This window comes from Oxyura jamaicensis, chromosome 14, assembly GCF_011077185.1.
Source record: "Oxyura jamaicensis isolate SHBP4307 breed ruddy duck chromosome 14, BPBGC_Ojam_1.0, whole genome shotgun sequence".
Taxonomy (NCBI): Eukaryota; Metazoa; Chordata; class Aves; order Anseriformes; family Anatidae; genus Oxyura; species Oxyura jamaicensis.
This window is the reverse complement of record NC_048906.1, coordinates 5,381,543-5,503,438: the sequence shown is the minus strand read 5'-3', so window position 1 is coordinate 5,503,438 and position 121,896 is coordinate 5,381,543. Positions and strand designations below refer to the sequence as shown.

Sequence of the window (121,896 nt, the reverse complement as noted above, 5' to 3'; positions counted from 1 at the left end):
GCTACATCTTCTTTTACTCCTTCCTGTCCTTAATAATATTATCAATGTCTGGTTTAGATTTTTACTAAATATAGGGCTAGAGGCTGGGGTGGCGTCACTTCCTCCCAGACAAATTGGAGCAGCTTGCCTAGAAGTACTTCTTTTATTCGTTTATCTGGGTTGGTAAAGTTGTTTGATTGCACGAAGTCATTCCACCCCGGGTTGGCCTGGCAGCTCATGCAGATGCTGCTGCTTTAAAGCCTGTCCTTGATCCATGGGTGAGTCTGGAGGTTTGGGGGGCTGCCTCCCCCCAGTCAGCCCCAGGATGCTGAGCTAGGAGTTGCAAAGTGCCTTCTGCAGACCTTCCCTTCCCTCGCTGCTGGTGTCCAAGGGTGACACCTGCAGCACAGCACAGCCTTGGTGGCATCCTTGTCTCCTGCAGGTGATTCTTCCTCCAGCAGCCAGAGCCAGTGGTACAAAGCCCCCCAGGACCAGTGTCAATCCCTACTCCCCAAGCACCCCCTCCTGCAGCTGGGGGGCTGGCAGGTGCCGTATCCCTGCCCAGGAAGGGAGGTGACAGCTCGGTGATGCTCAAGAGCCTTCTCCAGCACAGGCAGAAGAGGGATCCGTTATCTCCAGCCTCACTGCCTGCAGCCTGCCCATGCATTTATTAATTCAGAGCAATTTCAAGAGGATCCCCTTGACTTCAGGGCAGCCCATGGGACATGGAAGAAATAGGATGGAGAACCCCCCGAGCTTCAGGGGCATGAGCCCAGCTGGTGGCAGGGAAGGGGAAGAGGAACCCCGGAGCACCCAGCTCACCCAGAGACTGAGCCCTGCAGCCCCCTGGTGGGGCAGAGGCCAGGCTGGGGCTGCAGAGCAGGAGATGCTGGAGTGCTTCCCCTGCCCCATCGCTCCCCATCCTGCAGGGTTTTCTCTTGCCTTTTGGCGAGTGCTTCCATGGGGCTGTGTGCCCAAACACAGGCGAGCGCCGTGCCAGGTTGCCAGCTGCCATTTGGAGAGGGGCCACGGCCTGCCTGTTCCCCAGCTGTCTCCCGGCTCCATCACTCCATGCTTCAGGTTTTTTGGCTGCTTTGCTGTTGCTGTTAAGCTGAAAATTTCTCTGCTGCACCCCACCTTCTGTGTCTCCCCTGCCACATCCCCGCAGGGCTGCAAAAGGGATTTGCGGGCTTGGGTTTGGACACCTTGGGACATCATGAGAAATGTCATGGCCAGCCCTTACCCCAGTGACAGCGCTAGGAGGGAAAAGCACTTTTATTCCGGGGGCCAGCCGCACTTTAGTCATGCTAAGTTTTGTGTTGTGTTGCTAAACAGCATCAAAAGAGGCCCCAGGGGGATGGGAGGGCAGCCTCTGGGGCAGGCAGGAGATGACCTTGGTGCAGGATGGTGCCTGGGCAGGGCTGAACACGGGGTGCACTGGCTCCAGCTAGGACTGGGAGCACCCTCGAGGCTCCAGGAGCTGCAGGGGTCCTGGAGCAGCCCCATTGCTGCCCAGCTCCCCACCTGCTTGTCCTCACCCCCACGCTCTCCCCAGTGCCTGGCTGGGCTGGGCCCAGTTTGACCCCACAGAGCTTGGGGCTGGGGTCTGGGTGACACACGGAGAAGTTCAACCTCGCGTGCATACACACGGGTGCACCTGCAGCCACGTACACACACACGGTCTCACTGTCACACACGTGGGGATACCCACAGCACACACATTTGTGCTCACACACCCTGAGACACGCTCCTCCATCACACACAAGCACACGCACGTCCACACGGCTGCACACATGCCATATACACGAGTGCACACCCCATATACGTGCACACATACACCATACACATGCACACACCCCCCATACACACACACACACACACACACACGCTTTACACACGCACCCCTCCAGCTCCCCCCTCTCTTCCCGCTGCCAGCTCGGCTCTCCCGGCCAAGCCGCTTATCGCTCCGTGCCGTGACAACCCGGCCACGCCGAGCCGAGCCGTGCTGAGCCGAGCCGGGTCGCACCCAGCCCAGGCGAGCCGCGATGAACCGAACCCGATCGGACCGAGCCGCGCCGCGCCGTGCCAAACCGAGCCGAACCGGACCGTGCTAGGCCGAGCCGTGCCGAGCCGTGCCGCGCCCCCCGCCCTGCCCGCCTCTCCGTGCTTCTCTCCGAGCCGATCCGAGCCGATCCGAGCCGTGCCAGGCGGGGCCGAGCCGTGCCGAGCCGTGCCGATGGGAGCCCCCCGGGCCTGGCAGCGCTGCCCGGCGCCGCCTGCACGGGCAGGGCTCTCCGCCTGACGCAGTGAGGAGCTGCAGCCTTGCTCTTCTCGGAGGCCGGCTCCAGCGCTGGGATTTGCTCGGCTCCGGCTGCGTTTCCCTGCCCGCCTCCTGCCCCCGGCCCGCCCGCCTGGAGGGGCTCGGGGAGCCGCAGCCAGGGCTGCGCCCATCACCGCGCCTCGGGGCTGCCGCTGCCGGGCGCCCGCAGCCTCCGCCGGAGCAGGTAGGTGCGCCCGCAGCATCTCCCCGATTCCGGCTCCCACCCTTCCGCAGCTCCAGCTCGGGCTGAGCCCCCCCCCCCCATGCCGGTGCCCCCCGGCCAGTGCCGGGTGCCGGGACCCCCCCGATGGCCGCTCCGTGTCGCCAAACTTTTCGCCGCCGCATCCCGGCTTGGGACTCGGATGGGGATGCCGCGGGGCAGGCGGAGGAGGGGGGAGCCCCGAGCCCTCCAAGCCGTCACCCGGGGGTCCCCCGGTTTGGCTGGAGCCGCTCCCGGTCCCCTGTGCCCCCGGGGAAATAGGGGCCGGAGCGGGTTGGGGGCGCGGGGGTAGCCCAGCAGCCGCCCCCGCCGCACGCCCCCTGCCCGTCGGGGTGCCCTACGTCGGGACCACCCCAGCACTATGGGGTGCGGAGAGGTCCGGGGGGGGGAGGGTCCCTGCTGTAACCGGTGGCTCCGGGAAGCCCCCGTGCCCCGGAGGGGCAGCAGGTGCCAGCAGCATCCCCCGGGGTACGGGGGGTCCGCCCGCATCCAGTCCCCGCAGCGCGCAGGGGGGGCTCTCCCCGAGCACCCCGAGTGACCCCATCCCCCGGGGCCCATGGGGTGAGCGGGGTGGGGGCTGCGGTACAGCCGCTCCCGGCTCTGCATCCCCCCCCCCCCCCCACCCGCATTCCCACGCCGGTAATTTGGACGTGCCTCCCCCTCCCCACATGCTCTCCTTCAGCGGCTATTTCAGTCCTGGCGAAACGTGCCGCACTTAGGGCTTTAATTACAGAAAATTTAGTGGGCGAGGGCGGTGGTGGCGGGGGGGGGGGGGGGACGACGACGACGACGACGACACACCGCATCCAGCCGGGGGCTGCTCCCCGGGACGGCCCCGGCCCCAAGTTCCCGCCCGGTGCCGCTGCAGGAGGGCTCGGGGCGGGGGACGGACAGGCGCCCACCTATGAGTTTGAGACCCCCCCCAGAAATTAAAAATAAGGTGCCGACGGAGGAAGGGGAGCGAGATCCCGCTCGGTGGACGCGGTGCGGCTTTGATGCCAGTGCCAGATGTTGCTGTAAAGTTCCGGCTCAGTTTCCAAATTCCGGCTGAGCCCGAAGGACGGGGGCAGGCGGGGAGCACGCGTGGAGCCGCGTCCGGAGCTGCCAAAGAAATTTCTTGATTGCATTTTAATGAAGAGCAGATAACGACCTGGAAGGGGGGGGAGAGAGGGGGGAACGTGAGGAGGGGATCCCCGGGGGGGTCCCTGCTGAGCCAAGCGCGGGTGGGGAGCTGCCCTTGGGCCGGGGTTGCCAGGGCAAGGGAGGGGGAGACCCTGACCCCCGGGGGTCCCCAGCCCCGTTGGGTGCCCCCCACCCGTCCCCGGACCTCCCCGCATCCCCGCTCAGCGCTGCCATTCCCGATCCGGGGAGCCCGGGGGGTGCACGTCCAGGCTGTGATTTGCAGCCCCAGGGATGCCCAGCGGATTGGGGTGGGGGGGGGAGGGAGGGGGGGCGGTATCAACAGCCCCCCCGGAGCAGAGGCTCCGAGGCCGGAGGCAGCCCCGCGCCCCTTCCCCAGCCCCCTTGCAGCAGCTCCGGGCGTGCCGGGGCCGGTTAGCGCTGGATGAAATATGTACAAGTTTGCGGTGAATAAAAGCGGGCGCTGAGATGGATCGATGGCAACGCTTCCAAGGGGGTGGCACCGCCCGTGCAAACGGCCCGGCTTCCCGGTGAGCGGGCGGGGCCCTTCGGGCATCGTTTTAGGTGGTTTTTACCCCAAATTAAAGGGTTCGGCGCTCTGGCGGCGCCCAAGCCCAGCGCTGCTTTTCCCATTTCCCACGGCGTCTAAAGCAGCTCTGCCTGGCTGGGGACGAAAACCGCCTAAAGTTTAGCACCTAAAAAAGCCCCCCCTTTACCCCCCTACCCACCCGGACCCCTCCCCAAACTGCCCGGAATGGCGGGGGGCAGCGGGATGCCATTGGGGGGGGGGGGGGGCTTTGGGGGGCAGCGGTGGGGAGGCAGCGCTGAGCTCCCCCTCCTCGTCCTGGGGAAGGCTGAGGCAAAGGGAGGTTTTGCCGGGCACCCAGAGGTGCGAGGAGCAGCGGAGGGCACATGGGGGTGACATGGGGGTGACATTTGGGGGGGGCTCCGCGTGGGTCCGGCAGCTCCGTGCGGTGTGTCCTGAGGTGTGTGGGGGACACCGAAAGGGCGAGGAGTCCCCGGGCGACCCGACACCACGGTGATGGGCACCGGAGAAAGTCTTTTTGTGTCCCCCCGTCCCCCCCCCGGGGCCCACGCCCCTTAAACCTGCCCCTCCCGGCTCTGGTGGGAGGCTCCCACGGGCTGGGCTGCCCACGCGTGTCCGTGTCCCTTCCCCCCCCCCTTCCAGGGCTGGGGCGCTTTGTGCCAGCAGAAAGTGGCTGGAAAGGGGCGAGGCGTCACACGCTCTGCCTCCGGGAGGCAGGGAAACGCTGGGGGCCCGATGGGAAGGCATGAATGAATGAATCTCCATAAAGAGCCCCGAGCAGCAGGGAGAGGGAGAGAGGAGGAGGAGGAGGAGGAAGGACAAGAGGAAGAGCCGGAGCAGGGCAGGCAGCAGACGGGAGAGCGGCAGGTAAGGGGGTGCCGGCAGCCGCACGGCTCCACCGTGCCAGGGATGCTCCTGCGGGGCTCAGCTTGGGGAGGGGGGCACAGGAGCCGCCGGGACCTCATGGGGGGCTTAGGGGCTTTTTTTTTTCTTTTTTTTTCCTAACGCCCCCCTCCCCCTGTGTTTTATTCCCACTTCCCTCCAAAATCTGGGCTTCCCCAAACTTCCCCGGCACCACAAGGTGCTGAGGTTTTGGGGTGGGAGCGGGGGGGCTCCGGGGAAGAGCCCCTTCCCCGGGGCAGCCCCCTGCGGGAGCCAGGCTGGAGGCAGCTCCTTCCGCGGGGACCGGCACCGGTGGCCGGATCCTGCCCCACAGTGCACTGAGGGGGAGCCCAGATCTCCCCCGAGCAGGGCCCAGCACACGCAGTGACCGTACAGATCCCCCCCCCCCCCCCCCCCCCTCCACCAAAGGGGGACACCCAGCATCTGCTCCAGGCCCCTTTTGGTTTAGGGGGCTCCTCTCCCCCCGGTCTCGGTGCCCCTTCCCCACCACGACCCTGCTGCGGTTACATAAGGAGCACGGAGCCAGCGCCGACGCGGGCCAAAAGCACCCGGGCCAAAAGCACTGGGAGCTTGCCCAGAATCGAGCCCAGCCCCAGCCCGGTGCCCCCTCTCCTCTGCTGCCTTCCCCTGCCCAGAGGTGGGCTGCTCGGGGGTCCTGCAGCTGGGTGCTGGGGGCACAGCATCACCCATGGACACGCACGCACCCCGATCCCCTGCCCTGCTCACGCACAGAGCTCACACCGTGTAGATGTGTGTATCACTGCCGCGCACACACTCATTGTAGCAGCTCCGAGGCGATGCACGCTGCAAGAGGCCGCACACGAAGGCGCACGGCGGCAGGTGAGAAGCGAGTGTGGCTCTCGCCCACCCCTGGGTGCCCGCCAGTGCTGGCACAGGGCGATGGGTGCCTGCCTGCCTGAGCCACGCGCACCCACCGAGGGACTCGTGCCAGACCCAGCCCTGCTCTGCGGCTGCCCCTGGCTTTCCCCTCTGTGGCTGAGGTGCCCCGAGCAGGGATGGATAACGCCTCTGATGGGCTTCGGGTCCCTGCTCAAAGTAGTCGCTGTGTTAGGACTTGATTTTTCCCCCCCTTTGACTCCCAGCCAGATGAGATTGTGAATTTGGCTGATTTCAAGCAACTGGGGGAGGGAAGAGTCATACAGCGAGCGGGAGAGAACTGAAATATCCTACAGGATCCCCTGGAGGGGAGAGAAATCAGGTCTAGATAAGAGCTTGTTCTCCCTGTCTGGCTGATGCTTTCCCGTTTGATGATCAGAAAACACGAGATCTAACCTCTCACCAGGACAGCCTCGCTAGGAAAGGTCAGGCTTTTAGCTTATTCAAGGTGTAATGTTAATTATTACGAGCTATGGATTATTTATTTCGGTTCTCCCATCACACGCTAAATATAGGACTGCACAACGCGTGCAAAGAGGAGGACACGGCCGGCGCTTCAGAGGTTTCCGAGCTGGGCTCCGGACCTAACACTGGGCTCGGAGAGGCTGTGACAGGGACACTGCTCGTAAAGACTCGGCCCCATCCTTGGGCAGGATTTCCCAGGGCTTATTTTCCTTGTGCATGTGTTGGGGACAAGTGAGCGGCCATGGGTTACATTGGCAAAGCCCTGTGTCCCCCCGGGACGCAGAGAGCAGCAGCTGGGCACAGCTCAGGGCTGGGATTTCATTGAAAAAAAAAGGGGAAAGAACCCCAGGAGCACGGTGGCACCCGCAGCATCCCAGCTGCTGGCACTTGGCCGTGGATTGGCGTTAGCCCCAGGTGTAGCAGCAGCCTGGGATTACTCAGCAAAGGGCACCATGGAGCAGAGGGGCTTGAAAAGAGCTGCTGCAGGGCAGCAGGGGGCCCTGGAGGAGAGGATGCTGGTGGTTTGGTGCAGGTAGGCTGAGCTGGTGTGTGCAGGGGGTTTGAAGCTGATGGGGAAGCGCTGGAGGGGGTGTAAAGGGGTGTGAGTGGGATGTTTAGTCCTCTGTGGTGGCTGGTGTGAGCTGGCGTGGCTGCTGGGGAAAAATAATTTATTTATTTTTAGTGTTATGAACCTAGGGTCTGAGGCTGTGGATGGTGCTGGGGCTTTGTGTGGTGCTGGTTTCTGGTGTGGTGCGTTGGAGGTGTGGGGTCAGCAGCAATGTGGGTCTGGTGGAGGGGAGAGCCATGGGCTGGGGCTTCGTGAGATGTCCCCAGAGCCCTGGGTGGCCCCGACTTGCATATAGGGAAGGAGGCAGGGCTGCGAGCATATCTGTGAGGACCTCAGGGAGAAGGGGCTAGAGTAGAGACCTCGAGTGGCCCTGTGTCCTCCCCACCCTGAGGAGCTCAGTGGCATGGAGGAAGCGCATGAAATAATACCTCAGGTGCAGCTTGGCCACTGAAGTGGTGACTATACGTAGGGCCCCTTGCACAGGAGCCCTCTGGGTCTCTGAGACATCCCTGTAATAGAAATAAACAAACAAAAAAGCTCCTAAAAAGGAGCTGCGAGAGGACCTGGAGCTTCCTCACACCAAGAGGAGCTGGGGCAGGAGGGTCTGGGGGGTGACATGAGGGTGTCAGCCTGTGTAAGGGAGCTCGAGGGCCACAGGAGGAGGTGGATGTGGAGCTGGTGAAGTTATAACAGCAGAGAAAAAGCTGTGGGGATTTCAACTCAAACTAAGTGAAGAGGAAAACCCCAACATTTTTTTCTCCTCCCTATTACAGCATTTCTTTAGGAGCTGGGCAAGAGCAGTCTGTGCAGCTCGCTTGTATTTTTAAATCAGGAGGAAGAAACGTATAGAAATGTGTGTTTTACTGCATCAGCTGCTATCAGCTTTTAGCTTTATTGCAGTAAGTGCGGAGTTTTTTGTGGGCCAAACTCATTCATTGGATTTAATGGAGTTAAACTGCAGGCAGGTTTGTCGATGTGTTTCTCTGTAGATATTTGAAACGGACAGGCAGAGAGAATAAAATTTTACACTCTATACAGCATCTTTGGGGGGAAAAGTCTTCCAATATGCTTTACAAACGGCATGCATGTTTCGCTACAATATGCGCTTATACCTAAGCATCAGACGCTGTAATGCTGCTGCTTTTTCCCCTTCTTAGAGCTACGTGTGTGTGAGCTCAGCTGTGCCCGTGTTATTTTTGCATGATGCCTTTGTTGCAAGTGTCTTCAGCCTTTTTAAGCAATTTCTTTCCTTTTGGTGTACTTGTCTGTATCTCTTCTTGGAAACCCAGGTGTAGTAAAAAACTGTAAGCCTTGTGTGAAGGGCTCAGAAGGGGGGAAAATAATGTATGTAAAACCTATTGCTAAATAACCAAAGCACTAGCAAACTGTCCCATTGCAAATACAATTATCTTGGGACCTTCTGCAGGTTTGGATGCTTGCTGTGCAACCTTTGAGGGGCTGATACTTCCCCCCTTTCCCTGGGATGCTGCTTCCTCCCCATTTCCAGGCTGCAATGACACCGTTTGGTCGTCCTGTTCTGGGTCAGGCTCGGATCCTGCTCGCGTGGGGCCCTTTGCAGTGAAGTGACACTTGAGGCTGCTGGAGGAAAACATTTCCAGAAGCTGGGTTTGTTTGTTAATGAAGCATTTGACATTTTTCCAGGCTCTAGACAAATTAGACCCAGACCTCTGGCTACCGGGCAGAGAGAGGGAAAGTGGCTGAAGAGCTGAACTAATTCATTACATGGCTTTGACTTATCACACAGCCATCACTGCCCCATATGGGTGGGTAATATTGAGGGGAGAGAATACAGATAGAGAGGATAAATACCAAACAATGCTGAGTGACAAGGAAATAAATCTGGAGTTTCTTGTGACATTAAAATAAATTGTGAGTAGTGAGGCATGAGATATGGGATGTCAGAAGAGCCCTACAATGTATTTTTACCCCTGCTTGGGATTTTCTAGGGTTTCTAAATAATGCATTAATTCAATTACATGTTCTTAATTAGTGTTTGCTCAAATTGGAGCAACATCATTAATTTACTTTTACTGCCTCTTATTTTTATTTTTTGCTTGTTTTGTGGATTTCATTTTTCTGCTTCTTTCCCCTCTCTGAGAGTGGCAGCGCACAGCTGTGGTGCTCACACCACGAACTGCAGCCTCTTCGGTACAGCTCTATGTGCTGTGAATAGTTTTGTGCTCGCAAGATGCACAGCGCTGACCTGGCCCCATAACTGGAGGAAGAAGGAGAAATAGGGATGTGAAGTGGCTCCTTCCCAGTGCTCAGCACCATCCCATCCCAGGGCAGCAGGGCGCTTGGCAGCAGAGCAGGGTGAGACCTGGGGGATGTAACTGTAGGATGCCCAATGCAGGGGGATTGCTGTGTGCATGGAATTGCATTTTTCCCTCCCCTGCAGGGGGGGAGAAGCGGCTAGTGGGGCTGATCTCCTTAGAGTAGCAACCCTTTAGGGGATGTGTCCTGTGTGTGTGGCAGGAGGTGGCTGTGACTTTTGGGGGTAAGCAGTGGTGTCAAGGTGATGGCTGTGCTGGGCTTCCCATGGAGGGGAGCAGCACCCGTGGCAGCTGCAGGGATGGGTGCTGGTGCTCCCCATCGCTATCCCACCAGGGCCAGGGTGAGTGAGGGGTAATGCCTGCGGTGCTGTGCCCTTCCTTGCTGTTTCTTGAATGAACGCATGCCTGTGGTATGAGGTGGCTGATCTTTCAGCCCCTCTTGGAAAGGGAAGCAATGCCTCCCCTTGATGGGTAAAGGCATGTGTGCAGGGCAGAGGCTGGCAGCCCGGTCTCTGCAAGGCAGATATGGGGCTATTGGTTATTAAATAAACTGGCCAATATGTTTGTTACAAATGCAAGGTGACAAATATCAGATCAGGGAGACTAACACAAGCTAAGACTGCTCTCTCATAGCCATGCCTCCCGGCAGCGGAGGAACGTTTGTCCGAAGCTTGCAGTGAGCAGGTTGGGCTTTTTCCCTCCCCTCACTGCTTCTTCCTTTTAAATTCTTTGCCTTTCCCTTCTCCACCCTCTGCCCACGCTCTGCTCTCGCTCGGAGCTGAGCGATGCCATCTCGAAAGCCCCATTCATCACCGCCTGCTCGCGAGGAGCTAGCAGCCGCCGCTCAATTGATGGACTGCGGTGGTGAGTGAATTTAAAATCATTACGCTCCCGAGACAGCTTTTAAATATGACGACATGAAAATCAAATCTGTAAGAAGCCCTGGGATGGGGTGTCTCTGGCCAGAGAATCCCGTGTGGCCCCAGGTGCTCTTTGAGTCCTGGGGAGACCCTGGTGCCTGTGGGATGGGAGTGGGCAGGCAGCTGCTGGCAGGGGATTAGGCGGAAATATTTCACCTTGCAGAAAAGACCATTGTATAAAGCTGTCCATCTGCTGTCTACCTAATGCTCTGCATGAATTAATGAGCTGATTGATTAGGAAAAGCTTGCAACAGCTGGGGGAGGTAGGTGGTTCCTGTCCTCCTGATACAGGTGGGGGGAGTTGGAGGCACAGGGGTTGGGATTAAGGCTTCCAAGTTTCTCATGTTAGTGAATGCTATGATTAAGACATTTGTCTGTGTCTTGTTTTGCTGATTGATCAGTTTGATTTTTTTGATGCTTTTTGGCTCTGAGAGCAGCTGTGAGAGCTCAGTGTGGCTGAAAGTCAGCCCTGCAGAGCCTCAGCTGGGGATCCGATCTCTGCTACTTGCTCCATCATCCAGTCTGTTTGTGGCAAACCCGAGCAGTCTGCTATGGCTCTTGGCTGTGATGTTTATAACTGACAATCTCTGGATGAGAAACTCTCACCATTTCTTACAACACTGGCTGTTTAATGCACCTTCCTCTCCACACAGCCTTTACCAGGCAGGGCTTTCCGTGAGCATCCCCGTGTTCCTTGCAGCAACTCTCATGATCACCTGTGGCTTGCAAAAAGTCTGTCTGCCGTGCTGGATGCATCTCTCCTCTCCGCTAAGATGAGCGCAGCTTTTCAGGAACGGTGCATTGAGCAAATGTCACTCCGCAGCCCCAAAATCTATCAAACAAAGTGACAGCAGCCGTAAGCATTAATCATCTGGTATCATCAAAATAAAGTCATTGCAACAGAGCATTGTCAAAGGATAAGTGTCTCGACTTCAGAGGTGGTCACGTTGATGCTGCTGGCTCACCAAGGTATTCTGGCAGGAGAGGATAACTGTGTGGCCTGAATGCTCATTTTCTGACGTTATTAATTAACTCTTCCCCCTCCAGGCTGGGCAGTCTGAGCACAAGGCAGAAGCTTGGGATGGTTGAGGAGCTTGAGCGGCTTCTCTTAACTCCCTGCTCAGAGTCGTGCTGAGGAGTTTTTGCTTGAGCAGCTAGGTTGGGGTATTTAAAAAAAAAAAAATCTGCTTCTGCTTTACCTGAGCCACCCCTGCCCACGACATGGCTTGGAAACCAAAGCCATAACCCTTGTGCTCATCCTGCCCCTGCTTAGGGTGCAGGAGGTACAAGAGCAGATGTAGGAAGGGTGAGAGATGGGACCTGTGGGATGAGGGAGGTGATAGCTGATGTTGCTGTGCCAATTAGTTCCTGCTAATTGCAAGGGGGACTGCAATTGTTGCTTCCAGATGCCTTCTCCTGGGAAAGCCGTGCTGAGCAGTGAATTGTAAGGCCTGATGTGTGGCCTGAGGGATGAAGAGCTGCTGCCAGGCTCTGCAAGAGGCTTGCTGCTGGAAATCCAGGAGGTCAATGGTGCCATAAAACACAAGGGATCACTCTGAACTTTTACCCTGTCTGGGTTTCAGTCTGTCCCTGGAGGCTGTGGCACCTGGCTTGTGCTGGGAAAAGGCTGAGTTTTGTGAAGAGCTGGGGATGTGTGGATGGGGACGGCATGAAGAGCTGGGGATGTGTGGATGGGGACGGCAGTTGAGGAGCCTGTCCTGCCCTGGTCCCAGTGTGCTGGAGGCTTCACCTGGTCCTCACAGCTGGCCTCAGCCCCTCTGGGGAGCTCCTGTGGGGCCTCAGAGCACACATGCTGACTTGATCACCTCTTTGTGCTCATGGTTTCTGGATGGGGCTGTGCTGCTCGCTTGGCCTGGCTCCCGGTCACCCTGCCTGGGGAGATGCTGGAGTGTGGGCGCAGGAATAACGCGACTGCTTCTGGAGAACATCCTCCACAGGAGGAGTAAAAGGAAAGCTTCAATAAGCCAACATGTTTCAACAGCTGTCCCAATTCACAAAGGAGCAGCAATCCGGCTGTGGTGTTTCTGCAACAGCTTCACATTTAAGGGAAGGAGAAATAAATCTGTGGGATGCGGCTCTTGGAGCTTCCTGACAAACACAGCGAGTGTCACCACCAGATCCACGTGGGATTTGTTCATTCATTTGCTGTGTGGGTCAATCTGCTAATCTTAAACTTCATTTATGGTTTAGCAGTAGAGTTGTCCTCTATGTTAAAATCCTTTCCAACTGTGGCCTTGTTTTTAGGTTCTCTTAATCACATTTTGGCTATAAGAAACTCCAGACTTTCTGCATGGCTTCCCCAATCCCAGTGAAGAATTACTGTGTTTTTTTTCCTGTTTTTCTCCCCCCCCCCCCCCTTCTCCCCCCCCAGTCTCTAGCTTTATAACAGAACAGCCCCAAAGCAGTACTGTGTTGTATAGCCCTGAGGCCAACACCCTCTTTTGCACTGGATCTCTGACTTGTGGTTGTGGGCAGAGTAATACCCTTTTCATTTTAATTAGCTCTGTCTGGGCTGGGAAATGAGTGTGTTTCACTTATTAATCCTGCTTTGCTCCCCCTTTATTGTGAAGTGCTGCTGTCTTTATTTCCAGCAGGCTAAATCCTGGCTGCAAATTCTGGCTGTCTTCTGTGGGTGAGGCTCTGGGCAGCTCCTTGGGACTCCTGTGAGCCCCTTGGAGGTGCTGAGTTGTGGTTATCCCCTCGTCTGTAGCAGTGCATAAATAGCTAGCCATGGGGAATGGATGGAAATCAGCCTCCAACCCTGGTCCTGTCTTCTGTGGGCATCTGGGAGCCCCTTATAGCAGTCAGGGGATCCTGCCTGGGGAGCTGGAGGCTGCTTTCACCAGGAAACCTGGAGGTGAAGTGACATGCCCAGGGTTATCCGGTGCTGGAGCCTGTGCTGTGAGTGGGTCCTTTGACACCTGCTTCCGCTCCAACCATAGGACTTATTTCCCTTCTTTGTCCCCACTTTTTGCAGTGTGAGGAGATTTGAGCTTAATTTTAAATGTTCTCCTAAATCTTGGTGACGGCAGATTGACGTAAGCATGTGCTGGATCAGGGCCTGTTCTCTAATGCATATGGATGTGCACACAGCTGTAAGCGTTTTCCATCTTTAGGCTCCTGCAGCCCCAGTGAGATCTTTCTTCTTTCTTCCTTGCCTGTGGAAGTGTCCTAAACCTCTTTGTGCTGTGGGCAGAAGCATTGGACCTCCTGGCCTCCAGGGTGAGGACATGGCGAGGAACTGAGTGCGGATCTGCTCTTCCTTGGCATGTGGAGGACACCCATGACCCAGTCAGGTATCAGTGATGAGCCTTCTTCTCTAAAGAGCAGGACTGAAAGCTCCAGGCTTGCTCATCACTGCTATATTCATCCCAGATTGGGTCTGAGGATCCCAAGGTGAGGGTGACTCCAAAAGATGCTCAAGGCAGCCACAAACACAAGTTGTGCCTGTGCAATCCATGTGGAGGAGAGCTTGTCCTTCCACCTTTATTTAAATAACAAAAAAAAAGCTGTGTTTTCTCCAGAAGAACTTTGCTCTGGGTGGGTGCACATGGTCTAACCAGGGTGCTGCCCAGTGGGAGAGTGTGCCGGGATACCCTCACTCCCAGTTAATCCAATTTCTAAACCGCAATTGTCCTTAAGAATGAGCCAAAATGGGCAGATCTGTGTGGGTTTCTTCCTCCTCATGAAATATTCAATTTCCCAACTTATAGCCAGGTTTAAGTAGATGTTCCCTCTGCAGAAATTGCTCTGATATCACTAAATAGGATTCTGCAATCTCCAGCAGCTAAAGTGCTTAGTTAGGGTCTGAGGGTGGGTTTTTTTTATCCCGATTTGGTCTGTCCTTACCAAGTGCAGGGTTTGTAGCAATGAGCGATTCGGGGCTTATCGCCGTGCTGTGGTGGGAAGTGCTGTGAATGCCAGACTTATGCTTACACGGGCAGGGAAATGCATGAATTTTTCCACATCAGTGGGAGCCGAAGACTTTGCTAAAGGTGCCTGCAGCTGCCAGGGGTGAGATACAGCTATGCCAAACAGCTTTGTGGGGCAGAAACTAGGGTATTAAGCTTAAATGTGGGTTTCATGGCCTGGAAAGCTGTTTATAAAATGCATCCTAGATGCTGGTCTGCTGTTGGCTGTGCAACAGGTGAAGTTGGGCTCCTTGGCTGGTGTTGTGGCTAAAGCACAGGAGCTGTGGCTCTTCTGAATTCTCCAATTTGACACCAGAGATATGAATTAGAGAGCCCTGGGTGGGTTGTTGGCTGTGCTTGGAGGGCTGCAGCAAACCATCAGCTGCTGGTGGGGCAGCGTCAGCCCCTATGAGTCAGCATGAGGTCTGAATGGGGTGGCTGTCTCCATTTTCTGTGCAAAATCCCCATTAAAAAAATTCCCATTAAAGACTGGGATGCTATGGTAATGCCAGCTGCAGAGGGGCTGGAATCACAATGACCGTGGTCGGGACAAAGTTACCTTTCCAATTACAGCCTCTGGCGGCACGTTCTACAGGAGAAGGAAAGGCAATAAGGGAAACGAGCTTCTGTTTATTGTCCTGAAGGTCTGTCTGTTAGCTAACAAGGCAGATGGCTCAGCCTCTTATTAAATGATGCTACTTAGCACTTCTGTGGAGTTATAGGTAGTAACTCATTTAAACCGGGGCTCTGGATCGACGAGGGGCTCGAAATAGCACCTCCTGCCTGGGATTCGGTTTTGGTGGAGGTTGGGCAGGTCAGTGCTGAGGACAGGAGCAAACCCAGCCCGCAGGAGCTGGGCTCAGCCCTCGGGTGGTGTGGCTCTGTAAGGCAATACCTTGTCATTGCCTAGCCAAAAACCAGGCTGCATTGTGCCACGGGCAGCAACAATGATGGAAGTGATATTTAATCCAGGAAAATACATGATACATAGTCTAGTATTCCTTGCTTATCCATCATATAATGCAGTTCGCAGGGATTAAATATCCCTCCTGTAAAGTTGTTTGAGATCAGTGTTATTTGTTTTGCAAATGATCCTGACAGGGATGCTGAGTGCTATTGATTACCAATGGCTCTTTAAAAATTACTATTATGCTGCAAATTATGAAGCTTGGGGGTATCCGTTATATGATAATGGAAAGGCATTGGTGTGTAATGACACATGCATCATAATAAATTTGTTCTTCCTACGTAATGGAGATTGAAAAGGACAAGACTTAACTGATAACGTTAGCTGTCTGCCATGGTATGTACAAGGGAACATGATGGAATTGCCTGGTTGTTCACTGTGGCAAAAAGTAATAATGATTGGGAAAGCAATTTAGGGAAAAAAATGAAGAAAGCCCTTGTTCTGAGCAAAATCTCCTCTATCTTCCTGTTAAAATATGTAAGCCACTCCTCTAACACATAAATGGCTAAAATCCCTCATTGCTCTGCTCCAGGAGTACCTACAAAGCATCAGCCAGGTGACAACTGTGGTGATGGTCCCAGGGAGCTGCTGGGCTTGCTTGGAAAGCCTTTGTTGGTGCAACAGCTGTGATAACTGGGTGAACAGGAGCCCTAAATCACTGGGAACTTCAGTGGGTCAGTGCCCTTGAAGCCAACAGAAGACACTTGTGTTGGGTTGTGTGCTCTTGTTCCTGACAATGTGAGATAACATGACTGCTCATCTTCTAGGATCTCCTGGCATTCCCCAGCTCCACAGCAAGGCCTTCAGGCCCCTGCGTCCAGGAGGAGCCGAAGGGATGCTCTGCACCATGGTGGTTGGAGCAGTGTCATGGGGATGTTCCCACCTTGGGGACAGTGACAGGGACCTTGCCCTGGCCACTCTCTGAGCAGCCACAAGCTGCTCCTAATGGCCTTTCCATCACGGGATGGTACAGAGGGCTGGAAGGGAGGACTTGATGTCTGTGACAGGCAGTGTGTGGGGAAGGGGTGTGGTGTGAAGGTTAAATCAGACACCTCTTACCATGGCCGTTCTGTGCTCCTGGCATCCTGCTGCAAATACCAGGTGACAGCAATGCAAATAAGCCTCTTCCTCGTGCTGCTGATCTACAGGAGAGCCCCCAGACAGCAAACGCCTGGGTCCGTGCTTCTCTATTATCACGCTCAGCAGCAGCTGAGCATGGAGAAATATGTGTCCAGGAGCCAGTGCCAGCAGAGGAGTTTAAATCAAAAGGAAGGGGGGGGGGGGAAATCCCCTTCTTCCTCCGGCACCTTCTCAGCATCCTTTATGATAAAGTCAGGTGTTCACTGGGCTGCTGGCATGGAGCCACTGTGCTGTCCTTCTGGCCACCCAGCAAGGAGGCCCCCCGGGGCAGGAGAGCTCCTCCACGGATCCCGATTCATTTTCCCTCCCGTTGTTCTGTCTTGTTAGGCTGCAGTGGGGATGCTCGCACAGCAGCTCCCATTTCTTTGGAGAGACTCAGCACCTGTTAATGTGGCACTTAGATGAGGGAAGGAGGAGGCGTGGGCTTATTTAGGTATTATTTTGTGAGCTGTAAGATACTTCCTAAAGATCCAGCACCAGCCTCCCACGACTCCTACTTGAAAATGGGGTGGAGGAAGGCTGAAATCCCAAAAGGCTGGTGGGAGACCTGAGCTCAAATACACTGGAGGCTGCATGCGTGCTGACCACGAGCAGGACTGCCCCTCGGAATGGGCTGGGGTGGCTGGATGGCCACAGGGAGCAGGAGCTCCTCGAGGCAGCACTGTGGGAGCAATGCTCAGTATGAACACCAGTGCAGAGTAAATAAACCCCCCTTCTCTCCCCCTTGCGAGCATGCTATCAGTGGAAATGCGCTGGCCCTTGACTTGCAAGAACATAATTATTTATCGTGCTGTTCTCGGGCCAAGTCCTCTGCAGGTTGCTGCGTGCTCTACCCTGTCTTGTGACCTGTTTGTAGCCATGCTGCGATCCAGGAGCAGGCGACAGCTGCAGAGATGCTGCTGGTTAATAGAGAAGGGCTGAGCATCAAGGAGGGAGGGCAGCATTGGTTTTGCAATAAAAATAAAATCACGGGGTTTTGTCACTGCTTCAGGTGTGGCATTCTCTGTTTACAGCAACAAGGGCTTGGGAACTTTTTTGGAGGAATTGTGATCTGGAGATCGCAGAGGAAGGTGATTCTGGGAGGGGGGAGTGCAGGTATGGGTGCAGAGCCCGGGAGATTGGGGGCAGGGTGGGGTGAATGGTGTCTGCACGCCAGGAATGATGGCTCCATTCAAGGATAATGGGGGTGTCTGGGGTTTATTGCAAACAGATCTCTTCATTCATCATCATTCCCAGCTGAAGCTGGGTCAATGTGCAGAGCTGCAGAGGAGGTGCCAATATCAGGACACATGCTTGACTTCTGCAGAGATGTGCCCAGGTGTGAACATGCTGGAAAACAAGGTTTTCCCCAGCATTACCTCTGTGGATGCCCTAACCTGATGTCTGAGATCCAAACCATCCCAGGGGAGAGAGCTCTCTTCCAAGAACTCTTTGAATAGCGAACGCTTCACAGTGGCCCAGAAGAGGCTGGGCGGGGAAGGAAAGAGTGCTTGTCTGTCCCTGCTGCTCGTGTGGACCTAAAGGTAGCAATGTGAGTGCCACTGATGCTTTCATTGCCCTGCTGCTTTATGGAACAGCCATAGATGACATCGTGTATGGGTTCTGGGATGTCTCTTGATCCAACATTGCATTACATCTTATGATTAAAAAGAAAATCAGCTGTTGTGATTGGAGCAGTGTCCTTTGGCGGAGTAAATAAGCTAGTCACTTTTCACAGGAGCAAAGGCAGTGAGGAGTTGAGGGGGATCTGAGTGGCACAAGGACCGCGACTGTCACACAATTGTGCAAAGCAGGCTGGCTGGGGTGAGGGCAGGGAGGGCTCTCGACACCCCAGGCTGAACCTGGCTGCCCTCAGAGGGCCTGGGGTTGTTGCGTGAAGGTCAGCCATGGGCTCACACAGGGTTTGCTTCTTTCTGGAAAATGGGGATGTGTGAGTGTCACCACCTGAGCTCATTTTCAGTCCTGACATGAGCCCTGGTGTGCCAAGCAACACCTGCCAGCCCCATAGCATCTCCCTTGGTGAGGGAGAGCAAGATGAGCAAATGGCCATGGCTTAGAGATTTATCGGAGATTTGATCCTAGCTTAGAAAAACTTAGTCTCTGCTAGTGTTGATTTTCAATTTGTTGTTTTTCCCTGTTGTTGTTAATGGAAATCCAAGTGCAATGGTGCTGCAGAGATCCTGACATTGGGAAGCAGCAGCCCATGTGTCCTGTTCCTCTGGAAAAAGGGATCTATCAAAGCAGTTTCTTTTTCTCATGCTCTAATTTTTGCCACTGTTGGTTTATTTTTGTTTTTGGCTTCTTTTTTCCCCACTGTATTCTTAAAACTTCCCTTTCAGGGCTTAACAGCTTAACCATTTCAAAGTCATGCCAAGCGGAAATGTAGCATACGATTTTCTCACTAAACATTGTGCTGATCTCTCAAATGTATTCTGGATTTGTAGAGAAGCTGCAAAAAAAGCTGGGCTGAAAGAGGGTGAGAATTAGCACTCGGCTGAGGAGCCAGGCCTTTGGATGCTTAGGAGAGATCTGGGTAAGCAAATGCGGCTCCTTGCTGCCTGGTCTGCAGTGCTGGCATGGCACGGGGCTGGTGGGCAGGAGGGTGCTTTGAAGCACATCTCCATCCTGAGGACAGGTGGTGTTTAATCTGTCCTTACATGTGGGTCTTGGTCCTGATTGTTGGTCCCTGAGATCCAAGTTATGCTCCAGGCTTTGCAGCCAGATTCCTCTGGATTTCAGCAGCTCCTTCATCCTCTTGCACCTCCCTCCCTTTTCCAAAAAGAAAGGGATAACTGTACCCAAAAGAGCCTATTCTCAAAGGAGGGTCTCATTGAGTCTCTGTGTAAAATGCCTTTCCCCCCCTATTTTGACAAGTAAAATAAAAACAGAAGTGATTCACCACCAATGCCATTTATGCCAGATCTTGCAAGGAAATATTACTTGTGGTGTGCAAAGGATGCTCTGCCCTTCTGCCACCCTGAGCTTTTGCTGGGGTTGATGGAGGCCTGTTCTGCCTGTCCTGCTGAGATGCTGCTGGGTTTGGAGCAGAGATGGCCCCTCTCCCAGTTCATCCTCCTGTGCTGATGGATCCCCTCTGGTGGGAGCACGTGCTGCCTGTGGGAGCTGAGCTGAGCCATCTGGCTGCAGGGACAGCCCTGCCCTGCCCCGTGGGAGCTCGCTGCTGAAGGGACTCCAGTGACTTTTGCTTGGCTCGTGCTCCCGCGAGGCTGAAAATAACTGGATTTTCCCTGGGAGGGAGAGGGCAATGAGCATTTTCAGGAAATGCAGACCTTCTCTTACTGCTAAAATGGGTCATCACAGTCTAATGACTGCTGTGACAGAGGTCTCTGTGCAAACCCAGGCTCGGGGTGACAATATGGGTACAGCCCAGGACACAGGGAGACAATTGGGTATAGAATACCTGGGAGGTTGGTGCGAGTCCTTCTTCCCAAAGCCATAGATCAGAGCTAGTTTTCTTCTATACTTGGCTTTTTATGATTGTTCACAGCAGAAGACCTTTGAGGTTCCTTACCAGCTGCAGAAAATGCCTGCAGCCATGAGCTGCGATCCAGAGCCCAGCAGCCTCCGTTAGAGGTGCTCAGAGCTGGATTTTGCTCTTTCATTATAGCTTTGAGACTTGCAGGGTGAAGTGAGGGACAGCTCATGATTATTAGTAGCTTTAAAATTAATAATGCTCTTTCTAATCTCCATCTTTCATTATTAATAAACATACAGCGTGCTGTTATAGCTAGACCAAGGAGTGCCCAGCATCCCCCAGTGCTGGTGCGGTTCAGAGAGCTCCACATGGATGTGAGCAAAGGGTTCCCAAAACCAGGTCTCTTGTGGGTTTGGTCTGAGGATGTGTGAGCAAAGGCTGTTTGACTTCTGTGAGTTTCACCTGTGTAGATCCTAGCAGGGGGACAGGCCAGATCCTGTGCCCTGCCAGGGCTGTGTGCCTTTGAAGCTGCTCTGAGTCCCTGCTTGCATCACTCGGACCAAGGGCAGAGTGTGGCCCTGGGATTTATTTGTAACAGTCCTAGGGCAAAGGGAGGGTGTGTGAAGGTGTCTGGGCTGCAGGCAGGGTTAAAGGGTGCTGTGCTGAGCAAAACCATGCAATGGCAGTGCAGGCTGCAGGCACCAGAGGGGTGGAGGGAGTGTGTGCTTGCTGCTTGCTAAACCCCTGGCTGCCTGGGTGCAGGAGGAGGGAGCTGGGAGGAAAGGGGTTCCCCAGATTTGCCTTTTCCTAGGCAAATCCTGCTGATGGATGGGGGTCAGTGCATGGGGAACAGCGTGTCTTGGTGCTTTAGTGGGTGGTGTCCCAGAGATTCTGCCCAGAACTGGGAGCACTGAGGAATCTGGGAGGCAAAATCCCTTGCCATAAGATTTGGGGAATGGTATCACTGTGATATTGTTTGTGTTGTAGGAAATCTCCCTTCCCTCCTTTTCAGTTAATAACCATCAGGAGGGAGATGCTTCCCTAGCTTGCAGGGGAACCAAACTAAAGAAGCCAGTTGCAGTCATGTTGCTGGAGAGTGCCTGGCTCCACTTGAGTTGTTTTCCCACTATTTGGGTAAATAAAGTTAGGACAACGAGGAGGGCTGCTGAGATGGTTGGCAGTGCGCTGAATCCCCCGGGAGATCAGGGCAGTGTTGTTTATTGGGGGGGAGCTGTCTGAGCATGAGGGGTCAGCCTTGCAGCGATGTAGAGAGAAGGGAAACAAACGCGCTCTGTTTCAGCACCGGATTCATTGCACGGAGATGTGCCAAGGATCATTAGTGCCACAGCCATCATTATCTTTTTGCTCGGATTAGTTTTTTTCCATTTTTCTCTTTTTTTAAGGCAAAAAAAAAATAATGGCTTGTTCCTGTTAGATCAGATACAGACAAAATAATAGCAGTATCACAAAGATTGAGGTCTGTGAGATTAAATTTGAAAAGGGAAGAGAAATGAGAGCTTCGGCCCTGCTTGCTGTTACACCAGCCATACAGATAAATGACTCTGTATGCAGATAAGCAGGGGCGAGAGAAAAGGGATGCTGAGGAAGAGATGGCAAGAAAAATAGGAACTAATCAGCAGATTCAACCACTGTAATGCAGTAAACATGGAAAATTGCATTATATTAGCTCTTCGGCTTCTAATTGTATGTATTAGCCACAAAGTCATCGATAGGCAATTTGCCGTGGAGATGCAGTGCTGCAGACCAATATCCGAGCTCTGCCCTCACAGGGGAAGGTGTTTGCAGTGGGAAAAGGGAAAAGTTGTCTTATAAGCTGCATAAGGAAGAAGTGGCTGATGTTGAGCATGAGAAATGCCCGCAGTTCTCGGTTAGAAATGTGCTCTCAGGACAAGTATAGCAGCTCTATTTGTCCCCGGTGCCTGGGCAGCGGCTGCTTGCTGAGGCGAGGTTTCACTGCAGTCCTGGGACATTCCCCTCGAGCAGAAGGAAATTGGTCTGCTGTGGATTTTGCTTGATTTTTTTTCCTTATATATTATTTTTACCATTGAACTCAATTTCTCTGTTCAATTTCTCACGACGAATGACAAGGAGCCAGTACCTCTCCCCTTGAGTTCGGGTAAAATCAGCGTGGAATGTTATTTGCAAATCAGCTTCATCCTTCTGACTCCTGGTTAAACTCGGGATGGCTGATCCTGGGTCCCTCCCAAAATACCCATTTAGGCCACGTAATGATTCTAGCTATCTCGTGCGTAGTGGATAAAAGATGCACAATTTATTTTTAAAGCTTTGAACCAAAAACTTAGGCAATCCTAGAAAAAGGATTTGAAAACAACCTCCCGATGATACAAAGCTGGGAGAGAAGTAGCCCTAAACCTGTCAGTAAAATCCTGTTTCTCTGCACTTTTATCAACAGCTCCACCCATGATCTGTGCATAAATCTGCCTTCAGCGCAGGATGTTGGAAAATTACCGAGGGACAGCAACGTCGTCCCGGCTGCTTGGTGAGAAGGGAAGGATGCACCTCCAGGTAGGGCTGGGACGTGGTGTTCATCCTCTGTTCCGTTTGCATTGCACTCAACCTGCTTCTTGCATGGATTGGAGGGGGGGAAATAAGATTTTTGCAGGAGGGGGATCTCAGAATTGTTTCTTTCAATTTGTCTCAAACCATGAATAAGTTGTTTGGGACCTGCTGTTCACCCAGTGGCTCTGGGATCTGCTTAACTAGGCAGATGGTGGCATTTTTCCTACGTTTGCTCTTGGTTTTCATCTACCCTGTGGAATTTTGTCCAGCTGTGGACAAACAGGTGGATGAAAGGGCAGCTGTGACACTGCCCTTTCCTTGGTGCTGTGGCAGCTTCTCAGGGCTTGCAGAAGTGGCTGAGCAGGATGAAGATGTGTTGGCTGCTGCTGCTGAGCAGCCTTTCCGGTGTGGGAGCAGAGCTAGGAACTCCTACCAGGCTCTGCTAATCCAGCCTTGATCCATGCACTTCAAACGGGAGCCTTGATTTAGGGAAGTGCTGAGCACTTCTCTGTCCCAACAGGCTGCTGCAATGCCCCTGAGGACAGCAGTGTGCCCCAAACCACGCTGGTTCTACTCTGTGCTGAAGGGGCTGGATTTGCTCCCTGGGTAGCTGCTGGGCAGGGGGAGGCGGGAGCGGAGCAGCGATGCTGGTGAGAGGCTGGTGGCTTTCTAAATTTTGGGTTTGTGTCTGTCTGACACCATTGAGCTGAGCCCTGACAAAGCTGCTGTCCCCAGAAGGCTAGCCCCCCGTGGTAACTGGATTACAGTCCTTACAGCCATCTTCTTAGGGAGGAAAAAGGGGTTTTCAGTCACACGGGACAGGTTTAAACTCTGTTTCAGGTGCTGCTGGACTTTCCTAAATAAGTGATGTGGTCCCAGAGCAAACAAGGGCCTAGAAGCTAGGTAATTTTTGGCAACTGGTCTGCACTGTGGTGCAGGTGGGGGTTCTCTCTGACATCCATTGGTGTTGATGGCTTTCTTGTTTTGACTCCTGAGCAAGTGGTTAGAGCCAATATCATGAATTTGCTTTCTTATACCCTTGTGTTCCTCGTGTTAACACCAGTGGGCAGTGAGACTCATTGCCTCTGCTACAGCCCTTTCTTTTCATGGTGGTGGTCACTCCAATCTGCCCTTCTCCATCAGCACGCTTGTGTTTGTTTCCTGCAGTGACCCCTGGGGGCTTGTGGTGGACAGCTTGCTCTTGCTGGGGCTGGCTTCTACCTGGGGCCTCCTGGGAGATGGCTGTGTGGAAGGGTTGGGGTCTCTGGTGTGCAACGTGGGGAGGAAACCCATGGTGGGACCTGGTGGTCCCCTGTGGGACCTGGTGTTCTGTCAGCTGTGTTGGAGTGTGGCCATGCCAGTGGCTGAACTGGGCAGAGTAAGGTGTGCTGGGGGCTGAAAGGAGCTGTGGATTTCACTGTTTGAGTGTGTCTTTCATGAATGTGTGCTGGCACCAGGGCTTCCTCATCTGCAGGAGGGACTGGTCATCTTGGTGAGGCAGCTTAGGTTGGGATGAGACCACAGAGGTCTCCTGGAGCTGGAGCAATGTGCTTGTCTTTTCCAATGAGAAAGATAAGGAGGTAAAAGGAGGAGTTTGTTATAAGAGGGGTGAGTGGCAGAGCTGCTCCCCTGGCCTCAGGTAACTTGTGCTGAGGTTGCCCTGCCCCTTGTCAGCTGAGCCCTGTGCGGAGGCTGGTGGCACCTGCTGCCCTGCTGGCACTCCATCACACATTTCTCCATTGCAAGAAGGTCCTCCATGGCCAGGGCTGACTGCAGCTTTCCCCTGTACTTCTACAATCGTGTAGACCTGTCGGAGCCTGGCACCACGAGCCCAGTGATGCCGCAGAGGTGGGCTTTGCTCCCTGCAGCCTGTGTGCCCTGGGACCTTGCCAAACCCTGGGGAGCCTGATCCAGCACCCTGCCAAACCCTGGGGAGTTGCTCTCCCACCCACCTTCCTTCCCATTTTATATATGACTGCCTGTTCTGCAGCACATCCCATGTGCTGTGTGCCCCCTCATGCTGGGGAGCCCTGTGTTAGCGTTGGGAAGCATCGGGCACGGCTGTGTATTCAATAGCTCAGTCCTTCAGAGCAAGGCAAGGGCTGAGCGTAACGCCTTCTAATGTTCCCACTTCCAATTATCCTCTTAATTACTCAATGAAATGCCCAATAAAACAAATCACTATAATTTCTATTTTATTCTCTGCCTTTCTCCATTTACTTAAGAGCACAGGACCCATTAAGGAGGCCCCCTCTCATCGGGGAATACTTTCCGATAGATCATACTTACCAAATGGTTTTATGTTCCTATCCCGCCTCTCATCCTCACTTCCCGTGCCAGTTTGCTCATTGCCAGAGACACCAGAGGCTGGGAAGTGCTGCCTCCCTCGCTGCCCATCCTGCTGAAGTCATGGTGCTGAGTTTGTGACATCCCCATGGCAATAAGTTTGTGACATCCCCATGACAACAGCCTGTGATGTTGCTGCTGGAGATTACAACTTTTTGGAGCATCCAGGCAGCGGGGATGAAATTCCTGGGCTCTCACATCTCTTTAAATGGAGAGGGAGGGATTAAAATGCAGGGGAGCCCTTAAAATTGCTCAAGATTTCCCTTTTTTACCCCCCCCCCCCCCCCAAGGGAGTGCGAATGGTGATTGCAGGACTGCCACGAGCAGTCCTTTCCATGTCCTGCTGCAAGCCCAGCTCCATCCTACGAATCTGGGGGTTTCCTTATGGGGAGCTGAGCCCATGGCCAAAGGCTGTGTGTGGGTCATCCTCTGGTGTCCCCAGGGCCTGTAGGTGTCCCCTGCCCTGTGCATCTCCCTCTGCCTTGCCCTGTGACACTGAACCCAAAGCAAAGGTGGGGTCTGCAACCTCTGCTCTGCCAAGAACTGCTGTCTGTGCTGGCTTCCTGTAGTGCTGTTGTCTAATACTCATAATATACTGTGGTGCTGCTCAGACACAGCCAGGGAGGGAGATTTGGGTGCACGCTTCTATAGCAGCAGGAAAATCACCTTAACAATCCAGCTCACGCAGAGAGGATTCACGAACCACGTCGAAGCTGGCAGCCCCAAAACTTGCCTGGGGAAGCCACCTCGCTGGTATTTTGCTAACTCATTTAGCCAGCAAAGCAAATCAAGCAGTGGAAGAGTCAATCTCATTTTATTTTAGTTTTTGTAAGGTGGGAGTAAAAATGATGTTTCAAAGGCTGGCGTGTCTCGGCTGAGCGGTGGTGGGGAGCAGCCGGCACCGCAGAACATACTGTCCTGTCTCCCAGTTTCTCACATCGTAACTTCTAAGCTGGGTTCAATAGAAATAAATGTTCAGTAGTTCCAGGGGTGGCCTTTGGAAATGGAGCTGATGGAACAAGGCAAAAAAAAAAAATCATTACACCGTTTTGACAAACACTTAAATATTTAATGCTGTGCACAGCCTGACTGGGGGAAGCGGTGCCCCTCAATAGTGACGGGGAGTCCTCCTGCAAATTAAGCAAACGAGATCTGAGCTGTGTGGTGGTAAATGAGCTGAGGGCGGCTCTGCTGGTGCTTCCCGGGACGGGAGTGTGGCAGCTGGCCAGTTCTTGGAGAGAGCTGGGAGGAGAAGGCGGACTGCTGCCCCGAGCTGAGGAGGCTGCGGCGATTAAATAGGATCTGCTGAAATCCTTCCAAAGCAGGCTTAGGAATTAAGAGCTGTCAATGTCACACTGAGGGTCACTCGCTGCAGGACACCTCCGGCCTCCCCCCATGCCTCTGTTTAGTCTTGTCTGAGCATTAGGAAAAGCATCCTTCGTTTTGGAGCTCTTCCTCTCTGCCATGGAAAGGCAAAATCTTGCTGAGGAGAGCTGCTGAAAAAGTTGCTTGATAGAGGGTGAGGATGGGGCTGTGCACATCGGGCTTGGAGTGAATTTGGGAACCATTGGGAAGGTACCCTGCCAGAGGAGGGTGTTTTCCCCTCTGCCTTCCTCCTCATTTTTCACAGCTAGGAAGGGCTGGTTGCAGCAGGGAGATTTTCACACCTCATTAAAGCAGAGTGTCCAGCTCCAGGCAGCCATCAACCCCAATCAGAGCGATTTAAAAGGCTGTGCTTCCTTTAATCATCCGGAGATGCTTGGGTTTGTCGGTGCGAACAGAGGGCTCCTGTATGAAGGGGATAGAGCTGCGGAAATGATGCTGACATGAGACCTGCGGCATCAAAAAGCAGCAGATCCTCACCTGTTTGCTGGCCCGAGAGTAGACCTGGAGGATTAGGTCCTTCATTTGCTGTCTTGTTTCCCTCTTTGGGAAGCAGGTGGCCGTGGACCTGTGACTGAATGAGCAGCTCTGAGATGTGCAGGCACAAAATACCTCAAAAATAACAACAGCTGCAGCCAGAGCCCCGTGTGCTGAGCCGTGCAAACACGGTGTGACCACGTTTGTGCTGTACTTTCTCCTAACCACCTACAACCACCTTCTCCTAACCACCTAACAACCTATAACTACCTCTTGGCCTTCTCCTAGACGTGCTGCAGACATTGCAGGTGGGGAGGGCAAACGCATGAGAAACAAACATCCTGAAGTCACACACATGTTGTCTGCAGAAGGCGAGCGTCCCCCTCAAACATCCTGCATGCACAGAGGTGCTTTCATGGTGCCCACAGCTCAGCTTCCAATAGTACGACTTTTCCAGGGGCAACTTCATAAAGTGTCATTGTTTTTCTCAGAATCTTCTGTGGTGGACTTCAAGTTTTAATTGAAGGAACTTATTAAAAAAAACAGGTGTTTTTTTTTTTTGCTAAGAAACCAAAAACAATTTTTTTTTTTTTTCCCTGCACAGGGGGAGCCTGCCCCCATTTTTCAGTACCCCATCATATCTTTTGGCTGCTGGGTTGCTGGGCACAGGCTGCACCCCCAGGGCTGGTGTGCCCCACGTGTGTGCCAGCAGCCGTGCCATCGGGACCCATGCGTGCAAGGCCCCTACAGCCTGTACCAGCACCTGCTGGGCAGCGCTGGCCACAAGCCAACACAGTTCTGCTAATGATTCCCAAGACCATGGGCAATGTAAGCAAAGGATCTCAGCAATTTTGCCATTAAAGTCTGGGAACCACGGACCTTATGCTTGTGAAGCAATTAGGTTGGTGTTCTGCCCTAACTGCTGCTCATTAGAGATCAACGGGGCCAAAGGCAACAGAGTAAGTGGCAGCCAGGACATCCTTCTGGGCTTCGATTTGATCTCTGCCTTTCATGGTTCTCCCTTTTGTTCTTGATCATTGGTTTTAAAAGTGCATCTTTGATGGGTGATGACAAAAATCTCACTTAAGCAGAGGGGATTTTGGCAGAAAACGTTGGCCTTTTGGAGCTGCCCTCATCTGTTGGGCAAACGTGAAATGATTGTCCCTGACTGGAACGGATCCTCCAAAGCCATGTTATTCCACCGGGAGGAGGTATTTTCACCCGTTTTCAATGTGGATTATTTCTATGACTGACTGTAATAGTTTCTTTGGCAGTATTAAGACTTGTTATGTCAGGATTTATTTCGGCATGAAGTGATTGTGCAGTCGGTAGGCCGGTAACTTGCCTTTGTGAGCTGAAACCCGGGAGGCCATTGCCTCCTGCATCTTCCATGGATGTGGTGGAAGCAGCCTCTGCACAGCTGGGCCTGTGTCCCCAGGCCAGCTGTCACCCAATGCCTCTAAAGGTGCAAGTTTAAGGGAAAAAAGTTACTATGAAAGATATGAAAAAAAAAAAGTCCAATTTAGGTCAAAGGTCAAAAATTTATATAAAGAAGCCTCTTAGGAAGAGGAGAGGACCACAAGGGAGGGTTTGCACCTTCTGAGGAGCGGTGCAAGCACTGAGAACTCTCCAGTGTTAACAGCAGAAAATGCACGTGTGGTTTATACTGCAGAGATCCTGAGACATCTAAGAAAGGGTTTTATTTGTCCTAAAACAAATGGTGTTGCTTGTGATGAGGCAGCGAAGCAGTATGTTGATTAGCTAAGGCAATGTGTTGTGGCAGCTGGTACCTCTGGGAGCCCTCAGAGTTATGAATTGGTGGACCTGCTCCTCAAAGCTACAAGTGATAGGGGGTTTTGGCAGCCTCTCCCCCATCAGGCACTCCTCGTGCTCCACCAGATTTTGAAAGAAAAGGTTCACTTAAAGTGCTGTCCCATGCCAGATATAAATGAATTGATAACACTGGCATTAAACTGGTTGCAGTTCTTCCAGATCTGTGAACATCGTTCAAATCATTGAGGACTTCTGGTTAGTGGTGCTCCTGTCTCATTGGGGTTCAGAAAGGATTCAGTTCATGAATTTTGGTCTGTTCTGTGCAGGCAGGGTCAGCCAGTCTTGAGGCCTTCTTGGTTTTTCCACTCTCAGCTGAGCATCTCCATGGGGCAAACACTAACTCAGGTCAAACTTGGACGTGTAGAGATGGATGGTAGAGGTGGTTTGAGTACCTTGCATCTATTGAGATGGCATGGAAATCAGGACATTTCATGTCCCAAAATCCTGACATGATCAGTGTAGGTGATAGGCAGCTCTGACCTCCTGAATCTGAAGTCTGGATCACATCCTTAGGAATGTGACACAACAAGCAAGGAGGTTCTTCCACCCCATGTGTGACAACAGAGCTCGCAGAGGACCATGAGCAAGGGCCCTGAGGTATGAGGCAGGCTGCCTGTCTCCATCCTTGTCTACCACACGAACCCAAGTTAGCCTTGGCTACTCTTTGGCAGCCCAATTCCCTGCTCCGTCAAGTGCTGGGCAGCTTGGGAGGTGGTAAGGGAGAGGAACGCTCTGTTCAGCAGCTGCACATTCCATTAATTTAATGAAGATTTCTTTTTTCTTTTCTTTTCTTTTCTTTTTTCTTTTTTTTTTTTTTTTTACAAGGCAGATGGTAAAATAGCTATTTTCTGTTGTCTAATAAATACCATCAGCAAGGCAGAAAATGTGCAATCTCGCCAAGTCTTTTCTGATTCCTTGCCCTCGTGTACCGATGCATTCCCCGTTCTCTGCTGGGAGCCAATGGGGGTGGCTGCTGGGATGGGAGGGAGATGGGACACGCAAGACAAGTCCGAAATTGCTGGCAGGACCCGCACAATAAAAGCGCAGCTCGGCCTGATTGGGCAGAGCCTCTGTGTCCTGCTGGGAGAGCTGCACTCTGGCAGCCTTTGCCGATCCAATTCTCACTTCATCTGATTGCAGTAATAACAACTCACACAAATTTCCTGCCTCAACCTGAAATCTTCCAGCTCTGCAATGCAAATAATATAATGTGTGATGAGGAGCCCGATGACGGGGATAATAATAATAATAGTGATGATGCCTTTATTCAATGAATGAGTGAATCAAGCAAGCAAAAATAAATGGTATTCAGAGCTTGAAAATCAATAGGAAGAGAAATCAGGAGGAAATGCAGGGGGAATTGCATCTCTGGGGGAGTGCCGTCTTTAGGAATGGCATGAAGAAGCGATGAGCAAAGCCCTTTTGGGCTGGGTACTCCTTTTCAGCCTGTATTGCTCCTGGGCTCTCTCCTCTCCTGTGATTATGTTGCATTTGCTGAGTTTGCTGCTGCTCCGTGCCTGGTCCTAGGCTCCCTGTGATCTCTTTGGCCCCTTTGATTTATGGCTCTCGTGGGCTCTCTGATTGTGTCTAAGCAGTTGGCAGGCTACAGACCTGACCCAGGGTTGGGTAATAACTTGTCTTTTGTCCCATGCCCAGGAGGTTGGCCATAAAAAAAAAAAAAAACTCCAGACATCAATTTTCCTCTCCACCAGGGTGGAATTGCAAAATGATGAGATGGTCTTTGCCCTCATTTATCTCCTCTTTCCCTTTCTCTTCCTTTTTTTTTTTTTTTTTTTCTCCTTACCCTACTGCTCATTGCTTTCTTCTTCGCCCCCTTCCACTATCTGTTCCATCATTTATCACTCTCCCTTCCCTCCTTTGTACATCTCGGCTTCTCCTCTCTCCCCTTCTTGCTCTCTTCTGCCTCATTTTTCTATGCATTTCTTTCCCATCTCAAATGCGCCATGCTTTTTCTTGCTGTGCATAGCAGTTCGATATCCTCACCTGTAATAGCTTGCTAATGCCGTAATTCTACAAGAGACCCTTTAAAAACCCAAAGCCTTGGCGAGCAGTGAAACTCACCTTTTAACTCAGCTTCCTCTTTATCTGGGATCCATTTCAGGCAGGATTTCCATGTGCACAGTTCTGCCTCTCTGTTAGTTAAAAAAAAAAAAAAAAAAAAAAAAAAGGATTAATTCCTGCAACAGGTGAATATGTTTCACAGCTCTGATGAGGCGGATATATTTCCCACTTCCTGCAGGTTTATGGGAGATTTAATCAGCTAACACTTCTCTTTGCTGAGTGCGTGTTTAAAGGGCTGCGTTCCATACCTGTCTGCGCACAGATCTCCTGGGGAATGCCCTCGTTCACCAGCGGGGTATTCCCAGGAAATGTCTGCAGTATCCAAGGGATTTTTCCCCTCTGGAGAGAGGCTGCGTAGGATTGGAGCTGATGTCCTGCTCTCTCAGGTGGTGTTGGCATGGTTGAGGTGACTAAATAATCTATCTCAGTGTCACCAGTGCCAGTCCCTGCCCCAGGTATCTCAGATGCTTGGGCCTGGCTTGTGGAGTCTGCCAGCCCTCCTGCCTGCCCCTCCAAGCTGAGCTTGCTCAGGCAATGCCCCTTCTCTGGGCTTTGAGTGGTGTCTTCCATAATCCTAAAGAAAACGTGCCACTTCCAGCACCTCCAGCAAGATGTGTTGTAAGGAAATATTAGCCACCTAAAGCACTCCCTATCTCCACTGCCATATGGGCCTGGGGATGGGGAGAATGAAGGAACCAGGCTATTCTACCAGACTGCAAGTGTTGCAGGACAAACCTTCCTTGGGCCCTGCCACCATCACCCTGCTGGTCCCCAGGTGTGGGTGAGATGGGCAGTGCTGGATGTGGCATGTGGTGTCTGCAGCAACAGGGGTGGTGGTGCCACATGGGGGATGTGCAGTGGGTTGCAAGTAAGTGGTGAGCAGCCCTCAGAGCCAGTCCAAAGAGAACAAGCAGCAAGGAACAGGCTGCCAGCTCCTGGTTTGGGGTTGCCAGCTAATCCCAGGATGGAAAGCCCAAGTTTCATCCTTGCTGAGCAATGGCAGGGAGCGGGGAGATGTGACTTGCAAATCTTCCTGGCAGGCTCTTTTCTGGGCAGCGGTAATCTGGAATAATTCCCCTTGACAGGTCGCCAGGTTTAGCCTCAGAGGATGGGGCAGGGGATAATACAGCATGGCCAGTGCCAGGTATTGAAGGATCTCTAAACACATTGCAAGCATGGAGCTCTTTCCATTTCATACACAGAAAAGCTGTGGTCCTGAGAAGTGGTGAAGTTTCTATGTAAATCACTCAAGGACCATAGTTCAGGTTGATATTTACAAAGCTCTGAGACAATGGTTAGCTGCACTTCCCTGGTAAAACAGTAGAAATTGTCTGTTCTAAGAGAATGATCCAAAAGGTAATAAAGTCGAGGGACACCCCTTGCCATGAATCTTATAGCTTTGGGATTACTGCTTGGGAAAGAACAAAAAGATTTGCTTTAGGAATTTAGGACTCAGATGCTGCAGAACCCTTTAGGAGCAAACAGAATCCATAGGGTCTGAACTTCAGCCCCTCAGCTGCCCTGAGACTCTTGGCCAGGCTCTTGATCCAACAGATTTCACTCAGGACCAGGTAAAGCTCAACACAATGGCATTTTTCAACAGCAAGAGCTAGCCAACTCCATGCAAATCAAAGTCTTCAGCAAAAAAGATGGCCAGAGGGTGAGGAGAGAGTCTGCAGATAGAAAGGAAAAGGTATCAAAAGATTGCAGTGAGACGCATTGCCTTGCTGGCTGAGTTGTGGGGTGTCCTTCATGCGTTGCTGAGTGCAGCAGTAGTTGCCATCTGGCCCACCTTCATCATCTTAATGATCCTCACCAAAACAGGTGTGAAGGGTCAGGGATCCCTGTTAGAGGGACAGGTTTCTGGGCAGAAAATGGACCAAGGAAGCCTGCAGCCTGCTTTGTAGTTTAATGTGGTGCCCCAACTCCCTTCACCAGCAGTGTCAGACCAGTGTTTCAGGGCATTCAAAGGCTCTGCATCCTGTTGACCAGCAAGATCCAGGTGTGGACGCCAGCATTAAATAACTACAGCTGCTTGGACAGACCTTGCAAAAATTACACAGCCAAACTCTTATCAGTAGTGGCAGCCAGCCTAGTGGGTGCAGTGGGCATGAGAGCAGCATTTGCGATGGTTCTGCATAAAGAGATGTATGCTAAGAGTGTGGTGCAGCAGAAGAGGCCAAAGAGGCCATGTTATCTCCCACTCTGGGGATCTCTAGGACTCATCCACACTAAGCTGTGGTTGGTTAGAGATGATGGTTGTGTTAGAGATGATCTTGGAGATAGCTCAGAAGGGAGCTCACTCCCACATCTGAAGGACAAGGAGGGGACTTTCTCCTGCCCTGATCCCCAGCGGCACGGCTGGATCAGACTTGCCAGCCCAAGCCGCTGTGTGCCTGAGTGTTGAGAAGAGAGCCAGGCTTGAAATGTCACCTGATTATAGCTGATAAGTGGGGTTTGTTACAGCAAAGCAGGTCTGTCTGTCTCTTTGTTCCCCAGGGGGATAAGTTCTACAGCAAAAATGAGCAGGCATGGCTGGGGGAACGGAGTTAACTGAAATGTCTGCCAGGGAGCCAAGGTGTTGGCATTTAGCTGGAGAGGAGAAAACATCTAGTTTTCTTCTGGGAGAGAACACACACACACAAGAAAACACAAGGAAACAACATTTTCTCAGGCTGGAAGCCAGAAGCTCCTGCAACATTGGATTCTGTTGGTCAGGGCTGTGGCAGATGGGCTGGTGCTTTCCCTTTGTGGACGATAGCCTAGAAAATTTGAGGATGTGACATCAGTTCCCTATTTGCAGAGAACACATTTTAGTCCAGAGATGATGGGGGCTGATGTGTGAGGTGGTGGTGGCTGCTCTCCCTGGAGCAAGAGGAATGGGTGCCTCTCAGTAAATACAGCCGGGGAGTCCCGCTCGTGTCTATCAGAAATGGCACTGCCTTTAGCTCCCTGCTGGGAGAGGGACTCCCGTGTTTTGGTTAGCTGGCTGTGGCCCATTTTATGGAGGCAGCAGGCAGTGCTAGCACAGCAAACCCCAATTAGTTCTGGAAGCGGCACACAAAGCATTGAACTCGCTGCTGTTTCCCTCCCCAAGGCAGCAGCAGGGAAACCAGGCTTGAAAATGGGCTGATTCCCTGGGCAGGCACCGAGCATGCAGTCCTTCAGCTGGTGTCTGTGGCTTTCTGAAGAGGAGCAGAGGCTCCATCCTGCCCCATGAGGATGTTTCTTTGCTGGTTCAAGAGCCCAGAGCTGGCAGCACTGGGTTGCAATAACTCCACGGTGGTGCTGTGGATGCCAGCCACTTCTGGAGGTTGAAATCCCAGTCAGTTCATAAACCATCTCCAGCAAGCTCCATCCTCGTCCAGATTCGGGCACCAAAGTCCCTGCTCCTAAATACATCCCCTCCTTTACCAGATTTCTCCTTGATGGGTTGATAACAGCTTTGTAGCACATCCCTGGTGGCCAAAAAGCTATTTTAAAGCAGGTTTTACTGCTGATACCTACCCTACTTGCTGCCAGGTTATCCAGGATTATGATGGACCTGTCCACGAGAGCTGCATGGCTTCAGGACTGGCACTTTCCTCCATCCTTAGCCATCAGTCTTCTCCTTCTGTTGCCTGGGTGTGAAACCCTTCCTCCAAATCAGCTTTTGTCACCTGGGCTGCAACGAGAATCGGATGGAGCAGAGGGGATGCTTAGCTGTCACAGAAATCCTTTACTGGGAGGCAGATTCAGGCGCAAGTGAGATTTCAGCAAATTGCACCAAACTTCTGTACTGAGCAGCATCACCCGACAGGGGTTGTTTTGCTGCAGATGCTCCTTCCCTGCAGCAGTGGGCCCCTGAGCCCAGTGCTGGCCCAGCAGCTTCCCTGCCCTCCAGCTTCCTGCTCTGGGGATTTGCCTTGTTAGCTTCCTGATAAGTTGAGAGTCCATCGCTGACTCTTAAGAAATTGGCAGCAATGCCAACCCTTCATACAAGAGTAAAAATAGCCCTAATAATTTAGGCAATTAGTTAATTAGCCTCATTTACTTGAAAGCACAGTGTGGCGTGGGAAGACTTTGCCACTGTTTTTGTTAAGCTTTTCCCCATTCGCTTTGTTTGCTTTTCCCTTGCCATTTTTTCCTGCTCCCTGACAAAGATATAGGGACCCGAGATCATTTAATACGACGTGCGCAGGGAGGTGAATGCAGGCCGGGGCAGGATGCTGCACGGAGCTGGGGCGCTGCCGCAGGGAGGCAGGGCTGGTTCTGGTCCCCAGGCTCAGTGTGGTCTTGTCTCATATTGGAAGCCCTTTTTAGGTTTTTTTTACATCTCAAAAAGGAATCTTACCAAGAAAAGGTGGTAACTGCTGGGGTTATGGTCCAAGAGGAGCGCTGACTGATCTGGCTGCCACTTTCTGACCATCGCCTTCCTTGCTATGGCTGAGTGTGTCTGCTCCTCCTGTTGTCAGCCGTGTTGTGGCACAACCTGTCCCTTTCCCATTAAATACAATTTTTAACCTCCCACTTGGCTAAGCCAGCATGGGAAGTCCAGAACAGGCTGGAGCTCCCATCCTCTGCCTGAGGCCACACTAGAACCTACAGGGAAAAGAGGCAAGAAAAAGTAGGCATTTTGGGGATGAACAGAGATGCTACAGTAGCAGAGGGGTCAAGGCAAGGGGACCAGAACAATCCCTGCACAAGCAATCCCTGTACCAGTCATCCCTCTCCCAGGCAAGCGCCTGCCACCAGAGCAGGACGAAGTGGTAATGCTCTCCCAGGTAACTGTCACGCTTAATCCCAGGAACAAGCACAAGCAGATGCTTGAAAAGAGCTTGACAGCCTGAATGGCTCAGAATTCATTTTTTAAGGCAGGGGACTCTGTGTTAAGCAGGGAAGAAGAGAGATTTGTGCTGCTGAAGGAGCAAGAGGCAGGGAAGTGTGGAAATCAGCCCTGCGAGCCAGTCCCTGAGAGCCATGGGAGTGATGTGCCATTCTTGCTAGCAGAGGAGAGGATTTTGGTTAGCTTGCTGTTGCATGGAGGACACTGAGGAAGATTTTACATCTCCAAATCCTGTAACCTGCACAAGTGTTGTCCCCCAGAAGCTCTCTGGGGCTCCCAGCACCAAGTTCCCCAGGGTGAGCAGGACATCGCTGCTGCGCACAGGAGGCGGTGACATCCATCTCTGTCCTGGCAGGGGCAGGTGACTGCAGAGCCTTTTTCGTTGCCAAATATCTGAGGCCTCTGGAGACATTCAAAAAAGGGCTATCTCATTGTGATTTAGCAGGTCGAGCCATCATTAGGGATGAAAATTTTCCTGGAGATTAGGGAAAATGGGGCAGGGGACTGCCTGGAGCCCCCGATGACACCCAAGAGCAACACCGGTTGTGCTGGAGTGGAACAATCCCCCCCATCCAGCAAACCACACCATCTCTCCTCCTGGGGTGTTTCCATGCTCTGGTCTCCCCAAGGCTGGTCCGTGGCCATCCTAACACATCCAGCTCTTTTTGTGGAGCAGCATCCCCTTGTTGATGGATATCTGTCAGCTCTGTGGCGACCACGTCCCTGGGTCATTGTCCCCACCCAGCCCCTGTGGACCACACGTGGTCTCCAGGAAGAGCTGCTGGAAACCTTCATCTTTGCCCCTTGCATGGCCACAGCAGGTCTGGGGAGAGCTGGTGGTCAGGTCCCCACTGTCCTCCCCTGCCTCTGCCTCACACGAGGCATGTCTGCTCTCGTTATCCACAGGGGGAGCTGAATGAAATGTCTTCCTGAATTATTTCTGAAGATATTAGATCTCCTCAGATTGTTCATCTTCCCCAGAAATGACAGCTCCCGGGCACCTGGGAATAAATGGTGCCTTGGAACAATTTCATTGTTTCTATTCCGGGCAACAGGAATTCCTCAGATCTCGACATCAGTCCTCAAACCCTGGTGTGTTAGCATAACCTCCAGACAGCTACGAGTTTCTTGACCCAGAAAAAGGCTGGGATTTATGGTGAACCCTGGGAGACCGGTGTGCCTGCAGCCCGAGTGCCCTACCGGTGCGCCGCGTTTTGTGTGCTCCTCCAGCGGAACTGGCTGGAGTTTCCTTGTCAAAGCAGCTCTCCGTCAGCAAATGCCACCTCCACAGAAGGGGCTTTTGTGTGTGACATCAAATCAGCGTTGATTAATTTTCATTTTGGAAAAGAGGACAAAAAAGACCTGTTAAAAATGTCAAGATGCCTTCTTTTTCATTCTTGTAAGAAGAGCTTAGTTTTTTTCTCTCTTAATGACCTTTTGTTTAAAGCCTTTGTGTTTTATAAGAAGTATTCAAAAAGAGATGAAGCAAAATGAAGTGTTAAGTATCTTTTGAAGCAAAATTTGTCCATTTCCATGATTTTATTTTGCACTTAATGAGAGGAATTGCATTTCATTTCTTTCTGAATTTTTGCCCTAAGCCGAGCCTGCTTCCCAAGCTCTGCGCTGGCTGACATGTGCCAGCCTCTCCCCCGACGTCTTGCACTGCAGGCACGGCTCTGACTGCTGCCTTGACCCTGCTCACATCACCCAAACTCCCTCCAGCTGATGGGGCTGGAGCTGGGAGTGGGGTCAACCCTTTTAGCCCTGCTCGGGGCTGACACTGCTCTTGTCAGGGTCAGAGCCGTGGCGGTGACCTGCAGCCACATCCCCTTTCTTTTCCTGGAGGTGCTACATGTGTGTTTTCTCAGCTTTTCTCTTTTCCTTGCCGTGCTGAGGAGCTGTGCTGAGCCGTGATGCCGGCATCTCCTCCCTCCTCTCCGCCACCTTCACGAGGACGTTGTCTCACGCTGAGCCCTGCATTCCCCAGCAAGTTGACCTCATCACGAAACTCACAAAAAACTGCCTTGGCTGCTCATTACTTTTTTTTAATGACTGTCTCATTTGGCTGGCTAAATTGGACCGGAGTCTGGCACAAAGGATGCTCTGCCCTGCAAGCCAGGGGTGATGCAGCAGCAGGGGGGTGCGACGCGGAGCGCTCCTTGTTAAGTGATGCAGGAGCTTGGGACTGCACAATGGGGGATGTAGAGAAGGCATCAGCCTTCAACCCTGCCACAGTTCCACTGTATGCACTTGCTCAAAGTGAGTGTAAATCATCCCTGACCCTTGTGTAGCTCTGGTTGCGCAGCACGGTGTGCCCTGTGCACGCTTCAGCTGCGGGATGGAAGCAGGAGAAGGGGGCAGCGATGTGCAGGCCACTGGGGCAAAGCTTTCACCGCCTATTTTTAGAGCTGCTTCACATTGTTTCACACGCATTAAGAGTTTCTTTTCCTTTCTTTTTATTTATTTATTTATTTATTTTTAATCCCAGCAAAAAGGTTTTTTGACCCACATAAAAGGGTTTGCATAAAGCTTTTGCATCCTTAAAAATTTTTCATAAAACATAAAAGGGAAAAAAAGTTGTTCCAAGTTACTTGTTACTTGAATCTAATGGGAAAAAAAAAGTTCCCTCTGTTTTTGTTAGTTTTCCTCCCCTCATTTTCCTTTTTTTTTCTCACTCTGAGTAAAAAGCATGGTAGTGGGAGGGAAAGGAGAGAGGAGTCATTAAAGAAAACTGAACATTTCTCCTTTCCACTTGAAAGAACCAGAGCTGAACTGGATGATGTTCTTTCAACTTTAAAAAGAAATCAGGAGAAAGTTTTATCTGAAAGGAAAACACAAACGTTTCCAGTGAAAATGCTTTGGGGAAAGAGCAGTTTTGTCGGATCATTTCTCTTCCCCATCCCCAGGGAATGCCCTCAGTGCTACAACAGAAGCACGAGCAGCACAGGTCGAAGCAGCGAGTGTCCGGGCACCTCCCTTGGGCTGTGCTTGGGGAATCGCACAGCACACAGGGGATGTGGAGCTGAAGTTGGAATCAGGCACGTCTGTGCTGCTGGAGTAATGAACTCACACGGACAGTGTTAACCTCCAGAGCTGGAACTGTGCCCATCAGTGGGGCGTGAGCACTTGCTCCCCTGGCTAATGAAATCTCCTGCCTTAATCGAGGCTATGAGGGACAGCTTCAAAGTCATCAAGCCTCGATTAAAGCTGTCCCTCTTTCCCTTGCATGGAGCAGTCTCTCTGGTTTTGGTTTTCCTGGCACTGTGTCCCTCTCTGCCTTCTCCCACGTATGTCTTTGGCTGGGATTCCTCCTCCCAGCACTCGGAGGGCCGAGCAGGGCTCGTCTGCCTCCAACAAGTAGCTGCTGAGCCCGAGGAAGGCATTAGCTGCCTGACCTGGTTCCAGCCAGGTGTGAAAAGATCCGGTGGCTCTGGCTCCGCTCCACCTTCCCCGACTGTGTGAGGAGAGGCAGAAGGCTTCTCTTCCCTCCACCAGTTCACGTCATCCAGGTCTATTGAAAAAAAAATGGGAAGAGGAGAGGATAGACAGGAGAGAACCATTCATGGGGAAAGCTGGGCAGATTAAAAGGCATTTGCTGGGCTGCAAGAAAGTAAAACCCTTCAATTAGCTGTCTGCCCGAGGAGCTGAGCAGTAAGGGATAAAAGCTGAGATGCTCTTGCAGATGCAAGGGGAAATTCTCCTGCTTCTCGGGGACTTCTGCAGTCCTAAATTAGCACTCGGAGCATGGGAGCTTTGCCATGGCGAGGGCTGGTGCTCATCATGGAACACGTCTTGGGGAGGTGATGGGGCTGCTCAGGAGGGCTCATACCCCAATCCTCATCCTCCAGAGCCCACCCCATACCTGCACCTCCCATCTATCAGCACGCAGCATCCCCCCACCGATGCTTTGGGGTGCTTGTCACCTTTTGGTGCAACAAATAGGGCACCTGGGAAGGGAAGGAGCAGCTGCTCTGCCTCCCTGGGGCTGCAAGCATCCGCTCCTCACTCACACACACACAGGCTCCCTTTACCTAACAAACAATTATTTAACAAAGTATGCAAATAATATAATTACTGTTATTTGTTTAGCTGTTATAAGTGTTTGAAATGTAAATGTCAACTTTGGGATTTTTGCAGGGTACGTGTGTGTTGTTGTTGGCTTTCTCTCTCTCTCGTGTGTTCTCCCTGGGTTGCAATTTGATGGATTTCTCCTTGTCCTAGGAAAAAAAAAAAAAAAAAAAAAAAAAAAAAGCTAATGTGATTTCTCTGCGATTACAGCAAAAGACGCCAAAGTGGGGATTACTCACAGTAACTTCTCTTACTTAGCAGCTCTGAGTGGGAGGCAGGATTCATTACACCGAGCAGAGAGACAAAGAGGAAGCGTCGCGCAGCCGGCTGCTTGTGTCTGCCGCGGCGACGTCCTCACCGGTGCCAGGGCTTCCCTCCCGGGCAGGCACGGGGTCAGCAGGTAGCGGCGGCGATGCTGGGACCTTTGCAGAAGGTTTTCAGGGTCTTGCTGCAACCCTGCTGTGTGGTTTTCTAGGAGGTGATGTTTTCTGTGCAGGAGGCTGGAGGAGCAGATATCACCAGCAGCTGCCCTGGTATGGATTTACCCCGAGCCTGTTTTGCTAGGCTGTTTTCCTAGGATATATCCCACCATCTGGGCTGGGGTTTTGGTGTAAGTCGAATGCTGAGGTGGTCATCCGTAGGTCACAGCCTGCAGTTTGGGCAATTGATTCAAGGCTTGTTACCGTCACCGGCGCAGGGCTTGGGGAACCTGTCAATGCTGTCGATGCTATCGAGTGGTTTTTGCAGCTCAGGCTCAGCTGCCGGTCTGTGCCGGGAAGGCTGCTCCAGACAGGGCAGGGCCCATGGGACTGCAGCACCTCTGCTGCTGGCTCTCAGCATCCCAAAACCACCAGCAGGGACCCGACCGTCCCTGGGCTCGCGACCTCTCCCAGCTGCACAGCTCCAGGAGGAATCCAGTTGGACGCATCAGCCGGCAGCAGGCCTGGCACCAGCTCTCTGCTCGCTTGGCTCAACAGCCAACCTGGATGCCTGGAATAAAATAGAAAGGCTGCATTGCTGCCCTGTGTGTTGCCCAGCATCCCCTTCACGGCGCTCGTGGGTTTTGTGTGAATCCCACAGCAGGAGAGGAATAAGGGGCTTCCATCCCTGGTGTGAGCTGGGGGACCTGGGCGGAACAAGGCAGTGGGGCCATGGGGTGGAGCTGGTAAAGCCGCTTGTTTCTTAATTGCAAAGACAGGAATCCAGTGACCTTTGGTGGATTTCATAGCTGAGCAGGCTCGTGTAATTGAAGCCGGTGATAATTTGTCATGGCTCTAGGCTCTCCCTATCTATTCCACTCCCGCTTGCTCCCTCTGTCTCTTACTCCCCTCTTCTTTTTCCTTCCCCAGGATCTCATTACCTCTGTGCCTCTCTTTTACTCTCAGCTGTAGCTCTTCCCAGCACGAGGAGGCACCTTGGGATCTATTCGTCTTTGAGGGATTTAGGTTTGGCCTGTTGCGGTACTGTCCCCACATCCATTATCCAAGACAATCTCTTTCTTCCTCTGGCCAGGAGACCTGCACCGCCCAGAAAATTCCAGCTCCAGAAGTAATCATAAATAATGCATTGGTGCTGTCAATAAATACCCCCAGAGCAGCACTGATCTCCAAATCCCGACTTCCCACCCCCATCAGGTGAAGGTTGGAGCGACATTATCATTTTTATTTAAATTCCCTCGTAGGTGGCAGGTTCAATGCTATTAACATATTTCAATTCAAGCCATTCTTATTTTAATTAGCCTTAAGTAATTAGTTCTAATTCATCGCCATTTTTTGCTCTGCATATTTTGGGTTATTTACTTCCCTTGCTAAGTAACAATTTGATGTAATTATGTGCTACTCATTCTTTCTATTTACATATGCTCGCTCACTTAGATTTCCTCGTTGAAATTTCAACAGATCCTTTGAATTCCCTCTTGAATTGTTTTCTGAGTTGTCAGCGGTGTGGAAATTGTGGGGTGTCGAGAGAATCGATCCTCTTCTGTGGACATCCCTGGTGCCAAAGGCAGTGACAGCGTGTGGGAGCACCTGGGCTGGCAGCAGGCTGCTCTTGGCAGGGGAGGTTCATTGCCAGGCTTTGTTTCTGGGAGTCTGGATTCACATAGGAGAGGAGTTTGGGGACCGTATCCAGCACTCTCTGTCCTCCTCTTGGGCTGCTTTAGCCCTGATGCCAAGGGGACCAGTCGCTGCTGCTGCTTCCCTTCATTTTCTTTACACAACAAAATACACTTGCAAATGGCCTGGTTTCCTTGCCTCCATACCCCAAAACAGCACTTTAAAAAATGCTGCATTTTTTTTGACATTTTGAGTACTTTAAGCAAATTTGCCATGTTTTTATATACCACTTTCTTATCTGGAATGTACTTTTATCTTGACACCCATTTTCCTGAGTCTTCCCAAGGACCACACTCTTGTCTACATCCTCTCTCCTCAAGGGTTGCCCTTCTCTTAGCACCTTCTCCATAGCTGAGACTCTCAGAGGATCACAGTTCGTCCATCTGAGGCTTTTTGCTGGTCAGCTGGTCTGAAATCACCTCCTTTACTTCTTCTAAGATTGATTCTAAGAGGCCTTAATGTGGCTTCCTGCAAAAATGTGGATTTTTTGCTCACAGAGTGTGTGCATACATGTGTGTGTACCCCTAGCAGCTTTTAAGTGCATTGCCCAATTCCAGCTGAATTTGATGGAAGGTAGCGGGCTCGCAAACAAGTTCCCTCAAGGTTTGAGCAGACGGGCAGAGGTAGAAGAGAGATGCCCTACTTCTACTGAGGAAAAAGCTGCCATGTTGTACAGGGCCTTTATGGGATGCTGGTAAATCCGTTCGGGAGACAGCTCACATCTCAGCACCCCACCCAGAGGACTTCAATCAGCACACACACCTGATCTGGTGCCCGTGTCAATCAAGCTGAAGGAAAGCTGGATTTCCTAGTTCTGGTGCTCACGGAGCTGCTTGTTTTTTCAACTAGCTTTCTCACAAAAGTCTTATCAGCCCCTGGAATCCATGTCCCATTAACAAGCACTGCTTGCTTCATGAATATGCACGTTCACAACGTGTAGCATCGGCTTAACCACTCCCACAGAAGTTGATAATAAAACTCCTGCTGACTTCAAAGAGAATCGAGGCAGGCAGTGCCGAGTGCTTTGGAAAATCCCACCCATGGTTGTTATTTTATTTTTAACACATTTACTCAGGGGCTGTGGGATGGAGCTAAATACTCAAGAATGAGGAATGAGGAGGAAAAAAAAAAAAGATTAAACAGCTGAAAATGAAAACTCGGATTCTGAAGTAAATATTTAACAGCCTGTCCTTGGACCTAAGGTTCACAGTGGGAGCAATTCTGCTCTGTTGTGAGGAAGGGTCACAGGCTGCTGCCATCAGCTACGAGAGAGTCGCACACCTGTCTGGCCACCATCCGTGATCTGCTCACAGAGGCTACCAGTGGAAGTGGAGGTCTGAAAAACACAAAGCCTGGGACCTTCAAACTTCAAATCCATGTCCATGGATTGCAGTGGAATTGCACCCTTAATTTCTGCCCCCACACTTGGGTTTTCCATGTCTAGGAGGGTTCAGAGAGGGATTTGTCCCCTCTGCAGGCACTGGGACAAGGCTAAGAATCAAAGTATCCAATGAGCTCTCAACCCTGAAAACTGTCAAGCTACAAGTCTCTTCAATCCCATCTTAAATGCTCCATTCTCCCACTCCTCTCTCATTTTGTGCTTTGCAGGAAAAAGACACTGCCGAGTTTTACAGCTCTTCAGCTTTTTTTTTTTTTTTTTTTTTTTTTCAGATGAATTCTGCTCTCAGGTCTCTGTTTGCCCCACACTTGGTGCCACAGTTTCCGAAGTGCCACGGGGAGGTGACAGGATCCCCACTGCCAGCTGATGCAGCAGAGCACTAAAACCACATGCATCCAGCTGCCTCCAGGGAGGCGTAGGCACGTGCTTAAAACCCTAACACGTGTGCGTGATTTCACCTGGGAGAGCTCCCGTGTATTTACCTGGTCTGATGAATCAGGGCATGTTCTCCTTGCAGGGACTTTGTGTTTTAGTGCTAGCTATTTTGGTATCTTCTTCTCCTAAGATTATTTCCAGTGGAGAGAACACAATATTTTTCATTCCAGCAGTATTTTTGGTAACAGTTACTATTTCCTGACAATATGTCTGTATTTTAGGACAAAACCAAATTACATGTTGGAAGCTCCTCTCCCCACTGCAGTTTCTCCAGCGCTACTCACGAGTCAGTAACATCAAGACCATAATCTGGAAGAGGCACAATAGAAGCTATATTAAGTTTTATACAGCCTTGCCATCAAATTACATGCAATAGCTACTTGATCAAGTTATTTTATCAATCCATTTTTGCCAGTGCGAAGGCAATTGCTTCTTTCTTGATGGCTATTTTTTTTAACTCAGTCTTTGCAGGGGTTTTACCTATAGTTTTTGCCTGATAATAGCAGAATTCCCCTGCTCAGATATGTTTCAATACAATATGATTTTGTAGATGCAAAGTTTTATAATAAGGGGTATAAGCAAAGAGGGCCCTCTCACTGTTACTCATTTTAATTTTTTGTTTGTTTGTTTGTTTGCTTGTTTTCTTTTATTATCTGTTCCTTGAAATTAAGTCTATAAAAATCTTGACAGCAGTTAGGGCTCGATGCTGTCAAGTACTCATGCTAAATGCACTGACAAATATTTTCTTCTTTTGCTCTCCTGCCTGTCACCACGCTCCAAAAGTCTGTAAATTTACAATCCAACTTCTGCAGAGTTAAAACCTGTCTTTTCAGCTCAGTAGATCACAGCTAAAATCCGACTCCCTGACTACACCATGTAATCATTATTAGAGCACAAATCCTATGTACTTTGTGTAATGTCTTCTTCTAGGCTGTTTTCCTGATGATCAAGTTCTTTAGGAGAAAATAGGAGGATCATAATTGTGGAAAATTGTATTATCTTATATCTTGTGGCCTTTTTTTTTTTTTTTTGAAAAGAGTTCATTTTCCCTTGCTCTATACCTTGTACAAACTGTGCACTGATATATTTAACTCCATTCGGTATAGGTCAGCACAAGCCTGGTGTTATCTTATACGACAGATTTTTCTTGTGGACAGTTTCCTTACAGCTGGTCATGAAAAGACCTAGAGAGATGGAAGGTTTCTCCAGTTGGATTTGATACAAATTATACCTAACTTCCATCCCACATATCCATTGTTCTTCCGACAGTACTTTTATTTGAAGCGTGCTATATTTGATATAATAGGCTTTATTAATTAAAAATAAAGGATAATTATATTTTAACATTTTTCGTAGTGTCAAAGAGATCTTGGATAGTTGTTGAAGTAACTAGCAGAATAAATAGAAATCAGGAATAAATGAGTTCATACAAATGTTGCATTATCTACCTAGTTGGAAACTGCGTACTTTGTTCTAGATTACAGTTTAATTCTGAAACTTATAAGCAAGTACCCTATGGGATAAAACTTTTCAATGAATTAAATCTCTCCCATAAGTGTTTACTTGTCTGTTTTTTATCTATATGGACAGAAGATTACAGCTTTTGTTTTGAGCTTCACAAGTCATCATCACATGTAATCGTTACTTTTCTGAGTACTTATTTTTGAACCCGTTATCTGTTGTACGCTAGTTAATTCATGGAAATCTAAAGAAATATTTGGAAGCAGGATGGCATCAGAAATATGGAAATATAGCATCTGGGTTGAAAGGTCTGGTTTTTCAAATTATTTTGTTCTGCCAGATGAACAGATGCAGTGAAAACAGACAGCCTTATCTGCAGCCTTCCTCTTGGGGAGATTAAATGAGTGAATCATCTATCAAAACATTATTTTATTTGATTAAATATAAGATATTTATAGCATTTCTTAAATATACACCAAATCCAGACAAAAAAGGAAATGTTCAAAACGAGTGGCCACTCTACACTGTCAGATGCTTTTACTGTACCCCAAAATATTTTTAAATCCCTCTTTCTAAACTTAGGTTGAGTGGATGCAGTTCACTGTGCATCGAGGGTGTTTAACAGATGACATTCCTGGTGCTAATATCTTGGTCTGGTTCTGTGGGCAGAAGGCATGTTTGTTGAGAGGCTTCCCTTTGTTTCATATCAGAATGATGACAATATGCCTCAGTTTTCAAGAGTCTACCTTTTTCTTATGTTTTGGTACAAATTCTCAAATGGATACCTCCCTAAAAATTTAGCAATGAAATGATACAAGAATTTGTAGCTTACAGGAAATGATAAGGTTTTTTCATCTGTTTGCATTCTGAGTACAATGATATTAATTTGAAAGCATATTTCATGTTAATTTCCAAGTCATTTAGATATGAATGCTTGAAGATTTAATTTTGTGTTAAAAATAGAAATGAAAATTTCCCCAGAAGTCTTGAAATGAAAAATTTGATTTATTCAAATATTTCTTTTAATATTATTTTTTTTTAAATGTGATTTTGACAGTACTAATTTGTGTCAGGAGAAATATTAGTTTTGTTTGAATATGGCTTTCTGGTGGGAAAGTATTCTAGCATCAGACCAGCATTGCGTGGCTGCAAAGCCAACTGGTCACAAGCCTTGCCAGGAATTAAAAAAACTTTTAGCCCTTTGAGCATTTTTTTGATAGCATAGTGTTGGGGCTTTTATTTTTATTTTTTATTTTTTTTTGTCTTTTCCCTGACTGAGTTGCATAGTCTTATTTAAATAGTTTTGCATTTGTTCTGAAAAAATTCCATATTTTTTTCATATATATAAGCTCCCTTGTAAGAAGGCATATGAAATTCTTTTATCTTACTGCCCCTTTCATGGATATCTCATTTGGCCATTTTTATTTGTGATTTTTCCTTTTCCTTTGATTATGTATTGAGATTTCCATTAGACTTTTTAGTATTCTGTCTTGCTTGTGGTTTACAGTGCTCCTCTTTGGAGCTTGAAGGCTTTGTATTTCTTTATCAAGGGAGGAAGTTTTTTGTAACTATATTTTCTTTACATTGTTAGCAATTCCAAGAATTTTCCTCAAATAAGAGCTTTCACTGCTTCTTGTAAGATAACATCATGAGTAATCCTGAGTCATTTAATTTTACATATTCTAAAATATCTTTTCTAAGATGGTCATACTGACATTTGTGTTCTCTGTCAACGTAGTATTTAATACTGAGTCTAATGCTGTGTTCTCCCCTCTTTCCAGAGAACAATCTGAATGAAAAATATTCTGTTATCTGAATGTTTTTGATCAAATATTTAAATGCTGGTATGTAAGATGATTATTGACTTTTCAGTTAAATGATGTAGTCTTCTGCAGAAATCAATTCCTTATATATTCACCAGCTGTATTTAAGAACTAGCATTTGGCTAGCACTTTTCAAGATTTAAAATAGAAAAATCTCTCATGTGGTGTCTTTCCTTAGGAGATCTCCAATATTTCACAGTAACATTAGCCTGTTTTTAAATACAGGGAAATTGAGGCACAGCTGTAGAAAACTTGTCCCATGTCACTCAATGGCTGAAGCAGGCCAAAAAAGAGAAACCAAGCTGAAAAGGAGAAACCAAGCCATTAGAGCTGAATCCATCCTCCTGGGCTGTCTTTAAGTAAATCTGTTCCACTTACAGGAACCTAATTTATATCACTAGGCTGTGAGAAGTGTGTGTGTTGTGCAGGTGTATATGTATCTAGATAGCTGCACAGTCCCACACATCTATGTTTCTTTTACTGCCAGACAATGAGCCAGTCTTGCTCAGCCCTTTCTTGAACACATTCCCATGGGCACCATGAACAGCCTCTTAAATAATCATGATCCATCTTGACTTTCCAGATAAGACAGGGAACAGCACTGTTTCTTCGGACTGGTGAAAGCCAATTGGTATAGAGAACCGAAGTCCCCAAGGTGTTTCCCTGTCTCCTAAGGGACCCCTGGGCTTCCAGCTGCTGGCTCTTTGTCATCAGCTGCATTCTGAACCTCTCTGTGAATCAAAGCCACTACTCTCTATAGTGAAAAAACTCCATCTCTGTCTTTAGCCTCTTTAATTTTATTTGGACTCCTCCTGCATGTTTGTTGGACTTGGAGAAGGGCTCTGACATGCTTCTCATAGCTTAATTGCTTCCTGCAAGCATTTCCTTTAGAAAGCTATTTATGAATGGCAGTCTGGCCTTCCTCTGGTAACCCCTCCATCCATTTATTCCCCTATTTCTATTTCATTTGTTGATCTTTGAAGTGGTGATGTCTGGTTTTCCTATGGGGTTCCTGAAGTCCTGTGCAGTTCTGGGCTTTGCACAGATAGCCTGCCCGTGCTATACTGCAGTGATGGAAGCTGGAGAAGTTTGGGCATGATGGCTCAGAGAGGTGTATAGATTTTCTGAAAGGACTGAAATTGGCAGCCACTACAGTCATGGCAACAATAATCTCATTGGTTTCTGGAAGATTCTTAGTGAGAAGTCCTCTTGAGGATAGTGGGATTACTTTTAGAGTTGGATTAGCAATAGGAATTGGACAGCTAACAGATAACACCACTCTTGTTTCCATATTCTGTTTTGATGTTTTAAAAGGAGTCTTTCAACCACAGCGGTTATACCATGTCCATCTCATCCACATAGCTCCATCTCCTTTGTAGGTCATTATCATTGATCCCAGCCTAGAGCAAAGCTGAGAATGGAGACAATTACATACCAAATAGCTCTCAAGATTGTAACTAAACCCTTAAAATTGTAAGACATGTTTGCTTGAAACTGGGAAGATGGGTACAAGAATACATCTGATTTTTCAGAACTTGTTGATTTTTAGATATTTGGGAGTGCTAATCTCAGGAAAGCCCAAACTCGATAAAAGGTTTGACCTTTTTGAAAGGCTACACACAGATGAGAAGCCAGGCCCTACTTTCCTCCTAGACTGCAAAATTACAACTTGCAGGCGATGCTTTGGAAAGGATAAGATCTTATCTGTAACTTTTATATGACATAAATGATTTAGATGAGATGGTCAGGCACCAGAGCATCCCCAGGTCTCAGTTAAATATTGAGATCACCACAGTGTGTGCCCATCAGGAGGAGAGGGGATTTCTGCTTGTCCATCTTCTGCCTTCTGAGCTCTGCTTCTCTCTGTAGGCACTGTCCAAGTGTTCCCAACCTACCATTGCCATGACACCGCACTGCCACAACTCGGGTTGCTCTCACCAGTCAAGCACTGCCTAATTTAGCAATCCAAAGGTTAAGTGTCTAGGCTAAGTTCATCATCTAGACTCCTCCATAGTGGTAGAGAAAGTTCAACACCTCCAGAATGTAATTCATCCCATCCAAAAATAGATGTCTAAGACAGGAAGAATGAATCACTCTCTGGGGGTTGGTGTGCCTCTCTGTTCACTGATGATAAAAGAAGTCTAGACAATTACCTTAACCTAGACATCCAGCTGCAAGACACCTTCAGCTGTGTAAGATCTAGCTATGCTTTCAGGTCCCTAAAGACAGATTTCAAAACCCCAGTTGAAATGCGAAGCAGCTTTCCGATTTCCCTGCAGCTTTCAAGATGAAGTCACTTTTGACAATCAGACTTCTTCTGTCTCGGTGAGACACATATGGCAGTTTTACCATAACTGAATAGCTTTTTAATGAAAGGGTTTTCACCCTCAGTCCCATCTGGGAATTGTCCATGGGTAGTTGATGATGGTTTAAGGACTATTTCTTCCTATTACTTGCTGAATCATTGCCATCATTAAATATTGCTGCATAATTTCCTCACAAGGAGCCTGTTCCACGTAGATAATATTCAAAATGTGGTCCCCGTTGGTTACTTTGATTGAATACATGCCACACAGCATGTCCTCCACAAGCAGGAGGACAACTCTTCAGCTGGTCGGTTGCGAAGCTCCCACTTGCAAGTTCATTTCTCATGGTCCAAAGTCCATCTCTCATCCTCACTTCTGATGTCATATTTCCTCATTTTTGCCTCCCTTTGCACTCATTTTTTTAAATGCATTTGGGGAAAGTCAGACAGGGAAAGTCAAGGGATAATCACAAAAGGAAAGGGAAAAAGCAAGAAGAGCATAAGGCAGAGCAGTGCCTCCATGGAGCCCTGAGGAGGCTGCGGTGGAGGCAGCCGAGAGGATGCGCAGCCTCTCACACTGGACGAGCACAGAGCTGCCATTTCCATTTGCTATTGCCTGTTTTAAAGACTTAATTGAACATGAAAACATAGTCTTACAAGGTAAACATTGATATGCTTTCCCTATTGTGGTTAACAAAAAACATGCCCTTTTTCGTGATTCCTTCTGTCCCCTCTTTGGGGGGCAGGCAGTAAGTTGAGTCCCAAAAAGGATTATTTTTTTTTTGGCATGAGTATGTGAATTTTCTAGTTGCCAGAAAAAATAATTTGCCCAGTGATGTTACAGGTGTCTCTTGACCTTCCCTGCCAAGACATCTGCCCACTGCTGCCTGCGGGAGCCCGCGGTGCCGTCCGAGCCGAAGCGATGGATGCCTTTCACTCTGGGAGATCCCTGCTTCAGCCCTCACTGTGTCAGCTCTGAGCGCAGCCTGCCAAGATTCGAGCAAATATTCAAGTAAAGGTTGAGGTATTCACTGAGCTTTAACTATTGTACAAGAAATACCCTGAAGCAAAAACAGAGCTATGAGACACCATCACACGGAGTCGCTTCCCCCACCCCGGCAGGCACCATGCCGTACCAGACAAACTCCCCCAGATAGGATCCAGGCAGAGATGTTTGCTTAACACAGCAGCTCTTTGAAAAGGCAAATAAATGGACAGTGAAGCTACACAGACATGTCACTGTGCAGCGATTTCCGTTTAGCATTTACGTTTAGTGCCAGGAAAGCCTGACTCATGAATATGAAATCAGAAGGAAGGGAAGAAAGCAGTTGTTCATTATTAGAGCTTCGAATTGGGCATGTGCTGGAAATTAGCATTGAAATCCACACAGGTTATAAAGAAAGGGGCTGGCTCCAAGAGTCCAGGAGCTCCAAGACCCCAGCTTTGTGGCTGGGGGATGAGATTTAGTGGAGCTTTGCCCCAGCAGCAGGCCCTGCCTGTGGGATGTTACTGCTGGAGAGGGATCCTGAAGCTCGGTGCTCCCCGTGGTGCGGCTCTTGCTCACAGAGAGGTGGGGGAAGGCAGGTCAAGAATACTCTTGGAAGTCCTCCAAATTTATATCAAGGCGATGGTGAGCAAAGGCAAGGCAGAAGAGCCATTTAATCATTGTCAGAAATAAGAGGTATAAATGAGAGTGACCTCCAAGGGAAAGGAGCAACCAGCTGTCTTCTTCCAGCCATGTCAGTGGGACATCCTTCTTCTTCCTGCAGCTATTTCCCCTTGCAAAAAAATGAGCATGTTCTGCCTTAAGGCCCTGGCACCAGGACCCAAGAAGGATTGGCCCCCTGTGGTCTGTGGGTCAAAAGTACATCAGAGCGGATGCTGTCACAGCAAATATTGTTAATGGTGCCAGGAAGGAAGAAGCAGGTAGAGATGCTGCTGCGGGGCGGCAAGGGCTTGATTTCCAGAGCAGCTCTTTGCACATAACCCCGGGAGCAGCTCAAGGCAGCAAGGAAGCATGCCATCCCCGCTATTGTCTTCATCTGAAGCTGCCCAGCTGTGCTCCATAAGTACCAATCTATTTCCTTGCATCTTGGTAATTCCAGCGCCCTTAAAATATTACAAGAGCCAATCTACCAGCATGGGGCAGAGCAGCTCGCAGCACTGGCAAACCTTCAGCGGATGCTCCGGGTCCAGAGCACCAGAGATGCTGTAACAGCAGCCACATGAAGGACGTGGGACCAGGCAGATCTGCCAGGGTGCTCCTCACCCATATGTCCCCGTGCCACCTCTGTTGTCACCTCGGGTGACAACACCCGGTCACAGCTGTTTTGCAGACTCAAGCTTTCCCCAGGGCTGGGCCACGGGAAGCTGCCTGGCAGGGCTCTTCTCCACCCCCATGCCGGCTAGGACAGCTTCAGAGGGTGGTTAGCAAGCAAGGCGTGCTTGATGTGAATAATTAAAATGCCTGCTGTGCTTTTAAAATAGTCCAGAGCCAGCCGTGGAGCCGCGTGTGTGAGCGATGGCTGTTGTCTTTGGAGGAGTCCTAAGGAAAGAGGAGGGAAGGGGATGGATACCCAGCGGGATGCTTCATCAGGAGCGAGGCAGGATGGTGCTGGCAGCTCCCACAGGGATGTGGGTGGTCCCTACCCAGACAGAGGGTGTGTGAACGGACATCTCGTGGTGCCAGACTCTCCCCATGGGTTCTGCCCATACTCTTGTGAGCATAAAGAGGGGGGTGAAGGCTGAGATGAGGTCCTGGATGAACTCAGAGCCTTGCTAAGGAGCTTCTGGCTTTGTGTTTGAAAGGCAGCTCTCAGGGATATTGCCTCTATGGGGGAAGCTTGCAAGGGTGATGAGGAGGCAGAAGTCGAGGGAAGAAGGAGAGGCAGATTTCCTCCTTGATGTCTGGCAACACCACTAAGAGGTTTAAGGTTTGAGAGGCAGCCAGGCTCAGCACCCACCCTGCCATCCTCTCCTGCACTGGTTCATCTCTCCCATCCTGCAGCACAAGGACATGGGGCAGGGGATGGGGACAGCACGGCTGCTCTGGGGACATTGAGCTGTCCCATCAGCACAGGTAGCACAGGGCATGGGGACCTCACCTGGGCACAGCCGGGGAGGACGCGCTGCCTTTTTGGAAGACATCATTTCCCTGAGATATCAATTAGGCACCAAAATGAAAGCAGTTTCTGCATGAACAATTAACAAAGAGCTTCCCACAGCCTCGCAGCAGCCAGGCTCTCTCCGTTCCTATGATGCTGTCGCTACCCCCAGTTTCCTCTGAGTTTTTATTACAATAGCACTGAAACCCACTGCCGAGGGGGCTTCATGCAGCAGGGAGAGATATCAAACGCCCTGTTAGTGTCAGTGCTGCTTGAGCGTGGAGCTGGGAAGCTGTAAATCATCTCTTCTTGTGAAAGAAATAGATTTCTAGGCAGGGGATGGAGGGAAAATGAAGCATTTCCCATGAGTTGGTTTCATATTGAATTAAACAATTGGTTGACCATATATATATATATATATTTGCCACAGAGAACCTGGGCAGTTCTAACTTGGGGTCACTGTATAGTGATTTCTTTTTCCAATTTTTTCGTTCCAGCCAATGATCCAAAAAATCTGTTCTTTTCACAGCTTTGCCATAAATACCTTCAGGGCAAGCCAAAGCAGAATTTCAAGGAGAAGCAAGAAAAAAAGGCTGTTGGGGGTCCGGGGCATGACAGGGTGGGCGAGAAGGGAGGTGTGCGTGCAGGTGCGATGCGAGGAGCTGGAGCTGCCGGCTGCCCCTCGCCTGCGGTCCTTCTTCCCAGCTGAAGCTCAGCAAATGTGTCTGCTGCTCCCGCTATCGCAGAATGCTATCCGTCTAAAGATTTCCTTTAATTTAGAGCTGTGTAGAGTTTGAAAAGCCCTTCAAGTTCACTTGGGCTGATGAATTGGTAATTGAGTGTACCTGGATGTCGGTGCCATCGGTGCCTCTCTCCGCATTTGTATCAGTCCGTGTTTGTTTTCCCGAGCTGTAAATCGCTCGGAGCTTGGAGAGGCTTTTATCAAATCCTGCTAGGAGCCAGTTGCTTTCCCTTTCACAAACACATTGCTAATGCCACGTGGAACCCACTGGCTTTGCTGCTCATTTAAAAACAATGAGGATGTTATTAAATGGAAAAAAAAATCCTTAGCAACAGGGGGAAGGAGGAGGAACAGAATTGCTCCCATCTCTTTGGAGCTTGCTCCTTCAGTCTAATATCTGTCCCATTGATCTCCTAATATGCTCTGCTTTGAAAACCTGATTTATTGCCCCGTGCTCTCTTATCTCCCTGCATGTCTCAGTCTGTTGGAGCACACGTTGTTCTCGGCTTCACTGCCAGCCGGGGCGAGTTGTCACCTCCTCAGCTGCCAACCATTGCCCCTTTCTTGGCAGGATCTGGCCCAGCCCGGGGTGGTCACAGAGAGCTAAGCACCCAGGTTAAGGGAATCAGCTGGGTTCTCCAGCGTAAGTTCTCCAGGTTCTCCATCTCCTTGGTGTCCACCACTCCAGGGGCCACTGGAGATACCCAGCCCTCTCCACCATCTGTAGAGGAAGCAAAACCAAATAGCCTTAGGATGGTGTTTCTCATGTAAATGCCCCCACTGCCATGTTAAGGGCAGAGTGCTCAGCAGGGCTTTTCTACCTGTAGGCAGGCGCCAGGCTGGTCGAGGATGCTCCATGTGTGGGACCAGCTCAGTTCTTCAGGCTGAGCTCAGTGGCTCCGTTCCCATCTCATCCATGGCCCTGGCTGATACCTGGTCCCATGGCCACATGCTGACACTGACAGATCTGGCGAAAGGAAATTTCAAACAGAAGAAACAGCAATCCTGATGTGCAGTTCTGGGAGCCACTCAGGTCCTTCACCCAGCGCGGGAGCTGAAACAGCACCACGTGGCCGGCATAGCCCACGAGCACAACCTGTGTGCTGAATACAGGTCGTTTTTGATGGACTGCTACGGTGCTGTTTGCTCAGGGGAAAAAATGGCAAGTTATTTCCATTAATAAACAAACGCGAGAACTTTGCAATGTGTGTGTGAACATTTCATGAGCCTAAAATGAGGTGGAGTTTGCCAAAGAGATTATTCATTATGAATTGTTCATTCAGCTCTAATTGCTTGGGTCCAACTGTTGCTAGAAGGACTGTGTGACACCTTTGTAGTACACAGTTAAGGTCAGAGAAGTGTCGGTAGAAATGACTTCATGCTAAGTCAAGCTTTGGCTGGGTGTAATGGGAATCTACCTGCTCGGCTTAGCAAGCAGAGTGAATGATGCTGCCTGAGCTCTTGTCACTACGCAGCCCAGAGAGCTAATGGAGAGTGAGTTGTGCTTTATTAACTCCCACTTTCTTCGTAGAAGAAATAATTAAATTCACCTGCAGAATCCCCATCTCTCTTGCATAGTAGCATGCAACTTCCCTGCATCTTAGCTAACTAGATTATAGATTACTCATGCCAGGATCACTGATGAGAAAGCACAAGCTAGAAGGGATCTGGCTTGACTTCCAGATCCCAGGTGGTAATTGCAGGACTTATGCTTCGGAAAAGCATCACTTCTTTCTGACCTGACAAAATTTGCCCAAAACCCCAGAGGAACAAGCAACAGGGAATCCCACCATCTGTCTTTCTAACAGCATTTTCCAAAATGGAGCTGCACTTTCAAGTCTCACCAGCTCTGCCTCTCACTTTACAGAATACATCCCCATCTCAGAAATGCGAGGTTGTTTGTTCTTACCGCCACAATATTCTCATCCGACACTCGCTCCCCTGGAAATCAATCCAGCGTTCACCTACCTGCATCCAAATACCTGTCATTGTTCTTGTGCTACTGTCCTTCTCTCTCCAATTTAGAGATTATATTTCATAACTGACCTCCAACTACCTATTGCCTCTCTGTGACACTTCTCACCCTTTGTCTACCTGATTGATTAGTCTGTTATGTTTTCCACTCTCCAGATGACTTACGGATTGCCTGGTATCTGTCACGGGCTTGCTTTCCTTCTGTAATATTTATTCTTGGAGTTTTGCAATGCCCTCCGGCTGCCATTCTCCCTCCCCATTTGCTGTCCTCTGCCTGCCTCTCTTGCAAATGTCTAGTGCAAAAAAAGGAGAAGAAATCTTTTGAAAAAAAAAAAAAATCCTACCTGCTGTGAGTTCACATGCATGCTGGTTAAAAAATATTGTCGTGCTTTTCAGAGGGGCTCTTTATTTTCTCTGCATCATTTGGAGGTAATAAAAAGTCACCAGATAAGATGATGATCAGTTGTGCAGCTTGGAAGGCAGCTTTCTCCAGGAAAATTTTGGCAGAGCAGGGAGCAATGCTGAGTTTAAAGATCCGTGTAGGTAGCAGGGCTCTGCCTCTGCTGGGGGAGAGGTCTGGGACTTGTCCCAGATCCATCCATCTCTCAACCAACTTGTCAGAGGTTGTCCAGCTCTGATAGCCTTCTAGGCTTGTCCCAGCTCTGTCCATCACTCTGACATTTAATTAACTGCCCTGTTCGCCTAGATCTTGTGCTGAGTTTGAGCTGTCTTTCTGAAATACTTCTTAGGTCATGTCCAAATAATAATAACAGGAGGAATAATAAAACGCTTGTCACTAATATTGCTCTGATTGTTATTATGTTGATGATAATAAAACAAGACACCGAGTATCATGGAGATGAGGACTGTTATGGTCACTGTCACTTCTTGCTGTGCTGGTTGTCTCGTGTCGCAGGTGGGCAGGAGCTTGACAGCAGCGGTGAGGACAGAGCCCTGGCCAGCCAGGCATCCAAAACTCAAAGAGGAACAGAGAGGAGGTTGGAAGTGAGCAGTGAGGACAATAAAAGCACAATTAAGACTTAAAAATGTGATAATGAGACTGATCCCCATGTGAAAGGATGACTAGGCTTATTAAAACCTGTCTGTGCTGGATGGCTGGTGCTGGTGGTGGGAGCTCTGCCCCGATACCTGTCCGTGCCATCTCCCCGTGCATCCCAGAGCTATCCGGCCTCTCCCATCCCTTTCAGTCCCCATCTGGTGTTTGTCCCATTCTTCTTACTTCAGTCCCAGGTCTCCTTCCAACATTTCTTACAGTCCCTGCTCTGCTGGCGGGTGGATTTCTTTTCTCTTTGACTTTTGAGTTGAGCAGCTGATCCCACTGCTGGTACCTCTCCTTGTTCCTCCTCCTGTATTTGCCTGGTCCCTGTAGCGGTGCTGTTCCCGGGACAGCTTTTTGTAACCAACACTTTTATGCCCCTGATGAAGCTCCCTCTTACGTTTTTGTTTCTTTCCTTGCAGTTCACGTACCGGGTGTGGTGACCGTCTTGCAGGACCCCGATGCTGTGCCCAGTGTGCCTCCAGCCCCGACAGACAACAGCTGGGAGACATTCATGACTTCAGCAGGAGCCAGCAGTGACGCCCGGGCACGAAGGTAAGGGGCGACCTTTCCAATTGCATCTCCAGAGGGAGAAAAATAGGCTGGTGTGAGACATTTGGGCATGGGAGAGAGCGATGGGGATTGTGCAGATGGGGCACGTCCCTCTGGGAAGGGCTCGAGTGCCTGGAAATCCTCCCCAGGAGCCAAGCAAGAAGGGGACCCTCGCAGCGTTCGTTTTCCAGAGGAAGGAGCTGGTGCAGACGGGCGGCAATCCAGGGCTGTGCTGCTCACATTGCTTCCCACAGCCGTAATGAACCCGAACGGATGAGCTGTGGCTGCTGCACTCCTGAAAGAGAGGTAGCGGTGGAAGTTATCATGGCTATATATATATGTACATTCATATAACACTATTTTTTTAAGCTTAAATTCACATTCTCCTGTTAAGATTTGAGGAATATGGCATTTTTTCCCCCCAAGATGAGAAGTGCAATGTGTACCTCCACCCCAACTTGTACAAAATTGTGTTTTACAAAGCAGAAAAAGAACATCAGGTTCACGTTGGTGCTGTAATTTAGTTTTCTAAGCCCAGAGTTTGCCATGTGTTTCCTGTTGAAATGACTATCTGTGCTGGGCACTGAGAAATTTTCTCCCTCTTTCTCATCTCTACCTTGACATTATGAAAAGGGTTTTCATCAATCCATCGAAAGAAAGAGATAACTTTTGTATAAAAGTGCACAGTCGACAGGGTTGAGTTTTTGGATAGTGTATAATTTTTTTTTGCTCTGTTATTATTTAAAATATGCTTTTTAAGAGGACAAAAGGGAATAGTTTAATGGAAACAAATTTCTACAGCAAAATGTGCAGCTGGATAAAAAAAGATTATTTCTGTTATTGCTTGGGTAGACAGGTGAATTTGGAATTTGAGTACAAAAGGTGTTAAAAAGTGTGCTTAAACTTCTCTTCAGTGTGCTGTTGAGATTGAAAAGAATAATTTCAGGAGAAGAACTTTTCTCTGAGCCTCCATTTCCAGCATTGTCAAGTCTATAGCAGCTGCCTTTTCCCACACCTATTATCATGTTTTCACCTTTTCTTCTTCTACCTCATTTGTCCTGTTTTAAAGAAAAGGTAGTGCCAGCAAAAGGCATGCAGGTCCACGGGCTTGAGCCAGCGTGGAAGGGAGGAAGGGTTGTGCTGGAGGTGCATGGGCACCTCGGAGGGCCAGATGGGCTGGCGAGGATGCAGTCGCTGCTGGGAGGGCAGGCCAGATGAACAGGCAGGCCTGGGGACAGTCATTTGAAAGCACCTGCAAGTCTACAGCTCCTAAGACCCACTTTCAGCAGTGACTTTTAGCCAATTAGGAGCCTAAGCATCACCAAAGATAAGCAGAGCTTAGGTGCTCGGGTCCCTCGGGGCAGCCACAAAAATCCCAGCAGTGCAGACAGACAGACAGCAGCGTGCGTCCTGCTGGAGCCAGACCCAGAGCCAGGCGACGAATTACAAATATGAGTGCCAAAACAGCAGGCTTGGGACACAAAGGATAAAAGACAGTTCTGTTATTTGAGCTGATAAGCCATGTTTGCATCAAAGGCTCCTGCAGGGTTTTCACAATTGAGTGTTATACCATCCTGCGCTGAGCTACCAAAGATGTAAAATGGGACTCGCAGAGAAAGCTTCATGCCTGCCACAGCAGAATAAGAGTTTGTTTTGAAAACTGTTGGGCTGAATAATTTGGGATTGGTCTCCATGGACATGGTGAGATATTGCTCCTGCATAGCAGTGATTGCAGCTACTGGTCTCAGCTCCCTGCCTCCTTCCTCCTTCTTCTCCCAGTCTCTGCAAAGGCTTGGTCAAGTGCTGCCAAGCCAGCACGAGCAATGTTCCCCCCTTCCTTGGAAGTTATTGTCCCTTGTCTTCCTTTCTCAGAAGACTTTTCACAAGCAAGAGGCTATTTTCAAGGGTTGCAAGCATTCATCTCAGTGTACAAGAGCTGGAGAGGTAATTTACTTTATTAGCCCAAATGAAAGGAGTCTATGCAGGTAGCCTGTGCAGTATTGTCCAGGGGGTCAGAGGGATAGAGACGAGAGTCCTCTGAGGCTGCCACCAACTTTCTTGCAGAAGCAGACAAGTAGGTGTTGCTGTTTTGTTTGGCTCTGTTCTGCTGCACATCAGTAGGCTCCCTTTCAGACAGCCAATGCTGAGATCCTCAGCACAAGAACATCACTGGTCTCGCCACAGAGGCTGAAGAGCAGCAGGACCTGTAGGAAAGCAGAGTACCTTTGGTGAGAAGAAGCAGGCAAGCTCGGAGGTGGCCATGCTCATGGCACTTGGCTGCTCATTTGGGGAGCAGGTGCCCAGGAGGGGTCCGGAGATGTGGCCAGCCCGTGCCTGACACAGGCAGCTGGTGGCACCCGATGGCACGGACCCTTCTCCAAGCAGCTTCACGCAACGAGCAGATGACTGAAAACCATCTCCTGGGCAATCCACTTCATTCATCAATTAAATTGTTTGCTGTGAACAGTTTGGCCCCATCCAGCTCCAGGATTTCAGCCTTGTAATTTTGCTGGCAGGGGATGCCGGCGCCATGTCCGTGAAATCTGCCTGCCAACTGCTTCCCCTGCTAAGTGTTTTCTAGGCTAACGATCCCGAAAATCTTGCCAGCAGCCCCAGCTCTGTCCCTTTCAGGGCAAGCCACTCATTTAAACGTGAGCACCTCTAAATGACTCCATCTGCTAAGTGACGTTAGGAAAGAAAAGATTATAGCAGGAGTTATTGCAGCGTCCTCGGGTCGTAACCCTGCTATAAAATGGGCTGGAGGAACAAGGGGACCGTGAGGAGCCGGCAGAGGCTCAGAACCACCTGGGTGACTGTCAGCTTGATTTATTTTCTTGTTCATTAGATAAATTAGAAAACTGGCAAAAGAAAGCGTTGTCCTCTCCCAGCTGCTTGGGAACCTGCCACGTGGTGCAAGGCGCCAGGCATGGGGACATGCGGCTCCTTCCCAGCTCCTCATCCCCACTCACCATGCCCCAGGGGTGCTGGGCAGCAGGGCAGGGACATGGCCAGGGCCTGGGGCTGATGGTGCCACAGCTCACCTTGGGGGTCCTCTCATCCTAACCCAGCTCAGTAACCCCTCTGGCAAACCACAGGTAATCACCTGGGTTTTGCTTTTCTACAAGAGTTCTGATTTTTGATTTTTTTTTTTTATTGGTGGAAACAGTGGTGACAATATTGCTTTTGAGTAACAGCTTTGACCTCTGAACAATTTGTTACCTTCACAAGTCAGACACACTAAAGCAAAATACCCCAGGTTGGGGATGTGTTGCCAGCCAGGACCTGCTGCCCTTCTGAGATGCCATCAATGTTTTATTCTTCGGTATTTGGGCGAGTTGTGATCCATCTGCCTCCAGCAGCCACTCCTCCTGCTTATCAGCTGGACCAAATTTTGTGCACCAGAAGGATGGAGCTGAACGGCCAGACTTGCTTAAAATCCACGGGTAAAATTCAGTAGCCGGGAGGTCAGACTGCAGTCACGGTGCTGCCTAACCTAAAAACTCAATGAAATCTGCAGCCTGCATAACCACATGTTAAATTCGGGTCATTTATGCCATCCACGCTGTAGACAAAGCATGCTTAGCTGCTTCCCATGCACTTCTCTACTATGAAATGAGGCCGCTGATGTACACTCGGTATTTACATGGAGGAAGAGCTTCCAGCCAGGATGAGCTACTGCACTGCAACACATTTCTCAGCCAATGTGGAGGAATCCCCGCTGCCAGCAGAGGCTGAAGCCGGGGGAGAAACAGGGCAGGGGCCTCGGGGATGGAGGGAAAGGGGCATGGCACCGGGGTCCCCTGCTTCCCACCATGCTTCTCCTGCCCAGGGACTTCTGCACGGGGCACTCATCACCCTGTGTCAAGGCAAGCATTGGGATATGTGTGTCCCATGAGATCTTGAAGTGCTGTGAGGAGGCATGGGGTGGAGGAGATGGGGCTAATTCCTTCCTGAGACTCACAAGGAATCGGCTTACGGCCCAAAGCTCTGATTACTCTTATCCGAGCTTCTGTGAGGGTAACCAAACATACATCCTAAAATTACCCGGATTTTTTTGCAAAATCCAGGGGCTGGCCTGGACTCACCTGACCCCAAGGAGCAGGGGGAAGAGGTCTGAAGCCCTACCTGCACCAGATGGGCAGCATCTCCCTGTGCTGCCTGGCCCCACCTGCCTGCCCCGAGGGAGCCTTGTGCCTAGCAGCACCATCAGCCCCTTCCCAGCACCAGGCAGACTCTCCTGCTGGGCTGCTGGCAGCAAACGTGCCTCTGGAACCATTGGTGAGGGACAAACACTGCCAGTACAACACCGAGGGAGATGTTGGACTGGTGGGATTAAACTGTGACTCCCACCCGCCGCCCTCCCCATCTCCCACCCCACCTGGAAATTAAAGCGGGGAAGTAAAAGCCCTTCTCCCCCCTCCTGCTGTGCCTCTCAGCCACTGACATTAACACTGGAATGCCTGACATTAGCTCTGAATGGATTTTAATAACCCCCTTGTGAGCCTGAATTACCCACACAGCGTGAAGTCCTGCGTGCTCTTGGAGGCTAAGACAGGAGCACTGCACGGCTAGGCTGGATCGGTGCTCCAGGCTGGGGACATGGGGCTGGAGCCACCCGAGGGGCTGAATTTACTTCTGCCAGTGCTGCCTGGAGAGCCACTGCTCGGGCACCCACTGCCTGCAGTTGTCTGGCCACCAGCAGGTCTGCCAGGGGACTGGGGCTGCTGGGCCAGCCCGTGGTGGCATCCATTGCCACCTCCATGGGATGCTTTCCCCTGGGGGACAGGACGTGGGCTGTCACAGAGAGATGGGATGCCATCCATGAGGGCAACCCCAGCCCCTTCCAGAACGTGGCATAAAACTTGTGTCTTGGGTGCGCTGTGGGTGGGATGCAAAATGAGATCATGCCTGGCCCGGCTGAGACTCTGGACTAGTGCATGGAAATCTGGCAAGAAGATTAAAAGGTGTCCCCAGGCAGAAGAGGGTATTTATTGCTTTATTTGTGATCAGGATGCATGTGGCGTGGGAGTCACAGGGCCAGTGACCTCCCCAGAGCACCTGCACGTGGGCAGCGCCATGTCCCCACGGGGGCTGATCCTGGGGACGTGACAGTGGCCAGAAAAGCCTCTTCCGAGCTGCAGGAGGACATCAGATTTCCCTTCTCCACGGGCTTTAGGGCAGAGATTGCCCAGCACCCTCGCTGCCAGCCCTGCAGCTCCTCTGCAAAGGGCAGAGCCACATTTTCCTCGTCTTTAACAAGAGAAAAAATGAAGAAAGATTTCCAGATGCTTCTCACTTCTTCTGGAAAATGAAGGGCCTGGAAATGTGTTCCAAAGTCACTTTTCCTCTCAAAAGTCTTCGAGATCTGACCAAGAGATACAGCCCCCTTGGTCAACCACAAAATCTCAGTGTATTTTGGGTGAAGAATCATGTTTTCTGTCTGCCATCAAAATCCACATGTATTTTCTGCAGGGAAACAAGAATATCCACAGGGATTTGGGCATCAGATCATGGCTGGGGTGGGCCAGCAGCTTTTCCAAGTCAGGCTCAATTGGAGATGAGACATCATCAGACACTTTAAAGTATTTAGGACCAAAACCAACCCCTTTAAAGTCTGTGGTAATGACTGAATTATATTTAAGAGGCTCATTCCTACTAAGTAAATGCAAATAGTTTACATGGAAAACATTTCCCATTAAGCTCGTTTATACATAAAATGCTAACAGATTGAGATTATGACTCTAATGATTATTTTTATTGCCGGTTTGCATTTAAATGGCATAAATTTCCCCCTACTGTTCCCTCTTTGGGTTAAATCAATAAAACCTATTAAGAAGGTTAGTCTTCCTCCAAGATTCCTCCCTCTCTTCTTTCTGTCTCATCTCCACTGGTGCCCTTTCCATCCACCCACCAGCAGAGATTTTGCAGAGCTGCCTCCACGACGTTGGTGCCGAGGATTTGAAAATCCCCTTTGGTGGAGCAGAGTGAGGCTGGTCCTTGCTGAGATGGGGGATTACAGAGCAGCTCGAGAGCTGCTGAGCTGGTCCTTCACCCAGTGTGGGCCACACTGGTCAGAGATTTTTGGAACTGGCTTTTCTCTCCTCTTTGCATCTCCCTTCCTGTTTTACCAGAGGTGCTGTGCCTCCACCTCCTCGGCGAGCGATGCTCCTGTCGTGGCTCACCAAGTGGCAGTGGCATTTCTCTTTGGAGAGGAGTTCTCCTGGTACACATGCAGCAAAAGCCGATAAGATTCTGACCTTTAAATTGGGTTTCTTCCTGCTCGTGGAAGGAGGAGGAGAAGGGTTGGGTGCCCAAATCTTATTTATCTTAATGACAAATCCCTCGTGTGGAGGCTTTGAAATGCATAGCCTTCATGCAGCTCCCCTCCCTGTGCTGGAACTTGGCCATACCATGAAGGGGATGTCTCTGCTTCCCCTCTAGTGCCAGGACCTTTAGCTGTGCACCCTCAGTCCACAGTTACCTGTGAGCAGCTCCATGCCAGGGGCAGAAGCACCCAGCCTGGTCCAGAAAAGCTCTACAACCTCTGTACCCAGGTACCCACATGCATGGGCTTATGAGCTTAGGGCAGCACTAGCACTGGGATCTCCATGCTCTTTAATCAGCATAGTTGACCTTTCTTTCCTTCCATTACTCTCAGCATCACTTTTTTTTTTTTTTTTTTTTTTTCCTCACTTAATTTGCATAGGTTTCATGTTATCCATGTTTTTGCTTTGTCCCTGTTATCCCATTACCCTGGATAATCAAAGTTGGCTGTAATAAAAACAGCAGAAACAATTTGCTTACCGTCCTATTACAAGATATTCCCTCTACTACGTCTGAGAATACCTGCAGTTCTCTGGTAATGCTAATTAACTGTGCATACATATAGAAAGTAAGGCAAACGGCGCTGGGATCCTTTGGGATGGTAGGGATTAAAGGAAGATAAGATATTATTCTCCTCTTTCTCTGTGCTTCAGTGTCCCTACCCTCAATGGAAATTGCTTTGCACTTATAGAATAAAATGTAATATGGGAGGAAGAAGGGGGAGAGCTGCTGACTCTGCAGAGAGGTGTAGCTGGAAGAAGCAGGTTTTCCTGCTTGCAAACCTACTATGAAGTGACTGATGTTCCTTGTTCCTATTCCCTGAACAGGGTAGGATGGGGCAGTCCTCACCCCATGCTGCTTCCCAGGCAGCAGAGCCCAGTGGTACTGGGCAGGGCTGTACCCAGACACTGGCTTCTTGCAGTTATCCCCTGGGGCTGAACAGGTGGAAAAGCTCCAGTCCAGCCTCAAGGTGGAAATGGTGTCTGTAAGAGTGAATGCCCTCTAAAGCATTGGGTGCCTGCTCTTGGAAGTGTCTCTTGTGTCTGTTGGGATGCTCCTGCTCACATCAGGGGCAGCTGGTGCAGTGGCAGTTTCAGAACAGGTCAAAGTCCTGGGGAAAACAAGGAGGAAGGCAGTGAGAGAAGGAAGATCATTGGGAGGGGGGTGGGTGTGATGGCAGGACAGGTTGCTGGTACTGTCCCAGTGACCCCTCTTTGCATGGCATAACGTGGTGCGCTCAGGCTTGACACAGCTCATACATGAGGATACACAGGGCAATTTCCCCCTGTTTGGATGTAGCATCCTCTGCAAGTCTCGCATGAGGATCTTGAGTGCCAGCCAAATGAAGAGTGGCTTACGCAGCTGGGCATGCGTGGAGAATTGTCAGAGCTCTTCGTGCAGGAGAAATCCCACTCAAGTCCACCCACCGGCTCCTCGCTGAGCTCCCCAGCTCCTCAGCAAGCAGCAAACTCAGACACCCGAAATGCAGCCCCACAAAGCCAGGGCCGTGGACACATGCAGGCACATGGCATCCGTGGGTCTGGACCCCATATCCCTGACACCCTCTGGGGTGAGAGCTGCAGGAGCAGGGTTGGAGCAGCCCTGGCTCTCCCTCCACCCCCGGATCTGAAAGGGAGAGGAAGCTGTTATCTGGTAATTGCTGCACCGTTGTTGAAATCCTCTTGTTGGGGGTTTTACCACGTCTCTCATCCCCCAGGTCTGTCAAGGAGCGTTACGCAGCCATGACTCAGAAAGAGGTGTCACTGGAGGGAGTCTGTAGAGGCAGCCAGCAGCTGTCATGTGGGGTATAAATAATGTATGTGCACCATACAGGCATGACCTAGGAGCTCAGGACCTTCCCTTCCCAAGTGATAGCAACTCCTTTAAATGGTCCCTGCATCACGTCACGGGGCTGGCTACACAGGAGGACCAGATAACACTGGTGTCCCCCCATTTATCCGAGTTACACGGGTTAGGGCAGTAAAAGGGCCATGGATCTAAGGGCTGGGGAGCTGCAGGCACCTCCTTGTCAGGAGTGGAGCAGAGGGCACCCGTCAGCCCCAGAATCAAGCCCCTGGTCTTATTAACAGCCAGCTGAGACATTTTGGTTCTGATCAGGCAGTGTAAGCTTTAAATGCAAGAGTGGGTTTAAAAATATAACAAGAGCTTGCCTTGCAGGAAGGGATGCTTGGTGTGGGAAAAGGGAAAGTGTTTCAATGGGAAAGTGTATCGCTATGGGCAGTGGGGAATTTCTTGTTGGTTTTACATAGCTAAGGCAAAGGTAAACTTCCTATTAACTTCTCTGAGAGAGTTTGCAATGATTTGACCCTTTAAATTAAAGATCTGGAGCTAAACAGCTGTGCTACCACCTCCAGTGCAGCCTCCGCCAGTGCAGTTCAAGCAGCGTGCCAAAATAGCCAGCAGCTTTCAACAGCAACTGTACTCAGTGCTGTTCTGTCTCCTCTACTCCTGACACCATTTCAGGGAAAAGAAAAAAAAAAAAAAAGTCAAAGGTTGAATTTACAGGCTTTGTTTCTCTGCCGTTCAAAGGAAAAACATCCTGCCTTTTAATTGGCACCGAGTTCTCCGACAAGTACCTGTGCTGTCCTAAAAGCTGACACCCAGACAGGAAGGCAGAGCCCAGCAGACCAGGAGGGAAGGCTGTTTGAAGTGCTCAGGTGCCTGCCACCCATCTGCAGGTGTTCAGAGGTATCCTTGGCAGCGCAGTGCTGTTCCAGGGGCAGTGTGGGGCTTCATTTCTGATCATTAATGCAACAGTCTCTTCCCAGCACCGCGCTTCCTTCCACTGATGTTCTCTGTGCACAGTCCAGGGGGAGCCACATATTGAGTGGTTTGCATTGGAGGTCACAGCACAGAGATAATGAAGTTGTTTTCTTACCCTTTGTATTTTCTGGTGTGGCTCAGCCTGCTCTCATGCCTCTGCTCTGGTCCGGAGCCCGCAGGAGGTGGTGGGAGGCAGATGCTCTGCAAGCTGCCCACAGCATGGGCTGCATGCCCCAGAGAGGAGCAGCAACAGCTCGGGCTGTGCTCACTCCCGGTTTAACCCCAACGTCTTGGCCAAATGGAAGTCATCCCTCCTGTGAGACTCAATGACAGCTGAGGGGGGCTTTGCTGGGGGACTGCTGAGGGATCAGGTCCTCCCAGCGATGTGGTGAGTCGAGAGTCTGCTCTGTGTCTACAAGAGTCTCTTGTTGGGGCTGGGCTGTGGCTGGCACATGCAGAGATTATCCTGCTGGGGGTACAGGGAGCACAGGATCAACAAGTCCCGTGCAAGACAAAAGCCCCAGCAGAGCATTGTCAGCCTGCCCGTCCCATGCCAAGCCATAGCTTGCAGTCCCAAAAGCCCAGTGGGATGGATATAGTTATTGCTAGGAAGCTTTTTATTTACCATGACCTTTCTGACATTACAGTAAATGCATTTCAGAGCACGAGAAGTGTAAAAATAAACTGCAAGGAAATCAAGACAGCTAATTAGCCAAAGGTTACTGCTGGGCTCGGTGGCTGTCAGCCCTTTTGAAGTTCTCCTTCGCACAGGCAGACGTGTGTGCGGTGCTGCTGTTCCTTTGAATAAATGTCTTGGTTTCCAGAGTGGTTTCATAGCTCGATGCGACTAAGCACATGCGAGGCCTGTCACAGCAAGGCTGGGCAGGATGCTCACATCCTTTAACCTCGCATTTCCCAGTGCTGAAGAGCAACTGGGCTCACGAGGTGGCTGATCTGCCTGGACCTCGGCTTTCCTCACAGCCCAGTTAGCGGGTAAGCAGCATCAGAAAATGAGGCAGTGCTCTCCAGGTGGACTGGGACAGGGTCCTGTGTCCTGAGGGGTGTTTTGCTCATCCTCGGGAGCCCAGGCTGCAGGGAGAGGTGACAGCAAGATGCCCAGGAGCGGAGCTGTGCCCCTCCACCCCAGCCTCCTGCCTCTCCCTCTGCCCTCCCTGCAGGTTTCTCCTCTTGCCTCTCTCCTCCTGCCTGCTCCTTTCCCTCCTCGTTAACTTGCTGCTCGTCTCCTTGCGGAGTTTGCGCCACGAGTCAGGGCTTTGTGTGCATGTGTGTGTGTGATTCAATTAAACAAAACACAATAAAATCAGGGAAAACAGGGAGAGACGCAGACAGACAGCAATTCCCTGCTCTCTGAGCACTAAGCCTGTCTGCCTGTGAGCTCAGCCCTGGCACAGCTCACTCGTGTCGCTGCGTGGGTTTTCTCGGAGCAGCCATGGGGATCTCCTGCTTGGGGTTCCCATCCCTCAGCACCTCCTCCTGCCCCATCTCCGGGGACCTGGGGCTGCTCCGCTGGCTGAGAGGGAGTCCCGGAGGAGCTGCCTGCTCACTGCCAATAAGCCCCAAAGTGTTGAGGCATCTCCGAATGCTCAGCATCCTCCATCCCTCCTTTCCCCTCCTGGCAGCTCAAAGAAACCCCCTGAAAAACAGCAGCAGTGCTGCAGCGTGGGTCATTTGCTCAGCTCCCCGGCGGTTTTCCTCCTGCTGCCTTCCTTCATCTCCTTCTTCTCCCTTTCCCCTCTAATCCTCTCGTACCGTGAACACATGCTTGTTTAGCATCCCTTGCTGCCAGCCCTCTCCCTGGCAGCTTTCTCGCCTCTCCCCATGCGTGAATGTGTGCATGGCCATGGGGGCTGCTCCTGCTTGCTCCTCCCCAGCTAGCTCCGTGGTGCTGCACATTTCTTCTGTGAATCCAGCCTCTTCCCCTCGGCTGGCAATCCAGCGGCTTAAAGTGGGTCAGTGCAAGGGGAAGTCAGGGCCCAGGGGGAACGCAGGCACCAGAGGACGTGGGTGCCAGCTTATGGGGCTGGAGGGAGAGGGGAAAGCAAGGGCGATGTTCTTAAAAAGTGGTGATTTTCTAGGATTTTGAAAATGTGCGCAAAATGTGATTAATGAAATCCCAGTGCTCAATACTCTCTCCTTAGCAAGCCATGCAGTGAGCAGAGGTGCCCCCTTCCCAGCTCCAGCCCCTGCCTTACAAAGCCCTCCACGGGGACATGAGAGGTTGTGCTGTGCCGTCTCAGCATGGCTTCATGTCCCTGAAATGCTGGTGGGATCCTGTCCTGCCTGGGCCTTATGAAATGAAGCAATTGCCTCTTGCACATGTGGTGGGCTCCAGGAACGGTAGAGAGCGGCTCCATGCTTCGAGCCTCTGTGTCCTCAAGCCCTTCTGAGTAACCTCAGAGCTATGTCTTTCACGTTTGCAGGGCTCCTTCTGGTACCTGGGGCCTGTCCTTGCCTCTTGCTGATGTGGTGCTTATTGGGAGAGCTCCTTGGGGTCACAGCTTAGTGGGGACCTTCTTGCTGAGAAAGGTCAAAAAACGGGCCCTGGTGCACATGGCCAGGCCTGGAGGCAGGAAGGCCGGCAGCTCCCTGTGGAGCAGAGCACTGAGGGGCCGTCCACCGTCCTCCGGAGCCTGACCAAGACCTGCACATGGGGACCTGTGGTCCCCACATTTGTCCCCTCAGACCACGTGTGTCCACAGCACGGGAATACATTTTAGCTGACACCAGTTCTGCAGAATTTCCCGTGCATGCAGCCAATGCACCTGGAGCTGTTCCCAGATGTCTCTCCTTATTAATGCCCCCTTTGCAATTTTCTGAGGACCAGCCTCCATCTCCAGCATTAAAAACAGTCCCTTCCTCTTTGATTTATGGATATTAATCCATGCCAGCAGGCAAGAGGCATGACATGTCTACATAATATATTCATTATTAAATTGTTTTTGTTCCTTTCCTTTCTCCTCCACCTCCAAGGCTGCACCTTTCTTATCTCTCTGTAACATTTGCAATGTTTGCTGCACTCAGAAAGACGTCTTCCAACACGGAGCAGCCAGCAACCTTTGCTAGGTCAAACTTAGAAGTCCCTGCTTCCTCCCCAAAGGCCATGATCAGACTCTGGCATGGAGCAGACCCTCTCGGCCCTCTCTCCCCTCATGTCCCCGCTGCAGTGCCGTGCTCGGGGTAAGTGTTGGTGTGGCCAGGGCGGTGGGACACCCGCAGTCCTGCATCGCTTGTTCTGATCATAACACGGGACAGGCCAACTGCATGAGCTTGCTGGCAGCCGGGCCTGACATAGCGCCCAGGCGGGGATCCAGCGATGGAGAGTTGCTTCTGCAGGCATTCAGATGCTGGCTCTGGATCAGTAATGGCTAATGCTGCCCAGCCCTCTGACTCAGGGACCAAAACCCGGGCAAAACTGCATGAGACCTGCTGCTCACCCCCACCTGCTCAAGCCATGCACCTGGCCCTGCTGCTTGGGGCAGACTGGATTTCAGCACTGGGCTCCCAGTGAGATCCCCGTGTGCTGGACTGGGAGGAGAGGAAGCAAAGATCTCGGGACCTTGGCACAGGGCTGCTTTCATTTCCCTTTCATGTGTCTGTGCTGTATGAGGACTCAGCACTCTCAGGACAGAACTTGGACTCCTCATGATGTTTCTGCTGGGAGTAAATCCCAGACCACCACTTGGAGTGGGACCTGCCTCGGGACAGCACCCTGCACTGGGATAACCCAGTGCTCTCTCCCAGCCCTGACGCCTGGTAGTGATGCTCTTCATCCTGCTGAAGTGCACCCTGCTCCGCAGGGCAGTTTCTGCAGCCCTGTCTCCCTGCTCCAGTCACTTGTTCTGGTCAGGGAGTGGAGGACTGGATATTTTGGGGATCCCTTCCCTCTACTCCCAAGCCTCCCAGCCTCTCAGCACATTCATTGCCCATTTCTGAACCTTGCCAGTGGTGGTGTGACAGCTCTGATGGGAAGGAGAGGCAGGGTTATCTCAGCTGACCTCCCTCAATAACCCAAATCCAAGAAGCCCCTGCAGCTCAGGTGCCTGCCCACCAGGCTGCTGGGGACCACATCTCTCAGCACAGCACCTTTACAGTGGCAGGTGCCCACTGTGAGCATAGGTGCTCTGTACACACCAGCTCCTCCTGGAAGTCATGCTTTTCTCCATTGCCAGGACTAGGAAGCCAAGCTATCCTGACTGGCCCATCACGACACAGCCTGTCCCATCCCTGCTCCCCAGCTCCACCAGGGCACAGCACTGGTTTCTCCAGCCCTCCCATCGCCCTGCGGCACTACAGCAGTTGGAGGGGAAGAGTGCAGCTGGAAACTGATGGCAAAGCTGATGTGAAGCAGCAGGACATTAGCAACTTCGGGAGCTCGAGAGCAGTTTGAAAAATATTTTTGTTTCCGTTGGTGAAAATGAATCTGTCCCAGTGGCAATAAGGCTGCTTTTGTTCAGTGGGCTCTTAGCAGTGATTATTGTTGTTTTTCAATTTAAAAACCAGACGGTCTATTTATAAAGTATAGCATGTGGACTGAGATTGTTTGTTTGTTTGTTTTCTTTAACCAAGTCTTTAAGACATGCTCTCAGTTCCACTGCTGATAACTGAGGGAAGCAGGGGGACCTGCAGACCCCTCAGTGAAATGAAGAGCAAAGCTCAGTTAAATCAGCAAGGCTGCAGCAATGCTTTGGAGCATCTGTGGAAGATCCCAGGTGGAAAAGGTGTGGGGCTGTAGCTATAAATTGCCTTTGGTGGTGTTGGAAGGGCCCTGGACACAGATGCAGAGTCCCTGGGGGCACCTATGGCCGCACTGCTGCCTGCCTTGTTCTCCCTTGTCCAAAGTGGAGCCTGATCAGAGCTGCCCACAACACCATCTGCAACACATGGAGACAGGAGGAAAGCCAGACTCCGTCTTCAGCCTGGCGCTGCTCCCACGTTGGCAGAGACCTCTGAAAGGCAGCTGATGCCCATGGTGCTGAGGTGATGGCGAGAAGGAAACCTGTCCCCAGGGGGCATGAGGGGATCCAGCAGAGCGTTGCTGTGGGTTCTGGACAGGGCTGACAAGCTCTTGCAGGCATAACATGAACATCTCTACATGCTTTGGGCATTGGCCCAGCTTTGGCCTGGCAGGGCCCCTTCCCGTGCAGCAGAATGGATCACGCTGGCACGCCAGCCTCGGGTGCTGGTCAGCTAGCAGGGTTTGCTTTCTTTTCTCAGTGCAAGGTATTCAGAGCATCCTGGCTATGGAAACTTTATCATATAAACTTTGTAAGGTGCAGGTGCCAAACAGCTTGCTGCAGCAGTACTGGAGGCTCTGGTTTGGGTGCTCTCGAATGCTCCCACACAGGGTATGGGCTGCTTTGGCATGTCAGAGCATTGCTTTCCATGCATGGTCACACCATCACCACCAGGACTGAACAGGAGAGAAAACAGAGTCCTGCTTGCACATGAGTAACCCAATTGCCCAACCTTCAGCCCTTCTGTTGACCCAAGCTGCTTGTGGCTTTGCTGTAGACTGATCTTCTGCAGGCTGCCTTGAGTCTGCGGCCAGCCCGGCAGCCCCAGCTCTGCTGCCATGGCCGTGCTAAGCTTTTGTTCCCCTTCCTACTGCTGCTTATCTCACAGTGCTTCTGTCTCCATTTCCCCACATAGCCCCTTTTACTCCCACCGTTTAGTTATTTTCTTAATTAAATATAGATTATGGCACTGGGAATAGGGATTATTACTTATTCATAAGCTACTTAGATTTTAAAGTGTGTGCAGAGCAAGGCTTATCACACGTCTGTGTCTGCATCATTACCATGTCAAGGGCCAGGGTGAGCTCGTACGGCTTTACCCATCCTCTGCTCCTCTCCTCTTTCCAAGCTCTCCCTACCCAGAGGAGCTCGCCCGTCTCTCCCTTGCCACCCCTTTTCCAGATGAGGCCCACCAGCCTTTTCCCAAGGAAACCATTTTCACTCCCGAGCTGTTCTGCCCCCCCCCCCCCCCCCCATTACGCCTCTGCTTTGCCCCCTCCCCGCCGTTGTTTGCCTCTCCCTCCTGGTGCTTTCCCCAGCCCTCCCGCAGTGCTTGCAGCTGAAGCGTGCCCATTTCGCCTGCCCCCCACGGAAGAACAGGGGCTTCTTAGGAGGCAGCTCTGCAGGAGGTGCTTTTTCTGCACAGTTTTCTAGGAATTTCCTCCTGGTACCTGGGTTTTTGTTGCCTGAGCTGCAGCCTGACTCGGGGGGCAGGAGGAGGAGGCAGGAGGAGGCACACCAGTGGGAGAATGCAGGGTGGGAGGGGGGTGCTGTGGGTGGGTGCTCCCCAAAAACCTCGTGGTTATGCACTGTGCCCAAAGAAGGGTCACGAGCTGCATCCTATCCTGCAGGACAAGCACCTGCTTCCCAGGCCCCTTCCTCTGCAGTGGAGCAATTATAACATTAAAACCTCTAACCTGGTTGGTGCACACCAGGGTGGACTCTGGTCTCTGCCTTAGACCAGTTTTTACTGTCCCCAAATAGTGCCATTAACATCTGATGCTGCAGGGCTTCCCATGGCCCACTGGTGAGCCCCAAAGCGGAACAGGGCTGCTCACCACACATCAGCCCCCAAAAAAAGAGAAAACCTTAAATTCCAGACTCATCTCCCCTCCACCTTCCCACCACCAAGGCTGTCCCCAGGGCTGCAGCAGGGTCCCAGCATCTCTCAGCAGGTAAAACCTCTATCCTCTGCTGTCCCCATGCCCCCTGTGTGGTTCTTTCTGACTCTTTTAAGGCCTTCTGCAAAGTCCTGGCTTGATAGCCCCGAGGACTAAAGACCTTTTGTCAACAGAGCAGATGCAAGACAAGCTGCTGCAAGATTTCTCAGAGCAAAATGATCTTGATAAATTGGAGAAATGGCCTGAAATCAATACACTGAAATTCAATAAAGTCAAGTGCAAAGTGCTTCACTTAGGAAGGCGATATCAAAATCGCAGATATAAGATGGGGAAGAACTGGTAAGCCAGCAGGAGAGCGGCCAAGGCTCGGGCAGCAGAGTAGCCCTCAAACTGAGCAGCAGACAATAACCTGATGCTTTAGGAAAGGAAAGAAAAGGCACATCTTGCCCTGAGATGTATTAATAGTTTCGGGTGGAAGACAGCAAGGTAATTTATTTGGCTCTATTCAGTGCTGGTGAGGCATCAGCAGGAGACATATATCTCCAGGTTTGGCCATCACAACTTTCAGCAATTCAGACAAATTGAGAGAGTTCAGAGAATTTGGAAAACATGCTCCAGGAAGATGGACTGAAGGAGCTGGGCTTGTGCTCTGGGACAGACACGGCTGAAGGCAGGAGGATGTGTAACCTTCACCCAGCATGGAAAAGACAGTTATAAAGATGATGGTGATCAATTGGTAGACGGTTGGATAAGATGTAATAAATTTAAAGTGCAGCCAAGAAGTCGTGGGTTAGATGTCTGGGGAAAGCTTCCGAAGATTTAGGTTGGCCATGAGATGGTGGAGGTTGTAAGGGGTGCACGGGAGCCCCACCCCTGGAGGGCTTCAAGATCCTAAAGAGCCTACCAGGGGTCTAAGAGTGGGGGAGAAGTTGGAGATGGGGATGGCTTTGCCATGAGAAATTGGATATGGCTTTGCCATGAGCAAGTTGCCCATGGTAACATCTGAGAAGAGTCTGCACCACCCATCCCACTGATGTAGCTGTGGCGAATCCATGCCTGATCATGCAGAAACCTTTAGGAACCAGGGCACCCTCCCCAACAGCAGGGTCGAGGGGTGCCGGGGTGCTCATGTGTGGCTCACATGCAGGGAGCGACCTAGGGGCACCCCAAGCTCTGTGCAGGGTGGCATGGCTGCCGGTGGGACATGCCCAGCAGGAAGGTCCTCCATCCACGTGGGGCTCAGCCATCCTTGTGCCTGCAATTAAAGAAATCAGAGGCCAAAACCATCCAGCCAGGTGACTCCAGGGATGCTTTGCTGTTACATCCCTGTGGCCTCGCTGAGCTGATTTTCAGCAGTTTGGTGCCTGGCTGCAGCCTGGTGCTCTCCTCCAAATCAATCCCTCTCAGTTGCATTTTTGATCATAATTAATGTTTGCTGTGTAATTACATTGATTTTTAATGTACTCTGAGAGATGAGGGGAATTCAGAGCCCGAATGCGTCAGCTGAGCCAAAGGGGAGAGCGGCAGGGGCTGCGGCAGGCATGTGCAAGGGGGGAGCTGCTTAAATACCCTGGGTTACCTGGGGCTTTGCAGAACTGCAGAGACACAGCACAGGGCTGCACGTGGAAATGGTTGCGCTGCTGGTCTTTTTTTTTTTTTTTTTTTTTTTTTTTTTTTTTTTTTTTTTTTCCCTGGCTAAACTGCTCCACTGGCTGGAGGTGCTGCAAGGAGGCAGCCCGTGGTGGGAGCCTCAGCACCCAACGCTGCCAAAACCCTGAGGACTTAGGTGGCAACACCAGCAACAAGCTTAGGGATCCTGTTACTCTCCCTGGGGGTGCTAAGGCTCTAGGCGTTGTGGTGAAGGAGGTAGGTGCCCAGCGAGGTCTGGGGTGCGAACATCACCAGCAAAGCAGAGGCGGAAGACAAATCCCTGGGCTGTGGAGGCACCCAGCTCTCCACGTGCCTACCGGCAGGCACTGGGGCCAAGGAGGCAATGCAAACTCATCACCTGTGCATCTCTAAGGTTTCCCCTTGTTAGAAGGAATGTCGCTCATATTTTTTTTAACGGTGTCTCGTTTTGCATCGCCTGTTAATTACGTGCCCTCCGAGGATCGCTCCTGCCTGAGCAGTTCAACAGAGGCCACATAACACCAGCTCAGCATTGCCCAGATGGGAACACTGTGACAATCACTGCTGAAAAGCAGCCTTGTCACACACAGGTGTTATTAAGCAGCCGCAGATGTTATATGTTTTTTTCAATTAAAACCCAGAAATTAAATAATAATAATAATAATAACGAGGCAAGCGCTGCACTCAGCGGAGACAAAGGAGCCAAGCCGCCAGCAGCATTGTGTGCTGGGCTCGAATCGCCACGCCGGGGGGGGCGAAAACGCTCAGCTGGCCAAACAATGCGGCGGGCGAACATCTGCGGGGACTTTGTGTGAGAGCGCTGGTGCGCAAAACGTTGGAGTTCTGCATTGGCCAGGGGCCGTGGGCCCTGCTGCTCCCCCCTTCTTGGAGAGGTAGGGCCAGGCATGGAGCTGCAGGCGCTGGCGGCCGCTCCTCACATTTGGGTGGACGTCGCGGGAATTGGAAATGAGCCCTCTGACTAGGCTGCCAGCCCGTTGGTATAACAAGTTGTCTTTGGAGCTGGAGAGGTGCGGTGCACGGAGGTGGCTCTCCGTTCTGTGTGGCGTGCGTGCCCTAAATGCAATTATTTGGCTCCTACCATGTCTGATATTATTATTGTTCTTGCTATCTTTGGTACTTTTATGGCCCCATCACCATAGTAACTGAGCATCTCAAAACCCTGTAAGGAGGGAATAATATTATTCCCAGTGTAGAGTTGGGGGAAGCGAGCAACAGCAAGGCGCAGAGCTGGGGCCATAGGAGGGCTTGGACAGGCCTGACCATGGCCAGGAACTTGGGGACCGTTTTCCAGCTCCTTCCAATGTTAAGCAGCCACCCTAACTTTTCCTGGTCACCCCCAGGCTATGTTTCCATCCCATCTCTCTTCCTCCCCTCTTGCATTAGCTAGATAACAACCTCCCAGGTGGAGCTGCTCCCTCCATGGCTCCCCTTTGCTGTCCCTTGCCACCATCCAACGGGCATCCTTCAAGGCGGGGCGGGCATGGGAAGCATTGCTTTGCTCTGCTGAAGACCTTCCACTTTGCACAGGCTATTTGAATGCATCTCAGGCCAGCCCCTGCTCCAACACATCTTTAAAAGCAGTGTCAGAGAGAGACATGTCAGATTTTCTTCATCCCTGACATATTCCAGACTAATTTCCACCCTGGGGGTTTAGCTGTTTTTCCTGAGAGACGGCTGATAGAGATTCAGAAAGAAGGGCTTGAACCAAGGTCTTCTGCAGCACAGGCAAATGATTCAACAGGCAAGGAAGAAAGCCAGCGTGGTGGCCAGACCCCTGAGATGGAAGCCCACCGACCTGCCCCAGCTGGTGGTGTTCTGCGGTTGCTCCCTCCCTGCTCTTCCCACGTGGCCATCGCGGCTCGCGGCGTTGCCGTCACGTTCCCCAACATGCCAGCTCCTTGCTGCCTTTCCTGCCTCGGGTCATTCTGGAATAAAACAATCTTCAATTATTCCCTTCTGTTTTTTTCCCTTTTGTGCAATATATCATTTTTTAATTAAAAAAATGCCTCGTGGAAGTGTAACGGGCTATTAAATGTTTTGGTCCATAATTAACATCAAACCCCTGACTTAAAATCTTTATGGATTGAATGAGCTCCATTAGCTGCTACATGAGTAACGCTGCACAGTGCTCCGAGGCTCACTGGGTTCAAATCACCCCATTTCCCCTGTAAACTAGCTGGGGAAAAGGTCCTTGCTGGGGACCTGCTGCTCCAGTCCCCACAGCCACCACTCTGGGGATAAACCTCCCCTTGCACCCAGCTTTCCCCCCCCCAGGAAAGGAGCCAGGAGCTGTGGGGAGGGCAGGATGCAACGCTGGAGGGGAGGTCTCTGTTCCTGCAGCACAAACCCCACAGGCACCACATTTTGGCTCAGGCTGGAGCCAGTCCAGGTGTAGGGCACCCAACATGTAGGTTTGGGGCTGCACACCTCCACCATGGGTTGTCATTATTGATGAATGTTGCAGGTATGTGCTCGCTGCCTTCTGCAGAGGACTTGGTGGTGGAAGAGGTTTGAATCGCCTGGCAATCCTCAGCTTTTGCTCCAAGAAATTAATTCCACTTCATACCCCTTTGTGTAGCCTTCCAGTGCTGGCTTTCATAGCAGTGACACATCTGTTGGGGCTGCTGGCAGAGTTCGTGTTCCCACCTATACTTTAAGGTGGAAATAACACTGAAGCTGCTGAACTGGTCTTTGATACTGCTGGATTATGGATGACCAGCTCTTGTTTGGGCTGATGAATGGAGCTGCCACCTTGCCAATTTATGGTATTATTCCTTCTGGGCATCTCCAGTGGCATGTTCGTTATGGCCATCAGACACAAATTGACTCACTGCTGTGTTCTTGGCTTTCTGAACAAAGCTGGACTTAGGAGATACGGGTGTTCTCATTAGGTTTTCACTGTGTACTTTGCTATTAGCCCGCTCTTGTTATGCGGCTCTGAACTGTCTTTCAGGCTCTGCTTATATGTGGAATGAGCTTTCAGTCCATAAAGCCTTGGCTGTGTCTCATAGCCTGGCCACTGCTCAAATGCCTTATAACAGGGATCAGAAGCAGTCCCTCCCTGAAGTACAAGATGGTCAACGTCCAGTGCTCTTCTGGTTTCCCTTGATCCTACAATTAATTTTTTCTTTAGGTAAAGGAAGCTTGGTCCACCTGGGACAGGATCCCGCTGGGCTCTGCAGTGCCACATTGGCACGGTGGCTGGCCATCCTCCGTGACCCCTCTTCTCCTTCCCGCCCAGGAGAGCCCAAGGATGAGGGCCAGGCTCTAGCACTGCAGAGGAGACCTCATCTCCCCTGCGAGGGCAGCTTGGGACAGCACCGCCCTGCAAACACGAATGAGAGAGACTTGCTGCCATCATGCCCAGGAGCCACAGGCACAACTAGGACAATCGGCAACCTGGGAAAAGAAAGGCAGAAGCAAGCTCGGCACCAGGGGCTATGTTAAAATTAGTCTAAGCCCCAGTGTGTTCCCGTCGTGGTGTGGGAGGAAGCTGGGAGCATCACTCCCCAGGCAGGGCTCACCTGTCCCACAGCATCCCGGGTAGAACCAGGGGGCTGATTTAATCAGCTGGGTATTAATTGCATCCCAAATCCCCCTCCTTGAGGCTGATGCTGGGCAGTGAGGCTGAAAATTAATCACTTTACAGGGTTTTAATGTTTTTGTTGCTGTTGTTGTTTCTTCTTATTCTTCTTTCTTTTGATTCTCATCTCAGATGTAGTAAACTTAAAGTGAGCAGAAGTTGGGATACGCAGTGGGGGGAAGCAAGCAGGGAGTCTTCTGCTCTCTTCCATTTTGCCAGCCCCTCTACCCAGCCCTGAAGGTCAGCAGCAAGGTTTGCTTCGCATAGCCGAGAGCCTGCAGAGAAAACAAAGCCAGGTGAGGGTCCAGCTCCTCTGTTTCCATCCCTGCCCAGGGGTGGCATAAGCTCACACAGGCACCGCTTCAATCAGGACAGCTTCTGCTGAGTCAGCTCCGTCGGAAACTTGGCCTTCCCGAGAGACCACAGCTCTCAGAAACCCTGGCCAAGATTTTATGGGTAAATATAAAATGAATTAGGAGGCAGGTTTTATAATAAAGGATTGCTTTTGGAATCCGGGGGGTAATAGTAATTTCTCCCAAGAACACAGCATCCCTCAGTCTTTAGCCAGTGGTGCGCACTCAGCACCGCAGTGCTGCCGCTGGAAGCAGCTTGAGCAGCGCTGCTCCCAGACACGTGGCTGCCTTTTTTTTTTTTCTTCTTCTTCTTGCCTCTCTGGTGGCAAGAATCCTCTGAGCCTGTTCAAAAACATCTCAGGGCAAGTCTGTTCACTCAGAAAGCCGTGGTTCAGCTCCACCTAACTGTTTGGAGGGGAGAGCTCGATCGCAGGTGTGATCCCAGGAGGTGTTTGCCAACCTGTCCCAAACCTGCAGGTGACAGAGTCCCTCTAGCTCCCAGGTGAACCACTGCCATACTCTGCCAAGCCTCGGCCTCACTGCTTTTGTCCCGGTGTCTAACCTGATTTCTCTGGCTGTAATTTAAGCTGATTATTTCTTGTCCTGTCCACCATGGACATAAAGAACAGATTATTCTCTTCCTCTTGGCAGCCGCCTTTTAAGCACTTGAAGACTGTTATCACATCTCTTCTTCCATCATCTCTTTTAGGCTAAATAACCCAGTTCTTTCAATCTTTCTTTGTAGGTCATGTCTTGTAGACCTCTGATCATTCTCAGTGTTTCCCCCGCGCTGTCTGCAGCAGCGCCGCCTCCCTTTTGATATGAGCTGCCAGTACCAGACCCATAGACCTCACCAGCCCCGAACGGGAAAGAAAGATGGTCTAGAGAGCTTTGTAGGCTGTGCTGCTGCCCGTACACCCCAGGCACTGTCTGCCTCTTGATGTGACACTGATAACTCATGTCCAGTTTGCGACCTGCTGTAATTCCTAGACCTTTTTCTGAGGAACTGCCACCAGGCCCGGTGGTTCCCATGTGGTTTGGAGGTGAATCAAGAATGGCAGCAGTGAAGTGTCCTGAGCATAGGCTGTGTTCTCTGGTACTTGTCAGTCTCATTTTGGTCTCATTGGTTCTCATTTTGGTGGGTTCATGTACTCGAAGTACACCCTCGGTCAGGTGTTTGACAAGGCTATGTGATACATGGGTTGGATGCCATTTGGTCCATGCTGGAGGGATTTTCAATTATCCTTTAAGTTGCTGGCTCCCATTGCCTCTTAATTTTTTAGCGTTTTAGCTCTTTCATGCATGTCACTTCATGGTCTAAGACATGCTTATATTTAACACTGGATAATCATCATTTCATGAAAAAAAAAAAAAAAAAAAGGAAAAAAGGATGGGAGTCCGTAATTTTCTGCAGTCCACAGGGTACTGAAAAGCATGGCCTGACCCCATCCCCAGGAGCTATGTTTGGGTGAGCTGGGCATTTTTCCATGCCTAGATTTTTTTTCCCTTAGAAACTGGAGGTTTCTGTTCAGAAGGAGTTACTGGTGGAAAGCCGATGGCTGGCTCCTGGGGCTCAGAGCTAGAGGGACTCGATGCAGTCCTGGGGGAAGCACTTCCACCACACCACCATGGAGTCAGCCTCCTGCTCCCAGAGAACATTTAAGTCATTTATGGGATGTGCAGAAGCTCCAGCCCCAGGGGTGCTGCTGCTCAATGAGACCCGGGGAGGGGGCGAAGGAAATCCCCATGCTCCATGAGCCTCTGAGCTTGGACCAGAGCTGACTGGTCTGCCTTTCCTCCTGCTTCTCCTCCTCCTCAGGGGCTACCCCAGCACCAGCTTTGTTCTCGTGCCTGCAGCAGCTCTGGAAATCCCAGCCACAGGCAAGGTCTCAAGGGGAACAAAACACAGGTCACTGCTGGGACAGACTCTGCAGGCGAGGCAGCACGCACAAAGGTACTTGGGCTATGATAGTAATTAATGTGGACGTTGCTGGTGATGGCAGAGCTGGTGCTTTAAGTGCACAGAGGCAGGAAATGAACCCCATCAATTTTTAAGATGTTGGCTGTTTCCTGTAGAGACAGGAGCCGCTGGACCTTGGTAATCCTTAGGCAGCCCCTGCCCACAGCCAGCAGCTGGCAGAGGGGTGAAACTCTGTCCTCCTGCTCCGTGGGATGGACCTGCCCCATTGTCTGCAGGAAAGAGCCTTGGAAAGCTCCAAATGCACCTTCAGGGAGAGCGCTAGCTATGTTCTGGGTGACAGTGGGGTCTTCAGCCACTCAGTCAGAAGGTGTGTGTGCATGGTGATGGGTTAGATGTGGCTTGCTGTGTTGCTGGTTGCAGTTATTCAATAGATGCTTGCAACAGGTCCCAACTCAGCAAAACATGTTCAGCTGTGTGTGAGAGTATTTCCACACCAAAGTCTTCCTATGCAGAGGAAGACTCCCTTTTTGGCTGGGACCCAAGGGGTGTTCCCATTATTTGGGAAACTGCCCTGTTCCCAGTGAGATCCAGGAGTCTTTTGTCCCCGGTTCCCACGGGGTCAGGACACAGAGTGTCGCAGAGCGGGTGTTTTTATGAACTGTCTGCTCTCTCCCTTTGCAGTTCTAATTACACTGTATATTTTGGAAATAAAAATGTCCTTCTTGATAATATCAGTCAGGAAGGCTCTCCAGCATTTCCAAGTGCAGAGGGGGGGAGAGACAAGCGATCAAAGGCAGGCTGTAATGAGCTGTGAGAGGCAAGCCCAAGGTCGGTGGGGGCAGAAGGGCCATCGCGATGCTCCGCCAGCTCCCATCATTTGGGAATGCACACCCCAAACACAGTGCTGGTGAGACAGGCAGTCCCATGGGCACCATGGTTTAAATGCACACAACAGAGGGCAGAAATGTTTGCATTACTTTACAGATGGGACAGACGCTCACCATGTCCAAATCCCAGGGGGGAAGGCATCCCGTTGCTCTCAGAGCTGGAAGCAGTGCAGGAGTCATCGGCTGGGAGAGGCACGGTCTTTGCAGCAAGCAGAGATCTGGGGCACTGATAAGTGTAAATCCGGGGCAGAGATCTAGACAATCAAGGAACAGAGAGCCAGGATGTGGGCATGGAGCTGAGATGTAGGGCATGGAGGAGCAGAGATGATGGCAGTCAAGGAGCCACATTGGAGGTAATCAAGAAGCAGAGATCGAGGGCACAGAGAAGCAGGGGGCTAGGTGACCAAGGAGTTAGGCTCTAGGGCATCAAGAAGGGCTGTTTTAGGGCATCGAAGAGCAGAGATCTGGGGCACTGAGGAGCAGGACATGATCTGACAGGCATGCTGCCAGCACCACTCCCAGGCTCACAGCCTGATGCCAAGCATTGCGCAGGAAGGTGGAGATGGGAGTGATGCCCAGCCCGATGCTGGAAGCAGCCCTGCCCAAACTTTCAAGCCCAGGGGAGAGGGGGACAAACCTCCACAAGAAACCCCACAGCATGCAGTGATCTCACAAGTTACTCTGGACAGCTGAGCCACGACTGGAAGCACAGGGTGCTCCAAAGGGGACCACGAAGTCGCTTCAGCCCGTGGGAAGGAGCCAGCCTCCACATCACCAGCAGCAGTAAACACAATCCATCTGAAAAATAGAGTCACGTTAACAGTTATTGATCTATAACTTTTAACCAATTTCTTTTTTACAATATTGGATTGAGTCCTAATTTTAGCCTTTTATGTTCAGCACTAGGCAAACTCCATTCCATCAGCAAAAAAACAGCCCCTATGGGCCAATCTGCAACTTCCATTGAGCTGAATGATAGAGGGCTGGAACAATATTTTTCGACAGATCAGTTCCTGTTCAGGGTAGCAGTGGCCATTATGCAAATCAAGCTATAAGAAGTTTAAAAGTCTGGAACCATCATATTTCTTTATTTCATTAACATCAATGCGAGCGGGAGAGTTAATACGACAGAATGAGCCCATTCCAGGGCTTACACAAAACGCTGCCCCTATCAGTTAACAAGATTGGTGCTTTCCCCTCACGGGTGCTCCCGGCAGCTGCGCTGGGGGCACCGAGGCTTTCCTGGCAGCGCAGCTGGGCGCGGGGTGGGTGACAAATGTCTCTGGGCAGATCTGCAAGCAGAAATCCTCTGCCTGAGCTGGCAGATGGCTGGGAGGGCCCCGATCCGTGCAGCTGGGGGGAGCTGGGATGCTGGGGGGATAGGCAGGGCATCAATTGCAAGGGCCCTATTTCCCCCTGGGGATTTTGCTTTCTGTTCCTTAGGGAAGCTGCACAAAATCTCTAACATGGTGTCTTCAGCTCCTAATTCAATGCATTGGCCAGGAGAAGCTCTTTGGGCAGAGACGTGTTAGCAGGCACGATGGATTGAGATTTGCAGAAGGCATGGAGCACAAAGAGAGCACTGGTAACTTCATCTCCTGCCCTGGTGCTGGACACACACATTCTCCCAGCACAGCAGTGATATAAGGAGCCGAGGTCTGATACAACACAGGCCTTGATGTTACCAAGTGCAGAGTCCTGTGCTCCATCACATGCCCTTATGCCCCAGCAGTGACCCTCCCTCCTCCTCCTCCATCACATCAGTGTTGTGTCAGCACCACAAGCATAAACCTTCACAGTTCTCTGTGCATCCCTCACCTCCACCCCACCAGGGCACAGACAGTCACTAAAAGAACAATTCAGAAAGATGCACACCACTCTTTGTGGCCCCATTCGGCTGCGGGTGTTAGCAGCCAGCTCCTCTTTGCACATTAGGAAGCTAAGGTACGGTGCTATCATACCAGCAAGGAAATTATGGGGTCCTGAGGCTCAGCCCTTGCATTTATGCCTTAGGGAAGGGAGTCGATGATACCTGGCTGGCCAAAAAAGCCAACCCAATCTATGTGGTCCAGCAACCCTGCAAAACACTGCCTCCCTTTCCCCAGCCATACACCCTTTTCCAGCCAAATAAAAAAAAAAAGTCACAGACGTATGCACACTCATATACGTACGTATTTGCAGAGATCTGGACAATAAAGATCACAGCATGCCACAGTAATGGATCCCAGCACTGTAATAGCTCCATTAAAAATGGCAACGTCTCTGTGCATTACTGCTAAAGACTCTACCTTTTAGCGTTGAAACTTTTAATTGATTTTAAAATACACAATCAATCACAATTAATCAAGGAATCATGAAGAAGCTATTGTACACAAATACACAAAGACAGCATATAAACCACAATTAATGACCACTTAAACAACAGTAGGAATGAAAATAGGATTATTTATTAGTGTTCATGAACAGTAATGGATGAAGTAATGAAGCAGTAACATGGGGGTGTGCTGGAAGCCAAAGTTTGTTATATTTTACACCAAGTGGTCATAAGTGACTTTTCCATGGGCAGGTCAATGACATGATGGCTTTCTCTCCATATGCCAATGCAACTGGACAGCTCTGGCCTTAATTTTAAGGAGAGTGATTCAAATGCAGCCACCTTACCCCATCCCCGAGCTGAGGACAGCGGGCTGGGGCAGCGCAAAGGAGGTGACTTGTGTGGAGGCAGCTTGGAGGCTCTCAGATCTCCCCTTGGCCACAGCTCCAGGTAGTCTGACCAGGATTTAGCACAAAAGACTTTGGCCTAAGCTGGCTTTATTCACACCCACGTGGCAAGATACTCGCAAGCCCAGAGCCGTGCCCTCCCGAGGCACAGACACAACCCGACCTGCTCCTGCACGCACACCCGCTTTGTGCCCAGCTGCACGTGGCCACCATTTTGCAAATACTCCAGATCCCTTCCCCAGCCATGCAAATGCAGGCTTGCATCAGAAAGCCCAGACACTGCAGCACCCCTGTACACATCCACAAAGCTACCCATGAGGATGCAAACATACACTGTCCCCCAGGGAGAGGCAGAGGTAAGGGGAAAGGGAATCCAGACAGCAAGAAGTGGCAGGGTCCTGCTGTCCCCTACAAAAGGATTCTCATCTTGCTGCTATTCACTCAAAATTTGCAGCTTTGCACCAGGTTAATTCCCCCGAATTAAAAAGCAGGACCACTCCCTGCTGCCTGGTGCAAAGGAGGTGCCAGGAAGAAGTGATCTCTGGGAAGGAGAAAGGGGTAGCGCAGAGGAAACCTCATCCCTTTGTACCCTTCCTTAGAAGACAAATGCCATCTAACCCCAAAACTTGTCCTGGGGTAGAAGTATGGGGACACACTGGGAGTGCAAGCATTTCTGTAGCAAGGCAGAGATGGCCAGCTTGACCAGCTTTCAGCACGAGATATTAGCCCCTAGTATTCATACCTCTAACCACAACCTTATTGTGCTGCTGAAACTTAGGGCTGGAGGCCTCAGAAGGTGCTGATGGCAGGTCAGACCCATAAACACATCTTTCTTGGTGCTTCAGTGCAGTGCTGAGGGTGCTGCAGCCCCTCGCTCTGAGCCCAGCCCTCCAGCAGCTCCCCTCCCTGCTCACACAGATCAGCACCTTCCTCTCCTTCACCGTCTCTTTTATTGGCTTGCAAGTTAGCCCCAGGATGTTTTATCACACCACAGCACATAATACAAATGAAAAACAAAGGGGAAAAGTTTGAATCATTTTTTTTTTTTTTTTTAATATATTCATCCCTGTGCAGGGAACAATGATCCATCTGATTAAATCTGCATGCTGGAGTTTATTAAACCGGGTTGGCCTCTCTCGCTTTCTCTCTCCTTTAGGCATGGACAAGCTCATTAAAATGAACACGCTCCTCTCCCTCCCCATGGCAATCCCGCTTCTCACTGCCTGTGCTGCTGCTATCTCGTAGGCATCACCAGGAGCTGATGAACAGGGCTCTGCAGTTCAGCCTTCTCTGGCAGAGCACAGCAGCCGAGCCTTGGTGTGACTTCTTGACAAAGGGCAGGAGATGCCTTCAGATTACCAGGGCCTCTTGGCTACGGTGAGCGTGCAACCACGGTGTAGGACAAGAGCTATTAAAAACAGAGACGAGGGAGCTAAGTGGTGGGAGGGCAAGGACTGAGCTCCCCACTCCAGCCCTGGTGTGCCATTTACCCCTTCAGGGGCTGTTTCTCATCTGCAGAGTGGGTCTGATGGACACAGCTTTTCCTGTTAGAATAATTAATGCTTATACAGTGCTTTGAATAAAGCACTAAGAATAAACCTGTCAATAATGCCAAAGTGATGGGTGGGTGTAAAAGACTCTCCTCGCTGCTGGAGGCACCTGCGACCAGGTCCCCACAGGGGCTTCTGAGCCTGCTGGCTGCCCTGCAGCCCAGCTCTCCTTGGGACACCCCAGGAGGGCCCCCTGCTCCCCCAGCTGCCCTCCCTGCTGGCATTTCCAGCAGGCCAACAGTTGCTGCACCTCCTCCTTCTCCTCGGCAGCCCTTTAGATGCAACCTAAGTCTGTTACACCCTGGTGATAACAGTGGCTTAGGGCATATAATCCCTCCTTTACTTGACTTTGGGTTATTTTGAGCAGGAGATTAAAGGCGATTACCTGCATCACCTGAGATGCTGCACTTTATCTCTACCCTGTTCTCTTCATCCCTGGGGCTCGCCCAGGCAGCAGAAACCCTCCCTCCTTCCCCCATCTTCCCCCACGTTCCCATCTTGGGGCAGCTGTATGGCCACAGGGCACTGCCACGTGGTGGTCCCTCATCCCCAGCCTCTTTTTGTGGTCCTCACCCAGCCACCATATAGCATCCTACATGCCCACGTCCTGGGCTGGGCCTGGGGATGCTCCTTCAGCATGGGAAAAAGAAGGCAGGACACCCCAGCATGCTGTGGCACTAATTGGGATCAGCTCCTTAGCAGGCTTCTCCTTGAGAAGGAGGTGGTGGGAGGCTGAAATGCCCCTTTGGGCACTAGGAGCTTGCAGAACAGACCACTGGGTTCAACAGCAGCCACTCATCCCACATTCAGAAAACAGAGATGGACTGCCTGCTTGCAGTATGTCTCCATAAAAAGCTCTGAAGTCTGTGTTTCATGCCCAAGGAGGAATCCCCATCCCTGAGCAGCACCAGTCACAGGCATCACCTGTCTCCTTCTGATGTTTTGGGGACTGCATGCTGCTCTCCAGCTCACTTCAGCTTGGATTTAGCAAAGCACTTTAAGTGCTGGCTTGAATTCCTCCCAAAGCCTTGCTGAAATCAGCAGCTTTGGTGAATCAAGGCCTAAACCAGCAGAGCTGCTAGCAGTGACCAAGAAAGCCAATTCCCTTTCCTATCCAAGGGAAAGGGAGGGATGCTGAAGCATCCTGGGGGTGGGGAGCAGCTACCAAGCAGCAATAGTTCTCCTGGAAAGCAAACACCCACACGTGGCATCCCACCGAGACACGTGTGACCCATGCTCACACTCATGGCATGCTCACACCTTCATGGGCTGTTTTTCCTCATTTCAGACTACACCAGGCTAGAATCCATCTGCCACCCTGGAAATTAATAGCAATCATTAAACAAAAAGAGCTGGCAAAAAGAAGCCCGAGGTGAAAAGCAGCTATTTCTGCCAGAAAAAAAATTAAAACTATTTAGACATACAGAAAGTCATTTATTACTGTGAAGTCCTCCCTCCACCTGGGGTTTAAATCTCATTACAGTTTGTCCAAAACAGATGTTACCCTTTTAGCAGTAGATTATTAACGATAAACTCAATTCCTCCAGAGATGGTGGGTGTGCTGGGTTCACTTGTTTTTTCAACTTGGGTAACCTCCGCATGAAATGTTTATGAAAAGGACAGGCAATCCGAGTCCTGGCACCGTTCCCTGCTTCTATTGTTTGGGCCCTCTGAAGTTTTCCATTCCACTCTCCACATCTTTTGTAGGCCTGTGAATGAGAAGGGAAAACACAGGGGCCCAGACGGTGACCACAGACACTTTTGAGGATCAGGTATGACGTTGAAGGAAGGGCTTTCATGTACCACAAAACCATGCCAATACACCGACACCACCTGCTGCTGCCCTTCCCAGCAGCCTGGCATTAACCATGGTCAAAAAAAAGCAGGACCTCTTGGATGGACCCTGGCATGTACACAACCCATTTTCCCAAACTTCCCAGCTTCTAACCCCCAGAGTTTTGCGTAAGGCCACTTGGTTGGGTTTTAGGCCTGCTGGCACCATGCAGGAGCCCCAGTGGTCCTTCACAGCTGTGGCTGAGCATCCTCCATGGACGGAGGTGGGCTCTGCTTATTCCCCCAAGGGAGTGGGTGCACTTCACTGGTAGAGCAGCTGACACCCAGTTTAACCAGACAAACCCACAGTATACCTGTATCTTTGTTCTGTTTAGATCTAACATAACAAAGATGCATGCCCAGGAACCTAGAAGGACCATTAACCATGCTGTAAACACAATCAAATGAAACATTAATATCAGCTCCACACGAATATGGCCATCTGGCTGCCCAGCCATCTTCCTGACCACTTTGGGTAGGAGGAATTGCATTCCTGGCATTCTCCAGAGACCCTGTTAAATAGATGTTCTCATGATGCCTCTCAGAGCACGCCTGGGAAGCTGGCAGGTGCCAGCTATTTTTCCACTATTGATGGTGAAGGCAGTACCACCATCTCAGGGCTCCCTTAGAAAACACTTTTTGTGACCCATATATATTTTTTTTTTGTGACCCATACCCACCTCCCTGAAGGTACGGGGTATCCCTGGGATGAGCCCATTGCCTCTCTGCTCGAGTTGTGCCAAAGGCATGGCTGAGTAACTGCAGGGGCTGTGATACAGGAAGGAAAAGACTCTGAGGTCATGGCTGAAATTAAGTTCTTCACCAGCAGCTGAGGTGAATAAACACCCACATCCCATGGGATTGGCTCCCAGAGGGTACATTCACTGCTGTCCTCCCATCCCTCCACCACCTTGTGCTAATCTGCAGCAGTCCTTCATCCTCTCAGACCACCCACCCCAAACCCAGCTGGAGCACTGATGTGCAGCACCCAGGTCCCCCAAGCCACCACCAGCAAGCTGGGACCTCTGTGCCCCACATCTCTCAGCTCCAGCTCCTCCTGGCAGGGTGCTGTGAGGCTGAGCACCTTCCCTTCACAGGGACTAGCAAACTAAGGTGCTCTAAGTGCCAGCTGAAGGCATGCTGTACCCTTAGGAAATGCTCTTTGGCCAGCAGGGTTTACCCTTTGCCCTTGGCAGTGTTATAGATGAACTTATTAGTGGCTTTTAGCCACCTCACACTGACCCATAACGTGGATGACAACAGCATGCCTCTAAGCCATAGCTGTCCCCTGGAAGTGCCGATTCCAGCCTGTAATCCCACCCACGGCACGTGCACATCCAAGTGCAACATCTGGTAGCAGTGCCCTGGAGACATGGGCTGTTCTAGGGCTATTGTATTTGCTCCAGAACAGGATGTATTCATGGTCAGCTAGGGATTCCTGGCTAAAGGGAGCGCTGTGTAAATTTTTTAGTAGGGGATTGAGTGTTTCCACCACTGAAACATCATAGACCTGCAGCCAGTTACAATATTGTCTAAAAACAAAACATCTGTTCAGGTTAGGAGGCAAGGAGATAGGCAGGGTTGGAAATCTCACATAGGGCCTATCTTGACCTAGGGAAGGAGCAGAGGCCCCTGCTCCCAGAGCCGACAATCCTGAACTCCTCCATGTGCAGCAGCAGGGCCACGCTGGGTAAGATGTGCATGGAAAGTGATCACCCTTGGTTTTCTCTGCAATGCTGTTCCCCTGAATAAACATTACATTGGATTTGGAGAGCTGCCCAGATGATCATTAACCTTCTCCTGGCCCATGACAGGAAGCCTGCCTGCAGCACTGAGCTAAAATTAGGCCTGTAGGGCACTGGGTCTTGCCAGACATTGCTATATCTGGGCACAACCCCCCTCAAAAAACAGCCAGAGGAGCCCTAGGCTGGGCTCCTTGGCTGCAGAGAAGTGGATCATGAAATCAGAGAATAATTTTGGGTGGAATAGACATCTGGAAAGCTTCTCCAGCACCATCAGGAGAAGCAGAACCAACTTGAAAGGTGAACAGGAGGTTAGCAGACGTGTTTGCTTAGAGCAAGCCATGGCAATTCCTGGGTGCAGAAGGACACTTGCAGATGGAAAGGTGAGGTCCCATTTAGCTACCAGGGGATCAGAGCAGGCCGATACCATGAAGCCCTGAGTGTGCTGCATGTTTTCATGTCCATCTGCCAATATTCAGCGGTACGATCCACACAGAAATTGCCACTGCTCAGACACCCACAACTTCTGACTTGAGGCTCCCTCACCGGGGAAGGGAAGGACAGAAAGGGGAAAGTTCTTCTGAAAGTAAGACCTTACAACCAAAAATATCAGAGCAAAAAAAACACTGTGCTGTAGCATAAAAGGGCAAGCTGTAGTACTTGCACCTCTAAAAGTAATCTCTTACAAACTATTAATTTCATGGATTCACCACCAGATTTTATTCCCTGTAGAAGCAGCTGTTCCTGCCTGGGATGCAAAGGGTTATGCAGGCTTCCTGGAAAAATGAATTAATGAAAGAAAGCAGTAAAACCCTCTTTCAAATAGCACTGAGGATCTGAGCGGGGATGACAATGCAGAGATGAGGCTCAGCTCAGTTTGTCAGAGCTGAGGAACACCAGCAGCTTTGCTTCCAGCATGGGGCGGGCTCCCTCCATTGTATCAGTGCTGGAAACACACACTTTGATCTCCAGCAGTATTTACTGGGGGGGGGGGGGAGGAAGGGAGTCCTGCTTCTGCTCCAGACCTCTGCTTCCCCCCAGCCTAACATGGCCATGACTATCCCATAATGAAGCTGTGATTCAGGCTGATTATCTCTAAGGAAGAGCACCACAAAGTAAATACTAGAGAGGCTCTCATGGAAACACTTTTCTTATTACTACTGTTCTACCTGATTAGAGCTCTCAGTTTTCCACATCCCTGAAAATCTTTGTCCTCTTCACCTCCCTCTAACTCTTCCCCTCTAATTGCACTCCTCAGCTCTTTGAGGGCTCAGCTGCACCGTTGCAGGCTGGAGCTGACATTTTGTCCGCTCGTGCTGATATTTCAGAAGGCTGGTTTAATGCACAGGTAACCAGCTGGGCTTAAGAGGTTGTTCACCAGGAAGATCATTTATGCATTTACTTAAACTCAGCAGAGAATTTTGCTCAGTGGCCCACAGCAGTACGAGATAGGGTTGTCATCTCAATAGACCCTGGACGCTAAGCAGCCTGAGACGGATGTAAATGACTTCAGACTGCAGCTGAATGAAAAGCAGAATATCTGTATTTTCTGACGTCCCTTTTCTGAAATCCCAAGAGCTGACCTGGCTTGAAAGCGTTATTTTAACCCAGACTTTATTTTGCCATAGAACAAAAAAGGGTGCCTAGAAATGTTTATGAGAACAGGCTCCTGTTGACCATTGCCAGATTGCAGTGCTGGCCTCAGCATGGCCAGTGGAGAAGGTGAAGGAATGATAGCTCTGAACTGTGGCTCCCATAAGACACCACATCACCCACAGCTTACAGCTAAACTGGCCTGAAATCAAGTACTGCGATGGAAGCTTCCAAGAAAGACCACTGTTTTTCAGCCAAGGGTTTAGTTCTGCAGAAATCACATTTTCCATCAGAAATCCATTTTGCTGAGGAATTCCACACACAACCAGCTGCAGAATAAGCCATCCCCTGTGGCAACCCATGTCAGGCAGCAGCAGGGGCTGGCTTCCCAAAGGAAAGGCACAGCAGGAACCCAGCAGAGGGGGTTCCCTCCTCACGCCGGGCTATGTGGGCACAGCAGGCAGGGAAGGTGCTGGTGACAAGGTCCATCAGCAGTCACAAGCAAGACAAGAGATGAACCAGGGCCTGTCCCAGGAGTGCAGCCAGGAGCAGAAGGAGATGGGTGAGGCACAGCACCAGACATAATCCAGTCAGGAGCCACCTACCACAAAGGCTTGAGGTCTATCCTAGAGGCAGGACCAGAAGCAGGACAGGAGACAGGCAGAGAAAAGCCAGAGGCCCAGGGCTGAGCTTAAATGGAGCTCCTGGACCCATGGCAGAGGGTGGAGGTGGAGGCCCCAGGTGTGGCTGGTCAGGACCATCAAAGCCTATCAGTGCCTTCAGGGCCTTAGCACCATATAGCATCCATAAATGTCAATACAACTGTCAGTAATGCCCCTGTATAGACACCACATGTGAGATTTCTGTCTGTTTCTCCCTACCTATGCTCAGAAATTACTCTCTTCACCATCCTTCCCACCTAGCTACATGCCATCTACTCGCAAGGTCTCAGTAGAAGCTATCCTGCATACGGTGCTGGGCACCTGTCTCTCAGCCCCCTTTTTTCCTTTGTTTCATTCCCTCTTCATCTCTCTTCAAAACTCAGTGGGAAACCTCTCTCTTCTCCTTTGCTGATTGTTTCTTAAATAATAAATACTAGCAGGAGAGTAGAATTGACTAGAGAGCTCTGTTATGTAACTCTGTGAGTTATTTGGGAATAAGGCTAGGATGCACAAAGTGCTGCCTAAACCCTATCTGTGGAGACAATATTAGTACTGGGCTCTCTGGATGGAAAATGAACTTGGATTTTACAGGGCTGAGAATTCTTATTATTCAGCATGGTAGTGATGCTAACCAACATAGCCCAGAAGGAGGCATGTAGCAAACACCAGGAATACAAATGAGCAGAAAAAACTGCCTGGAAGCCTCAATTCCACACCTGACGTCCACAGAATGGACGTCAAGCCATTTAGGGAAGCCTTCATCACTAATAAATGTTTTCTCTGACATCCTAGAGCTGTCTCCTCAGATTGTTTTACACATAATGAAGAGCCAAGGTTCACTTTAACATTTGGTGCCTGTTAGCCAAATTTTCTGTCTCCACCTCTTTGGGCGATTAAACATTTATCATCTGTAATGTATCGTTCCCGTTTTGCTACGTCCCTCTTTGTAGTGGAGCTCCTTCGTTTATTGATAAAATGACCTGAGTGGATATGAAAGAGGATCTAAGAGAAGCTGAAACGTGGCCAGATGGAGACAGAGCAGCTAGGGAGGATGAAGTTCTGGGGATGCGGGGATGCCAAGGGGGGAGCATCGTTGTGTGTGTGTGTGTATACGCACACACATAAATGTGCACATGTTAATCTGGCTCCTTGCCTTCGCTTAGCAAATCTGATCCACAGTTTGAAAGAACTCATTCAGTAGAATAACAAAATTAGGAACCGAGCGCCAGGACAGCATATTCTGTGTGCTGCCCGGCTTGCTCCCCCTCAACCCACCCAGCCCCCACGGCTGCTTTGTTTGCTTCCTTGCAGCTGCTGCTCTGGTTTAATTTACTGAGCTGCTATTAGCTGGGAGATGGAGGCAAAAACTTCCAGTCAGCCCGCACTGGTGTGAGCAGCCACAGTTTTGCCTTTTCCTTCCCACCTTAGATGCCAGAGCACAAGGCTGGTGCTGTCCATCCAGTGCAGGCTGCAGCCTCATGGAGATCACAAAATCAATTTGCTGCTGGGATGTTGGCAAGAAGCAGGGCTGGAGAAACAGGGACAGGTAGGAGGGGAGAACATCAGTATCAGTGCTGAGGATCAGCAGGGCAAAGCCTTGGATCCGGCTCCAGCAGGGACAATGAAGATCAGAGGCAGTGCTTAGCAGCAGCAAACAGCAAGGGAGTTGTCACTGCCCATTTACTGGTCTCTGCAAGCCATGTAAGCCTGATATGTTCTCAGCTGGCCAAGGCCACCTAGCTGCCTTGTGAAAGCCAAAGAAAAGGAAAATATAGCAGTATCCACAGTGCACAGGTGGAAGAAATATTTCCTGCCCGATGGCCTCCCCATGGCCACAGCCTGTTGCCATTGTCAGACAGGGTTCAACATTTCTCCGATTTAGTTTAATCATTTCAAAACTTTGCTGTTGTTTTCATTCCTCGCCTTTGCTTCTTTCACAATCAATGAAAAAGAACCCCATATCTCCACTTTCCTGGTAGTTTTTCACTTTAGAGTTGTAGGTGGTTTGTCCCCAGGTTTTCCCTGGCAGCTTTGTGAAGGGTCAGAGGGCTGGGAAAAGTGGCGTGCAATTGGGTTACTGGGAGCACAAAGCCAGAACAGCTGGGCTAAGACAAATCGGTCAGGCAGGAGGGTTAAAACCCTAGTTTTTCTTAGCGATTTTCCTGCAGTCTGTGGGGAGGAGATGGGGGGGGGGGGGGGGGGGAGGGGGGCCGGCCCCCCCACCCTCCAGAGCCATGTCCCAGCCTCAGGAGGTCAGGAACAGCACAAGTTGCTCATCCAACCAGCTGCTCTCCGTCTAACCTACAAGAATCCCGCCCAGGGTTTCAGAAGCAGAAAAGGAAGATTAGATGGGAGATAAAATCAAAGAAACCTCCCAGATCTCTGTTATCTGCTGTTAGGGGGATACGTGCTGGAACCGCTGTGAGTGCCCCTGCTCCCATCCCGCCTTGGTGCCTGGCTGATGCCGCACACCCACACGCACCCACATCGGCGTGATGCTGGAAGGAGGCTTTCAGAAGCCAACAAGATAACCGTTATCTCCTCCATGCAAAGCAACAAGACCACTTCTCCACTCCCCAGTCATGTCCCGGCAATCTAATAAAAGGGGAGATTAGCCCCTCTTACATCTCCTTAATGCTGTCGTTTTATTCACACTTTGCAAAGCAAATAAACCAGCAAATTGCTTGCTTTAATGAGCTGAAATTAAACTCGGGCTGCTGATAAAATGCCTTTTCTCCTTTCTGTTGTTGGAAAGGACTGGTCTGATAGGCACCGCACAGCAAAGAAGAGAAAACACACAGCGGGAACCTTATTAAATATGTTTGAGTTGCTTACGGTCACTCTTCCTCACCCCCGACACCCCCAATTAGATGAGGGATGCACATGGGTGATGAGAAGGGTATGGGGGCCAGCCTGGCAAGGTCCTTGGAGGGTCTTGTCTCTGCTCTCTGCTCACAGGATGGTCCTGCTCCATTAGCTAATGCCCTCCAATGTGGGCTGCAGGCTGCGGCTTCCCCAGGGACACGGCAACAGGAAACCTTCCCCCACTAGAAGAAGGCTGGTGTGGCTTTGCAGGAGATGCTTGCAGCAAAAGAGAGGGCTGTGAGCAAGGAAAATGCCCTCCGTGCCATCCATCCCCAGGAGACAGCTGGGGCAACCCGTTGCTGATGGTTCCGCAGGCCAGGATCACTCATCTCTACCCTTCTCCAACATCCTTATGGGCAATGCACACCCCACAGGAGGCAATCGGAGGGGCTGGGGACCGTGCTGATCCCTGTGGCAGAGGAGAATGGGCACATCCAGAGCCCAGCTCCCAGCCGGAGGGAGCAAAGTCTCCACCTGCAGCTCAATGCGTCTGACTTGACTTTCATCTCAACGAGAGGAGCTCGGGGCAGTGTCATTCAGTCTCCCACAGCCCTGTGATGCACTATCATTATCTCACAGAACTGGAGAGGAGACTGGAGAGCAGGGAGGTTAATTGAGTTGCCCAGTGCCGGGAGGGATGTGACGGCAGACAGCTCGCAGCCCAGCACTGCAGCCCATGCCTCCCCATCAGTGGGGGAGTGTGTGTGGGGACACGGTCCCTGTCCCTTCCTCGCCAGATCCAAGGACTCAGATGTGCCAAAATGGGCTACCAGGTCCTGACGAAGCACCCCAGAGAGGGACAGCATGTCCTTGTAAATGTGCTCCTTCTGGTGCCACAGGTACTGGTTCCAGAAATGGGGTTTACCCTCAATATCAGTATTTCTGCAGTGATATGAGGGCTTCAGCTCGAATAGCAGTGTAAAAGCACACCAAAGTCCAGATTTCTACCCCCAGGTTGGGAGAGCTGCTGGAGGACAAGGTGGCTGGAGAGCCTCGTATGCCACAGAGCTGATGCAAAAGCAGGTCTCGTTATGCACGTAATGGAAACCCAGCCATCCCACCAGGGAACAGACTCACTGATCGCGATCCAGAAAGAACAAATAAACTGTTTCACTGTTTGTTATTACCAGCCTGTTTATTGAAGTATAAGCTGTGAATGGTTAACAGGGCTCTCTGCAGTGAAACATGGTCTGCTTCACCACCTGGTATCATGGCTGGAAAACAGGGATCTGGTTTCTCCAGGATGAGGCTGATGGTATGGTGTCTGAATGCCTCATGATTTGCAGGAGGGCAGCACCAGCACATCCATTCACTGCCTGGGCACTGGGAAATGGATTGGAAACCAGGTTCTGGATTTACACTACTCTGCAGATCTAATGAAACACAGCTCAGGTGTATGACGTGTCCCTCCTTCTCTTTCATGGATGCTCAAGAAGCCACAGTTTCCTACCAACTGTGTTTTCAAGAAGTGCTGGTGGTATCTTCCTTGCTACCTACAGTCTGCCTGGGATCAAGGGAGACAACCAGAGCTACTGTTCCCATAGAAAGTCTCAAGAAGGAATTTCTAGATAAGCCATGATGTTTCCCCCAGTTGTGGGGCAACAAGCCCCAACCATGGACAAGGAAAATAGATTGTGGACAATTGAGCTAGCGTGCTTTGTAGCCAAGCAGTGCCCTAAAAGTACTGCTCAGGTTCCCAGAAGCAGGCCAGGTGCTTGGTGCTGGGCCTTATCCTAGCCACCACACAGCAATGCAGTCAGGAAGACACGGCGTCCTCAGTCAGCATCCCCCTCCGTGGGCACTGCTGCTGCACGCACCAGCATGCGAGACAGATAGGATTCCCCTCAGCAAAACGTTGCAGCATCAAATCTACATCAGAGTGAGTTGTCTAGACTTCATCTGCTCTCCGCAGAGAGAAACAGACACTTCTGGGGCACCACTCCTCTCCTCTGGAGGTAGACACCTAAATAGGTCAGACGAATGGTGCACTGGATGTGCGTTGTTCTCCCTGCTGCCTATAACGTGATGCTGGTCGATGCACTTAGAGGCTGACGTCTGCAGGCAGTGACCACCTGCCCTAGTGATGCCAAACAGCACTGGCTGTGCCCAAATTAACCAAAGGCCCCGGAAAGGTGGCAGCTGGATTTAGAAGGCAAGCAGCTAAAATTAAGAGGGTAGTTGGGTGCATCTCTGATGCTGCTAGACTTTAATTGTCTGCCCTTTGTGTTGAGCTTGTGCTTTTGTTTTGTTTTGTGCAGGTGAGCTGAGGAACCAAGCAAGGACAGCCAGCCAGAAGGGAACGTGGAGATGGGGACCGGCGCCGCGATGGGCAGTAAAAAGAAAACGAGGAGATGTACTGTTAAAAACGAGAGGAAGGCTGTTCTCTGAGCCAGAGCGGCTCCTCTGCACAGGCACCTAACTTCATGACTCCCTCCCCGAGATGCTGGAGACCTGGTGATGTGGGACCAGCCCCAGCCTCCCAGGCCTTGACAGCAGCCCCCGCCTGGTGGCTGCCGAGCCCCTTGGGCACCAAGGTCCCCATTTGCCACGGCCACTTCCCCCCGGGCTCCAAGCCATGAGGAGAAGGGAGAGGAGAGTGAAGAAGCACTAACCCAAGTCTTCCCAGCCCCTGTCCCGCTCCCCACTTCCAGCAGCCCCTTCTCCGCGCCGCCCTTCCAGATGGCAGGTCGCCGGTGGGCCGCGACGCCAGCCCTCTGCGTGTGCGTGGCAGCCGTCTCCCTCCTGCACGCCGGCGGGGTGCGGGCGGACTGCTGGCTCATCGAGGGGGACAAGGGTTTCGTCTGGCTGGCCATCTGCAGCCAAAACCAGCCCCCCTACGAGTCCATCCCCCAGCAGATCAACAGCACCATCGTGGACTTGCGGCTGAACGACAACAAGATCAAAAGCGTGCAGTACGCCTCGCTCAGCCGCTTCGGCAACCTGACATACCTCAACCTGACGAAGAACGAGATCTCCTACATCGAGGACGGTGCCTTTTCGGGACAGTTCAACCTCCAGGTGCTGCAGCTGGGTTACAACCGACTGAGGAACCTCACTGAGGGCATCCTGCGGGGCCTGGGGAAGCTGGAGTACCTCTATCTCCAGGCCAACCTCATCGAGTCCGTCACCCCCAACGCCTTCTGGGAGTGCCCCAACATAGTGAACATTGACCTGTCCATGAACAGGATCCAGAGACTCGACAGCAACACTTTTCGGGGCTTAAACAAGCTCTCTGTCTGTGAACTCTACAGTAACCCCTTCTACTGCTCCTGTGAGCTCCTCGGCTTCCTGCAATGGCTGGAGGCGTTCACCAACATGACGCGCACTTACGACCGGATGCAGTGCGACTCCCCACCGGACTACACGGGCTACTACTTGTTAGGCCAAGGCCGGACTGGCTACCGCAATGCTCTGAGCATGCTCTCGTCCCTCTGCACCGGTGGCTCCTACACTGTGATCCCTCGTTTTATCCCTCCCCGGTACCAAGTGACCACGGCGCCCTCCGAGAGCCCATGCTCCGAGGAGGAGTGCTCCTCCGGTGATGGCACCACCCCACAGTTCTCCCTCTTCACGCCCATCGGCGAGACGGAGGTGCGCCCTAACATCCAGGTGAAGCACCTCAACCACAACTCGGCCGTCCTCACCGTGCAGATCCCCTACCCCTTCAGCAAGATGTACATCCTCTCCCAGTTTGAAAATGGCTTCTCCTCCATGATCACCAAGCTCAGGAAGAAGGAGGAGAACATCACCGTGAGCAACCTAGTAGCACAAAGAGATTACACCTACTGTGTGGTCTCTGTCCACCAATACTCCAAGTACAACCACACCTGTGTCACCATCACGCCCACCAGACCCAACCGCAAGGAGCCGGTGCCTACCCCTTCCACTGCCACCCATTATATCATGACAATCCTGGGCTGTCTCTTTGGCATGGTGATCGTCTTGGGCGTCGTGTATTACTGTCTCCGAAAGAGGCGCCAGCAAGAGGAGAAGCACAAAAAGGCTGCCGGTAGCATGAAGAAGACCATCATTGAGCTGAAATATGGGCCAGAAATGGAGACCACCAGCATCACCCAGCTGTCCCAAGGACAGATGCTGGGCGGGGAGACGGTGACCCGAATCCCTTACCTGCCTTCCGCTGGAGAGGTTGAGCAGTACAAGCTGATCGACAGCAGTGAGACCCCCAAGGCCACCAAGGGCAACTACATGGAGGTGAGGACGGGGGAGCAGCCTGAGAGGCGAGACTGTGAGCTGTCCCTGCCACCGGACACCCAGAGCTCCGTGGCCGAGATCTCCACCATTGCCAAGGAGGTGGACAAGGTGAACCAGATCATCAACAACTGCATCGATGCCTTGAAATCCGAGTCCACCTCCTTCCAAGGGGTGAAGTCAGGGGCAGTCTCCACGGTGGAGCCTCAGCTGGTGCTCTTATCAGAGCAGATCCCCAGCAAGCATGGGTTCCTCTCCCCTGTCTACAAGGAAAGCTACAACCACCCCCTCCAGCGGCACCACAGCATGGAGGCCGCCCCCAAACGCTCCAGCACCTCTTCCAGCGGCTCCATACGGAGCCCCAGGTCCTACCGCTCTGAGGGATCGGGCCACAAATCAGAAGCCAAATACATCGAGAAGACGTCCCCCACCACTGACACCATCCTCACTGTGACACCGGCCGCGGCCATCCTGCGGGCGGAGGCGGAGAAGATCCGGCAGTACAGCGAACACCGGCACTCGTACCCCGGCTCGCACCAAGGGGAGCAGCACGACAGCATGGCGGGGCGAAAGCCCTCCATCCTGGAGCCTCTGACCCGTCCTCGCCCCAGAGACCTGGCCTATTCCCAGCTCTCACCCCAGTACCACAACCTGAGCTACACCTCCAGCCCCGAGTACACCTGCAAACCTTCGCACAGCATCTGGGAGCGCTTCAAACTCAACCGCAAGCGGCACAAAGACGAGGAGGAGTACATGGCAGCCGGCCATGCCCTACGCAAAAAGGTCCAGTTTGCCAAAGACGAGGATCTTCACGACATCTTAGACTACTGGAAGGGCGTCTCCGCCCAGCAAAAGTCCTGAGACCTCACACAACTCGTGACTTAACACACTAACTGGACCAAAAGAAATCCGCAGCAGCTATTTTTATTCAGACTGTCTTTGAAACAAATAAAAAAATATAATAATAATAATAAATGAATCAATAAAAATAAAAGAGAGAACAAATTACGGAAATCTATAAATATTCTATATAATATATAAAGTGAGATATTAAAATGGCCTCACTTTGGTGAGACACACACCAAATTTGAACACAAACTTTACAAAACAAACTGTGGAGAGGAAAAACAAAAGTTTTGTTTCATTCTGATTTTTCTAAAAAAGAAAAAAGAAAAAAAAAATGAAAAAATTGAATATAAAAAGAAAGTGAAAGAGCGGGCAGAGAGCTCTGGCGTTTCCCAGTACTGCATTGCATGAGTCCCTACTCCGTGTTTTTGTGGATTCTTTGTGAACAGTTTGTGTTCTTCCTTCCTTCCCTTCCAAAAATCAACAGCAACAAAAACAGCAACAAAAACCAAAAAGAGACCAGAAGGAGATCCATCCTTTGGGCTGTTTTTGCAAACGGAGTCTTCCAGTTTAGACTTTTACCCGGCTGAAGGCCCGTTCACATTTTCACTCACTGAGAGGTTTTACCACACATTGCATTGTAAACCGACGTCGTTAATTGTACAGAGAAAATTTCTATATTTGCAATGTTTGCTGTATAATGAGAAAGAGAGAGGAGAAAAAAATCAATACTACATCTACTAAAAAAAATATATATATATATATCTATATTCACCTGTTTGTACCAGGTTTTAATCATGGATTTTAGAGAAAGAGATGGAGTTTGGTTTGAAGGAGTTTTTCTTGGTTGGTTGAGGAGGTATTTTGGAGATGGGGGGACGGTTTGGGTTTCCTCTTTGTTTTTGATTTCTCCCAGAGATTGTTTATGTCTAAGCTCTGATCACTTCCAAGTGCACTAAGAAAAAAGGTGCTTACCTAGAAAAGCAAATCACCAGCACTGTTCCAGGTGGGAACAGGAAAGGGGATGAGAAGCAGAGGGCTCCTGGTTGAGTGGGTGCCACCCAGCAACGGGATTTCTCCTGAAAATCAAAAGGTATCAACGGGATGGGGAGCTGCTGATGAGTTAGTGCAGAAGCCTTCCTGCTGCTCTCCAGGGAGGGACATCACCGAGGGGTGATTTTGCTGAGGGACAGGACACAAAGCATTTACAGCTCGCACAGACTGAGAGCAGTTACAGGGGGTCTTGCCCCTCACTGCTGGGACTCCCCGCACCCAGGGGTTTCCCCAAGGATAACCCCAAATTACCAGAGCACCTGGCAGCGAGTGCAGCACCTCCTGCCTGCAGCCCCGGTGCTGCCCATGGGCCAGCTGGGCTCACATTTCCCATGGGTGGTTTCGCAGATGGACATCACGGGGACCCTGGGACTCCAAGGCTGGAAGGGAAGAGGATGGTCCTGGGGTATGGTATCCCACCAGGCAGCCACATGCCCTTCAGCCATTGCTGTACAATGCCTATCCAAGTCTCAGCAGCATTTAGCCCCATCTCTAAAACACACACGGATGATGCCCTACTCACGGGGTGAGCTGGAGGAGGGGGCATTCAGCCCAGGAAGCCAATCCCATGCTGCCGAGGGACACAGTTTTGCCCAGATTCGCTCCAGCTGAGTTGCAAACTCCCATGCCTCATCCCACGACCAACAAAAAGAGGGGGCACATTAGGCTCAGGGAGCTGCTCTGCTCCCCCAGCAGCATGTGGGATCCCAGCAAGCCAGCCCAGCGAAGCAATGAGCTCCCCAGAGCAGCCCTTTGAGGCCCCGCTGCTTTCCAGGGTCCTTCCCCTGCCTCCTGCTCACAAGTCTCTTTGGTGCATCCCTAGTCCTGACAGAGGAGCATTAGGGCCCAGCAGCAAACCACATCCCATCCTGTTATTTCAATATTTCAAAGTGATTTTGACAGGTATTCTTGCAAAAGGTTATGTTTGCTCAGAAAGAAGCTGAGCCAGGAAGACACGGAGCAGGCTGGGAAGTGCACGAGTTCATTCCCCACGGTTATTTGTGTAGACAACAAACCATTAGCAGGATTTCATAATAAAAGCGATTTCCCCAGGAACATATTCACTCCACATAAGCGAAGGCACATCGCTCCACCTCCTCCAGGTGCCCCAGAGCCTCCCCACGGTGCTCAGCTTTGCGGGGCTGTGCCTTGCTCACCGGTCAGCGAGCAGGACCAGGAGAATGGAGCTGAGGATCAGACCTTGCCGAGGCAGTTCATGAATTAACCTGGGCCCAGGTGATCCAATAATGGTCCTCCCAAAAAAAAAACAGACTTTCCTCGGTCACTCCAGACCAGTCCCACACCAGTCTGGACCATCACAACCATCTCCCCATCAGCAGCTCACTCCTGTGCCCAGGGGGTTGTTTTGCTCCTCTCAGCCTCTTTCCTCCTCTGCAAGCCTCGTCCTCGTGGCACCGAGGGCATAGGCTGGCCGGGGGGGGGGGGGGCGGGCCCGGGTGTCAGTTAATTAATCGCCTGTCTGTGAAGCCCGTTTAGCTCCTAGAATAAAAGCCACTATAGAAAAGCAAAGTTGTTAGTGGCATAAAACAGCAGGGACAGATGAAATCAAAGCCCAATTTTGTTTTCACACCGGGATTTCACTGGTCATAAACCAACAGAGACCAGAGCAGGAAATGTGATACAGCAGCACTGGCCTTTCAAAATTAAACACTTCCCAGATGCAAACCCTGCAGTGAGAGAACAGGAGGATTAGGAAAGGTCTAGGTCCCTCTGGCTCCAAGGGGAGGCTTGTCCCCATTCAGAGTCCCCTGCCCACAGTCAGGGGGGCACGCCGTGGAGGTCAGAGGGCTCCGGGTGATGAGGCAGTGGCCGTGCTGCTGCCTCCTGGCCCTTCCTCCATGGTGGGTCACATTCCTGGCAGCCATGGTCCATGTCCCTCCAAGTGAGATGCCACAAGATGAGCTGAGAAAAAAGCCAGACAAGAAAAGGGAGTAAGTCCCACTATCCCCCAAACCACTGCTCCACGCAGGGAACGACTTGGGCGTCTCAGGACAGGACCTGTAGAGCTCTGTTCTCAGCATCCTTCATACCCCAGAGGCAGCTGTTTTTCAGATCTCTCTGAGGGCACAGGGAGAATTAACCACCTGTGACCTACTGGGTGCTTTTCTTCTTTATTTTGGTTGCTGTTCAACCTCCAAAGCTCCCAAGCTCACCCAGGCTGTGGCCCCAAACCCAAAGGAAGCAAGGGAGCTCCTTCCCAAGCAGAAAGGCGAGGTGCAGGGAAGACATGTCAGAGTGAGGAGGGAGGCCACGGGAAAGCCTTCTCCCTCGTTTTGCCCTTCCTCAATGGGGAGCAGAGACCTGGGAGCCAGCACAGGGCATGATCCCACCACCAGTGACAGCCCCGGGGTCCCCATCCCCACCTCCTGGGCTCTGCCAGCAGAGAGAGGAAGCAAGGGAAGGGGAGAGAAAGGGAGGGAGAAGGCTGAGGGGCAGGGAGAGGTGTGCGATCTGGGCAGGAGCAGCTGTGCCAGGCACATGCAGGACAGGCAGCAGCTCCCCAAGAAGCCAGACAAGGCATCAAGCAAAGCTGCTCAGAGGGTTTTTTGAGAGAGAGCAGTTGCTTCCCTGCAGCACAAAAGCAGAGGAAAGGAACACAGGGATCGGTTGCTGCTTCTGCCCTGAGCTGCCCTAGCAATTTCCTCACTGACCAGAGTTCACTTTTTCATCACCACTTCCCAGGGTTTCTGCTCCCCCAAAGCTCTTCTGGGGTCCACAGAGTCCCCTTCAGCTGTCCCCATCCTGCTGCTCCCTTCCTGCCCTGCCCACCCCTGTAGCTGCTGTATGGAAATCCCACTCCCCAAGGGCTCTGCTGTAGGACGCCGCTGATAGCCCCAGGGCCATCAATAAATGTATTCACTGACGCCCTTCCCATGTCCACAGAATGGCTGTTGTTTAAAACATCATTCTTCAAGGGCAAAACCAAGGCAAGGACTAAACATGACCACCCCATTCCCTTCTCCATCATTTCAGCAAAGCCAGCTTCTTGTTGGCGAGCGAACCAGAGCCCACAGCACACGCAGCTCAATGCTTGCTCCGGCCCGGGGCCAGCAAAAGAGCCTGCCACGTAGTGTGAAGGCTGGGACACCGATAGCCTGGGTAGCTTTTAAAAGCCTTAGTCCCCTCCTGATGCTCTGCCAGGGCTGGGTCGTGGCAAACCAAGACCCAAGGTCTCCCCAGCTCATCACAGCGATGGAGAGCTCAACGCCCCAGTGCTGCAGCCTGCCTGTCACGCTCCGGAGCAATAAATCACCACGACTGCAAGAGATGCAGGTTAGCAGGGGTAGAGGGGAGCAAGGTGGGGGTTCCAACCCCATTGCAGCACTAATTTGGGTGAGGAAGGGTGCAGGGGACAACTGAGGGCCATGGCGGGGCGCGCCGCTGCGCTGCTGGGCCGGATCGATGAGGGGGCTCGCAGCCAGCGCGCACTGCGTTGGGCTATTTTTAGAGCAGGCAGCAGAGTTTGGGAGCCAAAGTCAGAATTTATTTGCATTTGTGAGTGCTTGTCAGGGTGAGGAATGACAAGGGGAATGTAAGTGTGGTGCTAGGGGACCCTGTCTGTGTCAGGATCGGCTCACCGCTGCATGGGCTCCTCCAGGGTGCACGCTGCACCCCTCCTGCGTGGTGCTGCTGGGGACAGTGCCACCACCGCAGGGCTTGGACATGTGGTCTCATGGGGACACGACACGGGGACAGAGCAGAGGAGCGGGGATGGGCTTCAGGGCATGAAGGGGTTCTCTGGGAAAAGCCCCAGTCCTGCCTTATGTGGTGTGAGCAGGTCCTGTCCTTCTGTCCCAGCTGGAGGTAAAGCTGCTCCTCGGGGAGAGCTGCAGGACATGTTTCCTTCCCTTCACCACCCAACCACTGCTGCCAGCCGGTGCCTGAGGCGCTGAAGGCAGCCATAAGCCAGCAGGAATGGTGCTGGAGAAGCCAACCTGGTGGCTTCACCTTGGCTTGGAGCACTTTGGCTTTTTCACATCTCCTTTGTATCACATTCTGTTGTGCCCTTCTCAGCCGGATCACCAGCATCCCCAGAAAGTCGGTGCAGGTTATCCAGATGTCACCTTGAGAGTGGCCACATGGCTTCGTGGATGGGCTCATCAGAAACCAGCAGAGCTCTCAGTGCGGTGCTGAGCAGCTCACCCACCCTTTTGGACTGCAAATTGAGAGTGTGTTCACCTGGTAATTTCATCAGGAATCTTGAAGTACTCCACTGCGACAGCCTACTGCCCCTTCCTTAGATGCAGGAATACCACGAGCAATACCTTCCTTGCTCAGTCCCCCTTTTCTCCCCACTCCAGGAATTAGTGAAGTGCAACCACCAGAGTTAAACCAGTTTTCCTCTGCGCAAGTAAGAAATCCATCTTCATCTGTGATGAGAAGACGCAGAAGTGTCAGGGATGGGGATTGTCACTGCCTGGGGAGCAGCCAGGCAAGGTGCCAGTTTTCACTCTGGTTTGCCACCTTTTCTTTTTGGTCCAAACCAGGTGGGAAAGCACTTATTTCCCACCCTCTGCAACTTCTCTGTTCCTGCAGAGCAATCAAAAGAGTCTGCCAAGTCTGAGTTGGTGTGCGTGTGCCTTTTTAATAATTCAATGGCAACGCTAATGACACGGGGTGCACTGCTGCTCCTCTCCGTGCTGATCGCCTCCCGCACCCCACCAACATCTGTTTTTCCCACTCAGTTCTGCTGTCTGGAAATAGCCATTTGCTGCTCACCTTTACTTGCCTCACCATTAAAGAGCTCATTAATGTACTCCAGCCTTGCTTTCTTTGGGACTAAAAGATTTTCATTTCTGTCTTTTATCAGCTTTCTCGTGGCTTATAGCCTCTCCTCTCCTCACTGTGCAATGCCCTTTTCTAATGAGCTCTTCTCTCCTGGCCCATCTTCTCCATTAAGCTGCACAAGTGCTGTCCCCCACCTTGTCTTGCTCATCTCCCGGGCTCTCTTCTGGCTCTATCATGTCCTTTAGTGCTTCCAGCTGTGCAAGGAAGTGCTCAGCCCCGCACACAGCATCGTGCTTCCCTCCCGTCCTTGCAGCTCCCCAGCCCTCTGCTCTGGCTCACCCCACCGCAGCATCCTCAGTCCTTGCCTGAGCCCCGAGCTTCAGGGCTGCGATGGGATGCCCCAAAGTTTGTGCTCTGTATCTGCAGCTTCTCCCTGCTGGGGGCCTCTTAAACCTTTCTCTCTCTCAGCATTTTGCACAGCAGAGCTCTCCTTGGGCATCTCCTGCCCTGCAATCAAGAGCTTCCCAGCCCATCCGAGCGGCAGGAGGCCTCTGGGTACCGCCAGAGCTCATCTCTGGGCTCGTAGGTAAACACTGGCACTTTTCACATGAAGCAGCTAAATTAATTAATCATCTAATTCCAACACATTTGTAGCCAATAAACAAAGATTCCCATTCCCTGCAGCTGGGGCTTGAAGTCTGCTCCTTCCAGCCGTGCCCTCCTGTCCCAGCTGGGATCTGTGCGCTTTGGGAATTGGTCCAAGGGTCTGGCAGAGCCAGCGACCCCCTGCCCAAATGGCCCTGGAGTAGAAGGGCACAAACCATCCACCACGGCCAGTCCGAAACATCCCCTGCACATCTGACTCAGTTCAGGCTGACAAAGAGCCTGCTTGCCCAAAAGCCCACATGATTTATTTTATTTCCATCCGTCCCAGGTGTTGCAATAAGAGATATTACCTCTCCCCACAAACCTTATCTCAACCTTAGATCGTGCCGGCTGTAACAACACCACCACCCACCACAGAGTCTGCACACATCCGTCTCTGCCTGGGAAATCCCAGCCGCGTGGCAGCCCGGCGCGTGAGGAATCCTCCAGGCGCTGACAGCTTACAAGCCCCTGCGCTGCTCCGCATCCTCCTCCAGCCTCGCGGGGTGATGGCGGCTCCTAGAAGGCAGTCAGATGAACTCCTCGTGGCTCGGGGGGAGGCGTGCTGGGAGCCTGGGGAGAGCAGGTTGCGCAGCATGGCCACCCCAAACCTATTTCCACGCTGGACTTGCGGCCAACAGGGAGGGGAGCTGGGAGACGGGGGCTGGCTTCTGGTCTGGCTCCCGTCTCACAGTCCCAGTGTGGACTTTTCACCATCCTGGAGATCAGGCAGGTCCTGGCACAGCCCTCAGGAGGGCCTGGAAGGATGAGAGGGAGGTGCTGGAGAGGGGCTGGGGGCTGCCCTGCACCACCAGTGGTGGCCCGACCCTTTCTGGTATGGTTGGTGGGTTCTTCTGCCTGGGGGGGCTGGGAAGCCCCTGCTCCAGCCCACTTTTGGAGCAGGAAGATGGAGCAGACAACCCCAGCATGTCCTTTCCTGCTCTTTTTTTCTGTTTTAGTTTTGCGTTCACATGTTCAGCAAGCAGCCCAGGTGAACCACAGCAGAGGTAAGGAGCTGGACAGACCATCCCGGCGTGCCAACGAGATGCCAGCGATGGCAGCCAGAGCACCCGCAGACCCAGGAGAGCCTGACCGTGGCTGTGGTCACCGATCGCTGCCGTAGAGCTGTGGGAAAGGGGTGGATTCCCCACTCTGAGCCAGTCCCATCCTTCCCTACAAACCAGAGGTGTACGTGGCTGCAGGTCTGCAGGCGAGGAAGGCAAATCTGGCTGGCACCAGGGCGCAGAGCCCCCTTGGGCCAGCTGATCCCTCACCTTTCCCTGAGAAGACGAATCCAAAGCAGCAGCAGGCATCCTAGGGAGATGGCAGCAAGTGGGAGGACACAGCTTACCCAGGGAGCTCATTTAGCTGGAAGGAGAAAGGTTGCGAGATTAAGAAAGCAAAATAAATATGCAAGAGGAAGGAGCCAGAGGTTGAGGTGCCTGTGGGAAGCGGTGCGGATGTGTTTCATTTTAGGAAGCCAAAGCAAGGCTGGGGCAGATGCAGGAGACAGAGCAAAGGCTGCTTCAGCCCAGGATTGAGAAGCAAAGGTTAGAATGAGGCTTGCAGAGAGCTGGGAACCAGAGAGCTGAGGGGATTGTAAGTGGCACCGCATTTAATCTGAGCAGAACACATGAAACTGGCTAATGTAATTGGGAGGGTTATTTCAGCTGAACATTCAGAGGGAAAAATAAAACATCGCAGGGAAAATAATAATACTTAGCACTTGTAATGTGCTTAGCATCTTCAAAAACTGGTCAGCCATTAACTGATTGCTCCTCTGCTAAGTCCAAAGGCTAATAAAACGGGATGGTTCATTTAGCTGTTTCACAGCTGAGCTTCTCAATAAGGCATGAGGAAGGGATTGCCGCTCTCCAACGTGCTGGTAAATAAACAGTGGGAAGTGGGAACCGGGCGACGAAGCAGCGCTCGGTCACAGCTCCTCACCCAGCTCCTGCCTCGCCTCGTCTTTGTCCGGCCGGGCCCGCTGCAGGGAGCTCACCCGGAGGTCTGGCCTGGCTGCAGGGCGCACGGGACCAGGTCTCCAGCACCCAGACCCGGTGTCTCCTGCCCGGGAAGCAGCCCTGAGCCCGTGTCCCCAGGGGCACGGTCGGGATGTTGGTGGGGTTTGGGTACGGGGTGACCCCAGGGTGCAGCCTCATCTTGGCAAACCCTGGGGCTGGTGAGAGCGGGCAGCCTCCCAAAGGGCCATAAAAACGGAGGCGCTTTATGTTTGTGTTATTTAAAAAGTAAACAGTTCCCCTGTGTTTGATGAGCAAGTGGTTTTGTAAACGCTGCAGAGGAAACGCGATGCGGTTGCACCTCGGTGGGTCCCAGCCCCTCGTCCTGGCAGCAGCAGAGCAGCGGGCGAGCGCCTGAGCCAGGGGCGCTCCTGGTTATCGGGGGGTGGCCGAGGGCCTGGGGCTGCTCCCGGCCGGGTGGGCACCAGCCAGGGACAGGCAGCCCTCGGCCACATGGAGCCGCTCAGCCCCACTCACCCCCAGCCTGTGGAGCCGTGTCTTTGCCAGGGGCTTCGGGCTGAGCCCCAGGGCCTCCCTCAAATCCTGCTGCTGCTGTTGGTGCTGTGTGCTGCCTGAATAGGTCCCTGCACTGCCCATCACACAGCCCTGGGGCTAAAAACTCATTTTTTTGTATTGGTGCTGGTGGGAATTGATGCGAAGTTCATTTATGCCTAACCTGAGACAGGCATCGCTGGGTGAGGGTGCTTTGCAAGGTGTCTCGAGCTCTTTGCACATGTCTGCCACTACTTCTGCACCACCCACTTCAGGATGTTCCTGGCCTAACAGCTTAGCCACCCACTAAAGCACAGACCCCATCACTTCAGAGAAAGGGCACTGCCCCGATGCCCACCTGCCCCACAGAGGTGTCCAACTTTTGGTGCAGCGATGCTCCAGACCCTGCTTTGCTGTGGCAAGGGTCTCACATAAGTCTTCTGTGAAAGCATGAAAAAAGAGCATCCCAGAGCCCAGAGCTGGGCTTTCCTGGGCTGGAAAGGCCTTGGTGGTGGAGACAAGGACTGGGGGAGCTTGCATTCCCCTGGCATTTGGCCCTCTCTGTCATGGTTGTGAGCTTGGTGGTTTTTCTTTCTCTTTTTCCAGGTTTTCTTCTAAAGCGAAATGTCCCCCACCTCCGCAGCTGCATGGTCCCGTGAGCCCAGTGCTGGGAGGGTGAAGAGGAGGAGGAGAGGAGCAGGCACTCCTCAGACCAGCCTTACCGCATCTCCCCCAGGTGGGTTTTGCCTGGGCGAGGGGCAGGGGTCAGGGCCTCGAGGATTTACAGGGCAGGATGCATCCTCCTGGGCTGGGGGACCTGGGGACAACGCAGAGGCAGCAGCAGCCTTGCCAGGGCTCTGACACGTCCCCGAGGGGTGGAACCGGGGATGCTGCGAGCTGGTGAGGCCATGCTGAGTTCTGCTAAACGCTCCCATCCAGCCAGGAAGCAGCGACATGGACTGTGCAAGACACCGCTGATTTTCCTCTGCCTGCTTTTGGCATAACGAAGCCCGATGGGTGTGTATAAACAAAGCAAGTATCTCTCTCGCTGGACCTCATGCATCATTTATAGCCAGCTTTTCCATGGCACAAGAAACATTTACATATGCCAGCATTAATTCCAAACGCCACTTCAAAGCCATCTCTGTCTAATGAACCCCGTGCGCTGTGCACAGCAAATTCCACCCGAAAAATAATTAGCAACACACGCTACCAAAGCATTACAAGGGGAACGCAGCGCACCACCTGCTGAAGCAAAATGAATGCCTGATTTATTTATTTTTTTCCACTTTTTAGCAACATTCAGGCTCTGCCTCAAAGCTGTGCTCTGTTCTGAGCTAAGGAGGGCCCTGGGAAGCGTCAGATTTCCGCTCTGCTTTGCAGGGCAAGGGGATGGTGGATTTTGGGGGGTTATACTCATTGTCCGAGGTGAGGATGGGGCAGAGCTGTGCGAGGCCGCACTGATTTACCTGTGCCAGGGGTGCTGGAGGGGATATAGGTGCAGGCAGTTCCACATCCCTTCCCCTGAAGTCTCACAGGTTGCAGGCTTGCAGGGTGCAGCCTCACCTTCAAGTCCAGGGTGTGAGACACCCTGTCCTCACCCTGCCGTGACGTGCCTTTATTCCCCAAAGATCTTCAGCCCTGCTGAGAAAGAAAGAAGCCAGAGCTGAGCCAGCAGACGAAGGTTTTGGAGACCCTAGCAGCCACAGGTGCTTCCAAGCCCTACAGCAGCCCTGGTGTGACCAGCTCCAGAAAAGCAGCTGGCCTTACCGAAAATGTTTCCGGGAGCTGCATTAGAGCTGCACGGGGCATCCCACGCCAGGAGAAGCCGTGTGATTTAGCCCAAGACCTGACACAGGCAGGTGGTGTTGGCATCGCCATGGGACACCCAGGCTGTGCACCACCATGGCAGGGGGGCAGAGGCTGAACCCAGGAGGTGGCTGTGGGCACGGGGGGCCCACGCTGGGGTGGTGCTGGGATCCTGGACTCCCCCGGGTCCTGTCCTCCTTGCACACAGGCATTACGTTCGGCAGCACGCTGCTCCCACCAGGCACCGCACTGCCGGCGTCTCTCCTGCAGCCAGCTCCGCTGTTACACCTGTCAGTCTCTGCCTTGTAAGGCTGCAAGGGGTTAAACTGCTCTTCCTATGCAAATTAGGCTTAATTAATCCTTTTCATCAGTTGCAAATATACCTTCTGAACCCTATTAAAAACATGAATATGCAAATTCAGACCTTTTTTAATACTCATTTTCAAGGACTTGGAGTCAGGCTTGATTATTCGATTCCCGTTAACAGCCTGTAAAACCTGGTGCAAAATTTAATTTCCATTTTAAGTTACCAAAAAAAATATGAATCTGTTGGTAATTAAGCTAATTACAGTGTTACACTAAAGAGGAGACAAACAAGGAGGACAAGATCATTCATTACATTTAACACCCAGTGCAGGACCTGGGGACTGAGCAAGGCCATGGTTATCTGTGAAGCCGGGGATCAGCAGCAATGGAAACGGGGTGAGTCTGGGAGGCTGGGGCTGGAGCCTTCCTCACCCTGGGGCCATCTCTGTGTCAGCCCTGAGAGCCATCCTCCTCCTCTTCCTGGGGAGAGGATCGAGGAGGTGGAGGTGGAATTGGGTGCTGCTGGAGGTGCTGCGGGGTCGCCAGCCTGGTGGCCAAGAGAGGTGCGCAATGTGCCCCCCTACAGCTCATGGCCATGGCCAGCATACCCTGGGAGATGCAAACCACACCTCCCAGTGCCAGCCCAGTGTGTTTAAGTGGAGACACCATGTGCCTGCTGCACTCAGGATCAGGCATCTCCTCCTGCACCACGGGGCCACGCAGCATGGTGACATTACACAGCGGTGCCAGCGCTGTCCACAGCCACCCGCTCCCCCCAGCCACCCACAGCCCTCACCCACGGGGCTCAGAGCTGGGGCTCCCACCTTGCCCCACACCTCCCAGCTCTGCCGGGGTGTTATTAGAGAAAAAGTGCTGTTAAACACTGTTAATTATGGTTTATCCCTTAAAATCAATCACCAGCATGCCTACGATCTACGTGGTGTTTTCTAACGAGCTGATGAAGTTAACGAGTGATTTGTCAGACCTATAATCCTCACCTCGTGCCATACCCACACCGGTGGGTGATGCTGTGCCTGCAGAAGGTGATGCTGTGCCCCCAGAAGGCCAGGGCTCAGTGTCTGGGGTACCGATGTGCTCGGCAGGCAACTTGAGCATTAAAATGAAGCGCTAGGTACCTACAGACTTACCCAAAGACATCCTTTGCCGGCAGGATGGAGCCACCCCAGAGAGAAGTGTTATCTGGAGGGCTCTTACCTCTCCTCCTCCTCTCAGCGCAGCTGCCAGGATGAGCAGCTCAGTTCCCCATGGGCTTGGTTCCTTCCCTGCCTTCGCCTCCTCTCCAGGGTTGCTCCTTCCCCTGCTGGGACTCCCGGCGAGCGGAGCTGGCACTTGGAGCGTGCCCATCCAGGGCGCTGTGCCTGCTGATGGGATCGGAGGGGAGATAACCACGTACATCCCCAGGGGCTGCAGTGTGACTCCCAAAACGAGCTGAGAAAAGAGACCTAAGCGAGGTTTGTGCTCTTATTTCCCTTTAGGGACACGGCTCTTCTGCAGGGGCTCTGGGCACAGATGAACCAGCCACCACCACCAGCAAAGCGAAGCACCTCCAATTGTACGGCACAAGCACTGCCCTGTAGATGCTCGTGGAGAGAGGAAAGATTCCTCTGCCAGACCTCAGAGCCTTTCACCCACCTGGAAAACCTTTTCCATCATGCTGAAGCCAGAAGTCTATGATGACTAGATAAAAGAGTGTGGAGTGGTGACACAGGAATGCTCTTGCCCTCTAGCAAAGCCCCGTGCCTCACGCCTCCTCCTGCGCCTGTGGCTTTCTTCCCTTTGACCTGCCCAGTGCACATTGTCAATTGTGTAATATTTTGGGGGAGTCAGGGATGGAGAATTACCTTCTCAGTGCCCACAGGCAATCAGCTTGCTCCCCGAACCATGAGATATGATTGCCCTTATTATTCTAGCTTGCATAGCAGCGAGTCTTGTTAATGGTCATAAAATTATCCAGTCCTTATTTAAACCCAACAACCGTCTGTGTTTCAGTGACCTCCTGATGGTCGCTGGCTTTGTTCCAGGTTGAAGAGGCATCAGAGGGACCAGGGAGGAAAAAGAGGCAGTGGGAGGATGAAAGAAAAACAACCAAAATCACAACAAGCAACAGCCAACAAACAGAATTCAAAGTAAACCAGGGAATATTAAAGAGAGCTCAATCAGTCAGCCGGAGAGTTCAAAACAACGCAACCTGTCACACAGAGAAGTAAGCAGCATCAGGTAAAATTAGCAACACTAATAACTCATCAGCGCAGGGAGGAGGGGGCCGGGAGATGCTTGATCCCGTCCTGGGGAAGCAGGAGGGAGACCTGACCCGGCTTGAAGTCGTGCTTCAGGGGTGCTTTGGGTGCAAAGACCGGGGCTGCTCCCACCTCGCAGCCTCCGTTGTGCTCCTGAACCTACACAGCAGCTTTGTCTTCTTCAGGTGTAGGCAAATGGTTCTGAAGGCAACCGTTTTATTTATTTGGATGCCAGAGTTTCCAAAGCAAGAGTCCTCCAATGTCCTTTCAGATAACGTCTGAAGAGCTCCCTGAGTACCAGAACAATTCCTAATAATATTCCTCCTAAAGAGAAGCAGCAAATGCAGCAACAAACCCCAAGCAGCAGAGAACTGTTTTAACGTAACCAAGCTCCAGCACAGATTCCCATCAATTTTGCAGCAAACCTGAGTCATGAAATTAAAAGTAGCATCAGCATATTTCCTATTAGCTAGGGCTTCTTTTTCAGAACGGATCATGCATCCCTACCCTATTTTTTCAGACACTTGTGTCAATGCGATACCATCAGAGGCCGTTCAGCCGCTCCTCTTAGCTCGAAAAAGCTTTCCTGTTGGGAAGGTTGGGGATTTTAATATTTAAAAAAGACTTCGTGAAAAAAAAAAAAAAAAAAAGCCTGGCTGATTATTTATTTATTTATTTATTTAATATCCTCCCCCCGATCAGAGAGGGTGCATTTTGTAGCTTTAAATATCATGCAACTTTTAGCATCGTTGCCATTACACCCGGCCCTGCTGTCGCAGCAGGCAGCGCGGGTGCGATTTATGCTGGCACGGAGAGCCCGTGCTGGCCTCCCCAGTCACCTCATCAGCCACACACAGCTTTTAGCTACAATCACCTGGCATCTGCCACCGTCACTGCTTTCCCTACGTCGTCTTCAAACACCTCGATGTTGTACCAGAACCAGACCTGCCTCCGCTGCACCATCACCTGCACCGAGCATCATTGGCTGCCGGGGTCCGGCATTACCTTGGTGATGTCCCAGGAAGGCTCTGCCTCTCCCCGCCGAGCTCTATTTTGACATGTTCACCCGCCAGCCCAACTCACACCATTTTTCAGCTGTCTCTCAGCCCACTGCTGGGGTCGTGAAATGAAAAGGAGTGCTGTTGTGCTGCGTTTCTTCAGTGTGTTGGAAGGAGCGGCGGGGAGCAAAGGGAACCGGCAGCAAAGCCGGCACCGCAGCTGAGCAGCCGCGGGATGCTGCCGCCCTCCCGAGTTAACCACAGGGCTGCGTTTGGGCTCAGACAACCCCAAGCCTTGGGGTTGGGACACTGTGACTGGGAAGCAACCTTCCCATTTTACAGAGCCTGTGGTGCTGAAGTCGCATGGGCTGGCAGAGTTCGGCCACCACACACCGGGATGGAGCAGGTCTCCCCCAGCCCCAGCAGAGAAGGCATTTGGGAGCCTCATCCTCCTTCATGGAGGCTGTCCTGAAAATCTGGAGCTGCCCATAGTGGCCTCCCTCTGCCCGGCAAGGCAATGCCCATGGCTCCTCTGGCAGGCTCTGTGCCGCGGCTGCACACCACCGCTGCGAGTTACGGACGGTCTGTGCTCATCCCTACCTGTGAACACTCGAGCTGCGCCCCGAGCACGGCTCGTCCCAAAAGTTTCCCAGGTGCTTTCTCTGGCATCACTCCCAGGACAACCAGGCTGACGCAAACATCAAGCAGCGACGCCAGAAGAGACAAGGTGGGAGCGAAAGGCTCTGGGTTCACACGTGCCACCTTTGCAGAGGCACGGACCCCGCAGTACCCACCGTAGCCAAGAGCTCTGCTGCGCTCAGGGGCCGCGTGGCAGCGCCTGACAGCTCCTTGCCCCTGCTTAATATTTATACGTGCACACAGATGGAAAGGGTTGATCAGTAGAGGAGTGGGGACTCGCAACAGTTTGAGTGAAGGGAAGCTTCAGGCAACACTGCAAACAAGACAGTGCTCCAACAAACACCGTCCCTCAGCCGTGCATTCATAAATCACATTTTACAGCTTACAGCACATAAACCCAGCGAGCGTGCACAGAGACCCAGCAAGCATACACACACTTGTTAACACTCTCGCCTCTCCCCTCCAACCAACTGCAAATTTATTACCGATCTCCCAAGATTTTCTAAAATGATTTTCTGCAAAGAGGGCTGGAGCTTTGCAAGTGACAAGTGGCAGACAGATGGGACTTGTGCACCCTGCACCTGGAGCGTTGGGAAAGTGCCGGAGCTCTGTGGCAAGCCGCGGCTGTTTGCACTGCCCCATGGAGCTGGTGCCTGCCCTGCGGAGAGGGAGCAAGGGGGGACGAGTGTGGGGGCAGAGCCTTGAGCCTGGCTGGCCCCGCACGGAAGGAGTGATCATGGGGAAATCCAGCACTGCAGTTACTCATAATGATGGTACAGCTAAGATCTGGCTCCGTGGTAGGGCTCGGCCACCTGTCTGGGCTTCGTCCTAAGTTCTGTGTCTGAGCCTGAGCTGGAAGCTGGGCAGTCTCAGCTCCTCTGCCCCAAGCCTGACCACCTGCCCGTGTCCCACAGGCGGCTTCACAATGGTCGCGCTTCCACACGAGTGCTCCTGGGCTCGGTGAGCAAGCCCTGGAGCTTCCCAAGAGCCCTGGTTTCACCCAGTGCCCAAGTCTGCTCACCATCCAACAGCGTCAGGCACCAGCGGCAGGGTAGGGATGCTGCTGGCCCCAGCAGGACACCCCAGCAGCTTCCAAACCCCTCTCCCAGCACCAGGCACAGCACCATTTGGGCACATCTGGTCAAGCCCCCCTCTTCACCGCCCTTCTCTCTCAGGTGTGTCGGCTTTTAAACTCAGCTGAACAAATCACTCGCCGGGAGAACGGGGTGCAGAGTGGTAGTTATCCGTGTCTCCTCTCCACCGATGGAGCCTCGGAAGACCGCAGTGTTTTCTACCCCAACCTATTATCCTTTCCCTCTTGGGAGGCAACTTTCCAACGGGCAGAACACGTTTTCCCTTGTCACTCTCCAGCATCACTTCTCGCCTCACCCGTGTTTTGCTAAGATAGAGGGTTTATTGTAAACTTATTAATTACTTCATTTCTCCTGCGAGGAGCCAGGAGAAAAATTTTAGAGGCAGCCAGGATCTGCTATTGTGTTGGCGGAGAAGCCGAACGGGGCTGACGTCATGATTCATTTTCCCCATGACTGAGGAAGGCGACTCTCGGTGCCACGCTGCGCATATGAATCAGGCAGCGTTCCCCTGGCACAGCATGCCAGGCAATTCATCTTCCACCAGGACTTCTTCAAGCGGAATAGAAAACGCCAAACTTTTGCTGTTGCCTTTCACTCCGACGGCAGCACTTCGCCGCAAACCCGGCGGAGAGGAGGGCTGGGGAGATGGGGCCTGCAGCCTCCCCAGAGCACGCGCCTGTCCCACCGCTTCCCAGCAGCTGGGGCTGGAGCAGCTCTTTTCCGGGCCTGTCAACACTTTGACAGGTCCCCGAGTGACTCCAGCACGGATGGCCAGCCCTGCAGCCACTGTAGGCATCTAAGCTAGCTTTCTAGCCCGCTCACTGCTACGCTCTGCCCAAGCTTAGGAAGTGTGCTCCTGCTGTATTGAGAAGCCATCGATATACACAGAAGTTCCTAACAAACTAATCTTTTTTGCAGCATGAATGAGACTTGCCTGGAAAAGCTGAAGTAACGATGTCCTTCCTTCTCAGAGCAGTGCCAGCATCAACCCGTCGGCAGCTGGTTCCTTATCTGCTTCACATGTGGCAGCGCACAGGGAGAGCGCGGCGCACCTCCCCGATGAAGGAGTCGTACACCCAGTTTGGGAAGTGACACTTTATTATCAGGATAGAAGTATCCACTGTAACACAAAACGTCAGACTGCAGGGTGTCCCCGGGGGTGGAAGCTTCCCGTGGGAGGAGGGCCACCCCGGTCAGGTGAGGGGGTGCCCGCGGCCTGGCAGCAGGCAGCAGCGAGCACACCCTGAGCAGCTCCCTCCCACCCTCCACATTCCTGAGATAACCAAGGGCCCCAGGGTCTCCAGGAGGAAAAAAAACACGTGGGTGACATCCAAGCACACGACTCAACACGAGGTGTAGGGTCTTCAGAAGTCCATTTATGCTTGTTCTTGTCTGCTGAGTGGTGGCAGAGCAGGGGCTGGCACTCTGGGGGCTGAGACTCAATAACTGGACATCTTGACAATAATTTCACCCCCTCGGAGTGACGAGCTATGTGCAAGAGCAGGAGGTGTCCAAAGGAACCTGCTACTCACAGCTGATCCTTCCCCAAACCCTGCCCTCAGGGAACAAGCCCATCAGGAGGGGACCAACTTTGGGGCAGGAAGCACCAGCCACCCCCAAAGCCCACACTGGTCTTTCTGTCAGGGCCTGGATTTGGGGGATGCTTTTGGGGAAAAGGGTGGCTCCTCCAACCAGCAGTTCCCACTGCCTTCCCAGAGAGATGCTGAGACTGTCTGGGGAGTTACGGATGCATTTTACAGTTCAAAGGTGGGGAGTGGGCCTTGGCACAGGAGAGCCCTGGCACGGAGCTAGACTTGTCCACCCCCAGGAGGGAAATGATGCTTTTCAGGGAAAAAGGTGGGGTCTGGGAGTCAGCATGAAAGAAGTGGGAATAAGGAGTTTCCCGCAAAACAGAAGCAACCCAACGCCAAGAATTAAGGGTGTGAGGGGAGAATTTGTCCTTGCTACCTCATGAACACCAAGGGTGAGGCACCATCCTGCCTGGAGCTGCTCCAGGCCTGTCTCGTGGCGGGATCGGGGCGAGCTAAGTGATGGTCTGGCGGCTGAAGAGGTCGAGGGTGAGGGCGCTGAGGAAGGCCGGGATGCTGTCCTGGCGGAGCAGGTGCAGGTCGATGAGCTCCCGGATGGTTCGCGAGAACTCCGTTTCCAGAAGCTGCATTTTTCCACCAGAGGAGCTGGAGGCCTGAGGGGAAAGCAGAGCAAGCCCATTAATACAGCGGGGTTTTAATTCGCCTCCCACCACGCAGGGGAGAGCTAGAGCCATCGCTCCGCAGCCTCCTTCAGTGCGGATCCGCCTGTAATCAAGGCAATGTTATCTGCCGCAGAGCAGGTGCTCGGCGCACGCTTTAATTGGGCTGTTATTGAGTTCTGCCTTTCCAAAGTCTCCGTGCAGAAACCCCCGCGTGAGCCTCCCCGACAAACAACGGCGCGGTGGGGAGCAGAGCAGTTCCATCATCCTGGAAACCGCACGGGGACCAGGCTCTGCTGCCAGCACAGGGTGACCACCGTGGTGTCACCGTCACCACCACCCCGGGCTCGGGTGGCAGGAGCTACACACAAGAGCTTCCTAGGAAAAAGACTCCTTCCTGAAGTCCTCCCACTCCCGAAGGAGCAAGCGGGCCTGTTGGCACCCAGTGCTATTCCTCCCCAGCCAGCTGCTGATCCGCCCCGCATCCCTCGTGTTTGGGAGGTTTAAATCAGCCCCGCAGCCAAGAGCTCCAGAGGAATTATTCCAGAGACGCTCACATGAAAATGAGGGAGCTCAACATGTGGGAAGACATTACAAATCTCCTGTAACGTATAAAACAAGCAAGCAAAAAAAAAAAAAAAAGCTAAATGCAAGAGAAGGAAGGAATGCTTGAAGCCTCTCCTGCCTCCGGAGGCACGAAAGCTGCTTGTTTATTAATAAACAGCAAAAACATCACAGTACAAATGCTAATGTTTCCCCCCTGCCATTTTCCTCTTCAAAATGTTCCCACTCCTAATTGCTCTGCAGCTCTGCTTCCCCTCGCAGTCGGTGCCTGGCAGAGCCAGTGTCCCCCAGGGGCAGCGGCAGCGGGGCAGCCCCTGCCCCAAAAAAGATACCAGGAACCAGAGCAGGGATTGCCACATGAAGGGAAAACAGCACTTTACCTGCTGGGAGAGAAGGGAAGTGCTAATCGCTGAGGGCCCCAGGGAACCCATTTGTTCCTGGTTTCGTGTTTTCAGGAGCCTGGACACATCTGATGATGAACTTTTCGTGTATGTGTCAGTTCTGATTGCAAAGAGCGCAAGGTACCAAGGATGCCCCTGTCACCCCTGAGCCAGGGAGGGAATCTAAACAAGGTTTCAGTGTGGGAAAGTAAATTAGCTTGTGTTTAAATCTCCTCCACTTCATCTTGGTTGTTTTGCAGCGACTCCAAAGGATGTTGAGTGCCTTAATCCGCTGCTGCCCGTGGCTCCCCTGCTTGCTTGCTGCACCCCAGTGCACCACCGCATCGGGTTAAAGAGGCTCACGAGGAGCGGGGCCATCGGTGGCACGGACAGGGATGCACATCTGCAACCCAGGTAAAAGCAGAGGCTGTGGGGAAGCTCTGAGCTGGTCCGTGGGCCGGGTGCCAAGGAAGCAGCACAGGCTTTGTTTTGCAAATCCACCCTGGGTGCGGCTGACGGAGGCACCAGTTTCAGAGGAAGGTCCCGGTATGATGAACGCATCGCCTGCGTCTCCAAAGTCAGCAGTGAATTGGCTTCACTGGATTGGGAATTCAGTCTCTGCACGAAGTACACACTGCCTCCTTAGCAGCTTTAAAACACTCTTTGGGCACAAAATTAATTTTCTAAGAATTTACAAGCAAATCCATTAATTGGTTTACTAGTTTAATTAATTAAAGTTCTTTAAGAAATCTAGCATCCAGTGCCAGACCATTTGCTTTTATTTTATGCTCTCAGAAAGAGAGGAACATGAATGTTTTAAATTTCCCCTCTACTTTGAGCTCACTGGCGTCGCGAGTGAAGGCTACATTTGAATAATTTCTTTTATACCAGATTAATGGTCGTTTCTCTCTGCTATTCTTCATAAGTGAAGTTTCCTCCTTCAGCAGAAGCAGCAGAATAATGACCAGAGGAAGCTAGAGGTACAAACACGTGCTTCAGACAAGAGCGTTACTTCCCACTGCGTTCAGCGGGGCTGTGCCTTCTCTCTGTTGTTGGACAGTCGAGAGAGGCACCGTCTGCCCACTGTGGCCTCCCCAGAAATGAGAAAAAAAAAAACAACAAAAATCATCCAAAAGCCCCAAAGCATTCAAAACCCAGACATTTCACCCAGATTTCTTATGATCTCTTTGGTAACAAGAACAAGGCGAGAAGGCAGCCACTTGGAAAAAAGGCAATTCCTTCTCTGCCGGGAGATGTTTACATGCTAACTTTGAGGATGGATGCACTTGCAGTTTGGTTTGTTCAATCTCGCAGTGCTTTTAAAAAAATTTAGAACCTTGCTTATTTTCTGGGAGTGCTTTAAAATTGGTACCATTGTTACTGTTCTTAATATTTGTTTTTATTGCCTTTTTTTTCCTTCACCCATCTGTTCATAACGTAGAATAGACTGGGATATACAGATAGATTTGTTGCCTTTGAGCTCACCAGCAGGAGTGTCTTTGCAGCATGTGCTTTACAAATAAAGTGATTATAAGAAATAACAGCGATACGTTCCCATTAATTCATGGCATTTCTTCTCAAGAGTCTGCACGCTACCTGGTACCGCGGCGAGCCGCAGGCAGAGGGAAGCGCGGGGGCAGCTCGCGTGGGATGAGCGGGGAACCACGAGAAGGGAGGGGGATGTAGGGAAGGCAAGGGAGAGGACACTGGAGGCGATGCTCTGCAGAATGAACGCAGCAGGCTCCAGTCGTTTCATGCTGTTTCGGATCAGTGCAGAGTGTACCTGTGACTCCAGGTGTAAAAGCTGGCTTTACGAGACATAACACTGAAATGTCCTTACAAAGCTGTAAGGGCCCTACAGTTCTCCTCTTTACAGTTCATAGCTAGGACTTCCTCTACTCGTTTTCAATCAATTTTTTAATGAAAAAAAATAATAATCTCAACCCCCTAAGAAAACTCCTGGCCACAACCCCTGCTGACAAGAAGGTAAAGCTGACGCATCCACGCTCCATCTAACGCAATGACCGTTCACCCCGGCGGTGCCTCCCTGGGAACTCCAAGTCTAGATGAAGCCAAAAGCCTCCCAGGCCCATCTGGGAAATGCCCAGGATGCCAAAGCACTACCAGAACACCATCTCACAGGTACTCGTCACACAGACCTGCATTGGTTTCTTCTAATTAATGGGAAAAAATCTGCCAGGCTCACTAAACTACTGAGATTCAGGTCTATCTTATGTTTTATTCAGATCTCAAATGCTTGCAAAAAGGAAAAGACTCTGGCTTTCGCTAAGCCCCGTTACCAGTTCAGTCTGATTTAAGGCCTGTTGGGACCTCTTCTAGAAAAGCAGGGGCCATCAGTCTTTGCCCTGTGCTACGGCTCACTCGGTTCTGCTGGGGGATGCGACTCCTGCCCCAGATCTGAAGGGTGCCACCCTGTTTTCTCCTCGCAGGCTGTGCTACTCCACGGAGCGATCAGATCTGTGGGCAGATTGCATTATATTGCAAAACATGAAGGAGACAGGTCTATTTACCACATGGCGACATCAGCTTGCAGTAGCTGCTCCTGGCTCTGCTCGGAGAAAGGAGCTGTTAGTACAAGAGCTTTTCCAGGAGAATCAAGATCAGCTGCTGCCTGCCAGAAGGAAACATCATAAATCTTCCTTTTAACCCTGGAAATCGGTAAATTATTCAAGGCTTTAGAGTTTAGATACACATATAAATGTCTCAAAAAAACACCCGTGTGGTGGGAAAGCAAGTCCTTCTCTCCAGCAGGGCCCATCAGCAAGGAGCAGACGATGTGTAGGGCGCTGGGCACCCCTGCAGCCGGCAGGTCGTGCACTGCACAGCCCATGAAGGAGGCTCTCCCAAGAGTTGTCACTTTGCTGTAACACATGCAGGGCTTCTGGCTGCACTGATTTTGTCGACACGGATCTTTGTCCCCGTGTTGTTGCACAGAAACACTCCCTAAAAGCCAAGTCCCAGCATTTCCTTATCCTTCTCCTACCAGCTGCGAGGTGGCTGTGTCAGAAGGTCGGCGGTGTCTTGTTTGGTCATTTACAAGCTAGTGCGGTTCACATGTGCACCCAGGACTAGAGACATCATTTTTTACAATTTATTGTATATATTTACTTTCCTCTGCTGTGTAACATATCTTAGTAGCTAGAAAAAAACAACAAATGACCCTACTTTGGCTCAAAAACTGCCATCAGCTACAAACTGCCATGCAGCGTGAATGTAGTCATCCAAAGGATCCTTCTTGAAAAATACTAGCTGAGCATAAAACCTGGCGTTCTGGGGGTCTTCAGACTTTGCAATAAGATTGGAAAGAGGATGTTTGCATGCTCTAAGGAAATGGCTAACACGGGGATGTGGTATCATGAGAAAACAAGGAGTAAAACTGGAAAAAGGGAGAAGAGGGTTTTGAGAGTATCAAAGAATACAACTTGAGATTTCAGCACAGCGTGCATATTCTACCTCTGATTTCTACATCAAGAAAATGAAATTCAGGGTTGCAATCCATGCAAGCACGAGCTCCTGTATCTTTAAACACACCCATCCAAGGGGCTGGAGGCGGACTTCCCGATTGGATTCTGGTGATCTGAAAACGGGGACGGTGGAGCTTTGTGCCAGGCACGGCTCAGCTTGGGCACCCCAGCTGAAACACGTGCAGAGGGTGAGGAGGGGTTAAAGGAAGGGTTAAATCCAAGGCTTCAGCAGGGCTGTCAGGGTGGCTTCCTGCCCTTTGGCACACTCAAGCTGTTGCCTTGCAGATGCCGCTCACCCATTCCTACACTAGACAGAACTTTTCAAGTCTGAGATGTATGAGGGGTCAAAATGAGCAAGTGAATCATTGCCCAGTGACATTTACCCAGCGAATGTATCGTGCAGGCTCCATCTCTCATCCATTATGCTCCTTCCATAAGTCACTTTCTATGCTGGGTCCCTGCTCTGAATACATGAGGGAAACGGCCCCGAGTGTGCCAAGGGAAGGCCCAATGCGGCTTCACACTTGAGACATCCCCCAGAGCTCCTCCCTGCGGGTCACGCACGTCTCCTCACCTGACCGACTCCTTGTGCAGCTTGCCCTCACCACTCAAATCCCTCAGAACCTCCTGTCCTACAGGACGGCCACTCCACTCTCACTTCCCCAGCACCGTCCCTCATCAGCAGAAGTCCCCAGGGGCTGCTGTGCCATCCGATCACCTCTCAAAACCTCCCCAGTGCTATCACTGAATGTGCTGCAGAGCCTCCG

At 51.4% G+C, this 121,896-nt stretch overlaps 2 protein-coding genes across 7 annotated transcripts in view; one reads left to right on the top strand and one right to left on the bottom strand.

Moving 5' to 3' along the window:
- Window positions 1-1,899: 1,899 nt before the first annotated feature.
- Window positions 1,900-99,201, top strand: ELFN1 (extracellular leucine rich repeat and fibronectin type III domain containing 1). Of its 3 annotated transcripts, none has more exons than XM_035339668.1 (4): window positions 1,900-2,483; window positions 22,163-22,275; window positions 56,120-56,252; window positions 95,631-99,201. In XM_035339668.1, the coding sequence occupies exon 4, from the start codon at window positions 96,052-96,054 to the stop codon at window positions 98,440-98,442; it is 2,391 nt and encodes a 796-aa protein (XP_035195559.1). In that variant the 5' UTR covers window positions 1,900-2,483; window positions 22,163-22,275; window positions 56,120-56,252; window positions 95,631-96,051; the 3' UTR covers window positions 98,443-99,201. The 3 variants fall into 3 exon arrangements, with proteins under 3 accessions (XP_035195559.1, XP_035195558.1, XP_035195560.1); XM_035339667.1 differs by lacking the exon at window positions 1,900-2,483 and adding an exon at window positions 4,799-5,073; XM_035339669.1 differs by lacking the exon at window positions 1,900-2,483 and adding an exon at window positions 6,866-7,003.
- Window positions 99,202-116,092: 16,891 nt separating this feature from the next.
- MAD1L1 (mitotic arrest deficient 1 like 1) overlaps window positions 116,093-121,896 on the bottom strand; it is a 349,790-nt gene continuing 343,986 nt past the window's right edge. For all 4 annotated transcript variants that reach the window (XM_035339410.1, XM_035339411.1, XM_035339412.1 and 1 more), the window contains one exon: window positions 116,093-116,694. In XM_035339410.1, the coding sequence (XP_035195301.1) occupies window positions 116,536-116,694 (159 nt within the window). In that variant the 3' untranslated portion in view covers window positions 116,093-116,535. The remainder of the gene's footprint in view (window positions 116,695-121,896) is intronic.

Excerpts from the sequence above, each read along its gene's own strand:
- ELFN1 (XM_035339668.1), top strand. The coding sequence starts at position 96,052 with ATGGCAGGTCGCCGGTGGGCCGCGACGCCAGCCCTCTGCGTGTGCGTG.